General features: G+C 48.6%; 1 protein-coding gene and 2 pseudogenes across 1 annotated transcript; 1 reads left to right on the top strand and 2 right to left on the bottom strand.

The window, feature by feature from the left end:
- Positions 1–1,803: 1,803 nt before the first annotated feature.
- Positions 1,804–2,293, bottom strand: LOC144112580 (uncharacterized; annotated as a pseudogene).
- A 36,762-nt stretch (positions 2,294–39,055) lies between these two features.
- On the top strand, positions 39,056–41,528 carry LOC144112574 (uncharacterized; annotated as a pseudogene).
- Positions 41,529–45,837: 4,309 nt separating this feature from the next.
- On the bottom strand, positions 45,838–88,835 carry LOC144112579 (alpha-scruin-like). The gene is made up of 4 exons (XM_077645380.1): positions 88,780–88,835; positions 81,152–81,294; positions 80,973–81,089; positions 45,838–45,896 (listed from the first exon to the last, which is right to left on the bottom strand). The coding sequence occupies exons 1-4, from the start codon at positions 88,833–88,835 to the stop codon at positions 45,838–45,840; spliced, it is 375 nt and encodes a 124-aa protein (XP_077501506.1).
- Between the last annotated feature and the right edge of the window lie 55,344 nt (positions 88,836–144,179).

Raw genomic sequence — 144,179 nt, 5'->3', positions numbered from 1 at the left:
TACCATGTTATCGCGTAGGTCAATAATCGCCCAATATTCACGCAGAAAATCGACGCCTAAGATCAGGTCGTGCGAACCGTTATTCAGAACAAGACAGCAGACGACAAATGTGGACCCCCGGATTTGAACTCGGGCGGTGCACATGCCGAGAGGTGCAATCAGATGACCACCCGCAGTGCGAACATGTGTGCCAGCCCATGGCGTGAGAAACTTTTTGAGAATGGTGACGAGCTGGCTGCTTAGAATAACATAATCACCAGAATCTAATAACGCTCGAACGTGGCGACCATCCAGTACCATAGGTACGTCTGAGGAAAGCCGCTCGCGAGTTGGAGGCTCCGGAGGGGATTATCGGGCACAGGCGTCGTCTGCAGGCTTTGGCACCGGGAATTCGTCGGCGTGGTGCGTGCTTTCTAATGGCGTCAGTGCGTCGGAGGTATCGGAAAGCGCAGGCGTCGTAATCGTCGAGGCGCCGTCATGTGTCAGCGTCGATGTGTTGAAGCGAGCGGGTACTGCGGACGTCGAAACCGTCGATGCGTCGTTGGGTCGAGGAAGCGTTGCTGTGTCGAAGTCCACGGTGACCGCGGATATTGGAACCGTCGAGGCATCGGCATGTCGTGTCCGCGTGGATAGGGGTCCCCCGCACAACGATGTCCAGCGAGCCCACCCCCTAAGGTCACTGGCGGCAGTTTTCCTGTCGTGGGCTGGGCGACCAGCCTTCGCCGTCCGGGAAAAACTCGCGGTAGATGGTGAAGGACGACACCTGGGGGATCGGGATTGAGCCTGCTGGCGATGAGACTGAAGCCCGCCCGATGCAGCATCCAGCCCCCTAGTGGAGATCAGTGGAATTGGCAAAGTGGGAGCGTGACCTCTGCGATCAGCTCCGGCCAAGGTCTAGTAACGTTGGCTCCGGCCGTCCCATTCGCACGGAGAGAGCGTAATCGGAGAAAGCGGTGTGACTGCTCCTCTCGCCGCACCGTGGCGCGCGCAACCCAAGGCTCGCTTTCCCTGATGCGGACGGGCGCAGAGGACAAAAACGCAGTTTTCGCAGTCTGTGTGTGACGCGCACTAGAAAATTATCGCACAGGACAAGTAGCTGACTGGTGCAATTAGGCAATTGTTTTTTTTTTTCAAATTATGACGCAGACTTAGTACCGGGGTGAGGCAGATCGTCATGAGAGCGTTCGTTTAACGACACGCAGGCAATTTTCTTTATTTCTGTAGCCGTGCATGGTTTCAAAACACGGAACATTTTACAGCTGAGCGGAGAGGATTATTCTAATTCTGCAGTTCTTTTACACATCAGTTTAGAACCTGAAATTACTTTTTATATATAGAGATGAAGGAGTTCTGTCAGTTTTCCTCTAGAAATGGTACGAATGTGATTTGTACTTACATGCGTGTAATATATATTTAGCTTTCAACGCTTGCAGATGCCACTGAATGCATTGTCCCACTCAAATGTTGGGTTTCCTTTTTATGGATGGCTCTTGTGACGTGTTCAAATGTATCATATTTTACCCCAATCCTGCTACAGCCTCGAAAGAGGCTAGCAGTTTCCCAAAATAAATAAAAGCCTGCAATGCATAAGGCTTTTTTAAGTTGTGTATGGTTGGAACTGAGGCGAATTTAGTCTCGTTTTTTTTTCTTTCCTGCGCGGCAAGCAAAAAAGAGGGTTCAAAGCGCCAAAGCTACAGCTTGGCAGGAGGACAGATAAAACCATTTGAGGATAAATGAGATTTTATTTACAAAGACAAAATCGGGGCCATATTGTTCGGCATCCGTTTTTACATTGTGTTTATTTTAAACACGCAGCACTTTCCTGTGCAGTGGCTTGCAGGCCAGCTTTTTGCGGTAAGCAGCCCTGTCTGTCACAGTAGCGCCGACATTGGCTAAGAGTGGCCTCATGAACTTATCAAACACTACAGATAGTGTGCTTGAGGCGTGGTCATCCCTTGCTGGGCAAACGAAAAGGGGGCACAGCTCTAGTCGAGGCAATAACAGTTCAGCCAGCTGCTGACACACGTTGCTCTTTTTTATGTGCGGCAGGGCAATGTCAACAGCCTTCTTAACGGTCACAAGGACCGTAACAAATTCTGACCCTTGATTGCAGGTAAATAAGCCCCATCAGCAGGGGACTGGGTCCATCCAACTGGTGGAGGAGAGGGCAGAAGCTGCATGTCCTCCGCTCCTCAACTGCTCTCGCCACGAACCCTGCTATATAAGCGATGCTGGCATTTGCTATGGTTGATGGGGGCCGCTGCACTGAGATAGAACATACCCATATTAGTATATGGAGTTAGACATTCTGCAATGTATTCCCATTTGTGAGAGCACAAAAAAAAACAGCTTTTGGCACTAAGCTATAAAAATTTCCGCAGAGCAAATTTTAGACAGCGTGTAGAGACAAAGCTTGTGCATAAACCAAATATGACATTTATCATGTCGCCGCTCAACATGCATTCCCTCAAAATTTTCACATTTTGGGCATGGATACCACTCAGTTGTTATAGCCTTGACATAACGTGAAATGATCGCTTTTTGGTGGCACTTCACATGGGTGGAGTAGGTGAATGAGTGTGCACTGAAGAGGCATCGCTTTCAGGGATGTGAAGAGCTCGTCAATGTGCATCACAAAATCTTCAGTTCCCGTGAACCTGAAACAAAAATATGCACACTATTCATATCAGCCAAATATATGTATTAGACAAATCGCTGTTGGCTGCAAAAGAACAGCACTAGTAGTCCAGCGAGGCAGCCAAGCGTAAGCTCTTGAGAAACATTTGATTATACCCCGCTGGGGCAACTTGCGCTGTCTCGGTCGAATCATGCGTGTTTTCCCGTGCTGTTGCTTCAGCCGGAACATCAAGTTCGGAGGACGTCACATTAGGGAGGCACCATGCATACTGCAATACATCTAAAACAGTTACCACCACTACTAAGCAGCAGCCACATAAAAGCAAGAACTGCTTGTAACACATTGCCCATCGGCACAGCAGGATTTGCGTGCTCGTGTGTTCTGAACTGTAAAAAATTCCAGTCAGCAGGCAGGCTACAGCACTAGTAGCTGCTCGCATCGTGAAATCTTAGTTGTGCATGGGCCTGAAATGTGATAAGCTTTCTATTTTGAAACAAGAGACAACCAGTTTACAACTATGAGCACTTGTCCCGGAGCTCAAATAACATGCACCTACCTCAAAACAGTCTGTCCGTTTTCAATGTTTGAAGCTTGGAAAACTTCGTAGGTTTCAGCACTAAGAAACTTTTTCCCGCTCCTTTTACAGGCATTGTAGAAAGTTTCGAGGTAGTCTGGGAACTCCTTCTCCAGCCATTGTAGGCGTTCGTCGGTGGCGCAAAAAAAGTGCATTTGGTCAGGCTTTCTCATATGCACATGTGCTGTTCGGTTGGCCACATTGTGGATGGCAAACGACTTCTGCGTCATCTTCATAAACAATATTGTTGCGTCTGCGTTCCTGAACTGTTCTGCCTGAGGGTGGTAACTGGGGTATTCTTTCAAAAAAGAAAGCGCCGAGATAACAGCTGCACTGCTCTTCCCACATGCATCTTCTCAAAATTAGTTGGCTCTATGTGCTTCTGTGTCAGGAATCGAACTGGTTTCACAATCTCGTTTTTTTGAAGGACATAGAGCTGCTTCACAAACTCTCCAGTTATTGGCTGTCTGCCATCTGTCATTTCCCCGTCCAGAAGAAGGTCTCGCACGTTTCTTCATAATATGACACTGGTCAAAGGACAAGAGTAGGCTTCTTTCTGGATCACATGGATGACTGACCACTGGCTTGAAGGAGCCATTGCCCAGGTGGCGCATCACTGTAACATTTATCTTGTGCTTATCCGTGACGGTCCGGACGACGTAGAGGCCACACTCTTCAACTTCAGGGATCACTTCTTTTGTCAGATGATACAGGAGCTTGCCACTTAATCGGTTAGTGAAGAAAAGCCGCAAGGAATTTTGTACGACGTGGACAGGCCTGTTGCAACGAAACACAGCAGCTTGTTGGCAAGCGCGATGTTGTTTTCATTCTTTCCTGTCCCAGCGTCTTCTCTCACAGTTCGCTGACCAAAAAAGCAGTCCATTTTACGATCGTAGATGTATTTGGAGCTTATAGCCATTTTATCCACAATAATTGAGGAAAACCGCGCTTGCTCTTTCAGTTGCCCCACCTCTTGCTTCAGGCGTTCTTTCATTAATGGTGTGATCCCACTTTCACGGTTGGATTTGCCAACATAGCGAAGTAGCTTGTTTTTTGAAGGCAATTTCAACAGTCCTCTGTTGCGTTTGTAACGGTATGCCTTAGGGGACAAGTAGTACAAAACTACACATTCCCGGACAAAGTCTGGAGACCACACGGGCCGTTGCCTTGACGCATTGGCGATGTGTTCCGCTAGGCAGTCTTCTAAGCAGAACTGGGCTGTGCCTACCTTGTCCAAGCACTTTCTCAACGCCGAGTAGAGAGTGTGGTTTTCAAAACCACTGAGCTTCTTTTTTAGGCGGCTGTTTTCTCGCTGCAGTCTCCCGATAGCATCTGCTTTCCTGAACAATTGCACTCTCATTCGGTTTATATTCCTTGAATCCGACTGCTTGCGCGGAAGAAGGTCATCGGTAGTTTGCGTTGCGCAATCAAGTGCCTCACTAGACCACTGTAATTCACCGACTGCATCTTGTGCACTTGGTTTCTCATATCCTGCACCTTTAGGACTTGCTTCTTCATCTCCTAACAAGGGTGCATTAATCAGGCTATCTTCATACACTACATAAAACGAGCAGGCAGAAGTTGCCGAATGGCTGTGCTTTTTTCGCGACCACAGGCTGAACCGGCAGCTTCATCAGGGCCGCTCGATAAATTTGATGCCCTTTCTTGGTTTGGAGTAGAATTCTGCGTCAATCCCTCCAACTTACATCTTTTTTGTGGCTGCTGTGGCTGCATGTAGCTTGGGTAACCCGCGGACACGCTCGGAACAGCATCCCGTTTCAGGCGCCGCAGCTTTGTGGACCCCTAAGTATAATCCGAATCTAAAAAGTGAAGGCTGCAGACGACACTGCTAGCAGACTTGTCATTTGGGACAAAATCTTTTCTTGATATGGCCTTCAGCCATGCTTGGCGGCGATCACCATTCGCGGGAAATTCGTGAAAACTTATTTCAAGTTTTTTTTTTCTGTCAGAGTGGAAGAAATGTACGCAGCAGTACATTTATCTGAAAAATACAGAAGCAGATAGGATTGTGGTGCGGAGCTCATGACAGAGAACCGATGCAGTTTTCATCATAAAGCAAATAATTTAATTGTGGGATCACATTAGCTACACGAAACCACTCGCACCTACCAGGAAGGCATGCAACATAGCAAAACAAAGCCCAGCGAAAAGTTCTCGCTTCAAGAGCAAAAAAGCAGAGCTCAGAACTTCTGACTCTCGTGGTGACGTATAAACAATGCACGAGCGCTCATCGTAATTAATTATGTTGTTCGAGCCAAAGAGACCTTCTCTGTAAAGTTGCTGCCCAGTACTTTAAAAATCGAGTGAAAGGCACAAAAAGCATACCCGAGTTTCGTCATACAGCGCGGCAACTTTTGCAACACACACACAAACAAACCATTTAGCACGATGGCATGCAATCTGGACGAAATGTTCCGCGGTAAAAGCCTCGGTTGCCCCAGTCGGCTTTTAGACGACCAATAAAGCTGCATGCAAAAGCTATCCGTAACTGTTTAACAACGTACCTCGACTTCTTTGTAGCTGCAAGAAGGAGTCTAAAGAAATTGACTTCGTATTCACTGTTCTTCTACGTGAAAACGTGCCAACAGGCTTGATGTCACCACTGAAATTGCAGGCAGTGCCGGCCAGGCGAGCGCCGCTTGATGGATGGATGGATACTGTATCGGACACGTGTACTGATTATATCAGCGCGGATGTACAGTGTGTGTACAGCGCGGTGTGTACAGCGCGCTGCGTTTCGGAAGTGACCATGTATCCCAAGGACTGTACCGCATGGATCTCCACGTCGTCGGTGGTATCGCAAGTAGTGCCAAATTGAGCTTTGCCCTGGTCAGCCGTTGAGCGTGACAACATGTCAGCGAGAACCAGCTGTTTCCCGGGAATGTACTGCAAGACAAAGTTGTATTTGAGTAGCCGAAAAAAGAATCTTTGCACTCGCGGTGGCATGTCGGCGATTTCATTTTGCGCGATCGCTATAAGCGGCTTATGGTCTGTTCCGATAAGCACTTTTCTTCCGTACACCAACTCGTGAAACCTCTCCCAGCCAAAACAAATTCCGAGTGCCTCCTTTTCAATTTGTGCATAGCTTTGCTCGACTCGGGTTAATACACGAGATGCATACGCTACCGGTCGCCAATCACCATTGTAGCCTTGCAATAATGCTGCACCCACACCTTCCTTTGATGCGTCGCACGTTATCTTAGTTTCCTATTTCGGATCGAAGATTGCAAGTAGGGGGGCGGTAGTCAAAACTTGCGTCAAGATTTGCTACTCTTTCGCGTGGTTTTCTGTCCATTGGAACTCTGCGCGGGACTTGATAAGCTCTCGTAAAAACGTCGTTCGCTCGGACAACCGTGGCACGAATTTGCTGAAATAGTTCAGCACTCCCAGCATCCGCTGGACGTCATTCTTGGACGTTGGTGTCGGCATGTTCGCCAGGCTTTCGATAAGCTTTGGGTCAGGCGATATGCCCGTTCGGCTTATGATGTTACCAAGGACTTTGACTGATTTCACACCGAACTTGCGTTTCTGCGCGTTGAAAGTCAACCCTGCTTTCTTGGCAGCCTTAAGCACTTCCGTCAACCGTTCATCGTGTTCTTTTTTACTGGCACCCCAAACTAAAATGTCAGTGTATACCAGCACCCCAGGTAGGCCCTCGAATACTTGACTCATAGTTTGTTGAAATTCCTCCGGTGCGGACGAAATGCCGAAGGGCAGACGCAAAAAACGGTATCTCCCACACGGTGAAGAGAAAGTGCAGATCTTAGATGTGCGCTCGTCAAGCGGTATCTGATGATAGCCGGAGTTCGCGTCAAGACAGCTGAAGTACGCGGCATTGGTTAAACGGGCTTCCAAATCTTCGCGCGTAGGAAGCGGGAAATGCTGCCGCTTTAAATCGGGTGGTGGCTCAAGCCACCTAGCCATGACTTATTAAATTTTACTCTTCTCTTGATTTTAGCCACCAATCAGATAACCTTCGCTTGGTTACTCCTACCCGCATAAAATCTACTTTCCCTCCACTGTCCTTAAACCCCAATGCCTTGGATAAATCAGCCCCGCTGCTTTCCGCTGTAGGGTTACAGTGGCTGGAATAGGGGAAGTGTGCCGAAGGCGCGGCCGCTCGCGTGTGCTTCCGCGATGCAACCGCGAGGCGGCGCTGGCGGTTGCTTACACGTCGCTTCCTACGGGCGTGCTATGCGTTTCGCGCTAGAAACGCGAATTTGCAGTGATTATTTCGGTTCATAAATTAGTATATCCGGACTGCAATGCGTTCACTTGCATGCTATAATGGCAGTGACGATACTTTACTATATCTCCGCCTTTCATCAGTTTTCGTTCGATAAAACTTCCTCACTCCTGCCACGGTAGTTTCGCTCTAGTTACGCACTAGTTACAGTAGTTTGATGACCGCCCATAATGCGCAGGTCCACACGGGACGGAGAGGCAAAGAGACACCGTATGGCTCAGTTTAAACAAACAGATATATTCAATAATTACACATGATTAAGATTATACATCAGAGGCTGGGGCGTCCGAGCTTACGTGCCGACGACTTCATGGGGACGATGGAGGGGCTCCGGAGTTGAGCTCGAACGGTTGCTGGCAGAAGCTGCACGCCGTCGGGCTTCGGCGCTGAAGGCCCCCTTGGCGAACGATGTCGTCCTGAGCGTCTGTTCTTCGGTACTCCTTGTCGATTTTTATATCCTCTTATCCCCACACTACCTAGGGTGAGGACGCCCACGCCGGAGTGGGGGGGGGGGGGCTAGGACTTTCACTTGGGCGCACAAACACACCACCGCACTTATGGTCTCGCCCCCCTCACGTGTTGAGTCCGAGGGAAAGAAGGTTTTCGTCGCGGTAGCGCATAGCGTCGGCTGTGGTAAGGCGCGCTCTGGCTCGCTGTCGGTTCCCGCGGGTCACCGGCCTCCGTTCTCCATCTAATGACACTCGCCCCTCAGGGCCGGAACGCGAGGTCACTAAAAGGCCGGGAAAGTGGTCCCTTGTCCTGGGATGTGCTCGGGAGGGTTGATTGATGATGCCCGCCGTCTTGCCACGGGGCCAGGCCCACCGAAACGAGGCCCCCCTGGAACGGCCACGGCAATTGGGGAAAATAACGCCCGTCTCCCCGCGGCGGCGGCGGCGGCGGCGTTCGACTCGTGCCGACACTATGGAAAGGGGATCCGGTTGTGCTTTCGCCGCCACTGGGGGCTTCGTCTACGCCGCGCCGTCGAACGCGGACGCTCGTAGCACACACAAGGAACGTCACACTCGCTCCCCCTCCAGAAGAATGTTCTCCGAACATTTGAGTCCATGCAGCTCCCCTTGTCTTTCTGAATCGCGTCGCACAGTGCGTCCGACAAAACACTTTTCGCTGCACTCAACACCACTGCACAACACCATATGCCTCCGCTGTTATAACTAGCGTCTCCAGGGGCAGCACTGATCTTCTTTTACAAATAAACATGAAACTCAGCACCCAAGCCTCTCCTTTCTAGTCCAAACTGGACGAAATAAATTTACCACAGTTACAAAGGAGCTCCCACTTCTAGCACGATCACGGCACAGACAAAAATATAGATAACGAAAGGAAGTAGGGCAGGTTCTGCCTGCGCTCCGCATGCTCTCCTGTGAAGGTGTTACTTAATGACAGAAAGGTTTAACTACCAACTCCGATATCTTAACACATAAGCACATAGCAATGTTATTAGCTGCGGCATTACACAATTCTAACCAGTTCACAACTCCGTTTACGCCATTAGTCCGACTTAGCTTTCCGATTTCGCAGCGGATAGCGGCCTTCATGAGTCATACCAAGTAAGTCTGTGGCCCTTTGTCTGCTTTGAGATTCGCGAGGGCTCGTGGCAGGAGCCTTTCCTGGCGTTATCTGCGCGGCAACCTCGCGCGCTTCTTCTTCTTCTAGCAATGCATGAAGTAAATCCGGTGGCATTCCGGCCGTCACCTCTGGCGCCTGCCGAACAAATGCAGGAGAGGGCGTTTCTTGCGAACTATCTGCGCGCTCCGCTTCACTTCTGTCCCCATCAAAATCCGCGCTTTCCCTTTCCTCATTTCGTGAATACTGAACCGGTGCCGACTTGAGGCGATTTGCGTGTATCCTTATCAAGCGCCGGTTCACGTCTCGGACTCTGAAGTTTACCGGAGACAGCTTCTCGACAACCTCGCACGGTCCTCTCCACTTCGTCTGGAACTTACGAGCTAGCCCAATCTGCCTTTGGCAGTTTTCAATGTACACGCTGTCCCCCACATCAAACGGCGCGTCTCTAGCACTGCGATCGTGCACCTCCTTCCTGCGCTTCGCCGCTTTCTTTAAGGCCTCCTTTGCGATGTCCCTCGCCACTTGCAAGCGCGATTCTAGCTCAACCTAATAGTCGTCCAGTGAAGCGTATGGGACACGACGGGGGCCCTCTGGCACTTCACTAGGCTGGTCCGGGTCTCGGTCGTAGAGAAGAAAGAATGGCGATTCGCCCGTGCTCTCGAGTGCTGCGGAATTGTAGGCAAACATTGCATACGGGAGCCACAAGTCCCAGTCTCGCTGGTCGCGCGAAACAAAATGCGACAGGAACCCGGCCACGGTTTGGTTCAGTCGCTCCACCGCGCCGTTGAAAGCCGGATGGTACGGTGTTGTCTGCTTCTTAGCGATCTTAAGCAGCTCGCAAACTCTCCTCATTAGCTGCGACACGAAGTTCGTTCCCGATCTGTCAAGAGGTGCCTCGGGGGTCCATGTCGGAGCACGATCTGTTCGACAAATGCTCTTGCAACCGTGTCTGCCTTCTGATCTGGGAGTGCTACCACTTCCGCGTATTTTGAAAGGTGATCGACAAATACTAAAATGTACTTGTTTCAGGAAGTGGTCGTGGGCAATGGGCCCATTATGTCCATACCTGTCCGCTCGAAGGGAGCCGAAACCTCAGGGAACGGCTGAATTGGAGCTGGTCTTCGTCCCTTGGGTGTTTTTGTTTCGAGACAGGAATGACACTTCGCACAGTAGTCTCTAACATCCTGTCGCATGCCACTCCAAAAGTACAAACGCTCCACACGCCTGCGTGTCTTCGCTACGCCAAAATTACCGGCGCATGGCGCATCGTGAAACGCGCGAAGAACTCTTTCTGTCCACGACCGAGGTATGACGACTCTCTCACAGGGTGCCGTCTTTGCCAATGAAATAACCTAGCTGTTCGGGGTGAGACGGTGCGCCCTCTAAGCTTTCGATTATTCGCTTCAGGTCAGGATCTTTGCACTGCTCTGTGCGTAATTCGGCGGGGTCGACTACGGGGACAAACTCATCTATAGCTGCCACGGCAGCTGTGCGGCTGAGTGCATCAGCATTCAGATGTGTCTTTCCTGACTTGTGCTCCACTTCAAAGCAGTATTCCTGCAGGTGTAGATTCCATCTAGCGAGTCGCGATCTAGGGTCCCTGAAACTCATCACCCATTTCAGAGGATGGCAGTCTGTGACTAGCTTGAATTTGCGGCCGTAAAGGTAGCATCTGAAGTGCTTTACTGCCCAGACAACGGCGAGGCACTCCCTTTCCGTAGCTCCGTACTTTTGCTCTGTGGGGCTCAGCTGTCGGCTAGCAAAAGCAACGGGATGTTCTTTGCCCTCGATAACCTGAGATAGCACGGCACCAACTGCGAACTTTGACGCATCTGTGGCCATAACGAAGGGCAGATTAAAATCCGGGTGGCGCAACAGCGGTGCACTCATTAGCTTCCTTTTCAGGGCCCCAAAAGCATCCTCCGCGTTTTCGTCCCAGCGAAAGGCGACATTTTTGGCTGTTAAGGCGGTGAGCGGCTTAGCGAGCTTGGCGAACTCCTCTATGTGCCTTCGGTAGTAACCGATCAGGCCGAGAAACTGCCGGACCTGGCGGACGCTAGTCGGGGATGGAAAATCCGAGACACACCTTAGTTTCTCAGGGTCCGGTCGCACGCCGTCAGCTGAAACAATGTGCCCGAGGTATTTCACCTCGTTTTTGAGGGATTGGCACTTAGAGGGCTTCAGCTTGAGACCCGCTCCTCTTAGTCGCACCAAAACCTGCTCAATATCGCGCAAATGGTTCTCAAAACTGTCGCTGTATATGATTATGTCATCCATATACACGAAGCACAGCCTCCCCAGAAGACCTGCCAGGATAACATCAGCGGTTCTCTGCCAGACAGCAGGGCTGTTGGCCAGACCCATCGGCATTCTTTTCCATTCATAGTGCCCTGAGGGCGTGTTGAATGCCGTTTTCTCGGCATCTGCAGTATCCATTGCTATCTGCCAGAATCCCGCCGCCATGTCCGCTACCGTGAAGTACCTGGCAGAGCCCAGCTGAGAAAGCGTCTCCTGTATATTGAGGATGGGGTATGGATCGATGCGAGTTACGGCATTTAGTTTGCGGTAGTCCACTACCAATCGATACGAGCCATCTGGCTTTTCCACCAATAGTGCTGGTGCTCCCCAGAGTGACTTTGAGTGTCCGACAATGCCGCGATCAATCAGGTCCTGCACCTGCCGCTCCATCTCCTCACGTTGGGAGTAAGGAATCCTGTACGCACGCTGGTAAACGGGCGATGGAGTGCCGGTTTCTATCCTGTGCTTTATAACGCCACAGCAGCCCAAATCCAGGTTGGACGCGGCGAATACCTCCGAGTAGTCGTTCAGCAAACCAGCCAGAGCCTCCCTCTCCCTGGATTTTACGTGAGAAAGATCGAACGACACCTTTGGAGCAGCCGAAGGACTAGCATGCTCTACAGTTGCGTGTACCGTATCGGTGGGCTCATGTTTCTCTATCGCAGAGGTGAAGAAAGCCAATGTTTTGTTCTTGGGAAGGCTCAGTGGCTCCTGGCTACAGTTAACCACCCGTAGGGGCACCCTGTGGGCGTCATTAACTGTCACGAGGCACGCGGCTGCCTTCAGGCCATTGCTGAGAGAGTCGACCGGCACAAGCACTCCCACGGCGCCGCTCTCTACATCTGAAGGCACAAACGCGTACAAAATGTGCTCCGACCAAGGAAGGACGACCGCCTCATCGACCAGCCTGACGGCAACCCGCGAATATACCTTCTCCAATGATCCCACTGTTTGACGAGTGTCAATATCGGTAATGCGAATCTCAGCCCCTCTCCTGTTCAAAAACGGAACTTTTGAGCCGCCCGCATTAACCTCTTCCTCAGAGAATGAGACTACTACCTTCCCTTTTCTAAAAAAAATCCTGCCCTAATATACCTGACACTCCGTTTGGCAGAGACACCGTGTCCGGGCATACGTAGCAGGAGTGCTCCAATGCAATTCCGCCGAGAGAGAAGTGTAACCGGTAGAGTCCACTTATGCCAAGAGGATCCCCCGTTATGCCTACAAATTTGGTTGCCATACCACCAGACGCTTCCAACACCTCGCGGTCCCCCTTCCTTTGAAGCGTGTTAAAACTGCTCTCCTTAAGCAATGACACCTTTGACCCCGTATCTATCAACAATTCCATGCAACAACCATTTAACTTGCAACGCACAACAGGGCATGCCTCGTCGGCCACACAAACTACCACCACCTCATCATCCACTGCTCCCTCCCCATGCTCCTCAGGATGGGGAGGACTATCTAGTTTTTTTGTCTCGGTATCTGGAGCCCCGCTGTAGGCTTGCTTAGGGCGTGTCTCGCCTGCTTCTCTTTGTGGCTCCCCACGGCGCACGTTTTGGCAGAACCTGGCGATGTGTCGCGACCCTGGCAAGCGAGGCATACGATTTCTTCAAAATCTCGCATACCGCGCCTGTAGCTTTGTGGCGGTCTCCGGTTTCCAGCGAATGGGCGCTGTTGAGCGCGCGCTTCAACCTGGCGTTCCACCTGCTGAGATAGCAGCTGTTCTAAGCGATCTAACCGCTCTGTCAAGAGAGCAACCTCAGGGTTGAGCACCGCTCTCTCTATGACGCGTACTCTCGCTGCGGCTGTCGTTAACGCCTCATTTCGTTCCTCATCCAATGCGGCCGCCACGGCTTGGTCGAAATTGCTCGGCTTGCGCGAGAGCACGAACCGGCGCACGGGGTCTTGCAGACCAGCCACGAACAAAGCGGTCATTTCCTCTTTAAGTAGATCCTCCGCGTATTTCTTCCTTAGCTGGTCCTCTTCCTCCTCCCTGCTTAACGTATCGCGTGCTAGGCGCTGAAGCCGCGACGCAAACGTTCGCACGTCCTCCCCTACCATCTGTCCGGCGTCACGGAACCTCTGTACCCGCACGTGACGTGGTTCAGTGTCGAAATGCTCGAACGCGAGCTTCTTAAATTCCGCAAATGATTTTGTGGATTTTACCTTTTCGTCTCGCCATGCAAAATCATGAGCAGCTCCTGCCATCTTACACCTCGCCATTCCCAGCATTTGAGCATCGGACCATCCCCCATTTTCCCAATCTCTTCTAGCATGGAAAAGAAATCGCAGATTGGAACCCCTGTCTTATCTCCCGTAAACGTCGGAATGACGCTTCCTAATGCCAACATGCTTGCTCCGAGCGACGGCTGTGGAGTGGGAGCTCCCTCAGATACAGACATTTTTTTTTCGCTCAAGCCCTCCGGTGCCTCAAGCCTCTCAAATGTGTGTAAAAGTCCCACAATCAGTCCCGTGATTCCCTTTTGATTACAATTTTGAAGTCATGAATGTCGCAGCATTCAGAGGACATTTGCTTTTGAGACCCCACTTCTGACACCAGTGTGATGACCCCCCATAATGCGCAGGTCCACACGGACGGAGAGGCAAAGAGACACCGTATGGCTCAGTTTAAACAAACAGGTATATTCAATAATTACACATGATTAAGATTATACATCAGAGGCTGGGGCGTCCGAGCTTACGTGCCGACGACTTCATGGGGACGATGAAGGGGCTCCAGAGTTGAGCTCGAACGGTTGCTGGCAGAAGCTGCACGCCGTCGGGCTTCGGCGCTGAAGGCCCCCTTGGCGAACGATGTCGTCCTGAGCGTCTGTTCTTCGGTACTCCTTGTCGATTTTTATATCCTCTTATCCCCACACTCCCTAGGGTGAGGACGCCCACGCCGGAGGGGGGGGGGGCTAGGGCTTTCACTTGGGCGCACAAACACACCACCCACTTATGGTCTCGCCCCCCTCACGTGTTGAGTCCGAGGGAAAGAAGGTTGTCGTCGAGGTAGCGCATAGCGTCGGCTGTGGTAAGGCGCGCTCTGGCCCGCTGTCGGTTCCCGCGGGTCACCGGCCTCCGTTCTCCATCAAATGACACTCGCCCCTCAAGGCCGGAACGCGAGGTCACTAAAAGGCCGGGAAAGTGGTCCCTTGTCCTGGGATGTGCTCGGGAGGGTTGATTGATGATGCCCGCCGTCTTGCCACGGGGCCAGGCCCGCCGAAACGAGGCACCCTGGAACGGCCACGGCAATTGGGGAAGATAACGCCCGCCTCCCCGCGGCGGCGGCGGCGGCGGCGTTCGACTCGTGCCGACACTATGGAAAGGGGATCCGGTTGTGCTTAAACCCCTTCGTTCTGGTCGTTCACTCTCAACGAGTATGGCTCGGTAATTGATGATGCCGCTGTCATCTGGGTCGTCTCCGTGCGGTCCACGGCGGCAGGCCCAAAAGCAATCTCACTCAAGTTGCTTGCAGCCATATACAGTAGAAACATGAAAGGGGTTCCGGTTGTGCTTTCGCCGCCACTGGGGGCTCCGTCTACGCCGCGCCGTCGAACGCGGACCCTCGTAGCACACACAAGGAACGTCACAAAAATATATCTGTGAAAAAGAATGTTTACAACAGAAAAAGGAGAAACAAATGAGCTTAGAAACCTCGTTGACGAGTGTAGAACAATTAGGTAAGTAGTAACAGCAAAAAGTGAAATGGTGTGATGCCACATCTGCGGAAGTCATCACAGCAAAGTGCCAGCACTCGAGAGCTATAGAGAGGAAAAATCAATGGTTGCATCAGAAAGAGGAGAGAAAAAATGAACTCCGAAGCCAAGTTTTATGACTGTACATTAGGCGGCAACAAGAGTAAGCGTCAAGTGCGTCAGTCTAAAAATTAAAAAGAATCATACCAATGCTTCGTCTTTAATGATAGCTCGCAGAGACAGCAATAGTAACAGCCAAAGTAAAGCGCAAAAGCGTTCACCTCACGCAGTTCGGAGAGTTGAAAGTGCCCCTCGAATGTTTTTTGAGTTGGTCGGTTCATACACTTCCTAATTTGAACAATCTGTTGGGAGAACTCTTAACATCCTGCCTTTGCAGACTGATGATGATGAAGATGATGGCCACGACTTCCGCAGATGTGGCGTCACGAACTGCCAAGCTCTCGTGCTGTGCTTGCAATTTCATCGTCTTCGTCACGTAGCCGCGTTCACGAGAGTTGTTGAATGTGCCAGTCTCTCACGCTGAATCTTGAAAGCGTGGTCTTCATCATTTTCCATCCGTGCGCGTGGAAGCGTCATCGGACGAGCATGTAGCAAACCGCACGAAATGGCGGAAGATTAGAAGCAGTGAAATTGAAAAGACCCTGTGCAATCGCAATGTTATCGGTTAATGGTAATTTAGCAACCTACAATATTTCCTCATTTTGAGTCTATTCTATGCTTAGAACTTATAGTACTTATCGTGGTAAACTCTACTGAATTCTTTTCTAACTTCTCTTCGCGTACATTAGTTTTTGTACACATACACAACAAGGCGCTGACTGATTTTAGCAGTTCATTTTAGCACAGTGGGCATGGCAGCAGTAAACGAGGCAGCATACTTAGCAGTCCGTTTTGCTTTGCTATCGAGGTTAGTGATTCCAAATCTGCACATTGCTGCAGCAGTGACGATCGCTTTCTAGTGCTGCTTCCGTGCCCACTGTGTGCTGAGCACTTCCTTTCTTGCGTGATGGTATTATCAAAAGATCTATTTGCTTGTGGCCGTGTTGAAGCAACTCCTGGCTCGATTGAAAACAAATACTATCGGAACTGCTAGGAGGCCACAGCAAGATTAATTCAACAGTGGAGGGCCTGGAGGAGTATGAAAACATAACTGATGTAAGGCTAAAGAAGAAGATGCGTCGGATGATTTGAAAAGACGAAGACGAGGTGACAGTGTTCTCGAGAGTTTTTGCCAGCGCTACGCTTGTGTGTCTTTTGCCGATCTGATCCCAGACTGCTGCCGTTGCCGTTCCCGTCGCCCCAGTACCTCGTAACAAACCCCCCGTTACATTTGGTGGAGGTGCTGGGTAAAAACATCGGCCCTGGAGCTCCGTAGTCGTGTTCTCCCGGCGCGCACGATGCCTGAGGACGTCCAACACCAGGCCGTACAAGTGGGCCAGGCTGTCATCTGTGCCGGCTCTCTTCGTCAACGGGACCCGACCATTTTCAGCGGGACTGACGAGAACGATGTGGAAGATTGGCTCACATCGTACGAGCGGGTGAGCGTATACAACAAATGGGACGATGTGACGAAGCTAAACAACGTCATCTTTTATCTCGCCGGTGTGGCTAACCTCTGGTATCGCAACCATGAGGCAGATATTCAAACCTGGTCCATTTTTAAGACTAAATTTGCAGACGTATTTGGTCGACCGGCTGTCAGGCAACTCCGAGCCGAACAGCGATGGCGTGAACGATCTCAGCAGGCTAGTGAAAGCTTCACTAGCTACATTGAAGATGTCGTCGACTTGTGCAAGCGGGTCAACGCTCTTATGTCGGAAGCCGACAAGATCCAACACATCTTGAAAGGCATCGATGACGACGCTTTTCAGATGCTTCTAGCGCGCAACTTGCGTACCGTGGCTGAAGTCGTCACGCTGTGTCAAAGCTTTGAGCAGTTGCGCAAGCAGCGGATTCTGACACGCCAGCGGCCACAGCAGGTTGAGTCGCTCGCTGGGCTCACGCCTGCTCCTGACCCCTCGCTGCTACAGCAGAATAAAGACTTCGTGCGGGAAGAAGTGGCACGTCAACTTTCCTTTCTGCCGAGCGCTCACGACCGACCATCATATCTGACTCCAGCGCTCCGACATACAATTCAAGAGCAAGTTGCTGAGGCTCTTCCACCGGCTCATCCGTCACCACCTGTCACGGTTCCGCTGACATACGCTGACGTTGTCGCCAGACCACAACCTGTGGCGGCTCCGCTCACATATGCCGAAGCCGTCGCGAGACCGCCTCCTGTCGCGGCTCCAGTGACATATGCCGATGTCGTAGCAAGACCGCAGCCGCCAATCTATAGTGCGCCTCCGGCGCATTTGCGAGGGCCAGTGGCTTACCGACGACCTACTCCAAGGGTCAGCGATTCCTGGCGCACAACGGACAATCGGCCGATTTGCTTCTTTTGTGGTCTCCCAGGTCATGTAGCTCGGCATTGCCGCCGTCGTCTCCCGGACGCGGAAATTCTTCCCCAAGCTCCTGGGTACTGGCCCCCACCGAGTCAGTACTCTGTACCAGCTGCGCCGCCGCAAAGTCGTATTTCCTCGCCGGACCGTTCTACCCTCTCCAGCCGCCGGCCCTCTTCTCCACGACGCCGGTCTATTTCGCCTATGCGACGTCGCCCCACCGCTAACCAGGAGGAAAACTAGGCGCCGCAGTTCCTGAGGCGAGAACTGCGTCCACAACGAACTTCGAAAGGCCTCATCCGTCAGCCGCTAACCTCATTGAAATTTCCGTCGACGGCGTTTCTGTCATGGCGCTTGTCGACACTGGTGCTGCCGTTTCCGTCATGGACGCAAAGCTGTGTAGTTCTTTAAGAAAAGTAAGGATGCCAATTGCTGGACTCTCACTGCGCACCGCCAGCGCTCAGAACATCCAGCCGTCAGCAGCGTGTACCGCTCGCGTTGTAATCCAGGGGACCATTTATGCCGTCGAATTCGTCGTACTGCCCTGCTGTTCTCATGCTGTTATCCTGGGCTGGGATTTCCTATCGCGCCATGCTGCTATCATCGATTGTGCTCGAGCTGAAGTCGAGTTCTCTCACCTGCCCGAAGCTGTCTTGGACACTGCCCCTCCTGGTGCCTGTGTTAAGGCCCTAGTTGCCGAAGACATTGACCTGCCTCCCTGCTCTTCAGTCCTCGTACCCCTCTCTTGCGGCCCTCTTCGCGACGACACTGTCCTCTTCACTCCGTCCCCTATCTTTCTGCACCGCAAGTGTCTGCCTCTGCCATACGCTGTACTGACTATATCCGCTGGCCTCTCCGTACTGTTCGTGTCTAACCCATTCTCGTTCCCCAACGCCTTGCGCCTAGGTGAATGTCTCGGCACGGTACAACCATTCGCGTCTCTGCTCATCCGCGAAGAGACGGACGACGCGCCGCACCTCTCCATAGCCGCACTCAGCCCACCTACTGCTGCGCCCGATCCCTCCTCAACCGAAGCATTCCTTCGCTCCATCGACGACAACCTTCCAGCGCCGCAAAGGGCACAGCTTCTCACTTTACTTAATCAGTTTCGCTCATCATTTGACTCACATCAAAGTTCCTTGGGCCAAACTTCCACTGTCACCCATGCCATCGACACAGGTGACCACGCACCGCTGCGACAACGTCCCTATCGTGTGTCTGTCGCCGAGCGCCAAGTTATTGAAGACCAAGTCGACAAGATGCTCCAGAGCGGCGTCATTCAGCCCTCAAGCAGCCCATGGGCGTCGCCTGTGGTGCTCGTCAAAAAGAAGGATGGCTCCATACGCTTCTGTGTAGATTACCGCCGCCTTAATAAGATTACGCGCAAAGATGTCTATCCCCTCCCGCGCATAGACGACGCTCTGGACTCTTTGCAAGGGGCCGAACTCTTTTCATCTCTTGATTTGCGTTCCGGGTACTGGCAAGTTCCTATGAAAGAAGCCGATCGCCCCAAAACCGCCTTTGTGACACCGGATGGCTTGTATGAATTTACGGTGATGCCCTTCGGGCTTTGTAACGCCCCCGCGACTTTTGAGAGGATGATGGACACCATTTTGCGCGGACTTAAGTGGAAGACATGCCTTTGCTACCTCGACGACATTGTGGTCTTTTCCCCGGACTTTGACACCCACCTCTCCCGTTTGAAGCACGTCTTGACCTGCCTCTCTGACGCCGGCCTGCAGTTGAACTTAAAAAAATGCCGTTTTGCCGCTCGTCAATTAACCATCTTAGGTCATGTTGTCTCTAAGCAGGGCGTCAGTCCCGACCCAGCGAAACTTCGTGCTGTGGTTGACTTTCCCAAACCTACCTCCATCAATGACCTGCGCAGCTTCCTGGGTTTGTGCTCATATTTCCGCCGGTTTATTCGCAACTTTGCGTCCATTGCTGCGCCTTTGACTCAACTGCTGTCTGGAAGTGCGGATTTATCACTGTGGTCTCCAGCGTGCGACGTCGCATACACCACCTTGCGCCGTTTCCTCACGGCGCCGCCCATTCTGCGCCATTTCGACTCGGCCGCTCCTACCGAAGTGCACACGGACGCCAGCGGTGTTGGCCTCGGCGCTGTCCTCGCCCAACGAAAACCTGGCTTTGACGAATACGTCGTTGCTTATGCTAGCCGCACACTCACACCAGCAGAACGCAACTACTCCGTAACTGAAAAAGAGTGTTTGGCGATTGTATGGGCCCTCGCGAAGTTTCGACCGTACATTTATGGGCGCCCTTTTGACGTTATGACCGACCACCATGCGCTCTGTTGGCTTTGCAACCTGAAAGACCCCTCCGGCCGCCTCGCTAGGTGGGCCCTTCGCTTGCAAGAATATGATATCCGTGTCGTGTATCGCACCGGCCGCAAGCATCAAGACGCCGATGCACTGTCACGCTGCCCCCTTCCAGCCGAGATCACCAGCCTTTCCACCTCCGACGCTTCTCTGCCCTTGCTTCGGCTCAGCGACATGCCTTCAGCGCAACGCATGGATCCCTGGATCGCTTCCCTTCTCGACTTTCTCGCCAACCCGACGGCTGCTTCACCGTCACGTGCGCTCCGCCGCCAAGCTGCCCATTTTGCGATCCGTGACACCCTACTTTATCGCCGTAACTACAACTCCGAAGGTCGCAAGTGGCTGCTCGTTATTCCACGTCACTTACGCTCGGAGATATGCGCATACTTCCATGCTGCCCCCCACAGCGGTCACGCGGGCGTTTTCAAGACCTACATCCGCATACGGCTGCGCTACTACTGGCGCGGAATGTACACCTTTATCATGAAGTACGTGCGCGCATGCATTCCCTGCCAACGTCGCAAGACACCTCCCCATCGTTCTGCTGCTGAGCTGCAGCCGTTACCATGCCCTCCACGCCCGTTCGACCGCGTTGGCATTGATTTATACGGTCCGCTTCCATACACTGCAGGCGGCAACCGTTGGGCTATAGTAGCGGTGGATCACCTTACACGATATGCCGAACGAAACTGCTGCCCTTCCGGCTGCCACAGCGACGGACGTCGCCTCCTTCATTTTGCACCGATTCATCCTTCGCCACGGTGCACCTCGTGAACTGCTCAGTGACCGAGGCCGCGTGTTCTTATCTGAGGTGGTGAAGGCGCTTCTCAAAGAGTGCAACACGACTCACCGAACTACCACCGCCTATCATCCGCAGACCAATGGCCTCACTGAGCGATTTAACCGCACACTCGGAGACATGCTCTCCAAGTACGTCGCTTCTGACCACACGAATTGGGATCTCGTCCTTCCGTACGTTACTTATGCGTACAATACCGCTACGCAGTCTACCACCGGATTCTCTCCTTTCTTCCTACTTTACGGCCGCCAACCCTCTGCTACTATCGACACTATCCTCCCTTACCGCCCTGATGAATCCGAATATCGGCCTGTTTCCGACGCCGCGCAACACGCCGAAGCCTGCCGCCAAATTGCCCGGTCACTCACCACGGACACCCAGCATCGCCAGCGCTCCCGCCTCGACCAAGACCAAACCCCACCGAACTACACTTCTGGTGCACTTGTGTGGCTCTGGATCCCTTCAGGAACTCCCAGTCTCTCCTCAAAATTTCTTGCGAAGTACCATGGTCCCTACCGTGTGCTGGAGCGCACCTCTCCGGTTAATTATATCGTGGAACCCCTCACGCCGTCTCCTGATCTCCGCCGCCGAGGACGGGAGACCGTTCATGTCCAGCGCCTCAAGCCCTACTACGACCCCGCCGTCTTGCCATCATCCTAAGTCGCCAGGATGGCTCCTCTTGTCCCCGGGGTGATTGTAAGGCTAAAGAAGAAGATGCGTCGGATGATTTGAAAAGACGAAGACGAGGTGACAGTGTTCTCGAGAGTTTTTGCCAGCGCTACGCTTGTGTGTCTTTTGCCGATCTGATCCCAGACTGCTGCCGTTGCCGTTCCCGTCGCCCCAGTACCTCGTAACAAACCCCCCGTTACACTGAGAATAAACTTTCCGGTTTAACTCAGCGAATTGATGGCACTGAGAAACAGTTGTCGGGCCTAAATGTTTTAGCCACGAAGGTAAAAGACAAGGAATTGGCAATATCTGAACTTCAGGAGCAGCTTAGTAAATTTAGGAACCAGATAGACAACTTAAAAAACAGAGGCAGGAGAAATAACCTGATCACGTAGGGAATAAAACAGCATTGCGAGAAGACAGCGAGGCACTGGAAAAGGAAGTAATTGATGGTGTTTTTTCTGGAACAAGGTTTAATAGTCAGTGGTGTCGAAAGATGCCCCAGGTGGGATAAAACAAAAATAAATAAAACGCGACCAGTCGTTTTGAAACTCCTGGAATTCTGTGAAAAAATTGTCAATATTACTATCATGCTACTAACTATAAAACACCAAAATTAGCTCAATATTCAAACACCTCAAAAGCTCAAAATCATTAGCTAATGACTTTTCTAAACGAGTTAAGGATATGCGGAAACAGCAGTAGTAAAGCTTTGAAGATTGTTGCAAATGGGTTGCAAGCCCCAAGGGTAGCGTTGGCCTGGCGGCCTGGGGCAAAGCTGGAAACATCCGAAGGTCCCGGCAAAGGATGAGTCGACTGGCAACAGAACAACTTGTTTATTCTGGCATCGCAAAAGAGCAGCCGGTCAGGGCGACCACGTTACACGAAGGAAGGAATCGAAGTCTCTCTCGGCGTCCGGGGCAGCGGCGTTTTATACCCTCGGAGTCGAGGGCAAGAGGGAACGGCTTGGGAAGAGGCGCCCGATACGGCGACGCTTCGACATGTCCAGACGTGACGTGCGCGTCCGCCGGGCCGGCGCCGGTCAGACCTCCTCGCCTCCCAGTTGGGGAGCTCCTCTCCCCGGCTGCCGCGCTTTGACAAGCGTGGGCACCAACATGCACACACACACACGCACACACGACGACACGTGGCATTGAAACCTGCCTGGATGCGCTTGGCGGGAGGCGTTACGGCAGCACTGAACGGGTCCAAATGACCGCCGCTTTGAACGAAGCCCCGGCGTCCGTTGCATCCGCGCCGGCTATACCGCGCGTCGTAGCCGAAACGTAACAGACCGCCCCGCCGGGAGAAGGAGATCCCGATGGTCAGGGGACTGCATCCGCTGTCCAGAGGGATGTCGCTCGATGATGCTCGTAATCGGAACCGGTCGTCCCTCGACGTTGCTTGAGCGCAGCGCACAGAGAAGGCCTCGTTCTCAGGTTCAGGTTCACACAGGGCACTGCAAAGTAACTTCGGGAGAGTTGCCATTTTTGTGCTCGTTCCCAGCAAGCGTTAGAACTACGCCGAAACGCAACCGCTCAGTCAGCAAGCACGAGACAACCCTCACTAAGCTCTGCCAGGCTCTTTCCCCTTTTATACTACTGCCTAGTTCCTTACAGTAGTTAAGCAGCACTCAGAACGCGTCCACAAATTGGAAAATTGCACAAGAAAGCACATAATCACCTTGAAACACTAAACAAAAGCAATATGTTAAAAATCCTGCCTCAGGAAGAAAACATCAGTAACAAACAATTTTGAGGCGGATTCCCACGTTAGGGGCCTCGACTTAAGCCATCGGCGTTGCCGTTGAGACTCCCCTTTTTGTAACGCACCTCAAAGGAATATTGTTGCAAAGCGAGGCTCCAGCGCAGGAGGCGGCCATTTTTGGGAGATATGGTCTGCAGCCATTGGAGAGGGCAGTGATCCGTCTCAATGATAAACCTCGAGCCGGCTAGGTAGCATGACAATTTCTGAACGGCCCACACGAGACACGCACACTCTTTCTCAGTGGCGCTGTACGCCTGCTCACGACAGGTCAGCTTACGACTAGCATACAGGACGGGGTGTTCCACTTCTCCATTGTCCCTTTGGCACAGTACAACGCCCATGCCTCGCTCACTAGCATCGCACTGAACAACGAACCCTTTTGTGTAGTCTGGCGATCGTAGCACAGGCTGGCTTGTTAGGGCGCTCTTTAGGGCGCTAAAAGCTCTTTCCTTTGTCTCGCCCCAAACGACTGTTTGGGGCTCTGTTTTTCTTAGAGCATCCGTCAGGGGAGCCGCGATATCGGAGTACCTGGGGATGTACCTCTGATAGTAGCCGGCGACACCTAAGAACGACCGAATATCGGTCTTCGTGCGCGGTTGCGGGAAGTCTCGCACAGCGGCCACCTTTATTTAAGAGGGGCGGCGACGACCCTGTCCAATCACGTGACCGAGGTAGACAACCTCGGCCTGTGCTAATTGGCACTTGGGAGCCTTGACTGTCAAGCCCGCTTCGCGCAGCCGGGTTAGCACTGCCCGCAAGTGTGCCATATGCTCAGACCAGGATGCGGAGAATATCGCTACGTCGTCTAAATACGGTAAAGCGAATTCTTCCTGTCCCCGCAACACTTTGTCCATGAGGCTTGAAAAGCAGTATGGCGCGTTCTTCAAACCAAAACTCAAAACTTTAGGACGGAATGTTCCCATTGGTGAAATGAACGCCGCATACCTACTAGCCTCTTCTGTAAGTGGAACCTGCCAATAACCCCTGACAAGATCTAGGGTGGAAATAAACTGAGCGCTACTAACTTTCTCAAGGCGCTCCTCGATGTTAGGGATCGGATAAATTTGATCCTTAGTGATGGAATTAAGCCTGCGGTAGTCGACGCAAGGACGAGGTTCCTTGCCCGGTACCTCAACTAAAATCAAAGGGGAGGTATAATCACTCTCACCCGCCTCAATAACACCGAGCTGTAGCATTTTCTTTACCTCAGCCTCCATAATATCGCGCTGGCGGGGTGACACCCGGTACGCCTTGGATCGTACTGGCTCTGGGGAGGTAAGTTCTATATCATGAGTAAGGACAGAAGTCCTACCAGGCCTCTCAGAGAACTGACCTTGAAACTCTTGTAAGAGTTGGTGTAGTTCGGTTTTCTGCTCAGGCGACAGCGGTGCTTTAATGATTAAGTCACTAATGACCTGATCAGTGTCTTTCCTGTTCGTCACTGAGCTCAGTCCCGGAAGCTCGACCGGAAGCTCTTCTAACTTTCCCGTGTCGGGCATTTCCTCTCCAGTACCTGGAGCCTTCAACGCTACAGGCTCAATTTTATCCATTTCTGACGTGCTCGGAATATCAGCTTGCTGCGCCTCCGACCCTTTCTCATTGTTCGACAACGTCGGCCCCGCAACTACCGCCTTTGCAGCGAGCTCCCGAACTCTCGATCTGGTTAAGGCCTGAACGCTAGCCTCACCAAACAAAAGCCCCTTCTCGCGCAGGAGGTGATCGGACCTGTTCGAAAATAGGTACGGGTACTGGGGGGGGGGGGCAGCATAGATGACACTGCGGCCTCCGTCTCAATTGCTCCGAAAGGTCCTTCAATAAGCACTTTTGCTACGGGCAGACACACGCTGTGAGCTTCCACGGCTTGCTTGATCCATGCGCACTCGCCCGTGAACATATCGGGTTCTACGTAAGAGGGGTGAACTACATCCATTGTAGCTGCGGAATCACGAAGCACTCGGCACTCTTTCCCGTTCACGAGGAAGTCTCGCATGTAAGGCTCGAGAAGCTTCATGTTCTCGTCAGTGCTACATAATGACAAACACACGACTTCTCTTTTTGTTTCTGGACACTGCGCCGAAAAGTGACCCGGCTTCTGGCACGTATAACACACGCGCGCTTGCCTCCTCTCGAACCGCTTTCTGCGTTCGGCTTCGGCTGCCGCCGTCTCCTTACGTTCGGTCGGACTGCTTTCACTCGCATCCGCACTACGTGTGTCCCCCCTTGCTCTCATGGGTGTGAACTTCGGCCTCTCAGACTTGGAGCCAAATTCACCCTTTTGACCGTCCTCAGCTCCGCGAGCCCGACGCGTCACAAACTCCTCGGCTAGCTCGGCGGCTTTAGCCACTGTACTAACGTCTGGCCTATCCAAGACCCAATACCGCACGTTTTCAGGTAACCGACTATAAAACTGTTCTAGCCCGAAACACTGCAGAATTTTCTCCTGGTCACCAAACGCTTTCTCTTCTTTGAGCCACTCCTGCATGTTTGACATAAGCCTGTAGGCAAACTCTGTATATGACTCACTTCTGCCTTTTTCATTTTCCCGAAACTTCCGACGGAACGCCTCCGCTGACAGCCTGTACTTTTTTAGCAGACTCGATTTCACTTGGTCGAAATCCTCTGCCTCCTCTCTCTTCAAGCGAGCGACTACGTCGGCCGCCTCGCCGGGTAACAAAGTGAGCAAGCGCTGTGGCCACGTTTCCCGAGAGAACCCCTGCTTCTCGCACGTTCGCTCAAAGTTAACCAGGAACAAACCAATGTCCTCTCCAAGCTTAAACGGCCGCATCAGGTCAGTCATTTTGAACGATACTCGTTCTCCTGCACCATGTGCCTGACTTCCATTACGAGCGCGTTCCATCTCTACCTCGAGACGCTTCATTTCCAAAGCGTGTTGACGGTCGCGCTCTTCTTTATCTTTTTGTTCTTTACGTTCGCGCTCGTCTTTCTCTTTTTGCTCCCTCTCCTCAATGGTCTCAAGGCATTCCGACAGCTCGACATCCTCAGCCTCCAACTCAAGAATAGCCCTTAGCAGTTCTGGTTTTCTGAGTTTGTCTGAGACATTCAGACCCAACTCTCTTGCAAGCTCCAGCAATTTCGGTTTGCGCAACGACTTCAAATCCATGGCTGCTCCGAATGCTGCTTTCTCTACTGCCTACTATCGTCTTGCCGCAAACTAACCCGGCAGCAACTCAACCACAATTACCAGCTCTGTTTCTGACACTAACAAAAGCCTGGCAAAACTCAGAAGAAGAAAGTCCCGCACTCACCAAACCTCGCAGCCAAGAATTCAGCGCAGTCAGCGCAGAATTTGTCATTGAAACTGATGACGGTGCAGTTCAAGTAAAATGTTAGCAGCTCTAAGAAGGCTTCAACAGAAAGGCCACTGGTGTTTTGAAAGGCCATGCTTCCAGCAACATCAATGCTCTCGCGAACAGCTACCAAAAGTTCATCGTGCGGAATTGAATAAAATAATTCTTCAATATCCACCGAGATGCCGCAGTTAGCCCTGTGTCGTTCTTCACGGACATTCAGACCCAACTCTCTTGCAAGCTCCAGCAATTTCGGTTTGCGCAACGACTTCAAATCCATGGCTGCTCCGAATGCTGCTTTCTCTACTGCCTACTATCGTCTTGCCGCAAACTAACCCGGCAGCAACTCAACCACAATTACCAGCTCTGTTTCTGACACTAACAAAAGCCTGGCAAAACTCAGAAGAAGAAAGTCCCGCACTCACCAAACCTCGCAGCCAAGAATTCAGCGCAGTCGTTCCGCTGCAGGCAACCAGTCATCACACAGGGCTCGTTGCACTCCTCCCGGATGGTCGTTGTGCTGCTCAGCATACAGTTGACCGCATATCTTCGCTGCTGGCCTCCGTTGTCGGGATCTCACCGCTGGCAACCAGTTGTTGCAAATGGGTTGCAAGCCCCAAGGGTAGCGTTGGCCTGGCGGCCTGGGGCAAAGCTGGAAACATCCGAAGGTCCCGGCAAAGGATGAGTCGACTGGCAACAGAACAACTTGTTTATTCTGGCATCGCAAAAGAGCAGCCGGTCAGGGCGACCACGTTACACGAAGGAAGGAATCGAAGTATCTCTCGGCGTCCGGGGCAGCGGCGTTTTATACCCTCGGAGTCGAGGGCAAGAGGGAACGGCTTGGGAAGAGGCGCCCGATACGGCGACGCTTCGACATGTCCAGACGTGACGTGCGCGTCCGCCGGGCCGGCGCCGGTCAGACCTCCTCGCCTCCCAGTTGGGGAGCTCCTCTCCCCGGCTGCCGCGCTTTGACAAGCGTGGGTACCAACATGCACACACACACACGCACACACGACGACACGTGGCATTGAAACCTGCCTGGACGCGCTTGGCGGGAGGCGTTACGGCAGCACTGAACGGGTCCAAATGACCGCCGCTTTGAACGAAGCCCCGGCGTCCGTTGCAACCGCGCCGGCTATACCGCGCGTCGTAGCCGAAACGTAACAAGATAAAGGGAAAGAGGGCACCAAGCTTTAAAGCTAATCTATGATAAGCTAAGGGTTAATAGCCTATTGTAGGGTTTGGATGCAAAAGAGCTCCTAGCTTTTGGCTTGCAAAGAAACAAAACTGACTCCGGACTAAAAGAGCTCAGACACTGAAAATACTAAATGCTAATTGCAGAAGTGTCATAAAGAAGAAAACTGAGTTGGAGGCTCTTCTGGTTTTGCATGACCCTGAAATGGCGGTTTTGACTGAAACATGACCTAACAATACAGTGTTTGACAGTGAGTTCGTTACCACTGGCTATAGTTCACACAATGAAAATCGTGATGGTAGAGGAGGAGATGTCAGCATTCGGTTTAAATTATCCTTGCAAATTTTCTTTCTGGGAACCGGACCGCGTTTCTTCTCGACGTAAATTCTTCATCAAGGTTTCTGCCACTGCCGTGAGAACTGACTTAGGAAAACCAGCTTGCTTGAGTCGCTCAACTTGGAGGTCAAAACTTGAACCCACTCTGTGCAAACAAGACTTTAAAAGTGCGGCTCTAAAAGACAAGGAAGCTATTCCTCTTTTCACGAGTTTAGATTGCGAATACTCAAACGGCAACACAGCCTTAGTCGAACGTGGCACATAGGCCCAACAAATGTGACTTGTGTGTTTAAATCAATACCAAATCTAAAAACTTCAGTGAATGATGTTGTGGGAGCTTAAAAGTGAATTTTAGGCCCATAGAAACAGATGAAAAAGCGTGAAGAACTTTGTCAGCGATAAAAGCGATATTATCTTCCGTTGGTTGTAAAAGGACCAGGAAGTCGTCAACGTACCTAAAAACTTTAGCAACGGGTTCAGTGTTGAATTTTTGGTTTAGAGCGCGGTCAAACTTTGCTAAAAAGATTTCACACAATACAGGCGCCACGCAAGAACCGATACGTTTTCCACTTGTATGAATGTAGAATTTGTCATTGAAACTGATGACGGTGCAGTTCAAGTAAAATGTTAGCAGCTCTAAGAAGGCTTCAACAGAAAGGCCACTGGTGTTTTGAAAGGCCACGCTTCCAGCAACAACAATGCTCTCGCGAACAGCTACCAAAAGTTCATCGTGCGGAATTGAATAAAATAATTCTTCAATATCCACCGAGATGCCGCAGTTAGCCCTGTGTCGTTCTTCACGGAGCACTAGAACAATTTGTTCCGAGTTGCGCACCTTAAAAGGGTCTTCAATTTGTAGCTTGCTGAGTTGAAGCTGTAAAAACCTACTGATCTCAGCTTGCCACGTTTCACGCTCGGTGACAATGGCTCTGAACGGTACCTGCTCCTTGTGTGCCTTAGCCCTGAAGAAGACCTTCAAAACATGACCATCTCTGCTCTTCACACTTTTGGCCAGCTTTTCCAAATATAGGTAACTATGAAGAGCAGAGATCGGCCAACAACTAAGTATTCATTTTAAACCAGCCAGAAGACGCGACACAAAGGAAGAAGCAAACAAGACGAGGCTGAACTAACAACTGAAGTTTTATTGAAAGGAAGAAAACAACGAAGACTCGCACTGAGATGCGCGCGCACATAAGCCGTATGAGTGAAAGGGCACACAAAAAATTTTTTTCAATGTCAGGGTCTTACTAACAAGTTATCTAAAAAGGCAAATTCCTTAGCGTGAAGGTTTACCGACGGCTTAGCCACACACGTGTCCTTAGCCTTAGCAATGTAGAAGGCTTCAACTATCTCGCGACAGATTTGTTTTTCATTTCTATAAACTACAGTAGTGTCTTACAGGAAGAAGGCTATTGCATGGCTTGATGATCACAATCTGAGGTCATTGAGTTCAAGGGTGAAGGCGGCCTCAGAAGCCCATTTGGACGTTTTCTTCACGGCGAAGACGCACAAGGTGGACATTCCGTTCAGGAATATTGTTTCAGAACGTCGCACCTGGCAGTACGAGATTTTCGGGTTCCTGCAGAGGCACCTGAAGACGCTGAAAGTTCAGGATCTGTTTTTGATTCCAAGTTCTTCTACTGTGATCCAGTTTCTTATGGACAAGAACCCGGGCACGTGCTCAGCAATGAGCATCGATGTGGAGGACCTTTACTATTCATTGCCACAGGACAGACTTCTAAGGTGTGTGCAAGATTGCATCACGGTGGATAATAATGAACAGGATTTCATTGATGCGTGCGGAGTATCGGTGGCTAGCTTCACGGAGCTGTTGTCTTTTTACCTCAACTCCACGTTTGTCTGTTGGCAAGACAGCATGTACGTCCAGAGGTCAGGCGTTTGCATAGGGTCACAGGTCGCACCTTTGCTCAGCGACATTTTTCTTTCCAAAGTTGACACTGCTTTACAGCCTGGTTTGGAAGCCATCGGCGTAGTAGCGTTGCGCTACGTTGATGACTACTTGATTTTCTTAGGCAAGGATGACTCTGATAGGTTGGCACAAGATGTTCTAGGAATGTTCAAGGAGGGCGGTCAGGGCCTGTCTTTTACGTCTGAATTTCCTAAAGATAACCATTTGCAGTTTCTTGATTTAGACCTGTGCTTTGGGGACGATCACGTATGTTGGGGCTACAGCCCCAGGTCAGGGAAGCCTCTGCTTAGCTATCAGTCTGACCACTCGAGGTTGGTAAAGGATGGCTTGGCAGTCGCATGCATCAAGTCCGCTTTACGTAAGTCTTGCCATCACCGCGTTGAGGACTCATTCTCGCAGCAGGTTTCAAAGTTAATGGCAGCTGGGTTTCCAACTGCCCACCTTGCCCGCTTGTCTGAACGTGTTTTTACTCGCTTGAGAAAGAGCAACACGGGGCCGGAAGATGCTGACGTGGAGGTGCGGCGAAAAAAGGTGGCCGCCTTTCCCTACCTCCATGGTGTTTCACACCGACTCAAGAAACTTGCGGCGAAGTATGACGTTGGCGTTGTCTTCACAGCTAAAAACAAGATAGGAGGCTTGTGCGCCAGCGTAAAAAGGAGGCTTGATAAAACATCAAGTGATCGTTCCCGATGCACAGTGTCACATAAGACACGGCTCACCCCTTGCAGAAAGAATGTGGTGTATCGCGTTCCGCTGCCTTGTGGTCGATGCTACTACGGGCAGACGGGCAGATGTCTAAATGTGCGCCTGACGGAGCATTCTAACTCTCTGGGTGGGAAGGCGAACTCTAATCTGGCGTTGCACGTGCAATCTCGAGAATGCAAATTGGACGATGATCTGTCTCTTTGCACGCCTGACTTCAGCGACAACACTGTAGTTTATAGAAATGAAAAACAAATCTGTCGCGAGAGAGTTGAAGCCTTCTACATTGCTAAGGCTAAGGACACGTGTGTGGCTAAGCCGTCGGTAAACCTTCACGCTAAGGAATTTGCCTTTTTAGATAACTTGTTAGTAAGACCCTGACATTGAAAAAAATTTTTTGTGTGCCCTTTCACTGATACCCCTTATGTGCGCGCGCATCTCAGTGCGAGTCTTCGTTGTTTTCTTCCTTTCAATAAAACTTCAGTTGTTAGTCCAGCCTCGTCTTGTTTGCTTCTTCCTTTGTGTCGCGTCTTCTGGCTGGTTTAAAATGAATACTTACCAACTCGCCCAGTCCTCAACCTTGTTGAACAACTAAGGTTGTTGGCCGCGCCAAAGACCAGCTTGCCAGAGAAATTCTTGAGGCATCGAACATCCAATGGACTGGAAAGGACAGGTGTGTTAGCGAAACTTCCCTTGCTCTCTTGCATAAAGAATTCTGTTTCCTCAATTCAAAATTATAAAAAAAACTTCTTCGTGCTGAAAGTTAAAAATCAAAGGGGGTGTTTGCTGTTACCTTTTGTCTGGGGTTCTGAATTTTTGCACATGTGATGTTTTCATGATAACTATCGGCGTCCAAATCTTTCCGGTTCTTGCTGCGTGGCTGGACATGCGCACTGCTTTCCTCGAGTGTGGATTTCAAATAATCCTGCAGTTGTCAGTTAGCGCTCGTCCTGTGTTGTCTCTGCACTGTCCTTTCTTCATGCGCTATGTCTTTTACAAAAGTCCTATGAAAACGTTACATATATTATTGGAGCAATGTGCAGGCCCCCAACTCTACCGTTCCTGTTTTATAAGAACTGAAACAATATTTGCGCACGAATGTTAAACCCAATAATCACATTATACTGTCAGGATATTCTAATTTGCATGAAATAGTCAGGTCAATTTTTTCAGCTAAAAAGCAAGACCCCCAAGGTGAATTTATGTTGGGCACTGCTTTTGCCTTCGACTTATTTCAGATTGTAGATAAAAATACCATATCTCAGGGCAATTGTTAATCAATGCTTCGCGCCTTTTTTATTAGCGGATCAATTACTGCCAAAACATATAGCCAGATATCAGATTGAATATCAGACCACAAAACTGTACTGGTCACTACTGCACTCACCGCTTTAGATAATAAAACTAAATATTTATCCGATCGAAACTTTTCTCGAGATACACTGTAAGTATATCAGACTCTTGCTCAATAATGACCTCACTTGGACTAAGCACAGTGTTTACATAATGGCTAATGTTAATCGCAAGTGGTTCTTTCTGTGGATAGCTTTGAGACTCAGCTTCTTCTGTCCGACTGCTCGCATACAAAAACATAATTTTGCTCATACTAGACCATCCATGGGTTATTCGGGTCACATTCACTAAAACTTACACTTATAGACAGAAATGGTGCAAAAACAGCAGCTCGCTTCATTTATAACATATTTGGACGTGAGTCAGTGACAGAACTGTAAACTAAATCAGACATGACCACATTAACGCAAACAAACCGTGTGTCGCGGCTAAAATTCCTCTTTGAATTTATCAATGGCCACTATAAGACAGTTCTCACGAGAATATTTTTTTTTCACCTGGTTACGGCACTAGGCTGACATAGGCGCACAGTAACGCCATTCAAGACGCGTAATAACTTTTTTAAGTATTCTTTCTTTCTTACAGAAAAGAGTTTTAGCGCTGAAAAGGACAACACATAGCAAGCGAGAAGGCGCTTGCACCAACATGCGCCAACTAGCCTCGCAACAAGTATTATTCTTTATTTCCGCGAACAGTAATTGAACCGCGCTTGAAAATCGTCTATGTGAACATTTCTTTCCATTATTGTTTCAAAATCAGTTGTGTATGCTTATTCTACCAAATGTTGAAGCTACGATGTTCTGCTTTTTTCTTGTGTTCATTGCCTGTGTCATTACTTTGTGTTTACTTATCTGTACCCCACCCTGCGAATATCCGCAGTGGGGATTGCAGTATAAGCAAAATATGCATGCATAACAATGAAATGTTACAAGTGCAGTGCACATGCATGCATGCAGTGCGTGCCAGAAGTAGAAGGAGAGTTGATATTTTAGGGCGAAACTCGTAACTGTCTTGGTTTTGTCTCACATATTAGCTGAAAAAGCTCACACACACGTACGCGCACACAATAGTATAAGCATCTAGCCTCTCGTTCAATGGAGCCTTGATGGCTTGTATTGTATGTTTATTACTCAGTTATATCCCTAGAAGTTGCAGACTAGAAAATATAACTACAATTTTAAAATGACTGTTAGTTAGGGTGAGGGCGCAGGAAGGCCAGAAAATTTTTCTAAGTGAAGGTGAGGTCGAGGAAGGGCCGCATAATTTTTCAAAATGAGGACCAGGTTGAGGGAGGGCTATGGATTCAAAAGTGAGGGTGAGGGAAGAAACGTAAAAATGAGGGCATTTGCCCACCTCTGATCTGGTGTAGCGAGCGGCGACAGCAACGGCGTCGATGGCGGCACCATCTGTTGGAGCGCGGCTGCCGCGTTGCTAGGCAGCGGCTGCTCAAGGTCGTTAGTCGGCCTGCGCATACGGCATACGGCTGCCTAGATACGGCATACGACATACGGCGCGACGATCCGAAATGCCTGGCTGGCTGGCGTAGTAAAGCTTTCGCTTTAAAATTAGTTAACCACCTTAGTACTTAAGACGAATCATCGTTTTTTATGACCGCTATTACTGCCAAAACTATGCCGCAATTGCCATATTTTTACACCACGAAGCTGTTTTTTAAACAACTTATTGTTCGCTGAAGCACCCGTTATACTGGTCTTCGCCGCCGTGCAACGACATGGGCGAATCGCATAACGCGCTTGTTTCCCTTGCGATGCCAGTAAAGTCGAGGAGCCCAATTTGTTAAAATGCACTACGCCAGCCACTATGCAGCTATTATCTAGCGGCACAGGTAAAGCTCACGGACTAAGGAAAGCGGATCCTCTGCGGGTGATACAAGCCTATACTCTGAGTAGAGTACTTGATTTGATTTGATTTAGGGTGGTTTAACGTCCCAAAGCGACTCAGGCTATGAGAGACGCCGTAGTGAAGGACTCCGAAAATTTCGACCACCTGGGGTTCTTTAACGTGCACTGACATCGCACAGCACACGGGCCTCTAGAATTTCGCCTCCATCGAAATTCGACCGCCGCGGCCGGGATCGAACCCGCGTCTTTCGGGCCGGCAGCCGAGCGCCATAACAACTCAGCCACCGCGGCGGCTGAGTAGAGTACTGTATTCTACCCTGTACCTCAATCTCGAAGTAATCGAAACTCAAACAATAAACTCTTTAAGCAGATAAGCTGCTAAGGAAGCGCTGTGTGTGCCCAAAACCATTAACAATGGACACCTGGCAGAGTTAGGTGCGCATAACACCATACAAGAATTAATCGAGGCGCATTTACAAGCCCAATATCTGCGGCTAGCCAGCGCCCCTGCCAGCAGGCATGAACTCTCTGAACTCCGAATTCGCATCCTCGCTAATGAAAACTGCCTAAGAACTCTCCTCAAACAAATTCATCGATTTCTACGCATTCGGCCACTCCCTCATAACATGCCCCCCACTGGAAACGTCGAGCGACGGGAAACAAGAGCAGCGGCCTTTAATGAACGATACGGCGACGAGCAGAATGCCATAAGGGTAGATACTGCATGCGACCAGCACGGTGCCACTGCAGTTGCGTACACCCCCACACCCCTCCAATTATTATTATTATTACCTTCGCCCCTTCGAGCGAAACAGGTGGGGCGTGTACATGCTCTCCGCAAGCCCTCGGTGGTCTTTTTCTGTTAATAGGAAAATGTTAGCCACCGCGGTGACTAAATGGTTACAGCACTCGGCCGGGTTTCCCGAAAGACGCGGGTTCGAGGCGTTCGAATTTCGATGGAGGCAAAAATCTTGAGCCCTGCGTACTGTGCGATATCAGTGCATGTTAAAGAACACCAGGTGGTCTAAATTTCCGGAGTCCTTCACTGCGGCGTCCATCATAGCCTTAGTCGCTTTGGGACGTTAAACCCCCATAAACCTTGGGAAATGTTCTGTGGCGTGTGGTGACGTGCTTCTATTGGCGCCACGCCAGTTGTCCAGGAGAAAAACAGCTACTTTCACCTCTGAACGCAAACTTGAAATAGCTTTAGGATTTAAAAAGCAGTTGTACAGTCTTGGGCGTACTGCTACTGGCTTCTAATATCAGACAAGATGCATAATTTGTGTCGTATTTCTGTACCAGTTTACTGTGACAGCGCATGTAAACGAAACCATATGTGCTGCTTTTGCCTTGCTAGTGTAGCTTTCTTTCTTAAACATGCAACCGCTTACGAAAAACCTGATCTTGAATCCTACAGTTCCCTCTAAATCCTAGGCCGGAACGTAACGTATCCACTGCTTTGCGTATGCCGTTGATAGGAGATCTCGTTGCATCTGGATGAAATGCACGACGGTCAGTGGCGACTGTCTTGATATTCCGTCATGAGTGTCTTAAGGACACTTGTGTCGGAGTCAGGTTGGAGGGATGTACGGGAGGTCCTTGAACGCCTTGAATAAGTGACAGCTATTGAGCGACCTCCGCAAGCACAGTCTTTGATCTGGTCAAGCAGTGAGGTGTTATAGGTCGGCATAGCGGGGCTGGAAAGCGAGCCAGGCTGCACGGAAGGTGACGGAACTAAAATGCGCTGCTTGCGGAGCTCATCTTAGCTCTGGCAGAGAGTGAATATGTCGGCAACGGTGGTAGGATTCCGGGCGAAAAGCACGTGAAACGTTTCAGCTTCGACGCCTTTCAGGACGTGCTTGATGCGGTCCGACTCGGATATAGACAAGTCCATCCATATACAGAGGTTGATCGCATTGTCGATGTAACTGCTTAACGACTCCGCCTGCAGGTGGGCTCTCACTCGCAGACGCTGTTTGGCGCGCAGCTTGCGCACGGCAGAGCGCCCACAGATATCAAAAAAGGGCCTCTAAAGGCCGATTCTGCTTCGTGGTTTCTGTACCATAGGTTGCCCACATACGGCAGGTAAAACAGCACGTAGTTGAGCTTCATGGCGTGGTCCCACCGGATGTGGCTGCTAATCCCCTTTTAGCAGGGAAGCTTTCTCGTCATGCTCATTTTTAACGTCAGGGTCATCGAACGCGCTAAATATGGCTGGGACCTGATGAAGGGTGGTAATTTGGGCCTCTTGCCAAAATGCCGGTCTAACATCTAGCCAAAATGCCGGTCCGAGCTTAGGTCATCAATATAACGATATCGCACCGTGCGCTGGCGATGCGGCTGCCGCCGCTGACGATCTTCTTTTTTACAAATCTATAAAATATAGAAATTTCCTTAACTCCATCTTAATCGCCTATCACACGCCAATCAATCATCAATCACCAGAACTACAAATTATTATGATACGATTTATTTTACGCAGCACCCGATTGTTTTCGACGCGCGGTGCCGGCTAGTACTACGCCGATGGCCTTTCGAGCTTTGTACGCTATCGCGTGAAATATGGAGCATGGTCATAAAAACTGGCTGCAGCTGAACTCGGCTGAGCCAGCTTCATCATCATCATCATCAGCCTTACTACACCCACTGCAGGGCAAAGGCCTCTCCCATGTCTCTCCAATTAACCCTATCCTTTGCCAGCTGCATCCACCCTTTGCCTGCAAACTTCTTAATCTCATCCGCCCATCTAACCTTCTGCCGCCCCCTGCTACGCTTACTTTCTCTTGGAACCCACTCCGTTACCCTTAAAGACCAGCGGTTATCTTGCCTTCGCATCACATGCCCTGCCCAAGCCCATTTCTTTCTCTTGATTTCGACTAGGATGTCATTAACCCGTGTTTGTTCCCTCACCCACTCTGCCCGCTTCCGATCTCTTAACGTTACACTTATCATTTTTCTTTCCATGGCTCGCTGCGTTGTCCTTAACTTAAGCTGAACTCTTTTCGTTAGCCTCCACGTTTCTGCCCCGTAGGTGAGTACCGGTAAGATTATGCTGTTGTACACTTTCCTCTTGAGGGAAATTGGTAAACTGCCACTCATGATCTGCGAGAATTTGCCATATGCGCTCCACCCCATTCTTATCCTTCTAGTTATCTCCCTCTCATGATCCGGATCAGCTGTCACTACCTGCCCTAAGTAGACGTATTCCGGCACAATTTCTAGGCTCTCGCTGCCAATTGTGAACTGTTGTTCCCTTGCTAGACTGTTGAACATTACCTTGGTTTTCTGCATGTTAATTTTTAGACCCATCGATCTGCTCTGCCTGTCTAACTCGTTGATCATGATTTGCAGTTCACCTCCTGAGTGACTCCGCAAGGCAATGTCATCAGCAAATCTCAGATTATTTAGGTATTCTCCATTTATCCTTATTCCCAACTGTTCCCAATTCAGGCCTCGAAATACCTCCTGCAAACATGCGGTGAACAGCATTGGCGATATCGTGTCTCCTTGCCTGACGCCCTTCCTTATTGGAATTTTATTGCTGACTTTATGGAGGACTATAGTAGCTGTGCAGTTGCTATATATATCTTCCAGTATTTTGACATAAGGCTCTTCTACCCCCTGATTACGCAATGCCTGTATGACTGCTGAGGTTTCCACTGAGTCGAATGCTTTCTCGTAATCAATGAAAGCTATATATAGAGGTTGGTTATATTCTCCGCATTTCTCTATCACCTGATTGATAGTGTGAATATGATCTATTGTGGAATATCCTTTACGAAAGCCTGCCTGATCATTTGGTTGATTAAAGTCTAACGTTGCCCTGACTCTATTAGCGATTACCTTAGTAAATACTTTGTAGGCAACGGATAGTAAGCTGATCGGCCTGTAATTTTCAAGTCCTTGGCGTCTCCTTTCTTATGAATTAAGATAATGTTTGCATTCTTCCAAGCTTCTGGTACAGTCGAGGTCATAAGGCATTGCGTATACAGGGTGGCTAGTTTTTCTAGCACGATGTCCCCTGCATCCTTCAACAGATCTGCTGTTACCTGATCCTCCCCAGCTGCTTTTCCCCTTTTCATTGCTTCTAAGGCTTTCTTTACTTCATCTTTCGTTACTGGCGGGATGACGCATTGCTGTGCACTGCTGTCTTTCTCATTGGCGCTCTGGTTGCATTGGCTACTGTACAGCTCTGTGTAGAACTCTTCGGCTACGTTAACTATCTTATCCATATTGCTAATGACATTGCCCTGCTTGTCTCTTAATGCATACATCTGGTTTTTACCTATGCCTAGTTTCCTCTTCACTGTTTTTAGGCTACCTCCGTTCTTTATAGCATGCTCGATTCTCTCCATATTAAACTTCCTTATGTCGGCTACCTTGCGCTTATTTATTAACTTTGATAGCTCCGTTAGTTCTATTCCATCGGTAGTGTTAGATGCCTTCATATTTTGGCGCTTCTTAATCAGATCTTTCGTCACCTGAGATAGCTTCCCGGTATCTTTTCGAACTGTCCTACCGCCTACTTCTACTGCGCACTCCGTAATTATTGATGTCAGGCTATCGTGCATTGAATGAACATCAAGATCATCTTCCTCAGTTAAAGGCGAGTATCTGTTTTGCAGCGCTATCCTAAACTCCTGTGCTTTCCCTCTTACGGCTAACTCGTTAATGGTCTTCTTCTTCGCTAGCTTCTTCCGTTCCCTCTTCAGGTCTAAGCTAATTCTGAAGAGGGAACGGAAGAAGCTAGCGAAGAAGAAGACCATTAACGAGTGAGCCAGCTTATACGGAGTTAAAGGCAACCGAACCAGTGGCCGATATCGACGCAGAGACATTAGCAGCATTCCCTGCCCTTTTCCGCTTGATATACTCTTGATGCCTGCGCCGCTGCTTCTCCAGACGTACCTCCTGTTCTTCATCAATTTCAGCAACTAGATGAGCCCGCTTTCGCAAATTATCTCTAGCCAACTCGGGTTCGTGACGCTCTCGGTTGTTGGGATCGCCAGAAGCAGCCCGGTGCCTCCACTGCTTAGTCAAAGAACTCGCCGCGGTTATCTGTTTTGGTTCCATGTGTCTAGGCGGAGAGCGCTGGTACTTGTTCAGCAAGAACTAATCACGTGGTTAGTCACGTGGCCCAACTGCCGAGAGCGAGCGGTCAGATGGACAGATTGAGCAGTAACAGCAGAGACAAGTCCCGTGTTGTGACATTACAGTGTTGTGACATTACAGTGGGCTTTGCGGCTGTGCCACTGTACGGACCGCTAATCCGCTTACCTTCGTCATGCAGGTCTTTGCTCAAATCATCGCCTTCGCTTTCCTGCCGGTCTTGACGGCCAGACCACCTGGCATCGTGCCAGGCATCTGGACGCCACACCAAGAAGGCGAAATTTGTGCTCGTCACCCGGTCGCCACCGACACTTGGGAGCCCCTGGCAACGCCACCTCTCGAAAACTGGACCAAACAAGCGGCGTCGGCGGCCCCATCGTCACCGACAGCACCGTTTGCGTCAGCTATAAAACAGCGACACCCACTTTCGGCACACTGTGGGCTTTGCGGCTGTGCCACTGTACGGACCGCTAATCCGCTTACCTTCGTCATGCAGGTCTTTGCTCAAATCATCGCCTTCGCTTTCCTGCCGGTCTTGACGGCCAGACCACCTGGCATCGTGCCAGGCATCTGGACGCCACACCAAGAAGGCGAAATTTGTGCTCGTCACCCGGTCGCCACCGACACTTGGGAGCCCCTGGCAACGCCACCTCTCGAAAACTGGACCAAACAAGCGGCGTCGGCGGCCCCATCGTCACCGACAGCACCGTTTGCGTCAGCTATAAAACAGCGACACCCACTTTCGGCACACTGTGGGCTTTGCGGCTGTGCCACTGTACGGACCGCTAATCCGCTTACCTTCGTCATGCAGGTCGGTGTTCCATATACTCTTTTTGCTAAGAAATCTAGTAATTATTGTCTGGTGCAGCTGCCGAGCCCACAGTGCTGCTTCTGCCTTGCTGTTGAATGTGTCAATGTGATTCGTGCTTTACTATTACTATCGGGCGATGTTGAAACAAATCCGGGACCACCTAATACTGATGCTGTTTTGGCCGAACTGCAAAAGTTGAGCGCTGGTCAGAGAAAACTTATTTCTGAAGTCCAAGGCCTGAAAAATCAACTAGTAACAACAGATAAAACAATATCTGCCCTAAGTGAACGAATTGCGAATCTTGAAACCCAATTTGAGGTAATTAGTACCCTGCGAACAGAAATCGAAACACTTCAAACCAGCACTGCTAGAACGACCCACCAGCTTTCCGAGATAGACACACGTCTGGATGATCTTGAGAACCGCTCAAGAAGAAACAATCTAGTATTCTATGGACTTCCCGACCCAAATGAGAAAGAATCATATGACCAATCAGAAAAAATATAATCCAGCACTGCCTTGATAGCTTGAACCTCGTAATCGACCCTAAAGATATAGAGCGCGCACACCGCCTTGGCCGTCACAGCATTGACCGCCAAAGACCTATAATAGTGAAGCTGTCTGCTTTCAAAACCAAAGGGGTCATTCTTTCGAATGGCCCTAAGCTTAAAAATACAGATTTCAGTATCGGCGAAGATTTTTCTCGGTCCGTCCGAAATGCCCGAAAACACCTTGTGGCTTTCGCCAGAACCAAGTCAGGACCCTTTTCCCTTCGATACAAAACGCTGCACATGGGACCAAAACGTTATATGTTTGACCAAGACACACAGACCGTGAAAGAAATCGCATAGGAATCATGTCGCCGTCGGATCGCGCGCAAGCAACCACAGGCTACCCGTCGAGTTAATCTTTCTTTTTCCATAATCTACACCAATATACGCAGTTTCCTTCCAAAGCGCGAAGCCCTGTCTAATCTCCTGTCATCTTCAGGCAGCAACATATTAATCTTAACTGAAACGTGGCTGACAAGCGACGTGACAGATAATGAAATTCTGGGTGAATTGCCAAATTTCAATGTTTACCGCAATGATCGTCAAGGCACACGCGGAGGAGGTGTTCTTATTGCCATTAACAACCAAATATCTTGTTCTCATGTTAACATTAGTTCAGATCTAGAAATATTGTGGTTAAAATGTTGCGCTCCACCGGAAACAGTTCTACTTGGCGTCTGCTACAGGGCCCCCAACAGCAACCCAGGATTCGCGCTTAACCTGAACGATGCACTAGTCCAAATTACTAAAAAACACCCTGGTGCGCAAATTGTTCTCTTAGGCGATTTTAACTACCCTGGCATCGATTGGCAAAACGTAGGACCACTAACCGCCGGTAACCCGGAAGCAAGAGAATTCGTAGATGTATGCTTAAACTTTAACCTGACGCAAATGGTGCTCGAACCGACACGCGTCGCTCACGGATCTTCAAATATTCTGGACTTAATACTGACCAACAACCCTGAAAGCTTATCATCGGTTACTTACCTGCGTGAAATCAGTGATCATAAGGTTATTCATGCCATATTCAAGTTCTTCCCCACATCCCGCCAAACGTTCAAGAAAACCATCCGTATGTACGACAAAGGCAATTACGAAGAAATCAACAGCGAGCTAGAAGCATTCCTGCCTTATTTTCAATCCACATTTCATCACCGGTCTGTCAATGATAACTGGTCGATTTTCAAAAAGAAGATCGAAGATCTGACAAACAAATTTATTCCCTCTATCAGCTTTCGAGCAAACCGCCAAAAACCGTGGTTTTCACACAACCTTAAGAGATTAGAAAGAAGAAAAAAACAACTTTATAGTGCAGCGAAACGGAGCCCAGACGCAGATGCATGGGATAGGTACTATCAGGCCGAGGACACGTATTACAATGCAATTCGCTGCGCCAAACAAGCATTTTTCCAAACTGATCTACCAAAAATCCTAACGAATAACCCCAGGAGGTTTTGGGAAATAATAAATCCGCAAGCAACTCGCATCATCGCTCTAACGAATGCCGCAGGCGAGGATGCCAGTGATACTGAATGTGCCGAAATATTTAATCGCGCGTTTGTATCTGTTTTCACAAACGAAACTGCCTCACCACTGCCCACTCCGCCTACTCTAACACTGCCAGCAATGTCTCCCATCGAAATCACAGCGCAGGGTATCGAAAACCTTATCGACAGAATTAAACTTTCGTCAGCCGCTGGAGTGGACGAAATGAACTCAAAAGTACTGAAAAACACAAAACACATTTCTGCCATTTATCTCTCATTACTGTTTCTGCAATCGCTGTCGACAGGAACTTTACCGGACGACTGGAAGGTGGGGAGGGTCATCCCGGCCCACAAATCAGGTCAAAAGGATTCTCCGCTAAATTATCGTCCCATCTCCTTAACCAGCGTGCCTTGCAAAATCATGGAACATGTCATCTATTCCCATATCATAAACTTTCTAGATGCAAACAACTTCCTTGATCCGGCTCAACACGGGTTTCGTAGGGGGCTCTCCTGCGAAACCCAACTGGCAATCTTCACTCACGACGTGCATGCTAACCTTGACCGCAACCTGCAGACCGATGCGTTATTTTTAGATTTTGCGAAGGCATTTGACAAGGTACCTCACCAGCGCCTAATACTAAAACTCGCTCTTTTAAATTTACACCCTAATATCCTGCAATGGATTAAAGAATTTCTAGCTAACCGATCTCAGTTCGTTTCTATTAACAACCACCGCTCAAGCGCTCTCCCTGTTAAATCTGGCGTCCCTCAGGGATCTGTGCTCGGCCCACTCTTGTTTCTAATATATATTAATGATCTAGCTTCACATGTGTCATGTAAAATTCGTATCTTCGCTGATGACTGCGTAATCTATCGCACTGTCACTAACATTTCTGATCAAATGGCCCTTCAAAACGACCTTAACAGCGTCCATAAATGGTGTGACCTCTGGCTAATGACGCTAAATGCTAACAAATGCAAACTCATTTCCTTTCATCGACAACACAACCCTCTTATTTTTTCCTATGCAGTTGCTAACTCGTTTACAGAAAGCGTCCAATCGTTTAGGTATCTTGGTGTCACCCTCTGCAGCGATCTTTCTTGGCGAACACACATTACCACAATCATATCATCTGCTAACAGATCTCTAGGATTCATGAAACGTCATCTCCGTCATGCGCCGCAACACGTGAAGCTGCTCGCTTATAAAACCCTCATCAGACCCAAACTTGAGTACGCCAGCCCCATCTGGAGCCCACACCATGCATACCTAACAAATGCACTCGAATCAGTTCAGAACCGCGCCATTCGTTTCATTCACTCTGCATATTCATATACCACCAGCGTTTCAGCTCTGAAGAAGAATTCCGCTCTTGAAAGCCTCGCAGACCGCCGCCGCATTGCCAGCCTCTATTTGCTCCACAAGTTTTTCCATAGTTCTCTAAATCAACCACCCTACATTACTCATCCGAACCGCATATCTCACCGCACTTGCCATCCGTTTCAGATCGCCCGCCCTGTGTCGCGTACTGCAACTTTTTCAGGTTCATTTTTTCTCCGAACTGTTGTGGACTGGAATGGCCTCCCCACCGATATCGCTGCCATCACACACCTGTCTGCATTTTCAGATACGCTAAGCAATTATTTCAAAGCAATGACTTGTACTTGTTGATCAACATATTAACCCACCCCTTATGTAATACCCCCTGAAGGGGGTCTTTAAGGTGAATAAAGTGAAGTGAAGTGAAGTGAAACCTGTTGAGAGCCTCCATTTGGAGGTCAAATCCAAGCGTCATATGACCTTCAGCTTTGCATGAGAGAAGTGCAGCTCCAAAATACAAAACCGAAGATGAGAGTTCAAATGAGCATTCTATGCCGACCATTCTATTATTGTTAGTCGTGGGTTTTCTTTTTATTTATTTTGACATGCTGCACATTCATTTGGAGCTGTAGCAGAATTGTGAGGTGTTGATAGAAAACGCAGGATAAATATGCAGTACAATAAAACAAGCAAGAACGCAAAGGAGTTCCAACAAAGCAGAAATTTACTTATATTCCAGTGAGGTTGCTCAAAACAGCGAATGCTGTTGGTAATTGCATCAATTTCGATCGAAGAGAGCGGAGTGAGCCTTAGAGCTTATCCCGAGCGTCGATGAACACGAGGGAAAAAGCTGTATTTAAATGCATTGTTTCGAGCGTAAGGAACAATAAGCGACAGCAAGAGCATAATAAGGGCTCATGCAAACATCTTGTGATCATTGGTTGAGCTCGAATAATAAAATATGTGCATGAAAGTCGATAATGAGCACGTGTATTAAAATAGAAATTTCAAAGATTCTAGATGGCGGTGCCTTGAAAACGTGCTTAATTAAGAGGAAGGAATGGCGGAAGTAGGCAAAAAAATTGCTGCGGTACTGATAAGAAATGAAGCAAACGGCTTTTTGAATTGTTTAGATCTTGCCAAGATCTTTTAGTTTGTGAGGGTTTCATATAACGCAGGTGCAATCAAGAAGGGGGTGAACTATTGCTTTATGCAAGATTAACTTCTTTTTTCTTGGAGTTTCAGCTAAAGTACGTCTTAAATATCCTAGCTACTTGAGAAATTTGTTGCAGAGGAAATAATATGCTTGGAAGAATTAAGTTTGTAGAAAAAATAATACCCACATAACTATATTAAAACACTATTTCTGTTGACAGGCTATTAGATAAAGAGAAGACAACGCAGGGCGAGAAGCTGTTAAAAATGTCTTGACTACATAATTGCGAAAATAGTGCTCATTTTAGCCTTATTGCACCATTCCGATCGTGTAGTAAGTGATTCGTTAAGACGATAATAAACCTCGGAGGAACTGAAGGTGTCGAATAGAACAGGATGGTCGGTGTATATGCCAATTTTAGATGTGGTAATATTCCGGAGATCTTTAACGTAAAGGAAAAAGAGTAAGGGTTCGAAGACATTACATTGAGACACACTGGAAGAGGCCGGGGCCGCATAGGATTCGGCAGAATTTAATGTCACACACTGAGAGTGAACAGATAGAAACTGAGATATCCATTTTACCGGACTTGAATTTTTTAATGTGAACGTTAACATAAACAAGAGTGCACACTGAATTAAACTATCAAAAACCTTAGATAAAGCAACAAACACTTTATCAACATTATTTCCACAAGCTAAGAATAAATGTAATGGAGAGTTCAGATCGTGCTATTTTGCTAAACCCTCGTCTTAAGCCATGTTGAACGATAGATAAAACGTTCTTTGTAAAAACACGGTGACATGTTTATGAATCACATCTTCAAACGTTTTACGCGATGAGGATGTTAGCGAAATGGGCCTATAGTTGCATGAAAGTTGTTTGTCGCTAGATTTCAATAAAGGGAGAACTTTCGCCAACTTCCATAAGGAAGGAAAATTACAGAAATAAGGTATTTATACAATATAGCTCTAGATAGAAGGAACTCTCGATAGCCATCCAGTCATTCACTTTGATCTTAAACTCGTCGGTTCGAGCACATTTTATTATCACGACATTGCGGCGATCGCTGTGCATCGTCACACATTTGCTCATCCATGCGCGCTCCTTCACTCAATGTCACGCATTCCGCTCGGTGGGTTATTCCAACCTCCTTAAGCATTTGTTCACTAAGTGTGCAGACTGCTGTATGGCTATAGTTCCCGCTTATTCGCCGTTTCCTGCGTTTGTTCTTTCCTATAGAAGCTTAGCTGTGGCTGTCCGCGCGCGCTTCCTCTGCTTGTTTTGTTTACAACCCGGGCGCGTCGACGACGAAGAGGCGTGTGGCTCCCTGCCTTTCGTGTTGCCCTCGTGTACGTGCAGACTGCGGAAACTACGTCTCGTCCAGGAACCTTCACCCTCTGAGGTGGAGCTCTAAAACGGGAATTCATAACGGGCTGCCCAGAGAAAAGACGTTAGGCCGGAATTACGTTCGGTCCACCCCCCTCGCCCTCACACCGTGCATCTGGTCCTCCCTCGCCGTAACCTCATCATGTCTTTCCCCCTCGTCCTCATCCTCATTAAATTTTCATGCGCCCATCTTTCTTCACCCTAGCCTTGACGAGTGAATTCGTCATGAGATGAGGGTGAGGATGCTCTCACGAGGGCTCGCCCCCGTGAGGATGCCCCCCTCTGCATGAGACAGAAAGCAAATTTAGTTTTACAATGAACAAACTTCAAGAAAATGAGTTGTTGGCATGTTTAATATAAGTGTGTGAGAGAAAAAGTTTATTTAAGAAGGTAATTCACTCACTCATCAATTCATTCAGCGATGCGGCAGCAGTGGCGGTGGCGCAGTTCCATGTTCTCTGCCTAAACCTGTCATCGAATTCCTGCAGAAACTTTCGCACGGTGCCGTCTACAACCTGGTTCATTATTTCAGTACACTGCTGATATCAACTCTGGCCGTCACGTGGGGACCCAAGCGCCGGGACCTTCCTATAAAAGCGGCGACAAGCGACCCCCGTCTTCATTCAGCGATGCGGCAGCAGTGGGAGTGGCGCAGTTCCATGTTCTCTGCCTAAACCTGTCATCGAATTCTTGCAGAAACTTTCACACGGTGCCGTATACAACCTGGTTCATCATATCAGCACACTGCTGATATCAACTCTGGCCGTCACGTGGGGACCCAAGCGCCGGGACCTTCCTATAAAAGCGGCGACAAGCGACCCCCGTCCTCATTCAGCGATGCGGCAGCAGTGGCAGTGGCGCAGTTCCATGTTCTCTGCCTAAACCTGTCATCGAATTCTTGCAGAAACTTTCACACGGTGCCGTCTACAACCTGGTTCATTATATCAGTACACTGCTGATATCAACTCTGGCCGTCACGTGGGGACCCAAGCGCCGGGACCTTCCTATAAAAGCGGCGACAAGCGACCCCCGTCTTCATTCAGCGATGCGGCAGCAGTGGCAGTGGCGCAGTTCCATGTTCTCTGCCTAAACCTGTCATCGAATTCTTGCAGAAACTTTCACACGGTGCCGTCTACAACCTGGTTCATCATATCAGCACACTGCTGATATCAACTCTGGCCGTCACGTGGGGACCGAAGCGCCGGGACCTTCCTATAAAAGCGGCGACAAGCGACCCCCGTCTTCATTCAGCGATGCGGCAGCAGTGGCGGTGGCGCAGTTCCATCTTCTCTGCCTAAACCTGTCATCGAATTCTTGCAGGTTGGTAGTAGACAATTTATTAAGCACTTTTCTTTTTTTTCGCGACCGCCCCTGCTGCTGCTCTTGCTGTTTGGCAGTTTTCTGTTATTGCCTATTGGATGTTGGTTTCTGCTCTTGTTTACCATGAAGGACGCATGCTCCTCTTGCAACGCAAATTTTGCCGATGGTGACACGTTTATGACGTGCATCGACTGCACTTGTAAATTCCACATCGGAAAATGCAGCGGCGTGACCGAACGATCGTTTAGGATGATGAAAGAAACCACTAGGAAAGCGCTGAAATGCCCAGCTTGCAAGCAAGCAAATATCTTGGAAAGCTTCCAGGCAGAACTAGCGGAAATAAACAGAAAATTGTCTGGCATGCTCGTACTGGAGACCAAATTAGACAAGCTAATGAGCATGCAGGAAACTGTGTTGAGCATCGAGAAGTCAGTACAGCTTCTGTCTGACACTTATGATGACATAAAAGTTAACCTACAACGACAGGACAAAGAAATAGGCGACTTGCGGCGTCGAGTGGAGGCTGTTGAGAGTGGAAGCGGTGAAAGTACTGTCCAAACACTAAAACAAGAATTAAATGAACTCGAACAGTATAGCCGCCACCAGAACACTGAAATCCATGGGCTTGAGCTGAGAGAAAATGAAGACCTCATGGCTGAAATTAACAAGATTGCCCGAAAATTGGAGCTCCCTGATTTATCCGATAGCAACGTTGAACATGGGCATCGTTTGCCCCCCAGAAAGGACAGAAGGCCTGTGGTGATTGTAAGGTTTTCCAACCGAGCCCTCAGGCGCAAATGGTTTGAAGCACGCAATTGCGCCCAAGAAAAGTTGACCAACATCAGCTTCTATGAAAACTTGACAGCAATGAACAGGCGATTGCTATGGCTGGCAAAGATAAGGGCAAAGGAAAATGACTACAAATTCGTGTGGACTTCTGAGGGTAAAGTGTTTGTAAGAAAACAAGCAAAAGCAAGTGCTATCAGGATTGCAACCGAAAATGACCTGAGCAAAATTGTTTAGATCAGTGACGACAGGTATTTTGATTTCAAAAAATCAAGATGGCGTACCACACGACAACTTCCTTCAATGATCTGCTGAAAAGTAACAAGTGTTTTCTTGAAAAGGGGCTTTCTTTTTTTCATTTAAATACATTTAAATACAGGGTCTGAGGAACAAACAAGATCACGTCGGTACATACCTCTCACAACTACAGTGTTCCTTTGATTTCTTGGCTTTTTCAGAAACATGGTTCTCAAGTGTCACTGATGTTACGAATTTTTCCGGGTACAGTCACGTTTCAGTTTATCGTGAGCAAAAACGTGGTGGAGGGGTGTCCCTATTTATCCGCGACTGTTTTCACTATGATACCATAGACGACTTTACTTGCATGTGTGACGACTTTGAAACTGTTGCCATCATGTGCAAAAACATTACCATCGTATGCATTTACCGACCGCCCCAGGGCACGCTGTCAATTTTTTTAAACTACATTGAATCACTCATGGATTTTGTCAATTCCCGGAAGAGGCATGTAGTGATCATAGGGGACTTTAATATCGATCTTAACTCTAATAACCCTGCTAAAGTTCAACTTCTTGAAATTATGCTTCAAAATGGTTGTGAGAACGTCATTGAACAGCCTACGAGAGTCACATCGAATACAAGTACGCTGATCGACTTATGTTTCGCGGATTTTTCTAAGTCTGCTAGTTGCTCCGGTGTACTTTGTTCAGGATTGAGCGATCATCTACCAATTTTTGTAGCATTACCGATCGCCACGCGTACACAGTGCACAAATAATACTATCCATATCATCAATGACGGCGGTAAAAAGACCTTTCATTCACTTGTTGAAAACTTGAACTGGGCGAACGTATATAAGGAACCCGATCCATCTGTATCCTACGATATTTTTATGTCCGAATTACAAATTTGTTACGATGCTGCTTTCCCACTCACAACAATTGTTCGGCACAAGAAAGCAAGAAAAGGATGGATTACGAATGACCTTTTCAAGCGCATAAAACACAAGGATAAGCTGTTCGAACAGTTTCTGCGGACGCGTGATATTGCAAAGCTGCAAGAATTCAAGCGGTTCAGAAACAAACTCAGCTCTGACTTAAAAAAAAGCCAAGTGTAGATTCTATCAACATAAGTTCGAAAAGTGCGCAGATAACCCCCGAAAAACATGGAAACAATTCAATGAACTAAACGCTACGCACGTTTCTGGTATACCATTTGAATTAGTTATAAATGGAGCCACTTATTCGGAGCAAAACTTAGTTAACCTTATCAATGATCATCTAGCTAACGCAGGTGCTGGAAACTTTTCATCTCTTTCATTGCCTCACAGCAGTCTGGAGAGATATATAGGGCAGATGCTGCTTAAAAGTGCATTTTTAACGCCCACTTCTGAGGTTGAGATAAACCTTATCATAAACTCGTTCGATAACCGATCGGCAGCTGGCCACGACGACATTAAAGCCGCACCTATAAAAGAAATTGCCCACTTAATCTCAAAACCGCTCGCTTACATCTGCAACCGCATACTTGCTTCGGGAATCTTTCCTGCGAAAATGAAGATAGCTCGTGTCGTCGTCATTCACAAGGGAGGAACATACAGTGACCTGAACAACTATAGGGCGATTTCAGTTTTGCCTCTTTTTCTCGAAAGTGATTGAACGTGTCATACACAAACGCCTCGACAACTTTTTTGTTGCAAAAAACATCATATCAACAAAGCAGTACGGGTTCCAGAAAGGAAGAACTGAAATGGCCCTCGTACAAATAAAAAAATAAAATAATTAAAAATATTGAGGATAAGCTCTACACCGTTGGAATATTTCTAGATTTTCGCAAGGCCTTCGATTCCATCAAACATCATATTTTGCTAAGAAAACTGGAAATATGTGGAATTAGGGGCATAGCACTTCAATTCATGCGCAGTTACCTTGAGTCGCGTTTTCAGTTCGTATGCCTACATGGCTATAAATCAAACCCAAAGACTGTAAAATATGGTGTACCGCAAGGATCTATATTAGGCCCTTTGCTCTTCTTGATCTATATAAACGATATAGTTAACATTCCTCAAACTGATGATATAGTATTATATGCAGACGATACGAATGTATTCTTCTCTGGAACAAATCTTAAAGAACTTGAAAACACTGCTAACACGTGGCTATTAAATCTTAGTGTATGGCTAAACTTAAATAGTCTTGAACTCAACGAGAAAAAACTAAATTTATGCTTTTTTTGTGCAAAAAACAAGCCAATTGTTTACGATTTTAAGCTTCGTTACGGCTCTTGCTACCTTGAGCGTGTCAGCTCCCATTCCTTTCTAGGAGTTAAATTCCATCACAGCCTAGGCTGGAGCGACCACATAGACCACACCCGTGTCAAGATAGCGAGAGCTATTGGTATGCTTTCCCGGCTTCGAGATCTTATACCTTGCTCGCTGAAAAGACAGTTGTATTTCTCTCTTATCCATTCTCGCATCAGTTATTGTCTTCTTATCTGGGGTACTTGTAACAAAACTGACTTAGAAAATATATCAGCCCTGCAGTCGCGTGCAGCTCGGTTTCTTTTACCTGCAGGAAACAACACAAATAGTTGCTCGGCAAATACACAGTCTCGAATGATCCCTGTGAAAACCATGTATGAACTCAAAATATGTGTCTTTATTTATAACGAAATAAAAACAAATTACATTAATTTTTTTAACACGTACCTAAATAGATCTACTGGTTACAGCTTGCGTCAGACTTCTGTTGTGGTAAATAGGCCTCGTACTAACTACGGAACACAATCAATTGAGCACCAAATCATGTTGATGTGTAATTCTCATCCGTTTGTAATATATGCAGCTAAAAATAGTTCCACGCCCAGGGGTTTTAAACGCATCTGTTCGTCTTTCTTTTTGTTTAACGTTGTGTCCTAGACGACCAAATGCTTACTTCTGGTTCTGTTTGATGTAATAGTATGTCGGTATATATTTACAAGAACTGTTTATGATGCGTCTGTTGTGTAAGTGATGGCAAGGACAGCCTTTTTTTGTTTTGTTATGCAATACCGCTCCTGCTGCTGTACCCAAGCGAGGACAAGACCCAGTCAGGAGGTTTAGCACCTCCTTTTGTCTTGCCTCGTGGGCAATACCTGTGTGTTGCCCAAAGGAGAAATAAACAAAAAAAATGTTAAAGGTTTTCATGCCCACAGTTTGCTATGCAGTAAATAATTTAGTTTGTTTTTCCACGAGAAATATACGGCATCGAAACTTATAAAGTGCAGTTAATGAGCTTAGAAAGGTATGTGAATTTTCGTTCTTAACCCTACAGCGATGTCATTATCTGTAACAGTACAGCATGAACGCATAAAGAATTTCAGTGAGCCGAGGGGAACGTGTTGTGTTGTGTGTATATATCAGAGATTCTATACCTGTAGAACTATTCTCTATGTAAGAGCAGCTAATTTTCAAAATATGAATGCGTTGCTGCGGCCCATCAAAAAGGAAAAGTAGTTAAAAGCTCAGCACCCCATAGTACACGAAAAACACTATAGCGCAGCCGGTACTTTCCACGGTCTCAACCATGACATCTACTCTCTTGCAAATGTGCCATATAATAACAATGCGCAACACACAGTGAGACGGAGTGTAGCCGGCACAGTTACAACAGCACCCAAGCGCACATAGAAGTCATAGTGATATCGAATGAGAAAGAGCCCATCGACACGGGCCCGCAATTCGTTATGAAACGCGGGCGAGCGCAGATTTCCACATAGGCACGCCTTCTCTCAGTACTGCTCGTAGGTGGCATATCGCGGTGACCAATACAATATTGACGTGCCAGTCGATTTCCTTGTCACTCTATTTTGAAACCACTAGTGGCTTTGGCAGATGAATTTTGGTGCCGTGTAAACGCCGTCAAGAACCATAAAGTGTACTCTGTAGTTTTGCCAGCGCAAAAAAAGCCGCTTAGGGCAATTTTATTTGTTCATTGCGATATGTGGATTTTAAAAGGTAACAAAGGACGTAGTTTTGGACAAGAAAACATTGCTGTCTAGTTATGACATGCTCTGTTGTACACAGTGAAACATCAAAGCTGAGTGGCACGTGCAGCTATTTATTGGCCGCATATGGTCACTCCCTTGCGAGAAGTCACTGCTAGCAGAATTAGTGAGAGATATTGTTCGTTCAGTCGGGAGCAGTTTAGTTATCTGTAAATAGAAATCGCAGCCCAGCTACAATCATACTGTCCAATATCCTGCATTTTCCAGCCGACCTCTGAATTGCGTTTTTCAACCAATAGGGAACCCGTATTTTTCGGCTGCATGCATTCATGACGGCACTCACTACATCCCTACAGTATAAACACACAGCCAATAATTCTTTCTAGACGGCCGTGCAAAGAACCCTTTGGCATAGCATGTTAACTTAAGTCATGTATTTCTTTTGTGTATTTTTATCGCCCGACTATGTAGTTTCCGTTAGCCTTGCTTATTATTTTCTATCTCTGACTCTGGCCAATGCTTTGGATGCCTTTATCTGGCTTCGCTATTAATGATAAATTCAGCAGTGTTATTTGATAAAAATTCCAGTGACCGAAAATACAACAGCGCCCAATGACTCAGCAGTTTATGTTCGTGTAAGAAGATATTTATGAAAGAAATTTGAATTGTTTTGCTAATGATAACGAGTATAAAGTATATTATTAAAGGAAAATATATATTTTCTAAAGATTTTGTTGCTTTACCAAGCAATTTATTGTACCTTCAAGCTGCTCCTATTACCATTTATTGTCCTAGAAATTGAAAATTTAATAAAGTGTGATTTTCCACAATTAATTTGAAACTCTGAGGGTAGAGGAAAGGGCCAGTTTCTGCATCATAATTGCTGCTGCGTAGGGCAAGCCAGAAACAGTCATGAAGCATCACACTGACGGGTGTTTTTTGCACTGTTTCTTAGTCCGTGTCGATGTATTATGCCGTACACCAGCCTAGCGAATTACCTAGATTTTTTACCGAAATGCTACATATTATAACAGCATGAAAAAAATAAATTGCTTTCTTTTTTTTAGTCGAGCATCTCGCGTGAGAGAGAAATCTATTATTCTTATTTCCACTCAAAAACTTTGAGAGAGCTCTGCGCGTTAAATGTGTTAAAATTCAGCGGTTGCAATTTCACAATTTACGACAAGAAACCGATGTAAAGAACTTCTGATGAAGTGTACAGATAATTGACCATGAACGAAGAAAGATATACGTTCGGGATCGCTACGGCTGTCTTGATAACAGTGAGGCAACCGGCTGCCGTGCCCAGTTTTTTTAGCTCTTATAACAATTCTTAGTGATTTGGCAAAAATAGGATACAAGGCACTCTCTCTCTTGTTAAGTGTGTTAGGCGTTGTCTGGATTATGAGTGGCTCAATGATGAGATACACACGGAAGAGAATGTATCACCCCGCCAAAATCTCTAGTCAGCCAGCAACCAGACAGATATAATACATAACCACGGCACCGAGCACCCTATCAATTCCAAATCACTAAAAACGGTTATCAGAGCTAAAGAAGCGCACATATGTCGGCTTGTGCCTTATTGCTACATATGGTCACAAGGGAGCGCACCCTTGAGGACCACCAGCGAGGCACTAGTAGAGGTCTCGAAACGGAATTCTTTTTCGACCATAGCTACCAAAGAACTTCATCAATCGTGATTCCCGACAAGACGGTATGCTTCGACTAGAGGAAGGAACTTTTGTAACAAGAGCGTACGTACGAATGAGAATAATACCGTATATTTCCTTACGCTTTCGTTCTCTTCGTACATAATAAGTGGGATGCCATATCGATGCAATTCGTTAATGCTAGTATGGCGGTAGGAAATTTTAGTGCCTCCAGAGGCTGCGGTGTGAGCGTTCAAAGTTTATTTCTGACTGAGATAGCGCTGGCTGTAACCGAGGAAGTGGATGGTCTACTACAACGCCTCGAGCGGGTAAACCTCCCCTGAGGAGATGTCAGGCTAAGGGTCTGAAAGTTAAAAATAAACACCAACCCTTTTTGCAGCGATGGCTGTTTGTGCTGCATTCACCAAAAATGCGCAGTTATTGCACCTGAAATCTATCAGGAGTGCGTCAGCACAGCTGTTGTGAGTTTCGCTAAGCCTCCGTTATGAGCTCGATGGAGACCCTCTGCCGATAGACGCTCGAGCCGCGAGGGGCGCTGGTGTCATTCATTGCGTTTGGTGACGTCATGGGAGTTCTAACGCGAAAGCACTAGTCACCTCCGAGCGTGGAATACGGCCGTGTGTGGTGAAGGTTCTGAATTAGGTCACGTGATGCGGGAAACTGCGAAAACTACATGGGTTTTTGAATGAGGGTGACCTTAGCAAACCTGGAGAAGTAAATTCTTCTGTGACTAGGTTTTGAGCCTACCGTGGCGCGAACAGACCATCTTCGCTGGACACTGCACGAGAGCACTACGGTGTGGGCGTTATTTTTAACATTATGGTATTCATTACATGCGATGTCTTTTGTACATGAGCTATCTGCAAACATTAAGAAAATACTTGCAAATGAACACACAAAGGCAATGAAGCGCGGGAAAAGAGTCAACACTCATCATATAGCTAATACATCATGGCGCGACACATCTACGCATCAAAGAGGTAGAAAAAAAAGGCGATCACACAGCAGACGCACTGAGAGTAAATGCCGCTCCGGATCACACTCGTTCCGGGCATACAATTCCTTTAGGTGCACATTCATTCTACAGAGATGGTCTTTAGCAGAAACAACAGATTCCCAATGTGGGTTTACCATGCGTGTTTTCCACAGGTTCTGTATAAAGGTAACACATCCAAGGGTTCCTCAACAAATGGTAGTGCAAAGAATAATTGTACAGAGTGCGCCGTCAGAATAATACTTTTTTTTCAGTATACATTGCATGATGTCCCAAAAGCGTATTGCCTCTTCACAATTGCTGAAACAACACTCAATCGTTTCAGGAGTATCAAGAAGGCGGCACTTAAACGTAGACAAGAAAATCCGCTTTTCTCTAGCTATGTTTTGACCGGTTAGGTGCAGTTGAGTTTCCCCTTCCGGTGGCGATGAGAGGAAACTACTTGATGATGAAATCCGGGTTTCTTGATGACCCGGTGGTTCTACTGGCAAACATTCACATTACTCAAGGAAAGGAGAAGGTTAACTATTTATTTACAACATAGGTAAAAAAACGTGAAGAAACAAAGCAAGGAGAAAACTATTTACATGACTAAATCGTGGATCAGACGAATTCAGCCCCCGCTCAACCCAGAGCGCTTGGTTTTAAACCCTCTGTCTCCGCCCTTAGCGGGGACAGCAACCAATAAGATAACAAACGACACCCCTCACCAATCAGTGGTCAGGGAAAGGAAAATAAGGTCCGCCCACTGATCAGAGATTGGGGAAAAAGTACTGATTAAACATTTGGGAAAGGAGAGGTTGCAATCAACTAGACAAACAACACAAATGCGACTTCCGTTCCCCACGCCACCCACGGCACCACAGACGCTAGAAACATGTGCCGACGAGGCGATGACTCAGGTTGTTGACAGCAACAAAGAGAACACAGTCGTTAAGGGAAGTAGACAGTCGTTACAGGAATCGTGGGTTTCCGGTCACTCGGCTAATACTCAGCCGTATCTCGTGCGCCCCCGAAACCTCGTCAGCCCCTTAACAACCACATGTCGACAGCTGTACATTAGCGTTTTTCCCGGCGGGTCATCCCTGTGACGGCGCGGCGTAAACGAGGACGTCCACCGCACGAAGGGGAGGCAGGGACGGGACGGGCCCCTTTGTTGGGGACTTCCGACCCCACTGGAGCGGCTTTCCTTGAGAACACAAGACGAACGAGTTCGCGGAATGGTCAGCGAACTCCACACCTCCCAACGAAGAATGTCACGCGGACACTTGCTGTCAGTGTGGCATTAAAGTCCGGCCACAAGGTTCCAAGCAGCACTGCGCACACACATACACAGCCTCAATTCGTTCCGTGCACACAAGGTTAGGACACCAATCTGCACATTCCATAATCCACCATGTCAGATCGGTGCACCAAATTGGCAGGAATTATTTCTAGCCGCCTACATCTCGAAAAAGAAGTTCATGTTTCTTTTTAGCTTTGTCAACAAGAGTGGACCAATATTTCAAATTGTCCGGCACAGCGCCGGTTGCAAAGGCTGCCGCCACTATCAGATCAGTACAGCTCACCGGCTCCCCGCGGGCTAAGAAGATTGCTGCGGCCATCGCGTCTGCATACACCCTTACTTTTAGTTTTACCGTCGGGTTAGGCCTGTCATCGTCAACTTGGCCTGCAGTTTGACATCGTGTTTCAGACAGTGCTAGCTGTTTACAGCGTTGGCGGCCGGTGTTCTCCTCAAAGAAAAGCATGCGCTCATTCGTTATCGTTTTACGATCATCTTCGCCGCCTTGCTTCCACACTTCTGCTAATGGGGCAGGTTGCTCCATGTGGAAACCTACAGGAATGGATGCATTGCCCGCATCCACCAGTTTCCTATGTGCTGCGAAACTCTTTGCAGCTGTCCCTGTCAGCTCCCAATCTGATGCAGAAACATTTGCAGCTTCCGGATTTGCCTGAAGCTCCACTGAAGCCTCGAGTCTGTCTCGAACAGATTCGTGCGAGATTCTGAAACGCTCATCGAAATCTGAGCTCTGATGTTCTTCATCTGGCTGGTCCCTTTCTGGCTGCTCTAGTAGCGAGTGTGTTTCCGATGTTACTAGCTGCCCTAAACCTTCAGCTAGATCTGTCAGCGCGCACAGTGTCAGAACCGGCTGGCAAAACAACTCATCTTTGGCGGGTAGATTACTATCGACTGCAAAGAGCGTTCTCACAATCAGATCCGCCTTCTCCCCGTCCTCGACCCTTGATGCTGCGTCAGAGTTAACGCACACTGGCTGGTGCGCGATGCTGAACTCTTGTTCGCGAGCAATACACTGAAGTGTCTCCTGGGTCTGGTCTATATTGGGTTGATCTGACAGCATGTTCGTCACAGGAGTGACTAACACTCCTATTCCTATCTCTTCTGGCACGACACACAAGGTTAGGCCCTGCTCTCTAACCGCTGCAGCTGTCAAAGCTGTAGTCATCGGCACACACGTCAGATTAGCGTCCGCTACCTGGAGAACCGCACCTTCCTGTTTTGTTTCTTCAGAGCACTCACCCCTAGAAAGTGACTGAATTTGTTCTCCTGGTAACGTTATTTCAGTCCATGAATCCACACAGGTTTCAGAACTCTGACCTTCGGTGTGCAAGTCGCCGCATGCCGGTGCCAGTATCTCTACCTGAGTTACTAGCTCGCACACATCTCCCATCACCGCGGGAACATCTTGTTCTTGCTCTTTTGGACACTCAATCATCGAATGCCCAAATTTCATACAGACAAAACATTGAACTGATGCGAATAAGACCTCACTATCGACTTTCGCCTCCTGTCTTAATTTTAACTGCATCTGTGCAAGTTTTCTCTTTTCCAGTTCAATTTGCAGTTTCAAATTTTCAATTTCACTTAGCTGTTCAGCCTCCTCCTGCTCAATGCATCGCATCCTGCCCTCCTGATCATACCGTACGGCAGCCATCTCCGTTTTCCGCGCTATCGTTTCTAGCACATAAACCCTACACCGACATGGTGAATTCGGAGAAAGCAGAAAGGTCTCCTACCTTACTGGTTGCTCTCTGCCCCGGTGATCTCGTCGTCCTCATTGATGACGATAGGCTCCTCGATGCGGACGACTTGAGCTCTGGATCTCTCAGCAGCTCGCTGACTTCTGCCTCGTTTGACTGGCTTGACTTGGTCGCCTGGTTACTTTTCAGCAGCTCGCTGACTCGAACCCGTTCGATGTGGACGCCTGGTTCTTTTCAGCAGCTCGCTGTCTCGAACCCTCGATGGCTTGTTGTTGTCCGGCTCCTTCAGCTCCTAGCTGACTTGAGCCTCCGACGTCCTCTCGAACTTGACCCGTGATCCTGAAGCTTTCGACGTCAGTCTTGCGACGCAGCTTCACGTTTTCTCCTTTAGGACAAACAGCTTGTCCACCGACTTGTTCTTCTCACCTTCCGTCCAATGCCTTGAGTAGAAAGAAGTTGCGATCCTGTCGAAAACTGCGCCAGTTGCGATCCTGTGTCGACTGCGCCAGTTGAGTTTCCTCTTCCGGTGGCGATGAGAGGAAACTACTTGATGATGAAATCGGGGTTTCTTGATGACCCGGTGGTTCTACTCGCAAGCAGTCACATTACTCAAGGAAAGGAGAAGGTTAACTATTTATTTACAACATAGGTAAAAAAACGTGAAGAAACAAAGCAAGGAGAAAACTATTTACATGACTAAATCGTGGATCAGACGAATTCAGCCCGCGCTCAACCCAGAGCGCTTGGTTTTAAACCCTCTGTCTCCGCCCTTAGCGGGGACAGCAACCAATAAGATAACAAACGACACCCTTCACCAATCAGTGGTCAGGGAAAGGATAATAAGGTCCGCCCACTGATCAGAGATTGGGGAAAAAGTACTGATTAAACATTTGGGAAAGGAGAGGTTGCAATCAAATAGACAAACAACACAAAATGCGACTTCCGTTCCCCACGCCACCCACGGCACCACAGACGCTAGAAACATGTGCCGACGAGGCGATGACTCAGGTTGTTGACAGCAACAAAGAGAACACAGTCGTTAAGGGAAGTAGACAGTCGTTACAGGAATCGTGGGTTTCCGGTCACTCGGCTAATACTCAGCCGTATCTCGTGCGCCCCCGAAACCTCGTCAGCCCCTTAACAACCACATGTCGACAGATGTACATTAGCGTTTTTCCCGGCGGGTCATCCCCGTGACGGCGCGGCGTAAACGAGGACGTCCACCGCACGAAGGGGAGGCAGGGACGGGACGGGCCCCTTTGTTGGGGACTTCCGACCCCACTTAAGCGGCTTTCCTTGAGAACACAAGACCAACGAGTTCGCGGAATGGTCAGCGAACTCCACAGGTGCGTAGCTTAAAGAAAAATGTTTTTGTACCAGGCGAGAGGGCATGTTATATATTCTCTTGAGTACGTTATGTCCCGGTAAACCAAAATACACAAAGCGATACATTGGCGCAGGAAAGAGCATACAGATTTAGTCCTTGTACAACTGTTTGCTCGAGAGCGTGAACCGGAGCTCAGAGGCGAACAAACAAGAAACCAACAGGCAAATACACCTCATGCATGAACCTCCACAAACACTAAAGATATGGACATTAGAAGACATAATGATGCTCGGTAAAGCATGAACTAAATTTACTTGCAAGAATGCAGGCACTATTGGGTGTGTATTGTCCCAGAAAAACATGAAACCTGAAACTATCTGTGAGACATACAGGTGTAATAAGCCGACGCCGCCACCTGTTACAGGCCGGAAAAGGTTATCAGGCCTCATCGATCGACCCGCCGTGGTGGCTCAGTGGTTACAGAACGTGGCTACTGACCCGGAGTACCCGGGTGCGAACCCGACCGCGGCGGCCGTGAGCTATACGATGTCGTTGCACGTTCAAGATCCCCAGGCGGTCTAACTTATTCCGGAGCCCTCCACAATGGCATCTCTTACTTCCTTTCTTCTGTAAGTCCTTCCTTTATACCTTCCCTTATGGCGAGGCTCAGGTGTGCGCCGAGATTTGAGACATACTGCGCAATTTCCTTTCCCCAGCCAGCCAGCCAAAAAATCGACCCACTGACCGAACTTATTGATTGAAAAGACGAATTGCACACAGAAGTTGAGAAAAACTGTTCAAAAGCTGAACATAAATTTTAGCGGCGAGAAGCAGATTGTTTACGGTCGTCCTGCAAAGAATCGAGAGGCTGCGAGGAACAAAAGTCTGAGCATAGCCTGTAAGAGTGGGCAAGCGGCCTTATAGTTGCCACAGTCGCTCACGTCTTGTGTTACACTGCAACTCACTCTCACGGTGCAGATTGCACGTTGTTTCTTCATCCACTTCTATCGGTGTCCAAGTCACGAAAGGAAAGAAAACGCATTCAGTCGCGTTTTCAGGTACGTGGCGTCGGTAAGTGACGCCATGTGGAGGTCGGCCAGTTATGCATTCTGAGCAAATGGCACCCCGAAGGCCATGGGAGATACGGAGGGAGGGGATGACGTGGCTGGTCTCTTAGTGCTTAGAGTACACGAGCTTCGGCGATCGTGGCGGGGCCTCCCGCCTCGGCGCCTCTGAAAGCCTGTGTCACTTTGAGACGTTAAGGCCCCTATAAACTGTTTTCGAGGCCCATTAACCATTTCGCACCATACCCTTCATGGCGGAGTTTAAGTGCCCCCGAAATGTCTTTGATGCCTTTGTTATCTTTCATCTTTTCACTCATTTTTCATCTCTTCCCTCACAGCCAGGCCGAGGTGTCCTTCGTGAAAGGAGACGGTTGCTGGTGCTCTTCTGTTACTGAAAGCCATTTCCAAATTTAGTTGTTTTGATGAAAAGAAATTGCGTATTAACCGAGTGACCTAACTCGGTGCAGACTCTAACCGCGAAGTAAGGATAGGAATAAAGGAGGGAGTGAAAGAATAAAGGAAGAAAGAAGTGCCATAGTGGAGGACTGCAAAGAAGATTCGACCACCTGGGGATCTTTAACGTGCACTTTCATCGCACAGCACACGGGCGCCTTTCATGTTTCACCCTCATTGAAACGCAGCATAGCGGCGCATTTTGCGTTTCCCTTCCATTGAAGCGAGGTCGCTGCGGCCGGTCTTGAGCGCCCCCGCGGCAGCCACGTTTCAGTGGAGGCGAAACCCAACATGCGGGAACATAAAGCTGTATTGGTCTTACTGCCGACTGTTTCTGTAGACTCAATCCTGGCTATTTCAGGGCCATACCGCTAGAAGCACTACCAGTCATTGGGAGAAGTGCAAAAAAGAGTAGCCGGAATTTCACTCAGCTTAAACCGATGTGGGACGCGCAAAATAGTGATGACGTAAATGGCGACGCCACTAGCGATACGATAGTAAAGATTTGGCGCAAATCTGGAAGCTGTAAACTAGTTCAGGAGCGTAAATTGCTGGGCTAGTTGGTTCATAATGTTGTCAGGGTGGAACCAGCGGAACACAGACGCAGGACAAGAAAAGGAGGTACACACACCACACCGCTGTACTTGCAACTGATTTATTTCGAAGAAAACCACCACATTTAAAGGATTCCCTGCGCAAGCGCACACTCTGGATGAAGGGAACAACTGTATTAAGATAAAAGAAAGTTATATTCTTTATCCGTGATAAAAACCGAGGGATCGCTGACACACTTTTCCTTGTTTTTCCTGATTAGAAACGCTTCAAGAATTTCACGCTCTCGTCTTGTTCTCCCCCGACCGATAATGCTCGTGCGGTGAAGCAAAGGAGAACATCCCTCGCATACCTTAACATGCAAGGCTAAATTGCTGCCAGTGCCTGAATTGAACGTTGTTCGGTGCTGCCTCAGACGTTCATTGATGCACCCTCCGGTTTGCCCGATGTAGGTTTTCCCACAGGACAATGGGATGCAATATACCACCCCTACTTCACACGAAGTGAACCTCGTCTGGTGCTTGGTTTTACAGGTCCCCTTTTTCTGCGGACCACCAGACATACGGGCGCACAAACCAGATAGTTTCCGGGGGGCAGAAAATCCGCAGTGACACCGAATTTTTGTGCCACTTTTTTTAGACCATGCGATGTCTTGTGGCAGTAAGGAAGCACTTCAATCTTCTTCCTGTTCTCTTGCGATGGACTAGCAGACTTAGCCGACAGTTTCTGTACGCGAATTAATTGAAAAAACGGGGACAATTTACTTCCAGAACAAGTGTGGCATATCTCTGGAATCTTTCCTTGAGCTGTTGAAGGTGTATTTAAATTCGACAATTGTTCAATATGACAGCAAGTACGTGGTGCAAAACCGAGGTATCTGCATTGGCTCGTGTGTAGCGCCATTTCTGTGCGAAATTTTTTTAGCAAAAATTGACTCGATTCTACAGGATTTCATTCAAGACACACGTGTTATTAGGGTTTTCAGATATGTGGACGGTTTTCTAGTCATTTTAAAATTAAACGAAACTGACAAGCTCACTCTTGTGGCAGACCAGCTTTTAAATGTTTTTAGCGCATGCTCTAACAACTTGGCTTTTACCAAAGAGATTCCATCTGACAAGACCATTAGGTTCCTTGATTTAGAATTGACTTTTTTACCCGATGGGCACGTGTGTTGGAAATATTCGCCCAGGACTAAAAAGTCGCTTTTGCCATATGAATCGGCGCATTCGAAGCTGGTGAAGCGCAGCATCGCAAATTTGTGTTTTTCGAACGCTCTCAAGAAAAGTTGCCCACATGTCATGCAGCAAAGTCTGGCCGAGCAGGTCGCGCGGTTGTCAGATTCTGGGTTTCCCTCGTCGGTTTTGCTTGCAGTGGCTGAATCACTGGGGAATAAGATGAAGAAACTGTCGGCTAAGTCTGCTAGTCCATCGCAAGAGAACAGGAAGAAGATTGAAGTGCTTCCTTACTGCCACAAGACATCGCATGGTCTAAAAAAAGTGGCACAAAAATTCGGTGTCACTGCGGTTTTTTCTGCCCACCGGAAACTATCTGGTTTGTGCGCCCGTATGTCTGGTGGTCCGCAGAGAAAGGGGACCTGTAAAACCAAGCACCAGACGAGGTTCACTTCGTGTGAAGTAGGGGTGGTATATTGCATCCCATTGTCCTGTGGGAAAACCTACATCGGGCAAACCGGAGGGTGCATCAATGAACGTCTGAGGCAGCACCGAACAACGTTCAATTCAGGCACTGGCAGCAATTTAGCCTTGCATGTTAAGGTGTGCGAGGGATGTTCTCCTTTGCTTCACCGCACGAGCATTATCGGTCGGGGGAGAACAAGACGAGAGCGTGAAATTCTTGAAGCGTTTCTAATCAGGAAAAACAAGGAAAAGTGTGTCAGCGATCCCTCGGTTTTTATCACGGATAAAGAATATAACTTTCTTTTATCTTAATACAGTTGTCCCCTTCATCCAGAGTGTGCGCTTGCGCAGGGAATCCTTTAAATGTGGTGGTTTTCTTCGAAATAAATCAGTTGCAAGCCCAGCGGTGTGGTGTGTGTACCTCCTTTTCTTGTCCTGCGTCTGCGTTCCGCTGGTTCCACCCTGACAACTGTAAACTAGTGTTTCTGGCGTGGCCGGAACCAAAATTTTGGACAAGATCCAGATCAAATTTGCAGGCCGGCATCGTGTCGGATATAGTTAGTTATGGCTGAACATCAATTTTCTACATCGACCATGGTCAAATTTTGGAAGTGACCCATGCCAAATTTGGACATCTTCATCGCGTCGAGCGTGGCCGGTTATGACTGCACCTGGGACTCGGTCCATATTGCCAAGGCCAAATTTCGGGGGTCGCCCGGGCGAAATTTTTGAGGTTAGCGTTACAGTTGCTGTGGTAACGAGCGATGCACAAGAAGATTTTTGCTCGTTTCTGTCGTTCATATAGGGCTTTCGCACAGATTGGATCAGATTGGAGGTAGACGAAATCATTCCACAGCCCCCCCCCTCCCCCTACGGCACCTCTTCCTCTGTTTCAAGGCGAAAACCCTTGCTGGCACCCACAGGCGAACCTCTGTCGGTGACCCTGTCGTTGAGGCCGAGAGATGGCCCCAGAAAGATGGCGTCGCAACAGCCGTCACCTAGCCACCGAAGTAGGGAGTGCGTCGATGGCATGCTCATATGATACCCATATGGCAGCAGGCCTCGCCACGACCGCCCAAGATCCTGTATTCTCAGCACCAAAAGACCATCCACCTCACCACCCGTCCCTTTCCCCCATGTCCAATAAGGTGGCGGTTTGGGCTTGTTAGTAGTGCATGACGTATAAAATAGCGCAACAGCAGACACGGAATAGAAAGAACACACACGAGCGCTAACTTGCAACAGTTTATTGCGGAAGAGGGCATGTAGGTATATATGACATGGCGATACATTGCGCAAGCGCGGCAGACAGTCAATTGTTAGTGGCTTCTGAGGTAATCTAATTCCTTACGAGATAACCTAACAGAGGGCTTCGCTATGCACTAATGACCTAAGCTCTCTATCATTTCTGCTTCGATTACTTCTCGCGTGAGTTTGCAAGTGTTTGCAAGAGGATTACACTCGAATTCACATTTTCTGCAGTGCGCATCTAAAAAACCGCCCTTCTTTTCTTTAACATAGTAACGATGTTCCCGAAGGCGCTGGAGACAAGTGCGTCAGCACGCCTTCAATTTTACTTACAGACAAGAAGTCCAGTTTTCTAGGCCCACTATAAACACGTCTTTTTTTTTCTTAATCACGTCTGCTTTTAATTCTTGTTCTAGAGAACTTTCAACTTTTTTTTACTGAGTTTGACTGTGAACGGTTGACTCAGCTTTTGCGTTGCGTTTTGTTTTGTTTTGTTATGCGTTTTGGCCCCGACCCTGCTTTTAGCTTCAACTTTTACTTAGTGTTCGGTGACTATATTGTTATTTTCGTTTTCGTTTTGCCTCGTGCTGCATTGGCGGCAAAGGTCGCTGACTGATCATTTTCCATGCGTGCACCTTACGGTTCGTCGTGGTCCTCTCGGTTTTATCGGTTCTTGGCTGACTTTGCGTTACCTAGATATGTATCACTTTGATATTGTGTACTTCGTTTTGTATTAGATAGTTGAACGCGTTTGCTATTTTCTTGGTCACGTGGGTGTTGGACTGCGTTATATAAGCTGCTCATCTTTCTGAATAAATGTGTTGGTAGTCAGCGCCCTGTCCTGTCCACTTCTGTTCGTCCTTGTTTTTTTCGCGCTGCATTCTTTTACCATGCTCGTTTAAGCACCTTCTACTTTGACCTACGTACTTCTTTCCACATGTCAATAGTAGGCTGTACACAATGGATTCCGTAAAAATCGGCTTTCGTCTTTATTATGGTACAGAGGACGGGTTCGCTGTCTTGGCATCTGCAGTTTTGTCATCTACCCGCAGCCGCAATGTGCGTACTGCTTTAGCAATGGACGTTGAAAAGGCATATGACATCAGTCATGCAGCCATTCTGAACTCCATTGACATGCTTCATCTCCCTCTGAGAGCGCTTAGTTTTGTCGCATCATTTTTGGAAGGCAGAAAATTTGCAATAAGCCTCAGCGGCGAAGTGTTCGGATCATTTGCTCCTCTCTGCGGCGTACCCCAGGGATCAGTATTGTCGCCGACGTTATTTAATATTGTTTTCATCCCGCTGGCTTGGCGCTTGCATGATATCCGTTACATAAAATTTCTTCAGTACGCTGACGACATCACGGTGTGGAGTACTCACCAAGATCTCCGTACTCAGGAGGCAGCCCTTCAATCTGCCTTGGATGTTACCCGTATTTACGCATCATCCATCAGACTTTAGCTATCCGTGCATCAAAACAACATACACGTCAGTCGTCAACCGCTGGGGACGCCGTAAACTTGCTGCAAGTCCAATCCGTCTTTGTCTATGAGGCACCCCACTACAGGAAAGTCCGAGTGTATAAATCCTTGGCTTCACCAATCAGGGTCAGCGACTGCATGGCTTTCTCAGGCAAAACGGCAAGCTATTCAGACTTTGGGTTTGTTTAGAAGAATTGCTCCTAAACAGGTGGCGCAGGCTTGTTCGTTGCAAGGCAATTGGTGAGGGCAGTTCTCCAACCACGTATTGTTTATTAAGCCCAGTTTCAACATCTTGCAAGAGCCCAATGGGATCGCCTTGAAGCCGTGAACCGAGAGGCTATGAGGACCATTACATGCCTTCCAAGCATCACACCGGTCATAGCTTTACAAGAGAATGCGCAGCTCAATACTATTGATGAGCTGGTGCAGCAGCTCCGTGATGCGCGCAGTCTTAAGACCAGTCTATCGCACTTCAAGCATGCACAGAGGACATATGCAACGTCACACTCCATTCTTCAGCCGCCAACGCCAGTTCTTCCCCCACGGAAGTTTGTACAGCTCAGCGACAACAAGCCAACAGATAATCGCCGGCCAACATCTGCTAATTCGGCATCGTTGCTTCGCCAGAAATTTGAGGAACAAGATGCTTGCGTGCCTGATGGATCCATTGCCTACGTAGACGCAAGCATACAAGACTGCAACGCAACAACAGCTTTCTGCTGTCTGTGCAGACCTACAATGAATCAAGCCTCTTGGTTTCAGCTTGCGGAACCGCCTTCGTCCATTTGTGCTTAGCTCGTTGCAGTTAAAGAAGCACTCTGCTCCGTGGCCGACATAACTATGCTCTCTGCGGTCCGCGTTGTCATCCGCAATGACGCCCTTCAAGTTGTCCGGTTGCTACGGCGTGTTAGCCGCCATCCAACGATATGTCAGGACATCCACCGGCTCGCGGAACGCATCCCGCAGCCAGTACGTATTGAGTGGGTGCCCCGGGATCTGCTGACCAATCAAAGCCAGGCAGATTTAGCCACCCGCCTTGCTAATACAAACTCGTCACCGCCTCGGCTCCTTTATTTGGACAACTTCACCCTCCTTTCATCAAGAAAGGAACTCCTCCGGCGCCGCACACGTGCACTCATTCCTCCGTGTGCGGTAACCCTCCCCTGCGGTCTTACCCGTGCAGAGAAGGTTGCGCTTAGGAGGATGCAGGTCGGAGTTGCTCTCACACCAGCCGTCACTCGGAAGTTACCGAGATTTGTTGCCTCGGTCAGGGTGTCCGATTTGTAAACACGAGGACATTGAAGCCGACATACATCACTTACTATGGGACTGCCCATCTCTCAAGCCTACAAGGATCCGGCACCTTATGGTAGCAGGTCTTCCACAAAACATCCCTGCTTCATGCAACGCCTGGACGCAAGGACCGTACCATCGTTCTTTACTGGACTTCATCAAATCCGCTAACCCTTTTCTATTCATTTAATCTCTACTACATCATTCATCACACCTTCATCAATCATTGATGCCCAGGGGCAATAAATTTCGTTTAAAAAAGAATGACCAGAGGGCACTAAAAAAGGAGGTCGGCTGGCAACGGAAAATGCTTTGTGAACGGTGGAAATCAGATTCGTAGATTCTTAGGTAAGTCTGAATAGTTAAAAATTGAAGGCGAGATAAGAGAGGGGGAATGCGGGCTTCAAAGTGCAGCACATTGGTAGCCACAAATTTTGGAAGGCCGAGGCACATCCGAAGTGCATCCCTCTCCAAAAGAACGAGAGGACGATGTTTGTATGTAGCCGAGCCTGAAAACAACACAGATCGAAATTCCAAATTTGGCCTGACATACATTTTGTAAATCATTAATAGCGTATATCTTCGCATGCCGTATCGGTGACTTCACAGTCTACGCAACATGCTCACGGCACGAGCCCCCTTTACCGCTACATGGTCAACGTGGTGTCGCCAGGTGAGTTTCTCGTCATAAATGACCCTTAGATATTTTAGAGATTGAACGTGCGGTATTGGTTGTAAGTGGCAAGTGAGAGAGACGACTACAGGATTCTGTAGACGGAAAGCAAGGATGGCGCACTTGCTAACAATTAACTTCAGCTGTAAGCTGCTCAGCCAGTGCACAAGTGTACTCAGATGTGACTACAAGAGACCACGGAGGGAATGTATATCCGGCGCAGCCGCAAAAAACAATGTCGTCCGCATAGACGTAAGTGCGTACATGTCGATGGAGAGGGATTGAGCTCAACAGAATATTAAAGAGCACAGGAGAAAGAACAGCTCCTTGCGGTACACCTCTCGTTGGTTTGTACCTCTCTGAATGAACACCATTATGAACGCATAAGAATTCTCTATTATAAGGAAATGCAGATACCCAAGCGACTATATATAAAGGCAATTGAAGAGACTGTAGCCTATGTATTAGGATGGAGTGTTCTACACTCTCGTAAGCTTTGGCGACGTCTAGCGTAACCAAAGCCGCGACCTGACTTTAACGACGAGCAAGGAGAATTCTGCTCTCAAGATCAACATGTGCATTCCATATCGCACACCGTAGCCGGAATCCGAGTTGACACGGGCTGAGTATATTTTTGCTGTCCACGAAGGATGAAACACGAATTAGTAACATCCGTTCTATTAATTTTACCACGCTTGATGTTAAAGAAATTGGCCTAATATTATACAATTCATAGCCTCCACCCTGATTTTACAGTAACGGAATCACGTTGACCAGCTTCCACTCAGGAGGTATCCAAGCGTGTTTGATGGAGTAGTTTATGAGGTGCAATAAGGAGTCGGGAGACTCCTCATAGAGAATCTTGAGCATCTTTGTAGTGACACCACTAGGGCCAGGAGCAGCCGCTAGTAATCCCTGTACAACTTGGGAAAGCTGCGATAGATTAACTTCTGAGGCATTATTATTTGGCACCACTGTCGCAAACAACATTGGTCACAAAGGCAGTAGAGACGAAAACCGCTTTTGCATGCCCGTGGCAATTATTTCAACCGCCTGGATAGCTTCTTTAGGAGATATAACAAACGACAGTAAATTACTAGAGGACGTGAGCAGTTTTCTAGACCGTAGAAAGCCGAATAGTGCACGTCAGTTGCCCGACTTCGAAAGATAATCAAAGTGGCTGCTGGCCTAGCGCGAGCGCTCCTGCCCGCACCACTAACCAGTTCGTCGTCTTCCTCGTCACAATATTACCCATGGCAGCAACCTGGTCCTTGACCTGAAAAGTGTACTTGTAACGAGCCTGCATCCAGAACTTTAGACGCAATAAATTGAGGCCTGTCTCAGAGTGCACAACAGAGGAGACACAAAAATGAGCTTCATGACTACATTCACGCCATTTAACAGTAGCTAGAAGCACTGTGTTCACTGAGCTGCCTTGCTGAAGAAGGGCACCGATGACTGATACATGGCCGTTTACAGCAGCAGCACCTAAAGGTGTAAGCAGTGTCTGCTCCTGCTTCCAGAAGGAGGCAAACAGTCGAGTGGTGGCCTCCTCCAGCAGCCAAAGACAGCGCACCTATACCTGTTCAGAAAGCGACACAGCACTTGCAGAGACAGCAACACAACTAATTTTTTTTATGCCAGTTTTCATGTTCAAAAGTGATTACAATATATAAAAATGCTGCTGCAATATGTGCTGCACTGGTTTTGAGCCCTTCGCTGTGTGCCAAAATATCTGCAAATGGACGCCAATAAAGATTTACCGTTTAGCGCCCAATCCCACAAAATCGCAACTTAGCATTTCCATGCTGTATACTCATTGGTTATTACATAGAACTTGAATACAACATTTGCTGTCGACATGTTTTCACTTGCGAGCCATTTTTCACCGAAATTCTTGAAGCCACTATAAGAAAGCTATGTGAAAAAAAGGGGAGCAAATATGAGATTTCCAAGGCGTTCAAAAACTGCATGTCTCTCATTTTCTGACAACTTTTGCGGAAAAAAGAGAAAAACATCGCTTGGGTAAAAATGGTCCGCTGTCCCTGGCCATTCGAGTTGGTCTTTCATACAGTTCGGACTAGCTGCACAAGATGGACAAATGCCCATTGTTTCATGTTCCTCAAGTTCAGCGACGATAACAAATAGTTGGTGGCAATAATTTTTTTCTTTGATTCCTCAGTAATTTGGTAATTAAAGAGGTTAAATTAAGTAATGGGCTCTTGTGGGGCATAATTAGGGCCCTTTGTTTTTGAGTAAAACACAATTTCTCCCCAGTTCTTCCACCAAGGCAGAGTTCCTAAAAATTAAGTTAAAATTATTCCTACCTAAAAATGCGTCTTAAATCGTCAGTGTACAAAGCGTAAGATACTGCACAGAAGCTAGAAAATGTCTTATACTTGTGCAGTGGCAGTTTCAGTCAGCTGATGGTTTTAAATGTCTTCTGATGCTTGTTATCCACAGCATGGTTTCATCTATGAATAAGTTTGAAAAGTAGGTCTTTGAAGCGAGAACACAGGCACTAACAGAAGTTTTTGTAGGTAAAGACAACCTCCTCGGAGGCTGTTGGGCGTTTAAAATGGCTGGTCTAATTTTGAATGATTTTGCAATGCATGTAAAAATGCAGACAGGTCTAGCAGAGACTTGCAAGTGCTACATACAAAGGAATGGTAATACACGCAACTAAATAGCTGTATTCACACACGCAGAAAAGAAATAGGACGTGAAGAGCGCTTTCTTAGGCAAGCTGCCATTTCTAGACTGTTTATGAGCTAAAACTTTTTTGGGCTAGCTGGTACATCTCAATATTCTACCACTTCACACGCACACAGGCACACCACAAAAAAAAGGAAACAGACACACAGTGCGTGTGTTGTCTTCTTTCTTATGGTGTGTCTGTGTTCACGAGGAGTATAACATAAGATTGTTTACGAGGCAATGAGGGGAAACAGAGAGCTATATGTGAAACAGCTATGTGTGCTAAGTGTAACATATTTTTGCTGAAAAAAAAACACGAAAAAGTGTGATCTATTTAAACACCTGTTGAATAACCACATTTCTGGTTTTGGTTTTACAGGGTTTAACGTCCTAAAGCGACTTAAGCTACAGGGACACCGTAGTGGAGGGCTCAGGATAATTTCGACCACTTGGGGTTCTTTAACGCGCACTGACATCGCACAGTGCATGGGCATTTAGAAATTCACCTCCATTGAAATGCGACCGCCGCGGCCAGGAGCCAACCCACGTCGTTCAGGGTGGCCTGGGCACCATAACCACTGGCTCACCATTGCGGCATTTCTACCTGAATTTTAAATCAGAAAATATCGCCCATTTATACCTTCCCGAATTCCGGATTAAAAACCCTAAAAGAAGGGCCCTGAACAAAATAGAGTGTCTTGAGAAGGAAGCTTTTTTATCATTTGTTTAAAATAAATAAGAGCGTCGTCAGTGTGAGCAAGGTCAAACGGCTATGGTATAGGGAAGAAGTTTTGGGCATGAAGCAAAAACGCTAGGAGAGAGAGAGAGCAAGAAAAGTTCATAGCGGACAGAAAAAGGCATTCGAAGAGTAAAGCGCTACCAATGCACAAACCTAAGCGGCTGGTTACATTTACAGTTGCATCATGGTGTAACAGAAGAGCCACCACAGATACCTGACCATGCTGCGCGGCGTGCATGGGCGGTGTCCAACCGCAGCTGTTCGCCAGATTAAGGAGAGAAAGAGAGAATGAAGGAAACGCAGGGAGGTTAACCAGATGTGAGTCTCCGGTTTGCTACCCTACACTGGGGATGGGGGATAGGGGTTACAAAGATGACAGAGAGGAAAACGCAAAAAAAAAGGAACGTGCACACACGGAGACACACACACACACACACAAGGCGTTCCAATTAAAGTCTTTCACACAGGCCGGTAGATTGTAAGAAGCGCAAAAGCGCTTGCACGGCCTTCTTCTGCGACGGTAGGTCCTTTCGATGTTGGAGAATTCTTTTTTCGGATAGCGGTTGGTCGTCCAGTTGGTCAAGTTCGTGGCTAAGGCATGCCCTCTGTGGACTGTAATGCGGGCAGGAGCACAATATATGGCCAATTGATTCTTCATGGCCGCAGTGGTCACAGGTTGGGGTGTCGATCATCCCTATGCGGAAGGCATAGGCTTTAGTAAAGGCAACACCCAACCAAAGTCGATATAAAAGCGTGGCGTCTCTACGGCGAAGCTGTGATGGAGCTCGAATACTTAATGTTGGATCAAGTGAGTACAGTCGCGTATTTCTTAAATGTGGCTCAGTCCATTGCGACTCGGTGCACTGCCGAGCAAGTAGACGGAGCTTCCGTGCCGCGTCAGTTCTAGAAAGAGGAATTGGGACGTGGTGATGAAGGGCAGTTAAGAGATGTGATGAAGGGCAGTTAAGAGCGCTGCGAGCTCTGCTGCCGTCGATGTTGTCGCGTGGGTCGTCTTAAATTTGATTGTTGTAGCTTTCGCTGGAATGACGATTGCCGCCGCGGAGCTGCATGGAAGGACAGATCCATCAGTGTAAATATGCGTTGAGTCACGGTAGTTCTCGTACAAATGTAGTAGCGTGAGCTGTCTAAGGGCTGGTGATGACAGATCAGTCTTTTTCGAGATACCAGGTATTGCGAGGTTGATTTTTGGCTGAGCGAGGCACCATGGAGGGATCGAAGGTCTCGCAGCCGGAGTGAAACAAGCTGGCAATGATTCTGCATATGCAGTTATCATTTGGCTGAAAGATGTGTGTGGCCTGTCCGCTGGTAGAGAGGCTAAATGGTGACGAGGATTCCTGGCTAGATGCCTTATATGGGTCCTGAGTACTTCAATTTCAATGTGGGTCTTGACAAGGTGGTCTCTAGCGATTGCTATCGTAGCCACTGTTGAAGCACTCTGAGGCAGGCCTAGACAGATCCGGAGCACTTGACCCTGAAGACTTTGTATTGTGCGTAGATTCGTTTTGCCTGTGTTGATTATTGCTGGCAAGCTGTATCGCAGAAATCCTAGAAAAAGCACCCTGTACAGTTGTAACATGGCACTAGGCGACATTCCCCAGGTCTCGCCAGCGAAAAACTTGAACAGGTGGCAGGTGCCTGTCAACCGTTTTTTCACGTATGATATGTGTGGGCTCCATGACAAGTCCCTGTCGATTATGACACCTAGAAACTTGTACGGTCGGACCCATCGTATTATTTGGCCATTTATCATTACACTGTAGTTTGCCATGGGTTTGCGCGTAAATTAACATCGGCGCTTCGCCAATAAGGTGCTCTGCCAGAATTTTGTACCCGTTCGTGGCTGCAATTTGCAAGCCTGTTGTCGCTTCTGCATCTTGGGCGTTAACGTCAGCTCCTGGAACGGCGAATCAGTTGTACACTAAACGAGGAAAACGACACAACTTCGGTAATGGAGAAAAAGTACTAACGATTTGTAAACGAACTACGCACTGCCGGCAAATCGTATTCTAAACACAAAGACAAAAATGACGCAACTTTTTCTATTGATTCACTGTTCTTTGTTTGCATTAAAGTAATAAACTGGCGTTTTTATTTAACTCAGCGTACGCGTGGGAAGTTAGTTTCGTAGTAAAGCGAATGTGCCGCGACCGCTTGGCTGCGCTTGGATTGGACCGAATTGGCTTTTACGTCATGGCAGGCTTCTTGTCTTTTTCCACTATTTTACCGCTTCCTTCCTGAGGCTTTCGATACATTAGTCTGTTCGGACGCACTTTAGACATGTCTGGCTGCTGCATAGCGTTTTGATTATCATTGCTTAACCATTTTAGTTTTTCAGCAGCAGGAGTGGAGATTAGTGGATATGTGTGACTGAGAGAGCGAGGAAGCTGCAGCTGCTGCATCCGTGCGGGCGCTTGGCGTGTATGAGGTGAACAACTATGATGCTGGTCATAATGAGCGGCGGTAGCGTGGCCCACTTTGAGGAACCAAGAAAAATAGTGTGTCTGGAGAAGCGCTAAAGTGGGAACCCAAACTGATTCGGGAAAAGTGTAATGGCTGTTGCCTTCGCTGTGATCAGCAAAGAGGTAAACGCCCATTTTAATCATCCTCATTTTATCTGGTATCTCTCACTTTTCATTCGGAAGTAAGCACAAATGTTTGCTCTGTTAATCTTCTAATTAACAGCGTGGTGTTTTCATTCATTTAGGCAATCTGGCGCTTTTGAGTGCTCGAAGTTCAGCGGTAACATTCGGTATAAGCACTGAGCTATGACCTAATATATTTAGCATTTGAATTTGCCTGCAGCTACATTGAGGCTTTTTACACTAATAATTAATTAATATGCACACTGAAAGGGCAGTGAGTATTATATGAAGCAACAGTGCATGCGTCTCTTCTGCTTCTAATTTCTGTTCATCGTTCTGGAAACAGCGGTGTGCCATTGTCAACAGTGTACTACTCGCGTGACGACTCTTAATTGTAGTGGTTCGACATTCGTACCGTGTTACCTCGTCTGTGAAATCGTCCTTTTTTCACTTTACAGGATAAATGGCTTGACCTGTGTTTTTTTTTCTCGTTGTGCTGCTTGGATCAGCTAACTCTCCAGCTGTCCAGGTAGCACCGAACATGTAGACAGCATTATTTTAACGTTCTAAATAAGCATTGTTTTAATATAGCCTTTTAATCGTTACTATAATGTTAGTAACACCTATAGAACAGCATTAAAAATATATTTCAAGCACTGGTTCTCTGAATTTGTCCCATTGTTATAACAAAGATGTTTAATAGTATTACTTTGCAACAACGCCTTAGATAGTATTCATCGCAAACCGCACGCACAACCTCATTATTTTGTTAGTAAATCTTTATTACCCATACACCACTATCACTCATGGGGCACCGCTCACTAAGGGGTATATGAGCTTGACGCCATGGTAATCTGCCCGGAGATGAGTGAATCAGTGTTGCATGTTGGGCTGTATAGTGGAGCTCAAGTGTTGCCATCATTGTTGGTTCTTGCGAAGTGATGTAAGTTTTGTGACTTCACAACTGGTAGGCCTGCAAGCTTGTGCAGGGCTGCTTCACCATTTTCTAGATTGTAACATTTATTTTTAGATGTTTCATTAATGTTAGGGGCAGGTCACCCTAACATTAATCTGTAACATTAAAAAAACAGAAAAAAGATCACAAAGAACGTTAAAAAAACATCTGCCGAAAACAATAATCTTAGAGTTATAATGTTTTGGTGCTTGTAATCTGCTTACAGTCAGTTTTTATTTACATGAATAATTTCACACTGCTATTCCATGCTATTTGTGTAGTGAAGTAAACTGCTCAGTTGCATTTCAGGTCAATAAATGTTTAGTAGACCTGTGGCTGAATGCAATGGTATGTATTGAAGACGTAATGTTAATTATCGCTTGTGTGCCTGTTTGCATCCATTACTCATGCTGTTGTTTCCTCCAAGTTCCAAGAAGATTTTGTAATTCAATCAAGCCCACTTATAGCGAACCTGAGAGTCACGCGAATTGCTTTCGTTGTATCCAAAGTTCGTAGGAAGTGTAATTTCCCTAACAAGTACTTTGATTTGGGCTAGTTGGTTCATATCTTGAAAGAAGTTAGGACGGCCTCTTTGTCTTTGTCGTTTTAGCGCCGTCCTAACTTCTTTCAAGTAATTTCCCTGGTACGGCCAGAAAACACACTTGGACAAAAGTGTCGATTATTTCTTAAAAGTACCATTGAGATACGTTTGTTTCTTTGAGACAAGACTGTATCAAGCCGCTTTCTATAAGCTTTCAACCACGGTCATGTCCTGCTGGCCGAGGCATTAGCTGCGTACGAAAACGGTATAAGTATTCTTGGCAATTGATTACACTAGGTCGCCAACGTCATCTTCGTTCCTCTAAGTTGTAAGGATGTAGAGGCGAAGCTACCGTTATGCATATTCATCTGCCATCTGTGTGCTGCCTGGATGCGTCGGCAGCATGGAAGATGCAACTTCATTGCACACATGACGTATGCCACGTGACCGGGTGGGCCATAAGTACCTTCCTCTATTGGTAGTCAAACGTCCCAAATTGCTGCCTTTGGTTTATCACTGGTTGTGTGTAGTAGTTTCGCTTCAAATGCTGCCCCTGTGTCACGTTTGCCAGGCTTCTGCCTCCAGTTTAGATACGTTACCCAACCAGCACATGCGCACACACCAATTGACCTTTTAGCCTGTTGGGGCGCACTTGGCCAGTGCTTGACTGCAATTTCAATGCCTCATTTTTTATTCTTTTTTGGAGGTTGACACTTTATTTGGGGGGGGGGGGGGGGCGGGGATCATGGGAGCTAGGAGACACTCTTCGGTCGCTGCGCTGATGAGAAACGGACGTTTTTTGACAGCGGGGCGAGTTTACGGTGCCTTCTGGTTTGTTATAACCGAGTGGTGCTGCCATGGTTGTTCGTTTATCTGAGGCGCTGTTCCATAGCCCTAATACATATTTTGACGGTAGCTTCACGCTTGTTCGTAATAACTGTGGTCTTTATAAGTGGTCTTGACTGAATTTCTTCAAAGGAGGATAAGGTTCTGCAGACATGCAAGAGCACGGTAATTCCTTCTCAGAGTGCAGACCATAGCTGTGCCAGTTCCCGCTTATGTCTATAAATATTCATTAGGGAAAATATTTTCGAAACCTTGGGATCATTTTATGGTGTACTTGAGGGGAGACGTGGCTCTTGAAATGGTAAAAAAGTCATATTCGGGTTCAATATGCTATGAAATACCTGCCTGCCAAGTTATAAGATCTAATTTGACCTCCGGCTACTAAACAAAGTGGTATGATACTTCCAAATCACTGAAATGGCCATTTTGGAGTAAAATGCGGCCGAACTTCGCACCCGTAAATTCTCGCGGCCGTGTACTCGATGGAAACCATTTTGCTCTTTAACATTCTAAAAGGTGCTCGTCCCTACATCCTGGTAATACTATCATGAAATGCTCTCAGAATGTCTGCATTCCGCTGTTTTCTGAGGCCTCTACAACGACCTTCGAATGGCTGGCACGCGCACTTCAAATGTGATTTTCTCCACTTGTTTTTTGCGAACCTGACTATCCTTACGGAAGTTTTCGTCATGTTTCTTGGTGCAATTTTAATTCAACTTGTACACTTGAATTCAGAAATAGCTGAACTATGGAGCTATGGTATTATATGTCGCTCAATTGAACATATCAAATTTTGTGAACAACAATTTCATCTACTTATATTTCATAATTATAGTGCTTTGACAAAACTAAACATTTTTATATGATATAATTATGCGTACCTCAATAACGGTATTAACAGCATAGGTCCGCATGGCAGATATTGGCTACAGCTGCATTCCAATAGGAACCAAAAACTATTGAGGGAAAGATTCCAAACGACCCGTAAGGAATTATCTAATTAGGCTTCAGTTATTTTTCCATAATATGAGAATTGACTGATAAATACTAAAACTAAGCATATTTTTTTTTAAAACGGGAGGAAGAAATACATATAGACATCTAATTTCATTACGTTATCTCTAGTAATGAACATTTTTAGCTTTAAGACCCGCGTCTCCCGTAAAAAAAAAAAAAACTGAAGAGGGGTAAGCGACATTCACATGCTATAGCAATGCAAATTTTGGCAGCCCTTATTTTCCGATAGCCTTATGTCAGGAGAAAAACAAAGTACAGAACCAAAACAGACTTTGATTCCATGCACCCCCTCTTTAGTTAGAGGGTCTTGCATTTGGAAAAAAAGGGGTACATAGATTGTTAATATAGTAAGTGCTTGAATGTGTCGCTTTTAAAGCTTGTTTTCATTAACATTGTCCTCTAACTTTGCAGGCTGCAGCCTTGCTGTGTATGTTCGAGTTCACTTATGCCACTGGAGTGAAAAAAAAATTAAAGGATAACCATGATTTTGCTTTTCTGCAATAGCCTGGTGCTATTCTGTGTAAACTTCTGCTGATGCTTGATGCTGGAACTTGAGTACTGCACGCGGACTCTTACATAACACCGCCGATATTTTTGTATTGTAGTAATAGGTAAGCAAGTAGTTCAGTCTCCGAGTGTGCATTCGTGGATATTGTATATTTTCTTGTTCCAGCCCTGTGGAGAGCAGAACTAATAACGTGATTTCAAGAGGTAGCTAACTGCTTTTGAAGCTTGGATGAGAAGTAATTTTTTTAATTGGTTTAATCGCCCTTGCACTAGCATCTAGGAAGACTTAGGCCTACTGGTCCTCTGAGGTGGTGTGGAATTAAAGCACATGTACATAATCACGACACTTTTGATGGCAGGCTAGAAGTCTGGCCACAGTGGTTTTTCTATTAAGAGAAATGGTTAAGATTAGGTTGACTTTTTTTATTACAGAACTCTCCACTGTTTGTAAAGACTGTGGCACCATGCAATGAGCTGGAATTTTTGTGTACCGTACACACGTCTCTGGATGTTATTGAGGACATTCATACGGTACCTGGGAATAAGAGTTCTGGAGACGTTCGGGAGCTGTATTTGGGTCTGCTGTACCCAACAAAAGACTACAAAGTGTATGGTTATGTGACAAACACTAAAACAAAGTTTATTGCATTTGAGTAAACATCACGTACAACTAACGATCCGCGACAATGAGATTCGGCAGGTAGGTACGATGCCAGTTCATATCACCATCTTTTTAAAAAGCTCTCTGTATTGGAATTCGTTATTTGTAATTAAAGAGAATCTGTTGCAGATGTTTCACAAACTTCGTGCTTTGTACTGCGATGATGTTTGCCATCCCTTTCAAGTTCCTGGTGACCAGGTTGTGTCCAAGTGAGTTGTTCACTTACATTCTAAGAGAAATTGTGTGCAAGCTGATTTGTTTGTAACGTGCATTTCAGGTCGTTTCAATTTGCTGTCAATAAGATAATGACGGGATAATGAATGGCCAATGGGTTGACTACCACGGCAAATGAAAGAAAACAAGAACGGCATGCGGAATTTACAGTTTGTTTTGTTCTGCAAGCTGTACTCTGTCTTGTTGAAGCCACAGACTGGCTGTGGGGTGTCAAAAAAAAGAAAAAGAAACCACATCAGTACTTCAACAGAGTGAGACAAGGAAGCCTTACTGAAGACAAGTGTCATGTCAGCCTTTCAAAAATGGCATCACTCCACTTCATGCTGGAACTTGAGTACCGGCTAGTCGAGGGCAACACAGTGACAGCACTGTGTCCAGAAATCGGTTCAGGCATCTTGCTTGGTGACAGTATGACTTTCTGATAAGTGACGAGCAGTGTGTTTTTAGATAGCACGCCCCATTCTTCACTGTTGACGCCGCCTAGTATGTAAATGCACGAGCCTGTGAAAAAAAGGCAAGTGCTCTTTAGTCTGCACTTTTATATTCAGCCACATTCTTACCTATGTTTGCTGCAGTAGCGCTATGCCTGGCCACTGCAAGCTTGCAGGCTTTTTTCCATTCTGAATACTCTGAACAGACATCAACAGAGTTCATGCTGACTGGGTGCTTGACTCCAGTGTGTGCAGTCTTGCAGCCTCCGCAGAGCCAGATACAATTGATAAGTGCTGCAGAAGCAAAAGCTCGAGGTACTCTGAGAGGCTGACCTAGTGTCCATCTGTGAGAGAAGGAAACGTTAACAATTACTGTGCTGGGATATAAACAGAGTAGTCTGCAGGAAATGAAGTTGTGAAAAAATTTCCTGTCATGCTTCAGAGAATACAGGAGCACATCAGAAACAACAGGGCTTCCAGATCTTTCAGACATTCCTCCCATCAGCCACACATATCCCTCCTTAAGGACTACGGCCATGCCCATTCTGGGTTCTGGCATTGGGCTCAACTGCCGCCACCTGTTATTGTCCATGTCGAACTCCTCTGCGGAATCAAGCAACCTGTAGAAAGAAACACTGGTCACTTAAATGGTCAGGGTGCATAAATGTTTCTGTCGAGTTAAATGCAAGTCAAATGATACTACGGCCAAAAGAATTCAATATCCACTGCCGTAGCATTTATGACAGCACCAATGTTGCTATGAAATGCTAAGTAATGTAAGATACTGCAGCTTATACAGGAATATGAATAGGAACATCTCAAGACAGCCTAGGAGGAAAAAAATTTTTCCTGACCTTCCAAGGTGTCCTCTTCCGCCAAAAACCAGTACTTTGCCATCTGCAGCAACTGATGCATGGCAGGCCCTTTGAGCCAACATGTCTGGTTGTCTTTCCCACGTGTCTCTTTCCACATTCAGGGTGAATGTTGTTTTTGTTGCCACCATTTCACCATGCTTCCTGATAAGCGGTGAGTAGGCACCTGCCGGAGTGAATTTCTAACATTAGCTTAGCACAAATTGGCAATATGCTCTTTGCAAGCGAAGCTGAACAAAGCCACCAGAGAGGATGTATTGTTATGTAGTTATTTCTGCTGGTATATATACTGGTTCATACGACATGCATGCAGTCTCAGTAGTTATGCTTTGGCTCGCTATGTACACAAATGTGTGCAAATCGAACTTGCAGCTTTTTCAGAGAGTAAGTTGCACCTAGGAGCGATTTCTTTGTTGCAGATGAATTTCGTGACCTTCATCCCGCAAATAATGTGGTTTTTTGTGCCATATATAGAACAGTATAAATATTTCGCAAAAGAGTGAGTGAAGTAGCATGTTGTCGGTTTTTTTCTGCAGACATATAACAAATGGTTTTTGCAATTTTGAGAGCAGTCCACACTTTAGAAATTGAAATTACTTCCCTGATCTTTCGCGTGTTTACTTGGTAAGTAGGGGCATTTCAATGTTGCTATTTTTGTCAATTATGACACTTTGTAGAAAATATTGAATACCCCTGCAAAAAAAAAAAAAACAACCGCTAGGCAGAAAAATGCTTAGTTTTAATGAAACAAAATATGGCAATCGGGGAGTTGATAGCCACCCGCCGCGGTGGCTCAGTGGTTAGGGCGCTCGACTACTGATCCGGAGTTCCCGGGTTCGAACCCGACCGCGGCGGCTGCGTTTTTATGGAGGAAAAACGCTAAGGCGCTCGTGTGCTGTGCGATGTCAGTGCACGTTAAAGATCCCCAGGTGGTCGAAATTATTCCGGAGCCCTCCACTACGGCACCTCCTTCTTCCTTTCTTCTTTCACTCCCTCCCTTATCTCTTCCCTTACGGCGCGGTTCAGGTGTCCAACGATATATGAGACAGATACTGCGCCATTTTCCTTTCCACAAAACCAATTATTATTATTATATTATTATTATTATTATTGATAGCCTGATTCACAAACTGTGATAGGCAGCGCATCTTTCGCAGGAAAGACTCGTGGAATTTCTCTGACTCCATATGTCTCTAACGCTATTTCTGCCCTCAAAACAGGCCGGGCCGGCATGATGGAGCGATTTGTAGCTGACTAAGATTTTCCCAACCCGTTCATTACAGTGATCTGTGGTCGTCTCTTTTGAGCGCTCCGGTGGCCGTAGTCTGTGAAAGCAACGCTCTCTTCGCACACCAGCTTGATCCATCTTGTCCCATGCCAACCGCTCCCATGCGCGCCACAGAAGGGACGGAACGAAACACCCACAATTCCTGTGACACCATGACCCCGCATGACCGAGTCGAGCGGGTCGCCGATCTGTTCACAGTACACAGCCATGTAGCGATGTTTCTCAAAGGCCGAGCGTACCTGTGACAAAGAGCTTGTCGTTAATGTATACAGCTGCGTGGTAGTTTCGAGGCTCTATCATGGCACCAACCAGCATCCAGCGGTCCTTGAACGGGTGGTATTTCAGGACGGCCGAACCTGAAGTGGCAGCAAGGCCACTTGTCATCGTTGTTGACGCCCTCTACCTGAACTGGTTTTACCTGAACCCAGCAGGTTTCTGGGGTCCAATCCGCCCACAAGCAAGATCACCGGGAAGTTCAGCTCGCACGGCTGCCTCGTCCACTGGAGCTCGCGCAGGCCCACCGACTGCCACTCGGGCGCCGCCCGCAGGCCCAGGGCGCTTCTGCGTTAGCGTCGCCAAGACACGGGACGATCAGGAGAGGCTTGTTCAGAGTGCCGAGCGTTCGCGGCACTTTTAACGAACTCGACCGGCTGCTTTCCAATTTTTCGCTGAACAGTACTTCTTTATGCTATCTGGCTGCCATGAAACGTACCAGTGAAACTGCGCGGGCCACTTCAAGTCTTTAGTTGTATCAGACGACCGTGCAAAGAAAAGACAATTGAAGAAGCTGCTATAGCAACATGTTTTCTCTGTACTCTGGGCTCTGAAAGGTTCTGAGATAAAGTTGTTGTATGCTTGGGATATAAAGCACGCCGCTTCACGAATACTGCACAGCAAGAATTTTTTTATTGCCCTTTGTAGAAGCTGAGTTATCTATGGTCAAATTTTGAACTTCAGAGTCTTCGCGCCTTTCCCTCCTCTCGTCACATTTTGCACGCCGCCCCCACTTCCGGGAGCGGAGCTTCCTTACCCACCGGAGCTACGCAGCTTATTGGCCGCGGCCATGGAAGCTGCCTGACGTATGAAAGAATTTAACCAATAGCCACCTCTCAACTTGTAAACGCAGGTGCGAGCTATGAAGAAGGGTGGGAGCGTGAAAAAGTCACCGCGAAGGGCTCGCCTACTTTCGCGCGTGATTGTGGGTCATCTGCTTCGTGTAGAGTGCCTTATGTGGCGCTAGGTTTCATGACAACACAATGCAGTGATTGAGCGGGTTATGTGCTCTCTGCGGAAGGTGTTTCAGGGCCTCTTTAATGCGACAACATGGGGCCATATGACCGGCACGCGCTAACTGCTATAGCGCCGGCCGCCTATCTACACACGGCATTCATTATGACCGATCGATTATGGGTTTATTAATGGATGGTTGGCCTTTGCGGCCGCCTTCGGACTCAGCTGTTTCTGTGTACTGGCGGCTTTGCCGGTGTTGAGTCAAGGGCTGTAGGGGCTCATGTGAGGATGACAGGCTCCTCCCCGCGGTCCCACAAGGCCTAGCGAGAGAGATACGGGACATATGTGAACAGCAGTGTCCCCTGTATGCAGCCTGAAATCATTCCCGGCTTTGGAACTTTGCTAGATACGTTTACACTCTTACGCGTCATATTGCAATGCATACGTAACCAACTTGGAGCTCCCGGTCTGTTCCCTTGTGTGTGAACATTGTCGCCCATACTTCGAACTCAAGCTGCATACCTTTTCCCGTTAGCTCAGCTAAGTCTAGATAAGAATATTTAGCCCCGTCCGCGGCCGTCCAGTATTCAACGGGCTCAGCTGGTGTCTCACCGGTAGTAGGAAATGACATATTACAATATGGGACTAACCTAATTATGCAGCGTTCTGCCATTTGTAATGCGACCTGTTGGATCATGTTATCGGCTGTACATCTGGAGAGCAGGTGGAGCCCTAATGTTTTCTGGATGCAGTCGTGCACCGTTAATACGAGCCCCGTTGTTATGGACGACTTGAACTGTGGAGTTTTTTTTTTTTTGAAGACCAAAATTTTTTCATGTACTTACACCTCGTTAATATGGAAACTCGCTGTCCGGACAACGGGAAAAGAAACTTCTATAGCGCATAGGGGACAGAGTGTCTTTTTGTCGTTGACTGAACGAAAATTAGAACCATCTCGACTGCCCCAACCTCATCTTTCCTGTATTTTGAGCGGAGTACACTAGCAGAAGGTGATGTGAAAGTGAAATTATGCCTGTACGATTGCCTTACTTTGCAGCTTCATCTCGCAGTGCCAAGGTGCTGGGTAGATGCGCCTTACCAATTGTAGTAAATTTTCAGGAAAGGAAATGGCGCGGTAACTGCCTCACTTCTCGTAAGGAGTCCACAACCGCACCGCGAGGGATGGGAAGAAAGTGGAAGTGAAAAAGGAGAGAAGTGCCGTTGTGGAGGGCTCTGGAGTAATTTCGACCGCTTGAGGATCTTTGAGAGAGAGAGAGAGAAAAACTTTATTGTTGGAGAGGAAGTCGGGGCACGCCCCTTGGTCTCCACACGACCCCACTGCACTCAAGTGTTTATGTCCCTAAGGTCCATAACACTGGCAGCCCGGCCGGTGGCGATTGTCTGCACGGCTGGGTCCTCCGAGCGCAGCAGGGTCTCCCAGTCCTCCCAGGTGTTGAGGTCCTCTAGGCCGCGCGGGGGAGGGTCCGCCGGGCAGAGGGAGAGGATGTGGAGGGAAGAGGAGAATGGTTCTGGGCACAAGGTGCAGGCAGGAGTGGGGAAGGAGGGGTGATAGTGGGCTAGGGTCAGGGGTGAGGTGAGTGTGTGTGTCTGTGTTTGCGCCAGAGTGTTGCGTGTTTGTTATCTAGGGAGGGGTGGGGCGGGGGGTAGAGCTGTCGATGGGCCTGTCGATGGGTCTCCACGAGTTCCCCGATCGTGTTGTGGAGTCCCAGGCCTAGTAATATGTCTGTGGGGGTGTTTAGGGGAAGATGAAGGGCGACTTTGAATGCCTTGTGGATCAAGGCATTCAAAGTATTTATGTCGCGTTTGGATAGTTCTAGGTATGGGGTTGAGTAGAGCACACGGCTGAGGACAAAGGCATGAATGAGGCGACAGAGGTCGCGCTCCTTCATGCCTCTATGATGGCCCGAAATTCTGCGGATGAGATACGATATCGCGCCTGCAACCTGCTTGAGTTTCTTGAGTGTGGTGGTGTTTTTGCCATCGTTCTGGATATGCAGGCCCAATACGCGGAGGGTGTCAACCTCCGGTACCGGGTCCCCATTCAGTTCGATGGCAATGGGGGAGCGGGGGGAGCGTTGGTTCTTTGACCGGATGAGGAGCAGTTCGGACTTCTCTGGGGAACAAGACAGTCCGATGTTATGTGCATAAGTTTGGGTGAGGGTGGCTGCTTCCTGTAAGGTGTTCTCTATGTCGCCTTCACTGCCGTGGGTGGTCCACAGTGCGTTGTCGTCGGCATAAAGAGTGTGCTTAAGGTGGGGGATAATTGCAAATTTTCGGGCGAGGGGGATGAGGGTGATGTTAAAGAGGAAGGGGGAGAGGACGGACCCTTGAGGGGTTCCGATACTCTGAAGCGTGTAGGAGGGGGAAGAGAGAGGTCCAAAATGTGTCTCAGCCGTGCGGTCAGTGAGGAATGCTTGAATGTAGGCGTACGTGCGCGCACCCACATTCAATGGAGATAGGGCAGTCATGATCGCCTGATGTTCGATGCGATCAAAAGCTTTGGAGAGATGCAAAGCTAAGACTGCCTTTGTGTGACCAGGCAGAAGCGGGTCAAAAATGTCATGTGTGAGTTGCAGCATGGCGTCCTGTGCGGATAGATGGGGGCGGAATCCCACCATGCTATGCGGGTATAGATTGCTGTCCGCCATGTGCGTTGTGAGTCTTGCTAACACAACATGCTCGAATAGCTTTCCGAGGCATGAGGTTAGCGAAATCGGGCGAAGGTTTTGAAGTGTAAGTGTATTGTTGGGTTTGGGTATGAATATTACCTTCGCATGGCGCCAGGACTGCGGGAGGATACCCTCCCTCCAGCACTGGTTGAAGTATTGCGTAATTTGGCATGCATTGACATCGCCCAGCACACGGGCGCCTTTTGCGTTTCGCCTCCATCGAAACGCGGCAGCCAAGGTCAGGTTCAAATCCAGGTATTCCGGCTCAGTAGCCGAGTACTCAAACCACTGAGCCACCGCAGCGGGTACCAATTGCCGCATTGCATGAATGGTTTTTACAAAAAAAAAAACTCTGCCGCTTGTGCTATGCTGAAAGGTGCATTCAGCAGCTTTCAGCCAACTGTGTGCAGATATGTACTAGCGGTTCCCAGTTAGCACCGAACGTTAGAATGATATTACAATAATGTTATGTAACAAGCGTAACATTAATGTTAAAATTTAATAAATAACTTTATATGTTATATCAAGAACCTTGCGCAGACAGAACGACGACTACCGCTGATGCAATTGCTGCAGCAGTAAATGCCCCCAATGCCCCGATTTCCCCTTTCTGCTATCTGGCACACAGGTGTTGGAAGCTAATGAAATGGCACTTAACTGCTCACGCAATAGGTTGGAAGAAGCGTGACGCTAACAACAACAGGGTTTCTAAAAATTTACAGCAATTTCGTATGCAACGAAGCACAAAGAGGAATGCACGAGAGAGGAAAATTTTTCCACTTATGAATGCAAAATATCCTCATGAGATGACCAAAGCGAGACTCCTAGAAAACGTTGCAGCTTTTCATCTTTTTCGAACCTGCAGATTATCTTTTTGATACGGTCTCTGTTGTATTTGAGCACGCGTTCATAGCTTCCCACGCACGTGCTCTTTTCTACGCTCGCACATGGTGGTGGCCGCGTTTGCTTCCTTCATATGTGATAGATTTTGTGTGTGGTTTACTCATAGCGTGCAACAAATTCCTCAACACTAGTGTCCTCGTTCCTCGCATCCACCTGACTGACCTCATCCGGAACGCGTGACATCATTGGAAAGTAAATGAAATTAAAACAAATGGTTTTACCGAGAACAGCGAGGATTCTAAGTAGACATGTACACCCTACGCCACTGGTGCTGCCATGTGGGTGCTTAAAAGGACGTAACGAAAAGAACCTTTATAGGTTCTTTTAGTAACAACCCCCATTGTGCTGTAGGTTGTGCATGCATGAGACCAAAACATTCAACAGCACGCAGCATTCCAACAGAAATGTAGCACAGATTACACCACCAGTGATTAATTATTACGGATGGCTCGCTTTATGAACTTTTTTGCTTGGTAAGAAGTGTGGGGCACAAGGACTGCAAGCTGCTCAGAAAAAGGAAAGGTCGCAAACACTGCGTGCACTTTTTCGATACTGGCCACCGCAGCCGAGATCGAAAAGTTACTGTCATCTGCTAATGTGTCCGGTTGGCCATCTCCTTGAGATCAATACGTGAGGCAGTGCGCACTGATTGAAGTCGCAAGTTGAGCTTCCTTTTGCAGCCTTTTCGACCCGCTGTTGCAGCTTAACCTTCGCTTTTGACTTCTTGGTAGCGCTGCCATGCGTGTAGCAACGAGGTATATTTGGTGCAATTACTCTAAAACTAAGACTACATTGTTTCTGAGATTACTACAGTTTCATGTGACACAATCGCAGTCAACAGAAATGTCTTCTTGCGGTGTCATCTCAGTTTGTCAGGTCGTCTATTCAAAAGAAAGAATTTTACTCCTGATAAAACAAAGTGTACCTTCTCCGTTCGTGTTTTGTATACCGACAGTGGCATTGCTTGCATTGCGAATAAGAGCTGAATGGAGTCACCCTTGTTAGCATTGTTCCCAATTAACCCTCTACGGAGCGTGACATTTTATCAAGTCTGACATTATTACAAATGGTAAAATTGAACTCGGAATAATTTGATGAACTATTTCCCACAACTGGCTGCAGCAGTTAAAACTTCTGTGGCCAAAGTAAGCGCTTGTGTCGTCTCGGTACATTCTTCGCCTTCGCATTTATGGCTCTTTTTAACCATGAATACGAGCAACTACCCGAACTGTCTTCTTAAGCTGGGTATACGTATAGCAGTAGCGCATGAGCCTTTCCGCTCGAGAACGTACTTTATATCCTTTAACTGGTCCAACACAACTCCACACCTCTGCCATCCGGCAGCAGTTTCCAGACTTCGTCCTTGAAAAACTGACCTTCGTCCTTAAACAATGCCGTCGTGCTATTCTTCTCGGCGTTCGTGAATGCCGAATACTGACAAAATTCTTCGATTGGGTTTTTAAGGTCCCCCTATAAGGTAGCGCCATTCTCTATGCTGCCGCCGTCCTCGCTTTCGCACTTACTATTTTCCCCGTCTTCTGTATCTACGATTGGCTCGGTGCGCTGCCTGAAAACATCGCACGGGCTATAAAGGCGGTTTTTATTCGGCATCGAAAACGAGTGAAAATTTCAGCGCATGTGCAACACACGGCCGCGTCATAACGAGTTGTACGACTGATTGCATGAGTCTTTGTGACTGCGCGGAATAGAGATTTTCATCATAAACTGACAAAAAACGCGGGCAAAGCTTCGCGTTTTTAATATCCGTCGACAAGCTTTGACCCTTACGAAAGCAATAATGGACAAGGTGGCTCGAGGAGGAAAGGGGGAATATGCCACTACCTTCTCAGTACAGAGGGTGTTTCCTAGAACGCTTCTGTGCCAACTCGTCCGTTTATGGTGGTGCCTACCGCCGTTCTGCTGTGAGACGCTATTTTGTCTCTCGAGAATTGCATAGATGTCTGGCATGAACACGAAGCTAGGAAATGTTTGCCTGAAAACACGACTTATGTGCTTCCCAGCTGTAAAGAACATTCTCGTGGCCCTGACAGCCGAAAGTGTCGCTGCTCAGAATAACACTGCGGGGTCACAAAGTTGTGCCCGTGGAAGGAAATGACACAGTTGACGTCACCCAAAACAGTGAAGCTGAGCATCGAAGCTTCCTAGCGTTTCCTTGAGCCAAGCGGCGCCATGTGGCGGTAATAGAGCAAGCGACCACCTCTAAGCAACTAGCCTTTTTCAGATACCACTGTCATGAAGCACTGAGCAGCAAGAGCGATTTTCCTCTTGTCCCTCTGTATGTTTGCGACCAGCACGAAACGGCGACTGCAGCGACACGATAACAAAATTGAAAGTTGGTTTTGAGGAAAGGAAATGACGCGACAACTGTCTCACATATCTCGTTGGACACCCGAACCGCGCCGTAAGGGAAGGGATGCAGGAGGGAGTGATAGAAGAAAGGAAGAAAGAGGTACCATAGTGGAGGTCTCCGAGTTCCAGGGTTCGACCCCGACTGCGGCGGCTGCGTTTTTATGGAGGAAAAACGCTAAAGAGTCCGTGTGCTGTGCAATGTCAGTGCACGTTAAAGATCCCCAAGTGGTCGAAATTGCTCCGGAGCCCTCCACTACGGCACCTGTTTCTTCCTTTCTTCTTTCACTCCCTCTTTTATCCGTTCTGTTAAGGCGCAGTTCAGGTGTCCAGCGATATAAGAGACAGAAACTGCGCGATTTCCTTTCCCCAAAAGCCAATTATTATTATTAATGTCTCTAATGTGCACTGACATCGCACAGCACAAGGGCGCCTTTTGCGTTTCGCCTTCATTGAAATGCGGCCGCCGCGGTAGGATTCAAACACGTACTGTAATATGTGCCAATTATCACTAATGTTGCTGCTTTGAAACTGTTCGTGAAAAGCGTGACAAAAATGATAGACACTAAACCTCGTTCAACAAGCGCACCTGGAGGCGCTGGCTATCACTTCGTGCATGCTATGAGGCAGGTGTCCGTGTGCAATCGCTCTTGTTCAGTAAACATACAAGTTCTCAGAGAGCTTAACATGCAAAGCTGAGAGAAAAGCCTGAGCGTCATTTCTTCACCTCAGCAGCAAGAAAATGTGGAAAAGAGGGATGGACCGCATCACTCCGGCTGACGCAAAGTGGTGACGCCACCTTGCGGCGCGCAGCATTAGTTTTCAGTGGTGTTGTTGAGCTTGGAATGTCACTCACTTGGTCCTGAGGAAGGAGCCGTCCATGCGACCCACCATACTCAGGTTGGGGTCCATGTTGTCAGGGAGTGGTTGCTGCCGCTGGTACTGCGCTGCTCCGGAGGCCTCAGCGCCGCCGGCATCGCAGTAGCTTTCAAGCGTTTCAGTGGAGCGCGCAGGGGGAGGCCAGTTCTGCGTGTCAGTGGGAGAGCGGAAGTCTGTGATTGCGTCAAGGCTTTCCCGTTAAGAGCTGTCGGGCGCGACATAAGCAGAGCCACAATGCGGTGGGCAGAAGGGGGCGAACCCTGTGCATGCGTATCTGGATGTATGGATGGACGGATGGAAGGTAGGAGGGCCCCATTTGAAACAGGGAGAGGGCAGTTACCACTATGCTCAGTTTTTCCTTTGTTTCTTTTACTGCGCTGTACGTTAATAAATTTGCCATTTTTCTAAATACGTTTTCCTGCACTTTTAAACTTATGTCACCTCTCTGCTTTTGAGCCAAACATCTTCCAAACACGTTTTGCTAATTTACACCGCAGATTTATTTACATGACTATTGTTATCTCTGCACCCAAGGACCTCAGGAAGAGTGACTATGGCTGCATCGACATTGAGATGGATACAATCACATTTTATTAAGAGGCGCTCTATATTTTCTATAGATTTACCACACACAGCACATGTGTCATCTTCTTTGTTAAATTTCTTTTTGTGGATGCGAGTTCTAAGACACCCTGACCTAGCTTCAAAGAGTAGGGCACTGCCTCTTCAGTTTTATAAAACGCTTCCTTCCTGATTTTCTTTTTCCAGCATCGATATAGTTCTACACTATGCTTTTTTTTTTCATTGAATCAATCGAACTTTTTCCTTCCGTGTTTTTAACCGGTCGGTTAATGCTCTTTTTTTTCTCCGTCCTCGTCTCTGGCATACTGACTGGTTAGCTTTCTAGTTATTTTCCGCCACTGTGAGTCAGCGCTCTTTCTGTATAGGTAGGTAAATATCTTAGCTGCCCACCTGCTATCGTCCAATTTCCTCAGGCGTTCTTCGTATAGTGTTTTACTCTGAGGCTCCCGTGCTTCGAACGATGCCCAGCCCATATCCCCCTGTACTGCCTCGTTGGTAGTTTTCCCGTGGGCACCTTTTGCTAATCTTCCAACAGCTCTCTGATTTACTTCTCATCTCGACTGAACTTCTGCCCTTAATCACAAAACCGCATTCCCGAAAGTAAGCCCCGGCACCATTATTCGTTTCCAAATACCACTCTGTACATCATACCTATTGCACCCCCCCCCCCCCATTGCTCTGTTTCATTTCCCCGGAATTTCTTCGCCCTTTAGCTATGAGAGTCTGCTCGTGCTTTTCCGTGTACCTCTGCCCTTCGTTGACCCATACCCCGAGATATTTGTATTCGGCCACTTGGTGTATTTCATGGCCTTGTATTATAAGTACCTCATCAGCTGTATCGTTAAAAATCACCACGCCTGATTTAGTCGCGCTAAAACTGACACATAGACTGTCTCCTTCGTCTCCACAGCAAGTAACGAAAGTTTGCACATTTTCCTGGCTCTCTGCTAACAGTACAATATCGTCCGCATACATTAAGAAGAGCTTGAAATGGGCCTAGTTGGTTTGTAATCTTCTACACTCTTATTGTGCTACTCAAGGTTTACACAGACAAGAACGGCACAAACAGACAGGGCGCAAACTACAACTGATTTTATTGCGTGGGAAATTCGTTTTATATGAACTGTTAAGATGAAAAGACACAAATACAAGTAGGTTCATGGAGATGAGTTGTTTAATCTTCTTCTGCTGACAGGCATGCGTGGGGGACGGAGTCTTTTCCCTTCCTTTAAAAGTTTATCTCTCGCTTCGTCAGCGCTACCAACGGGTCACTTACGCAAGTGCCTTCCTTCTCAGACGTCATGCAGAATGCTTCACATAGCTCCCTTTGCATTTTATCTTGGGATCGCAGGATGACAGTGTTGCTACCAAGCAATGGCTTGCAGTTTTTGCACTTGGAGCAATGCGCCGCCAGATTACCCGACGCGGGAGTCAAGCGGCAAAACCTGCGATGCTCCCGGAGCCGTTCATTCAGGCATCGTCCCGTCTGGCCGACATATGCCCTGCCACATGATAACGGTATCTTGTGCACGACTCCGGAGTTACATGCCACAAACTTGGTCGCGTGCTTGACCCCACACGTGCTCTCACTATTCCTTGGCTGTGGGTTGTTAACTTCAGCACACAAACTTCTCAGTTTGTTTGGCGCAGAGAACACAACTGCCACATAATGCCTTTCTTCAACTTTCTTAAGCCTATGCGAGACGGCATGTACATAAGCCAATACAACCGGCCTCTTATTTTTGTCCCGCTCTTTTTTGTCCTTTTGTTTCTCCTTTACGACTGTCTTTAGAACACTATCAGCCACTGATACAAGCATCTGTGTGGGATATCCCGTTGCTTTCAGGCGTTCAGCTTGCAAGTTGATGCTGTCAATAACTTTGTGATGACAGGACATTTTCACTGCCTGGGTGAAGAAAGACATCACAATTCCGCGCTTTGTGAGCTTCGAATGCGCAGAATCAAACGGCAAAAGTCCCTTTTCACTTCTACATTTGAATTTCGAGCATAAATGTTGCCCCTCTTAGATGGAGATGTCGAGGTGCATCAGGGTTCCGCCCTTCGGCACCTCATGCGTAAACTAAAGTCCAGGGTGCGCTGTTTCAAATTTCTCCAAGATGTCGTGTATGAAGCTTTCTGTCACGCCTCCCTGACGAGAGCAGACTGAGAAATCAACATACCTGAAACATTTAAAGACACCGAGTGGCTTCAAGGTTTCAGCAAGCAGTCGGTCTCCTCTGGCCAGGAACAAGTCACAGAGCACAGGCGCTATGCAGCTTCCAATACATATCCCTTCTTTCTGGGTGTACACTTCCCCGCCGAACTCGATGAACAGAGAAGAGAAGTACTTCGCCATGAGAGCCACAAAATCCAAGGTGCAAACACCGCTTTCATCCATAAATTTCACTTCACCATATTCAGCCATTGCTTCTTGCACCACATCAAGTACATAATTCTGTGGAACATTGAAGAATAAGTCTTAAATAAAATCCTAATAAAATCAGTTGATAGTTTACGCCCTGTCTGTATGTGTCGTTCTTGTCGGTGTAAACCTTGAGTAGCGCAATAACAATGTCGAAGCATACATTAAGCTCTGGTAGTCGTTGCTCAACTACCTTTCCGCCTAATCTGTATGACACATCCTAACAAGACTGCTTCCTAGTAGCCTTATTTGCATACTTATCATATAAAGCATGAACAGCAGCGGTGATAAAGGGCATGCTTGCCTTAATCCTTGTATACCTCGACAGTTGTTGTACTCTTCCCATGTATATGCTTCCCATGTTATTTCAAGTTCATTTTCTCGATATATTTCCTGTATAAAATGAATTACCTCATGACCGACACCTTCATCTTTTAATATGTTCCACAGGAGTTCCCTGTTCACGTTGTCGTATGCCCCGCTTAGGTCCAGGAAGCTAAATACAGAGGTCTGTTTTCCGCCTTAGCTTTTTCTATGCACTGGGTAAGCACCAACAGGCTACCATCTAAGCACCTACCGCTTCTGAATTCCTTCTAGCCGCCTTCTTTAGCAGCGTCTTATATAGAGAAGAGCGTATTGCACAGAACCGAACCACTGCGCGTCTCTGCTGCCAAGCTGTCAGAAAAGGAGAGTTTTTTTACTTTTCAGTTGCCGTGGTAGAGCCGAACGGATCTGTGGTTCGAGCTATGCTGCAATCTGAACACGTGACGCAGATTACCGCCTTTCAACTCAGCTGTATCTATCCTGTTACTTGTTTCATAGTGGGAGCAACTAGTGGGACATTATTTCCTTTTCCACATTGATGCAGCTGTCGCGACACTTCGCTGCAGCTGCGGCGAAACCAATTTTCCTCATTTCCATTTGTCCACCTGTCATGGTGGGCAGGTGCCCACCGGGTTGTGGGAAGCCTGCCATCCCCAGGCTTCAAACACAGACAGGACGGCTTTTTCGCTAGCCAGGCATCCAGCGAGGCAACCTGTCCACCGGGTTGCGTGTGGCAGCCTGTCATCCTTAGGGTTCGATTACAGACAGGATGGCTTACAAGTCAAAGAATGCAGCTGCGAATGCCCCTCAGAGGAGGCCTGTCCAGCCAATAAAGTCGTCCAGATATGGCTCTCTGGCAGACGCTGTAGGCAGGAAAGGAATAGGGGACTTTGTCTTCAGCCGTAGCGACGCCACACCATCTTGAATCTGCGGGGACTTCGCCCCGCGTCTTCCCCTTTGGTTTGCTTTCCCGCGATGCACCCTCCTACGGCGGGTGCAGAGGGGGCGGGGAGAGGGGCGCTCCATGACGCTCCCTAGTTACTTAACGAACAAGAGAGGGCACCTACGTCGCAGCGACATGAGCGCCACGGATGGCTGACTGCTGAGCGCGCGCGGGGGAGCTCCTCGGCTCGGGATCTCGTCGCATGTTGTTTTAGCGAGGCTCACAGCGCACATGGCGGACAACCATCTATACCTGCATAGCATGGTGGGATTCCGCCCCCATCTGTCCGCACAGGACGCCATGCTTCAACTCACACATGACATTTTCGACCCGCTTCTGCCTGGTCACACCAAGGCAGTCTTAGCTTTGGATCTCTCCAAAGCTTTTGATCGCATCGAACGTCAGGCGATCATGACTGCCATATCTCCATTGAATGTGAGTGCGCGCACGTACACCTACATTCAAGCATTCCTCACTGACCGCACGGCTGAGATACATTTTGGCCCTCTCTCTTCCCCCTCCTACACGCTTCAGAGTATCGGAACCCCTCAAGGGTCCGTCCTCTCCCCCTTCCTTTTCAACATCACCCTCATCCCCCTCGCCCGAAAATTGGCAACTATTCCCCACCTTAAGCACACTCTTTATGCCGACGACATCACACTGTGGACCACCCACGGCAGTGACGGCGACATAGAGAACACCTTACAGGAAGCAGCCACCCTCACCCAAAATTATGTACAGAACATCGGACTGTCTTGTTCCCCAGAGAAGTCCGAACTGCTCCTCACCCGGCCTAAGAACCACCGCTCCCCCCACTCCCCCATTTCCATCCAACTGAATGGGGACCCTGTACCAGAGGTTGACACCCTCCGCGTATTGGGCCTGCATATCCAGAACGATGGCAAAAACACCACCACCCTCAAGAAACTCAAGCAGGTTGCAGGCGCGATATCGCATCTCATCCGCAGAGTTTCGGGCCATCATAGAGGCATGAAGGAGCGCGACCTTTGTCGCCTCATTCATGCCTTTGTCCTCAGCCGTGTGCTCTACACTACCCCATACCTAGAACTATCCAAACACGACATAAATGCTTTGGATGCCTTGATCCGCAAGGCATTCAAAGTCGCACTTCATCTTCCCCTCAACACCCACACAGACAGATTACTAGGCCTGGGCCTCCACAACACGATCGGGGAACTCGTGGAGACCCATCGACTGGCCCAATACATAAGGCTTACACAAACCTCCACAGGTCGGTATATCCTGGACTCTCTCGGAATCAGAATACCGGCCAACGACCCAACCCTCCTCCCCATTCCTCAATCCCTTCACCGAGAGCTCGTCATCAAGCCACTGCCAAAAAATATGCACCCTTCCCACCATGAGCAACGCCGCAGAGCCCGTTCGAAGGCACTCCACCGAGTATACGGCTCCGAGGCGGACGCCGTATGGGTGGACGCCGCCTGCACGGGTGACCGAAGCAACCGCAGCCGTGGTGGACTCCTCTTCATCCGCCCTCCTCACACTACCTCTCCCCCGAGACACCGCCCCAGAGGCTGCAGAGGAAGCCGCCATTGCAATTGCCATCACCCGCACGGAAGCCCGGTACATTTTAACAGACTCAAAAACTGCAATTCTAAATTTTGCGCGAGGCCGAGTCCACGTCCCTGCTTTTCGCATACTGGACTCGCCCGATGCACCCCCACCCCGCCATGTAGAGCTTATATGGGTGCCTGCGCACTCCGGGAATCCCGGAAACGAGGCCGCCAACCTTTTAGCCCGCGGTTCTTTAAACCGGGCTCAGGTGGCCTCGGATCGGGGATTCGCTAGGGAGCGAATGCACTCGTTCAGCGAGATGACGCAGGCCTACAGAGCCTCGCGCCAGCTCCACCCCCCGCCCCACCCCTCTCTAGATAACAAACACGCAACACTCTGGCGCAAACTACAGACACACACACTCTCCTCACCCCTGACCCTAGCCCACTATCATCCCTCCTTCCCCACTCCTGCCTGCACCTTGTGCCCAGAACCCTTCGCCTCCTCCCTCCACATCCTCTCCCTCTGCCCGGCGGACCCTCCCCCGCGCGGCCTAGAGGACCTCAAGACCTGGGAGGACTGGGAGACCCTGCTGCACTCAGAGGACCCGGCCGTGCAGACCATCGCCACAGGACGGGCTGCCAGTGTTATGGACCTTAGGGACATAAACACTTGAGTGAAGTGGGGTCGTGCGGGGACCCAGGGGCATGCCCCGATTTCCTCTGGACAATAAAGTTTTTCTCTCTCTCTCTCTCGCGTACAAACTTGACGGCGCGGCTCTCCGCTCTTTGCCAGCGGGGCGAAGCCTCGTGGGGGAGAACGTTCTCCTGGCTCTCATTCCGTCCGGCCGTGGAGTGTCTCCCCAGCCCTAGCGTGTGCGAACGTTCGCTCGTAACCGTGCTGGTGAGTCGGCCGACATCGATTCCTTAGTGTATTTTGTTGCTAGCTGGCGTTATTGTTGTCGCAACCAATGCCTTCTTAGTGCGTTTTCCCCAGAGGAAAGCCCGCCGTGGTCGGCGTGCGCTTGGTAGCGTACGCGATCACGGGGTGGGGTGCGGGTGGTTTTGAACGGTGTCAGCCGCAATTAAACGGGGAGAACGTACTTACGCTCCTATTTAAACTCCACACTCTAGCCCGAACAACCCGCTCCCCACGGCCTTTCTTCTTCCCTTACTTGTGCAGTCTCTGCATGATAAAAACCGGTCGACGCCAATGGCTGCAGGGCTTTCTTCGAGGGGAATTCGCCGCTGCATTCTTGAGTTGTAATGGACTGTAGTGCTAGTAGCGTGCTAGAAAATGCTGACCAGAGTCAACAAAGCGCCGTCTATATATTTGAATAGCCTAAAACCTGTTCCTGGCGTTAAAATGTTTAAGAGGAGGAGTATGAAAAAAGGGATGGCCGACAGCATACTGATTCTGCCTTGTGCATGTGCTCACCTCAATATGGACAGGCGCAAGCGACATCAGCAGCACGCGCTGGTTCTCGCGCAGATGAGGCGGCTTCAAGTACACTGACCTTCCAGGAAGTCCCTGCGGTCAAGAGTTGTGGGTGTTATGCTCTCGCCGGCGCTGGTGAAATCAAATTATATTTTATTTACAAGCCACAAAGATGGCGCGGCCGCAAAAGGCTGCTGCTACCAGTAGCATGGCGAGGCGACTGTCCTGCTCACAGTTTTGAATGTCACTTGCATTTTTCAGGCGCGGCTGAAGTCCCTCCCCTCTGCGGTAATTCCTGTACGCCTTTTGGATGACGGTCGCTGCCCTCTCACGAATCTGTGGCGTCGCCTTTTGTCCTGGCTGTGAAACACATGAAATTGAGAAAGAGAAAAAATAAGGCCGATTTGTAGCAGACAATCATGGCGACAGACTGCAGAGTCTGATGCTGCGGACGCTGTACATGTAAAAAAAAATAAAAAAACAATCTTTGAAGGCTAGGAAATTGTGCTTGCTGCTCATGCGGCAGGACCGCACAGCTCTAAGATGAGGAATAAGCGGCAGCTTCCCATAAGACTGAACATAGAGAGCGCCAGGGACCATTATTTCAAGCGATCCGATCGTTTCCCCCGCTCTGTGCAGAGCGTGGCAAGAATTTGCACAAGAGCAATACTTTCTCGCAGTTCACAATATCAAGTGTGTCGTCTAAATTGTATGTGAACTTCCTGATCTAAATTTAATAGCCTCCAAAACGTGTCGTTCATGATAACGAGAAACTTCATGGAATTGTCACGGCCCATTCCGAGCAACTCATCCCGAACGATTTCTTTAGCGCCATTCAGCCTAGCTTTTGTTCTTTACTGCAACACTCATCGCTCCTCCCTTTTGCTTCGACTTGCCCATCTGAGACCATCAGCTGACATCCCAGCACCCCCGTAGACGAAGTGGCCTAAAGCGGCTGCGGTGCGGAGGCATGGCTGCATTGGAGGCGGCTGCGCGCGCGCTTATGAGAAAGAGCGCGTAGCTCCCATAAAGTCTGGTCGTGTTGAGAGAGCACATGCGTGGGCATGCTCGAGCAGCAATGGTCCAGGCAGTTTTCTGCCGTGTATTGTTCGTTGCTGAAAGCATTAGGACGTCACCTTGCGGGTGCTCGCCTGAGTACAACAATGGGTGGAATGACCGCACCTTGCAGACAGAAAACCACTACCAAGGCTGTATCTTTGTTGGAAACTAACTAAATGAGCCGGATTTACGCGTTCCATACGTGGGCGCTGTGGCAGGTGTAACGTGGCTGAGTTGTCCTAACGTGACCAGGTGTTTTATCTGTATCTGTTTGATGTGCTTATTCCTTACACTCACAAGGTAGCTCAGGTTCGTTTAATTCACTACGTGATCGATATTATTTATTAGGTCAAGTACAAGCAAAAGCACTGCTGAAGCGGAACAGCCTACTGCAACTCTACTCCAATTTTATCTTCGGACAACATGGCTGTCTTCTTTTTGTCTCCGTGTTTTTTTTTTGCCATTTGCGTTAAGCTTTTCTGGGACGACCTGTAGTATATGTGTACGTCATATCTGCTGGCTTTTTTTAAAAATCTACTGTTATATGAGCCGTGGCTACCGCACTTCTCTGTCGGCGGTTTCTCCGATGAACCGCTAAAGGGAACTGCACGAAGCACTCTCGTCTGGGACATGCCACATGGGACAGAAACGTACCATTAGGCTAGTAAGAAGATGAAGGCACGAGTGGGTACTGATCATCAAGGATGCTTGTTTCGATGGATCGTTGCAGTAGTAGCCGCGTGGAGCGAGACGTGACGCCGATGAGGCGCCCCGTGGCCGGACTCACCCATATACTACGAAGGCGTAGCCAATCCAAACGATCCGCGGGCGTCACGACGGTTGCCGAGCCCGCCAAGGCCCTCGGCAACGGTTCACACTGCATGAAACTGCGACGGGCGCGATCGAAAACGATTACGTCGTCGAGTGGGTGGTTGTTCTCGTCTTGGCCCCCAACCAGGTACACTTCGTATCCTGCGAGTGGTGTCCAGCGTTTCCGTTCACACTCTCAGCCGTGGATATAAGTAGCTCACGACAGTTAATAAGAAGAACCATAAGAACACACAGGGAGTAAAACTATGTTGAGTATACCTACGGGGCTATCCTGACCCCGAGTATCTGTGTAAGCGATGCCTTCTACAGCTCTTACGAGTGGAACAGTGTTGCTCTCGATCACCTTAACAATGTCGCGCTCAGTTGTGCTGCACAACAAAAAAACGCGCCACAGAAGGCGATGTTCATGAGCTCCTTGGAAACGGTTCCACCCGATAATCGAAATCCGTGGAAAGACTCCCAAATGAGAGTCAGTAACAGCAAGTATTGCTCTAAAATTAGCAGTACAATGTTGCTCCTTTCACGGAGTTGGTGCGAGAAGATTCACCCTTGGAGGTCTTCAGTTTTTCGCGGTGCAAACGCCATTTCAGCTATCAGATATTAAGCTTAATTGAATTCTTTTTAAGTATGACGCTGCGTCCATAAAGCCTAGCCATTTCGGCACGCTCTCCGCTTGCGATGTATGTTATAAAGCGAGGACCACCTAACAAAGAAGATTAATGCGGCTAAGTGTAACCTGCAAGCGGCCTGCAGTCTGTTCTTTTTGTCTTGCGTAATTTTTATTTAGCATTTAGGTATTGTAATTAGCATTTACCATTTTTAATTTAGGTATCTGATAATATAAATTATTTAGATTGGAGCTTTTTACCTATTTATAAAAGCGTGGCGAAAAAGCAGTTTTTAATACTGTCGAATTAAGAATGGAACCTACAGCGCGCACCAAACCGGGCGGACAGCGGCAAATCTGATTGTTTCCACTCCGGATGCGTTTCGTTAACTGCAGAGTATCGTCGAGATGGGTGTGATGGGGATACACTACCCACAGCTGAGCTATAAGCGCAGGTTGTGAGAAATACCGGACCGAGCAGGTCACTAAATCGTGAGCGTTTCCTTCGAATCAAGCGCTCTAACGTTTCAGCTCGGGTCATGCGACACTTTCGACCGTACTAAGGCAGACAGTGTTATCAGCAGCGCTCTGGTGGCGGAATGTGCTTGTCAGCGGCTGCCACTAGCCCACTCACCTGTCTTTGCCACGCGAACAGAGTGCCTGGGCGATGGCATGTCAGATCGTGGCTACATGGTGGACGAGGCCAGGCGGAGCACGTCGATGCGCGTGGTGCACTCCACCTTGGGCTTTAGCTCCACGACTCCCCCTACTAGCCACAGGTCGCGCTGTACGGGCACGGCTGAGGAAAAGGCCCTCTTCTCTGGTATCGCTGGTAGCTCGGCCCAGCTGCGAACACGGGGGGCGGGGGGTCTGCCTTTACTGAGCGCAGAGGAGCGCCCGTCTGCCGCCGATTCTCTAATGCTCTGAGGCTGATTCTCTGAGGCTGAAAGGCCCCAGTGGGGCGCCCTTTTCTGCGAGCGTGAGGCGTTCGTGCGCTGAATTTTGCGCATTTTAATTTTACTTGACGAGTTACCCCCCGCCCTCTCCCCCTCTCCCCCACACACAGACACGCGCATTGAAAACTAAATATAACGGGAAAAATTCGTCGTGAGACCGTTCTGTGGCGTACAGTGCGCACTTACAAGTCTCTGCTCGGGTCGAACATGTAGATTGAGGCCTGGAGGGCGTCACCGTCAGGACCGCAGGATATGCCGCCGATGATGTAGACTCGTGTGTCGATTGCGGCAGCAGCGATCCCCATGAGAGCCATCGGCATTGGGTGGATGAGCGACCACTGGTTCGCATTGAAGAAGTAAACTTCAGCGCTGCTGAGCATCCTGCAGAAAGACCGTCGCGTCGATCTGACCACGCCGTAAGGTAAGCAGCCGGCCGCTACTCAGGCACGAGAACTCTCTCTCTTGCAAGGAGCACCACTGGACAGCGAAGAAACTCCGCTGTTCTTCCTAGAACGATCCCGTTAACGTATACTTTACTATTCTGGATTGACTTATTTGTTACCAACACTTCAAAGCTCGTAATGTTTTGCAATGAACACATAACTTTAATGACTAGCAACCACGTCACCTTTTTATCTCAAAATACTGATACATGAGCCGTATATATGAGACTTCTTTATCGCGCAGATCGCTGTACTACTTTCATGGTCTTACTTTGGCATGTATCTAATTGTGCAGAGTGCCAGTGGCGGCTTTCGAATGCTATGTATAATGAAAAAGACAAATACTCGTAATGATTTATTGCTTTCGCACAAAGACGCTTATACGCTGGCATTTACATTAGAATTAAGGTCAGCGTGTCTTTTTCCACCCTCCCTCCGTGATATGCCAATCATAGATTACTAACGCATTCACCATTAACTCTCATCTCCAGCAGTTCCAAATCCTGGTCTCTGAATGCGTACAGGCAGGCGGTGACCAGCACTGGAGATGTCGTGTCTTCCTGCCAGACTTCCTTCCTTATTAGAATTTGATTGCTGTTTTCATGGAGGACGTCAGTGGGTGTGCAGCCGTTATAGATTTTTTAACAAAGCTTATAGTGGGGCAAGAATGTGCACAGCTTTTGGAACAAATATTGACGCAAAAAGACGAACACGAAAAGGCAGAGAAAGAGCACCCGTCCTTCTTCTCTCCGCCTTTTCGTGTATTTCGTTTCTGCGCTATTATTTCTTCCAGCCGTTATATCTTCAAGCATTTTTACATCAGGCTGTCATACACTTTGATTCCGTAATACCACCATAACTGCTGAGGTCTAGACTGAGCCGAATGATTTCTCGTTACCAAAATTTCTAGAATTTACTGCAATGCAAAAATCTATGTTTTCACAATATAAGCAAAACGCAAAAGAATGTTGTGTTCTGGTCTTCAAATATCCAAAAAATATTGAATTCGTGTTGACCTTGTTACTCCTCAATAAGTAGCATAATCGAAGATAATTTACTGTGAATGCCACACGTCTCTGGAGCCGTGAAAAGCGCACTAGTTATGCGCAAGCCGCTGAACTTCAGAGGAGCGTACGGTATTGGCGCAGAGAGAAGCATTAGCACCTAAAAGAATTATACAGAGCGCTTCAATGAATATGCCAGTTGAGTTTCCCCTTCCGGTGGCGATGAGAGGAAACTACTTGATGATGAAATCGGGGTTTCTTGATGACCCGGTGGTTCTACTCGCAAACATTCACATTACTCAAGGAAAGGAGAAGGTTAACTATTTATTTGCAACAAAGGTAAAAAACGAGAAGAAACAAAGCAAGGAGAAAACTATTTACATGACTAAATCGTGGATCAGACGAATTCAGCCCCCGCTCAACCCAGAGCGCTTGGTTTTAAACCCTCTGTCTCCGCCCTTAGCGGGGACAGCAACCAATAAGATAACAAACGACCCATCTCGCCAATCAGTGGTCAGGGAAAGGAAAATAAGGATTTCCGCCAACTAATCACAGATTGGGGAAAGAGTGCCGATTAAACATTTGCGAAAGGAGAGGTTGCAATCAAATAGACAAACAGCACAAACGCGACCACCCTCTCCCACGGCACCCACGGCCCAGCCGTTACCACTTTCTTTCGCACACGCGACAAAACGATCCCTAAAGTGTTTACTGAATACACCGCACGAGACGAACACAGTCGTTACGGGAATAGTGGGTTTCCGTTCACTCAGCTAATACTCAGCCGTATCTCGTGTACCCCCGAAACCTCGTCAACCCCTTAACAACCACATGTCGACTGCTGTACATGGTTAGCGTTTTTCCCGGAGGGTCATCCCCGTGACGGCGCGGCGTAAACGAGGCCGTCCGCCGCACGAAGGGGAGGCAGGGACGGGACGGGCCCCTTTGTTGGGGACTTCCGACCCCAATGGAGCGGCCTTCCTTGAGAACACAAGACCAACGAGTTCGCCGAAAGGCCAGCGAACTCCACACCTCCCAACCAAGAATGTCACGCGGACACTTGCTGTCAGTGTGAGATTAAAGTCCGGCCACAAGGTTCCAAGCAGCACTGCGCACACACATACACAGCCTCAATTCGTTCCGTGCACACAAGGTTAGGACACCAATCTGCACATTCCAGAATTCACCATGTCAGATCGGTGCACTTAATTGGCAGAAATGATTTCTAGCCGCCTACATCTCGAAACAGAAGCTTATGTTTGTTTTTAGCTTCGTCAACCAGATTTGCTCTACATTTCGAATTATCCGGCACATCGCCGGTTGCAAAGGCTGCCACCGCTTTCGGATTTGCATTGTCAGCTTGCTCAAAATCGACAGAGCTCACCAGCTCCCTGAACTCTACAAAGATTGCTGCTGTCATCGCGTCTGCATTCTCCCGTTCTCTGAATCTCCACTTAAGTTAGTTCTCAGATCTGCTACTTCGCATGCAGCTTCACATCGGGTTTCAGGTAAGGCTAGCTCCTTGCAGAGCTTGCAGCCGATGTTCTCATGAAGAAAAACCATCTCCTCAAGCATTATTGCCCCACAGTTACCTTGACCAGCTTGGTTCCGCACTTCTGGTAATGAGGTATCATGCTTCATGTTTAGACTTACAGGGATGAATGCAGTTTCCGGATCTCCGAGTTCCCTACCTGCTGTGAAACTCTTTGCAGCTGTCGCTGTTAACTCCCAATCTGCTGCAGAGACATTTGCAGCTTCCGAATCTGCTTGAAGCTCTACTGAAGCCTCAGGTTTGTCACTAACGGATTCGCGCGGAATTTTGAAATGCTCTTTGACATCAGCTTTCTCATTTTCTTCCTGCAGCTGCACCTTTTCTGGCTGCTCTAGCAGCGCAGGCGTCTCAAGTGTTATCAACTTCCCTACACCTGCAGCTACATCTGCTGTCACTGCGCAGTGTCAGCTCCAGCTTGCTAACCAACTCATTTTTGGCAGCTAGCTTACCATTACCTGCAAGGAGTGTGCCCGCTCTCAGATCCTGATTTACATCTTCCTCGCGCGTTCCCGCTGCCTCAGAGCTAGCGCCGACCTGCTCTTGGGCAACGCTGAACGCTTGTTCACGAGAAGTACACTCCTGCCCCTCTTTGGTCTGCTTTATACGTGCTCGCTCTGACAGCGAATGCTTCACAGGTGTGACTAACGCCTCTATGCCTTCAGCGATCTGTTCTGGCACGGCACACAACGTTAGATCAGCTTGTGCTCTTTGGAGAGCCGCACACTGCCATTTTGGAATTTCGGTCCCTGAATCCACACAGGCTTCAGAATTTTGACCTTCGGACTCCAAGTTGCGGCATGCCAGATCGTCAGCCCTATCTGGTTGACTGACCTTATCAACAGCCATCTCCGACTGGGAGCTTGGTTTATCAGGCGCCGGTATCTCCACATGAGATACTAGCTCGCACACCTCTCTTCTCACCGCTGGAATATCTTGTTCCTGTTTTTCCGGACACTCAATCATCGAATGCCCAAATTTCATGCGGTTAAAACATTGAACTGCTGCGAATAACACCTCGCTATCGACTTTCGCCCCCTGCCTTAACTTCAATTGCATCTGTGCAAGTTTTTTCTTTTCTAGTTCAATTTGGAGTTTCAAATTTTCTATTTCACTCAGCTGTTCAGCCTCCTCCTGCTCAACACGTGGCATCCTGCCCTCCTGATCATACCGTACGGCAGCCATCTCCGTTTTCCGTGCTATCGTTTCTAACACTAAACACTACACCGACATGGTGAATTCGGTAAAAGCAGAAAGGTCTCCTACCTTACTGGTTGCTCTCTGCCCCGGTGATCTCGTCGTCCTCAGTGATGACGACAGGCTCCTCGATGCCGCCGACTTGAGCTCTGGATCTCACAGCAGCTCGCTGACTTCTGCCTCGTTTGACTGGCCTGACTTGGTCTCCTGGTTACTTTTCAGCAGCTCGCTGACTCGAACCCTTCGATGTGGACGCCTGGTTCTTTTGAGCAGCTCGCTGACTCGAACCCTCGATGGCTTGTTGTTGCCCGGCTCCTTCAGCTCCTAGCTGACTTGAGCCTCCGACGTCCTCTCGAACTCGACCCGTGATCCCGAAGCTTTCGACGTCAGTCTTGCTTGCGACGCAGCTTCACGTTTTCTCCTTTAGGACAAACAGCTTGTCCACCGACTTGTTCTTCTCACCTTCCGTTCAATGCCTTGAGTAGAAAGAATTTGCGATCCTGTCGACTGCGCCAGTTGAGTTTCCCCTTCCGGTGGCGATGAGAGGAAACTACTTGATGATGAAATCGGGGTTTCTTGATGACCCGGTGGTTCTACTCGCAAGCATTCACGTTACTCAAGGAAAGGAGAAGGTTAACTATTTATTTGCAACATAGGTAAAAAACGAGAAGAAACAAAGCAAGGAGAAAACTATTTACATGACTAAATCGTGGATCAGACGAATTCAGCCCCCGCTCAACCCAGAGCGCTTGGTTTTAAACCCTCTGTCTCCGCCCTTAGCGGGGACAGCAACCAATAAGATAACAAACGACCCATCTCGCCAATCAGTGGTCAGGGAAAGGAAAATAAGGATTTCCGCCAACTAATCACAGATTGGGGAAAGAGTGCCGATTAAACATTTGGGAAAGGAGAGGTTGCATTCAAATAGACAAACAGCACAAACGCGACCACCTTCTCCCACGGCCCCCACGGCCCAGCCGTTACCACTTTCTTTCGCACACGCGACAAAACGATCCCTAAAGTGTTTACTGAATACACCGCACGAGACGAACACAGTCGTTACGGGAATAGTGGGTTTCCGGTCACTAGGCTAATACTCAGCCGTATCTCGAGTGCCCCCGAAACCTCGTCAACCCCTTAACAACCACATGTCGACAGCTGTACATGGTTAGCGTTTTTCCCGGAGGGTCATCCCCGTGACGGCGCGGCGTAAACGAGGCCGTCCGCCGCACGAAGGGGAGGCAGGGACGGGACGGGCCCCTTTGTTGGGGACTTCCGACCCCACTGGAGCGGCCTTCCTTGAGAACACAAGACCAACGAGTTCGCAGGAAGGCCAGCGAACTCCACAATGCCCTTTCTTTATTAGTAGCACAGTCTCGAAGAATTTTATTTTCTTTGCTCCAGGTTGTCGCATGCTTTAATGTTTTCCGTCAAGCGATTGGCAGCGGTGCAAATATTAGCAGATCGTCAATAATAATCCCATACGGACCTGTACAGAGATAGCTTACATGTCTCGAAAATTTTATTACCGTTTCATTATTTGCTAAACTGCGCATAATACGAAAGGCTGCCGAGAGGCGGGATATCTGAGCGATGCATATCTGTACATGCAAAAACATTTTGTCGTGCACCAGATTTGCCACTCAGCGTTTATTTTCTAGTCTGTAATGCAACGTGGGTTCCACATGACAGGAATAGTTGCGCTTTCTTGCAGAGCGTCATTGTCTTGTTTCTTTTTTGAGCGTTTGATGAAGCGGAGGAACGCCCAAAGCCTGGCCTACATGGAGCATTTTTCGCACGCGGAAACGCGCTGCGAGCGAACCCTCATGCGGCCCTGCCGCCACACCTGCACCGTCACGGATGCAAGAAGCGGCCGCGATAAATGACCGTGACGGTGCAAACTCTGCGGGACGGCCGCGTGGGTTTGGCCCGCGGCGCGTTTCCCCGTGCAAAAAAATTAATGTGGTTTAGCTCAGCTAATCCAGGATATACAAAGCGAGAGATACTGGTGTTGACAATATTCTAGACGGCGATGGCATTAAAGAAATGAAAGGCGCATAACTGGCTCCCTAGATATGCGACGCCTCATGCGTGCTTTGATACATGTGTTGGTGTTGAGAGAGAGATGTGGCATGAATGCATTAGCGCTCACAGCTTTGTGGCTGACATGCGGCACTGCAGCTGTAGCTAGGCCGCAGCGTTCATGTTATGATCAATCTCTCGCGATCAAAACATTAACTGCATGCCACCTCCCAGGGCGGAAGGGAGGGCGCGCTGCCTATTCAGCGTGCAGAACGCAATCAAAGCAGGCTTTTGCAGTTGGACACCAACGCCACGCCACGTACATAAAAGCGAGATTGAGGTCTCCACTCACCCGCGGAGCTGGTTGTGCGCCTTTCCTTTCTTGAAAATGAACCGTCTTTGCAAAGTTGTCAACGCCGATGAACTCTATGAACGCCGTCGGCTCAATTGTTTTGTTTGGTTTTTGAGGAAAGGGAATGGCACAGTAACAGTCTCACAAATCTCGACGGACACCCGAACCGCGGCGTAAAGGAAGGGATAAAGGAGGGAGTGAGGGAAAGAAGAATGAAAACTGAAACTTTAAAGTTGTATTTTGAAGAAAGGTACTTCGCTGCGCAGCGACAGAACACCTGTGGCTCGGAGCTACTAGTGGCGCATGAGCAGTAGTGACTAGGGCGCGAGAGAGAGAGAGAAAGACGGAGTCGGCGGCGGCCACCTCTGCCGTGCGTGACGTCACTCGGGCTCCGACATACGCCGGCTCGCGCGAAGTGCGGTGTTCACTAGCATAGTGAAGCTTTTCGCTTCAAAACGCTTCATGCCGACCAGGTCCATGCTGGCTGAAAAGGTGCAAACCAGCTGAAAAAGTGCGTGCCTCATGGATTTTCTTTTGTGCAGTTGTCACAGGCTAGTCTTGTGGCCGAATACAGGCTTTCGCACGCTCTGAATTTGCAGTGCACGCTGTAGACGTTTTACAGCGCCGTGCCATGGGGCTGCCATCTTTGATCACATGAGACCGCCGTCATTACACGCCTCTTGACTGCTCGGCGTGCGCCTCGACGGGACGGCTGCCGCGTCCGATGGTTCGGTTGCGACAGGCAATGTTTCAGCTCATACGGTTGTAAAATACACTAGAGTTTGTCCAAAAATTCTAATGACGTGTGAGCAGCCTAATTTGTTCACTTGAGGCGTGGAAACGGTGTCGGGCTTCATGTCGCATGCGGTGCACGGCTGATTCGATTTCGGACGTTGTCACGGCAATGGAGCACGCCAGGGCGGCAGGACATTCGCGCTGCTGCTGCTGGACGTCTCGAGCGATTTTGACAACGTCCACTGCGCACCAATTTTCGCAGTGCTCGAGGCAGCCGGTGTGAGCGGGCGCCTTTTGCGATACGTTCCCGGCTTCCTGAGCGGGCGCACCATGCGCGTACGAGTCGGAGGCAAGTTCTCCGAGCCTCGCCCGGTGGAACTGGGTGTGCCGCAGGGCTCTGTTTTATCCCCGTTTTTGTTTAACGTGGCCATGTCGGTGGTGCCGGCCTGCCTCCCCACGAGCGGCCGACACCTTGTGTACATGTCTATATACGCGAACGACATTGCTCTGTGGTGCCGGTGGCCACCGGGAGAGGCGCTCCGCGTGCGGGAGTGCCTTCAGGGAGCGCTGACAGCAATTGACACCTTCTTGCATGGCCTAGGTCTGTCGCTGAGCGCGGACAAATCGGTAGCCATGGCTTGCGTTTCGGGTTTGCGCGCGCGCGCTTTGCGCCACTGTCACTGGACGGGACTCCGATTCTTTTGCGCGAATCGGTGCGGTACCTTGGCCTGGACATCGGCTGGCGCCTTTCTTTCCGCCCCGCGGCGATCAAGGCCTATTTGCAGATGAAGGGGATCACCGCCGCCGTCCACAAGCACTGCTCGAGGCCAGGGCATCTCCCAGCAAGCCGCACTGCGACTGTACAACACCGCAGCATTGGGACCGGCACTGTACGCGTTTCCGCTCGTCTCGGTGCGCAAGCCGTGCTGGAGGAAACTGGAGCTCCAGCACCGCAAGTCTCTGCGCGTGTGCCTCGGCCGGCCGACGAACTCCCAGTGCGCCGCAACACTGGCCGAGGCAGGAGCGGGGCCGCTCCAGCTCCAAGCAGCGCGCAGGGCGCTACATCACATCGACCGGCTACATCGCGCACCGGACGGCGGTTCGCTACTGCAGCGGATGCGCACGCACCCACGCTCACGAATGGCTACGGCGCTGCTGGAATACAAGCGCCTAACAGAAGCCGCCCCTCCCCCCCCCCCACCCTCCCACCCCCTACGGCTCCTGTCCGCCCTGGCCTGCTGCCTCGGAGATACAGCGAGAAATCGTCGGCATCGTGGGAAAGCGGAGCAAACCCTTCTGCGAAGTGCAGCATGTGACCAGAGCCGTCATACACGAGGAGCTCCAGGACCATCTTCTCGTGTACACCGACGGCTCAGTTGCCCGCGATAGCCACTCCCTCGCAGCGGCGGCTACCATCCCTGCCCTGCGACTGCACAGCCAGCAACACGTAACATTCCTGGGCTCCTCCCCCACGGCGGAGCTGATGGGGATCCAGCTGGGATTTGTGCTGCTGCTCTCCATCGTCCCTCCGCCACCCAGGAGTGCTCCGCACTGCGACTCCCGCACCGCCCTCACCCGCCGCAGTGAAACGGCCGTGGTACCCCACTAGTGCGCGATATTTCCGCAAGCATCGAGTGCTTAGTGCAGAAAGGATGCGATGCGTGCACAGTGGGTGCCCAGCCACTGCGGCATCGCCGGCAACGAGGAGGCCGACGAACTCGCGACCGCCGCACATCAACTACATGCCAGCGATGTACCCCTTGCGGTGGAGGACGTGCGTGCGGTCATCCAGGACCACCTCCGAAAGCAGCACCCCGACCCACGCATCGCCGGAGGTGAGCGCATCGCCAGCATCAACGGCTGCCGCGCTCTTTCGCGGTCGCAACGCGGAATGATCCTCCGCGCGCGCATCGGCTGCGTGTGGCCTGGGGAACAACGGGCGCGTCACGGACTCGCGACGAGTGATGTGTGTGATGGATGCGGTGAAGTGGAGACACTGGAGCACCTGCTTCTTCGTTGTGCCGCGTTCTCTGACGCTCAGCGCGATATGCTCGCGGCCTACAGAGCGCTGGGCGTACTTCCAGACTCGCTCAAGACACCATTGTGGCCGCAGGGCAGTGCGCGCACCCGTGAGCGAACTATGGTGAGCCTCTGTGCATTTCTCGAACAGACGGGCTTGACGTCCCGTCTGTTTTGCGCCAGGTAGTGACGCGCAGTGACCGAACGTTCCGCGTGCACTACCTTGGACGTATAACCGCTGGGCGCCCCACCCCAGCTGTTGTGTGCAAAGTGTTGTGTACGTGTGTTTTTATTTTTATTTTTTCACCTTGACTGTACACGCGCACAACCTGGACAACTTTATTGTTACTCTTTGTAAATAGTGTATTTATGACCACTCCCTATATCCTTTCTTGCGGTCCCCTCCCCTTTCATTTTACTTCTTCCTACTGCCTTCTATCCTTTATTTCCGCTGCCCCAGCACAGGTGCCACCGCCACAGTGATGGCAGATGCCGGGGTTAGCAAAAATCTTGTAACTTCTTTTTTTATTATTTTTTTATCAATAAACACTTACTACTACAACTACTCATGTCGCACAGCCAGCCAACGGATGGATCGACTGATGCGTGTCTTTGCATCCGCAGAAGGCTTTGCTGAATGTTGTTTGTTATTATTATCTAAAACGTCAAGGTTTAATGCTCCCGCGGCTGCGCAGATCATTGTAGCCTTGCGTACATACATGCAGACACCGCTCTATGAAACGCTCACATGCACATTAAAAGCATTTGTTTGGAACCTGTTAACGTTGCTTAGAAAACCAAAAACATTTTCTACTGGTTTGTTCAACACAGATAGGTGAAAAAATTAAATACACACACAAATGTTAAATATCACGGTAGCAGTGCCATGCATCAAGCAGCCTTCATGAGCTGGCGTGCAATCACTTCGATGGATTCCGCGATATAATTTTTATATAACACGCGCACGGCAACGCGTTCACACAACACGAAGTTCATAATTACGTCAGCGTGATTCACATGAAATTTTGGTACGCCCCGCGCTCGATATGCGGGCATAAAAAGGCTCGAGGTCTCGTCAGTGGTAAGCAATCAGCGTCACTCTCAGCGCTGGCCTGCGGAGTCAACTTTCGTGACTGTCTCGCAGGAAGAAGTGACAGCCTACCTGCAGCACTGCAGCCGTAACGCAAAAAGCTTCATTCCGAATATGGTCCACGAAAAGCGCTCTGCTTGGAGCGAAATAAAGAAAAGCGCCAAGACGCCACACAATACACGGACGGTAAGTGCTGTTCGTTCGCGCGGCTGTGCACTCAACGATATACGGTAGGGGCATGTAGGAGCGTAAGTCGTCCTTCTTTTCCATACCTAATTCGGCCTCGGGCGTTGCTGTTACTATAAATTCCGCAAACCTTAACTTGCGATCAATGGGGTCTCGCTACACACGCAGGCGCAACTGCACAGCAACTGAAAGCACGAAGTGACGGCTTCGGTGGCGGCACAGATTGTTCACGCGGCAATGTTGTGCACTTGCCCTAGAAGATTTTCCAAGGTCGCAATCTTTCTTTCTTTGTTGGCTGCCTAGCGTTGGCGAACGTGTTTGTCGCTTTCGCCTTTTCGGAAGGGATGCGTGGTGAACGGCCGCCAAAAGGGGCAGTGCTTCCTTGTGCAGTTCGGTTTCGTGAATCTCGAAAACAATCCAATCCAGCACCTTTAACTCTCCGTCGCAATTCTTGCAGTCCACAACAGAGCACGTATTTCCTCTGTCCTTCCCAATCATCGCATAAAGAACACTGCGGCAGCCACCCGCGATATTTCCATTACTGTGTCGAGGCGTACACGCAGGCGACTTACGAGGCCCGTAATGGCGCCGTGTTCCGAGCGCGTCTGTGGCGCCATCTGGTCTCAAGCGGAAGAACTGCGCACTGTAAACGTCCTGTAAGTGAGCTCACCGGCCGGTGCGATGATACCGCCGAAGACCATCATGCGGTCATGCCAGCCGACGGCAGCGTGGAAAGCGCGTTCACGGTTCATTGCGGTTAGCTCGATTTACCTCTTCCTTCTGCTGCTGAATAAAAATGCCTTGTTCGATGGCTGCATATGGCCACTGGTCGTCACGCACAGAGGGTCCAGGCCGCCTGCGCAGATGGCACGGTTGCATTCAAGCATGCGCATATACAGCCTATGACGAGTCAGAGGATCGGAAGTATAGGCCGCGCAACTTCAAGCACAAGCCGCAGTGCATGCGATGCGCGCTTAACTTGTAGCGAGTGTTGGCTAAGCTGTTAAGTAGGGTGCCTCGATGCCGGCTCGTATCGAGGCACCCTATGCTGTTGCTTATATGAAGACCGAGGCAAGGAAACAGAAAGCAGAAAGACCCTGCGGAAACCTGCCTAGTCTCTAGCACCACGGTTCATCGTGTGCGACCACCCTGCTGCTCCGACTGTATGTGACGATATATGTGTCTCGTAAACCAAAAAAATGGTAATAGTAACGATAAAATCAAACGGACTGTGGTTAGAGAACAGAACCGACTGTGCATACGACTATCCATGGGATGAACATCAAAGATCCTGGCCTTCGGGTCGCTGTTCTAACTTGTGTTGTTTTTATATTTATGGCGCATCAGCAGCTAGGGCTAACAAGCGCTAAGTACAGGCTTAGGGATGTCAGTTTATAAACGTTCTCAAAGAATTTGACACCTCCCCTTCTTCTACGAACCCCAAAACCCATGAAGCATCTACAACTGCATTTTCTATTAAAATCAAGATAGTGTTAAATAGAATGTGATGGACTTAAAACTAAAGCAAATATCTTGCAGGGTTCTTGTTGTTTCAGTGAAAATATGGTGTAGTTTGCTCTGGGCTCGTCGCCTCAAGCTTAACATAGATGTTTATCTTGTTTGTTGAGTACAAAGCTTTTGTGTGAGGCGTGCGTAACGTACACGTTGGAAGCTCTTCGAGCCTAACATGGCCGCTCGAAAAGAAAAGTAACTCTGTTCGCACTCAAGGACACAATCAACTTTGACTACTCCACACAGCTTGAAAAGTGCTATGTGGATCATTTCTGCAGAGGAGAGACCTTAAAGTGCATCCATCACTCACTAATGCCTGGATACCAATTTATGACGGAACACATTTCCTTTTATAAAGTTTGTAGCCGTGTGGAACACTGCGTCACGCCGGGCAGAGCCGACGTTAACGCTGTTTTTGTAGCGGGCAGTTTACACTACACTCACCGGCCACCATGACGTCGTCGTTGCGCACGATGACGGCCGTGTGGTAGCACCTCGGCTCAGGCATGAAGCCGTAGGACCTCCAGCGATCGTTGCCCGGGTCATAGGACAGCACGGCGGTTCCTGCACGCACCGCGTGCGCGCTGGAATAAGCTTCCTTTTTCCTCCATCATTTCTATGCGCACTTAACACCGAAATCTTCGACCTGAAGGTATTCTTGCAGCGTGCGAGCCAAGGCTAAAACACGCTCTGTGATTGTGGGAGGCAGGTGCGAGGACCCCGCGAAACAAATACTAGACCACGGGATTTTCCGAAGGCCCAGAATAATACGTCGAAACTATATGAAACAGAGTTAGAGGGTGCGAAATGAAGCCCAATTTTGGCGTGAACTCTAAAATGTCCGTTCTCGAAATTATTACCCTTTTTACGTCTCCTAGAAATCCTGTCTCTGTCCCTTCATTTCCGCCGGCCGCAGCTCTGGGGCTTAATGATAGCAGTTCCCGGGGCCGGCAAAATCTTTTCTTCCTCTTTTTTCTTTTTTTAATAACCGGTTCTACAACAACTATTACTACTACTTGTAAAATGCAGGGAATATATAGAACGGAGAGAGAAACGGAAACGAGTAATATCTCCACGGAGTTAATGTTAGTACATGTAGCGCACACCGATTGACTGCGTATACCGATAAAGAAAGGTGCTCTCTGTAACACTGCGTTTTCCCTGTGTCAGCAATAAACTGCGAACCAACATAATTATGGCAGAATCATGACTCTCAAGCGAACGAAGCTGCGTTGACAGTTCACGCGTGTATATCGACGCAAGCTGTGGCCAACTCTACGCCCGCTTGTTCCGATTCAAAGGCGGCTTACCATCAGCATAATCGTCTGGTTGGGTAGGTGATATGCCACCGATGAGCATCAGGTTGTGACAAGGCCCTTTGGTGGTCAGTTGAAGTGGGGTCGCTAGGTCGCCGTAAAGCGAGTCATCGAAAAAAACCCAGGATTTCGTTCCTGGGCACAAGAGAAATAGAAGAAAAAGTTAAAATAAAATGTAACGTACATTCATTGTCACCATCTGCTGTTTCCTTCAGTGGGTTCGTTTTTGATGCCCACACACTCACACACGTTTTTTTTTTATGTCAGACTGAAAACGCTGCTAGGCTATAGAAACGCCGCTATGCTTTACCGCTAAGCTATGTTGTGAGAGCTTGAAGTTTGACAAGCACCCCATCCTTGCTTTGCGTCGCGTTTGGAAGCCGCGTGTTTTTACTGCAGTTTATTGCTCCCATCCAACAATGAGGGACCGTGGCAGCTGAATTTGAGCTGCCAATTATCTTGGTCTCTCTGTCTGTCTGTCTGTTGCTGCCAGGAAGAAAGAAAAGAAAAGTGCACAGGCCTGCCCACTGGCTCAAACCGAGCCACAATTGCTACCACGTGCAGATAGTAGGGGAGTTGATATATATAATATATATAATTGGTTTTGGAGGGAAAGGAAATGGCGCAGTATCTGTCTCATATATCGTTGGAGAGTTGAAAGATTGAGTTCTCGACACATCTCGGTGCGCCAGCCGTTAGAAAGCCGCAGAGGCACACATCGCAGCCGGATGGCCGAAAGAGCCGGGAAAAAAGGGCTGAGCAACTGCGTAACACGCATATACAGAGCGCAACGTTTAAATCGATATCGATATCGTGATTTTCTGCGCATGCACGTGTTATCCGATGTGAGGCATCTCAAACAGCGCCCAGTCGAACTTCGCTCAACGGACAGAAGGCGCACAAGACAAACGACCACGGGGGGGGGGGGGGGGGGGGTCAAAGTGCTGACCAGCACGGTTATGAGTGTGACATTTCAGCGTCTGCATAGAAGCCGAAACGCCTTTGGTCCTTGCAGCGTAGCTCGCCTTTCTGCATCTTTGTGACATATATTTCTCACCAAACTAAGGGCCAAACTTTGGTGGCCTATTGACAGAAAACAGAGAACAAATAGACTGTCTTGCGACTGTCTTGCGCTTGTCTTTGTGTATCTTCCTGTGGTCCTTGTCTTTTCGCGCTGTTCTTCTTGAACATGGCATACCAACTCGCCCAAGCATCAGTCCTAACGAAATTTTACTCACCGCTCGTCGACTGTTCTCGGGGTCATCGGCGGCAAAATCTTGCACAGAGGACTCCAGTAGTCCGGGTCACTTTGCTGACTCGCCGCCAGGCAGTTTAGCGAACTGTGGCATGCGCGCGACTCAGTTTTTGTTTGCCCGCGAGCGGTGTTTGGCAACTGCATAGCGTTCAATCGCGAAGTGCTTCGCAGCCGAGATGCGGCAGACAGCAGATGCGCGGGGTCAGCCGAGCTTATAAATTGGTCAGCGCTGCCGTCGTGAGCGCTGGAAATCCATTTTTTTCGTTGTGGACGAATATTTCCTATATCACGTTCTCCCAAGAGAGGCCACGAGCCTCTTGTGAATACCCTCTCCGGCTGCTCTGCCTCATTCCGCGGGAAAGATTGATGTCTAGTAGAAGTATCGTCCCACGCGATTTTCTTCTGGCCTGGGTAAAACGCGGTCATCATTTTTGAGGGTTCTCGTCTCTCCAGGCCAACTTCTGTACGTCGCCCCGTGTTCGCGCTGATACGGCGGTCCATTGTTTCCGCAAAGTGTTTTGCTTGAGCTCTGCACTGGTCGCGGCCTACTTCTGTACGCCGCTCCGTGTTCTCTCTGGCACGACGGTTCATCGTCCTCACAAAGTAGGGTCCACGAGTTCTGCATTTTTCAAGGCCCGCTTCTGAACGCCGCGCTCTTTCCTCACTCATGCGATTGCCGATTGTTTCGACAGTGTCAGCTACGGGAGCTTTGCACTAGTCCCGGCCCACTTCTACACGCTTTCCTTTGTTCTGGCTGATGCGACGATCCATAACTTCCGGAAAGTCAGATGTAAAGGCTCTGTACTGGTCGCTGCCTGCTTCTATAAGCTGCTGCCTGTTCTCGCTGACACGACGCTCTGTTGTTTCTATGAACTGCTGTCTAGGAGCTTTGCACTCGTCGCGGAACTCTTTCGCATGGCGCCCCCTTTTCTCGCTCATTCGATGTCCCACTGTTTCTATTATGTCACCTACGGGAGTTCTGTGCTCTTGGTGGTCCATTTCTGTTCGTCGCCCTCTGTTTTCGGTAAATTGACGGTCCATCGCTGAGGCATAGTGGATCGCAGGGGCTTTACACTGGCTGTGGCCAACCTCTATTTGCCGCTGCCTGTTCCCACTGACAGGACGGTCCCTGGCTTCCGTAGAGTCAGGACCAGGAGCTGTGCACTCGTCACAAAACAGTTCTGTACTCCGCCCCCTGTTCTCGTTTATGTGGTTGCACTCGTGACTGAAGGCTTCTGTACGTCGCCCCTTTTTGTCGTTCGCGCGATGCCCCATGTCTTCCACAATGTCATCTACTGGAGCTGTACGCTCGTCGCGGACCACTTCTGTAAACCGTCCCCTGTTTCCTCTTATGCGACGGCCCATCGTTTCTGTAAAGTCGAACTCAGGGGCTTTGCACTGGTCACGGCCTAGCTCTGTACGCCACTGTCTACTCTCGCGTATACGACGGTCCACTGTCTCCACGAAGTCGACACCAGGATCTCTGCACTCTTGACGGCCCACATCTGCACACCATTCCTTATTTTCGCGGATGCGGCTCTCCATCCTTTCAGTAGGGTTGAACGCAGGGGTTCTGCACTGGGCGCGGCCAGCTTCTGTAATCAGCCCCCTGCTTTTCTGGCTGATGCGGCGGTCAGTAGTTTCCTTGCTACACTCATCGTGACCTATTTGCGCAAGCAGGCCCCTGTTCACACTGGTACGATGGTTTATCCTTTCCGCAATGTAAGCTCCCGCAGCTTCATACTCGCCACGAACCACTTCTGTACGCCAAGCATTAATCTCGCTGTTTGGATTGTACATCCTTTCCTCGGAGCCGGCTGCGGGAGGTCCGCATTCGTTGTCTTCGTCGTCGGAGGAATGGACGTAGAAAACGCGGGGCGTAGGATTGTACTTCTCTGGGCCTCTGCGAAATACATATCTAAAGGCGGCCGCACATCTTTTCATTTCCTCTTCCCTGATTATGTCTTTGTAACTTCGTCTGGCTCTCTGCTCGGCTGAATGGGTGTGTGACAAACCGTAGGTGCTTCCTCTCCAGCGGTGGTGAAGTGTCTTCGGAGGAGGCGTCAACGGAAGCTTCTTGCACGTTTTCCACACTTTGCATCGGTGTTTTTTTCTTCTGAGTGGCTAGGGTGGGAGCCATAGGTGGCGAAGGAGCGCGTCCAAATAAGAGCACGGGATCAGCCGCGCTTTCAGCGTGAAGAGGCTGCTTTTCAGGTACCCGGAAGTTCTGGCATAGGACCCACCTTTCTGTCTGCGAAGGGTCTCCTGGAAGGTACACAGCTTCTGCAAGGGATCCTTGCTTGTCCCTTTCGGAGCGAGATTCACGTGTATATTCGTCAGGTGTCTCTTTTCCATGCGCGTGCCTTTCTATTCGTTTTTCCTGGTGAGGACGATCTGTGTCGTTGACCGAACGAGTGTTGGACTTCCTGCCACTCGAAAGGAAAGACTTTTTTGAACTTTGCTGTTCTGTGTATCCAGACTCATGACTTTGGCTTGCTTCGTATACAGTGTGCACACGCTCGGCAGCGTGCGTTCGGCAGCGTGCTTCTTCGTCCCTCGTAAACTCCGAGCTGCACATGCGGATGCCTCCACGATGTTGTATTGGAGAACTAAAATCGTTGGTTTTCGACTGCCTACATTCACAACTTTCTGTTCGTATATAGGTAAAGAGCTCGCGATTCGTCGGTTAATGGACGCTCGACGTCGTAGGAGCGTGGCAGCTTGAAAGCGCCGCGACTTTTATAGAAAAATCCTTCACTGCTGAAAGATTCTGGAGTGCTGCTCCGATCTGGAAGCCAGGCTTTGCGGCCCTTAGGTCTAATGCTGTCGCCAATGCCGTTCCCTGCTAAGCGAACATCCTCCTCAGCCTTTACATCTCGTGCGTTCGAAGCGTGTGGAGTAAGCAGTCGCGGATCGTAAGTTTGCCCCCTCGCACGACCGCGGCGGAAAGTCTCTTCTGCCCACTGATCCCGACCGCAGCTGCTGCTGCTGCTGCTGCTAGAGTTCGGTGGGTACGTCCCTTCGTGACGGTTGACAGAACGGCCGAGACGCCAGTGGACTCGCTGGCTTGAGAGCGCCGCATGGCGACGCCTGCTGTCGCAGTCATGCGGCGGGAAGTCACCAGCGGCGGCAGCAGCGCTCGTGCAGGGCGCCTCCACGCGGCTGGTGCGCGTGCCGCGGTGATGTTGCAGCCTCTGTAAGAGAATGGACGCTATCGACGTGCGCTTAGCGGCTGACACTCTGGTTACACCTTACCCTAAACATTGCTGCCTTCTTTCGCGCGAGATGGGCGCGGTAGGCGGCCTGTATCAGCGTCGCCGCTTCATCCTACGAGTTAGAGAATTCAGCATTTTCACTTGCTTCATTCAGGTTGCTTTGAAGGCTAAAACTATACTGGGGATACAGATCAAAGATGCTGACCGCCAAGGAAAGCGCTCACTGTTTTATCATTTGAAACCTACTGAAATCAGCCTTTCAGAGAAGCACGCTTTGAGAGAATGTTTGCATGATCCATGCATGTGCCCTCTTACGCAGAGCATGTTCTCATTTTTCGCGGAATCGACGGGTTCGACGTTCGCCTTTTGCTGTTTAGAGAAAGCTGCTAGCGTTTTGATCCTTCAAAAGTCGGCCGGGTCGCGTAGTTTCCTGCACGAAAATCAGAGCCGACACTGGACTTTAATGGTGAAATACGCTTCATTATGTGAGGTAGGTTAATCTTCAATATCTTCAATGAGGCATCGGGAAACACGCATTAGGTTTAATTATGTGACGATGAACATGGATTATATTTAAACGCATAAAAAATGGTACCGTGGCTGCTTTCATGCCAAAGCCGAGGGAGCGGATATAAGCCATGCGTTGCTAAGCGGCCCCGGATTTCGACTGCCTACGCTTCTTATCTTAGTCACACCGTCTGCATCGGTGCTGCAGCGAAATCTCCCTACACACAAAATTTCTTCATCGAAACGCGGTGTGATGAACCAGTTTCTTAAAATGGCCCTGGGTCCACACTGGGCATGAGGAGATTGATGCACAGACTCCAGAATGATTTTGAAGTGATTTAATTAAAGCATCTGGCTCGATGCCGCTTACGGGACAGAAGCTGGGCTCGTCGTCGCCGGGGCTGAGTCAGCATGGTGTGGCACGGGCTCGATGAATGGCTGGTTGTCTGCAGCGGCCGGGCTGGGAGTTCCTCGTGGCTGTGCTGCCCTCGTTCTCGGCTGGTCGTTGGATGAGCTGCCAGGCGTGGAGGCGCGTTGGCGAAGGTCGAACGTTAGCGACGGCTAGACGCCGGGCTCAGGTCAATGCGCAGCCCCAGTCTTCTGCCTCGCTCCGTCTCCGGCCCTCTCGTCCACTCGCCCCGATCGCTCTCCCCCTTCCTCCCGTCGGCCTCCGCTTTTAAATCCTTTGCTTCTTTCTTCAGCCGTGGCCGCGCCTTTGTCCACTCCCCCGTGGCTCTCGAGGGGTGCATAATGACGGGGACACTCAAGCGTCGTTCGACAGGGCCGTCGACGGTTACCATATATGGTCATGTTTCTCCGCCACAACCAAATATGGTCATGTCTCTCCGCTGCGACCCCACGCCAGGACGGCGCGGCCAACCGTCTCCAGGAAAAGTCACTGACCGGCTCGCCGTGGCACCGGTGCATGTGCACGAATCGTCACATCCGCTCCTTCTTAAAAGGAATGTTCTTTGAACATTAGGAATTCGTCATACACACACACGCGCACACACACACGCCGCGCTGTTCGGGCCAGTATCCCGCACAAGTCGCTCCTTTCTTCCCCACGAGCACCGAGCCAGAGCGGAGTTTCAGAACAATTCTTCACCGTAGATACCACTCGAGTGCACAATATAAGACCATAATTAACAGTATGTACAAAATCTCAAACAAGAGAACGAACAAAAAATGAAACTAAACGAAGCGCACTTGTAATGTACAAAACAAGGAAATGTAGTCTTAGCGAGGTACCTCCCTGTCCACTACTCGGTTACGGAGGTAGTACCTAGCGGCTGGAATACGTCTGCCAGATTGGGATGCCTCCTCCTCGAGAAGGGCGCCTCCGAGCTGCGACTGCATGAAGTGTTCCAGTTCATCACATGGACTGAAATTTTTGTGCCGGCCGCTCTGACCGCTTTTCTGCAATGCAGGGTTATTTACAATGGCGGGCTCCGTGCGAAGGTTATCCTCCCCCTCCTGTTCCCTTGAGGCAGCCGTTTCAGAAAGAGGCGAGCATGTTGGTGCTTGCTTTAACCGGTTAGCATGGACCACAACGGTTGAGGCCCCTGCGATCTCCCGAATCCGAAAATTAACCGGCGATAGCTGCTCTACTATGCGGTAAGGTCCTTTCCATTTGGGCGTTAACTTACGGGCAAGCCCTGCCTTGACCTGCACACACTCAAGGTATACGCGGTCTCCCACCCTGAAAGGAACCGCCCTAGCCCTAGTGTCGAACCGCCTTTTTCTTTTGTCGGCTGCTTCCCGTAATGCTTCGGCTGTTACGTCATGGGCCACTTGCAATCGAGACGTCAGTTCGGCTCGATAATCATCTAGTGACCCGTATGGCACCCGTCTCTGTCCATCAACCACCGCATTCGGTGTGTCTGGGTCGCGACCGTACAAGAGGTAGAAAGGGGAGTCACCGGAGCTCTCGTGCACCGCCGTGTTGTAAGAAAAAACAGCAAACGGTATCCAGAGGTCCCAATCCTGTTGGTCTCGCGAAACATAATGGGATAACAGTTTGCTTGCTGTTTGATTAAGCCTCTCCACAGCACCGTTACAAGCCGGGTGGTAAGGGGTGGTCTGTCTTTTGTCAATTCCCAGAAGGTTATACACATCTTTCATCAACCTCGACACAAAGTTTGACCCTTGATCCGTTAACAACTGCCGCGGAACGCCGTGCCGCAGAACCACTGTTTCTACAAAGGCACGTGCCACAGTTTCTGCTTTTTGGTCGGGCAGTGCTGTTATCTCAGCATACTTCGTTAGGTGGTCAACGCACACCAGTACATATTTGTTTCCTGTTGTCGTAGTCGGAAGTGGGCCTAGGATATCCATGCCAACCCTCTCAAAAGGCGTCGAGACTTCCTCGAATTCCTGAAGGGGGGCCGGCCTGCAGTTTTTCGGAGTTTTTCTTTCCAGGCAAGAACGGCAGTTAGCGCAGTACTCTTTAACATCTGAACGCATGCCCTGCCAATAGTAGTAGCGCTCCAACCTCCTTTGCGTCTTCATTACTCCAAAATGGCCCGCGTATGGGGAATCGTGAAAAACCCTCAAGACGTGCGGCACCATTGACTTTGGCACCACCACTCTTTCCCACACCTGGATAGCCTGCCTTCCTGACCGCGTAGGCCGGGTGCGCTTTCGTAGGGTTCCTTCGTTGTCAACAAAGTAACAATTGTCGGGATCCCGGGCGATCCCCCCAGAAATGGCATGAAATGTTTTCTCTAGCCCTTTGTCCTTTCGCTGCTCGGTGCGGAGATCGTTTGTATCTATGGCCGGACAAAACTCATTCACGGTGCGTACCAGGTTAGCTCGACTTAATGCGTCCGCGTTAGTGTGCACCTTGCCTGGCTTGTGTTCTATCTCGAAATCGTATTCCTGAAGTTGCAGATTCCAGCGCGCGAGGCGCGAGCTCGGATCCTTCACGTTTAGAAGCCACTTAAGCGGTTGGCAGTCGGTCACTAGCCTGAATCTGTGGCCATAGAGGTAGCACCGAAAGTGCCGCACGGCCCAAACCACTGCACTGGTCAGTGGCACTGTACCGCTGCTCGACTGGACTGAATTGCCGGCTCGCGAACGCGATAGGGTGCTCCTTGCCGTCAAATTTCTGAGACAGCACTGCACCCGCTGCAAACTTCGAGGCGTCAGTCGCTACAATGAAAGGCTGGCTGAAGTTTGGATATCGTAGCAAGGGAGCGGTTATTAATTTTTCTTTTAGTTCTTCGAACGCCACCTCTGCCACCTCCGACCATACGAACTCTATGTTTTTTGCTGTTAGTGCAGTCAGTGGCTTTGCGATTCGGGCGAAATCTCGCACATGCCTTCGGTAGTATCCGACTAAGCCAAGAAACTCGCGAACGCCTCGAACTCCAGTTGGTCTAGGGAAGTCGCGGACGCTACTTAACTTTCCCGCTTCAGGTTCTACGCCGTCTGCGGAAACGATATGTCCAAGGTATTTGACCTGCCGCTGTAGAAGTTGGCACTTTGAAGGTTTCAATTTTAAGCCAGCAGCTCGCAATCTGACCAGCACTTCCTCAATGTCCTCCAAGTGTTCGGCAAAGGTGCTGCTGTAAATTATTATATCGTCCATGTAGACGAAGCACCTCTTTCCCAGCAAACCGGCCAAGATTACGTCCGCAGTTCTCTGCCAGACTGCAGGGCTGTTAACAAGTCCCATCGGCATGCGTCTCCACTGAAAGTGGCCAGACGGGGTGTTAAATGCGGTTTTGTCGACATCGTTTGGATCCATTTCGATCTGCCAGAACCCCGATGCGAGGTCGACAACTGTAAAATACTTGGCTGACCCAAGCTGCGCGAGGGTTTCCTGCACCTGTGGCAGCGGGTAGGGATCTATCCTTGTAATGGAATTCAATCGCCGGTAGTCTATTACCAGTCGAAATGAACCATCGGGTTTCTCAACTAGAAGTGCCGGTGCCCCCCACGGCGACTTGGAATGCTCAACAATGCCTTTGTCGATTAGCTCTTGGACCTGCCTATCCATTTCCTCTCTTTGTGAGTAGGGAATTCTATAGGCCCGTTGGTACACTGGTGGCGAGTCGCCAGTCGTAATGCGGTGTTTAATCACTCCGCACTTTCCCAGGTCTAGCTTCGATGCAGCGAACACATCCGAGTAGCGCTGTAGGAGACCCTCAACTCTTCCTCGCTCTTTGCAGTCGATGTGAGAGAGGTCAAACTGCAGGTTCCCTTCTTTTCCTTTCCTTTCATTGACGAGGCCCGTAGTGCAAATCGGGGTACCCTGCTCATCCACCTCAGCCGTGGAGAATGTAGCTATGTTTTTGTTTTTCGGCAGGTGAAGCTCTTGTTGCGAGTAGTTACATAAGCGGACGGGAACCCTTTTCTTTGAGTCAACCGTGACCAAACAGCCCGCCACACTCAGTCCTATTGCGAGCCCCTCTATAGGTTCAACGACTCCTATGTGTCCCTCATCAATCTGAGCTGACATCGCTCCCACACAGATTATCTCTGACCGAGGCGGCACCACTGTTTCTCTCGTTGTCCTAACACTAACGCCCGCGTGTGTTAGCGAGCCCTGTTTCGCGCTCTGTTCCCCATAGTCCACTCGTGCAACGTACTCGGCCTCTCGATTTGCTAATGGGACCAAAGCCCCGCGACAGGAAAGGCAGTTCTGGCTTAATATGAGATCGATGCCATGCTGCCGTAACAGGTCCTGACCTACGAGGCCCGATATACCATCCGGCAACGACACAGCATCGGAACAAATGTAGCTGGGATGGTCAAAACTTTCGTTCCCGATTGTGAAGCGCAAAAGGTACAGTCCTCCTGTGCCGAGGTCAGCTCCTGTGATGCCCACGAATCTTACTTTCGGAGATTCTCGGGCCTCATGCACCTGCCTGTCTCCCTTCCTTGTCAGCAGATCAAAAAACTTTTGCTTAAGGAGCGTTATCCGGGAGCCAGTGTCAACCAACAGATTGCAAGTGACCCCGTTTACCACGAATTTGGCAATCGGGCAGGATTCTCCAAAAACGCTTACAATAGCACAGCTATTACTGCTCTCCCCCTCAACCGGCTCGGCTGCGGGGGACTCTACGCGTTTTTTTGGCACAATATATCTTTGTTCCATCCCCGTGTTGGTCGGCGCGCGCTGCTGCCCATTTGGCGTACCAGATTCGCGGTTTAGCTCGGGACAGTATCTGGAAACGTGTCCGTACCCTCTGCAAGCATAACAGCGAACCTGCCTCCTTTCACGGTTCCGGAAATTGCCCCTGTTATTTAACTGTAGGCCTTCCGCGAGGAGCGCCTCCAGCCGGTCTAGCCTATCGGTCAACTGAGTAACATTCGCGTCGGCGCTTGCACTTTTTGGCTCTGTTACAAGCCGCACCTTCTCCTCACTGGAGACAAGCAACTCATTACGCTCCTCGTCTACAGCTGCCTCTACCGCTCCTTCAAAAGTAGACGGCGCCTTAGACAGAACAAACCTGCGCACCGGACCCCTCAAGCCAGTGATGAACTGGGACGTCATCTGCTCCAGAAGCAGCTCTCTGGCGTGCTTTTGCTTCGAACTATCAGGCCCCGGTTCTCGCGCTAGGGTTTCGTTCCCAAGAAAGCGAAGGCGGGAGGCAAACGCGCGTGCGTCTTCCCCCGGCTTCTGCCGAGCGTCGAGGAACCGCCTGAGCTTTACGCTAGAAGGTTCCCTGTCAAAATATTTAAACGCTAGCTTTTTAAATTCAACCAACGTGCCCGCCTTCCTGACTCCCTCATCTCTCCAGGCAAACTCATGTGCTGCCCCTGACATGCGACATTTCGCCATTCCCAGCTGTTGTGCATCCGTTAACCCGCCTATTTTGCACACCTGCTCCAACATGTCAAAAAATTCAACAATAGACGGCCCCTGACCGTCGCCAGTGAATCTCTCCACCATGTTTGCTAATGCAAGTACGCTTGCCCCAAAGGGCTGTGCACTCGAGTGGGCTTCTTCCATATTAGACCAAATATAGTCAGTGCCTCAAGCTCCTCTCGCCGGGGGTGCAGTCCAGCTTTTGCCCAATGATTTAAGTGTGGACCACACTTCTGACACCAATGTGATGAACCAGTTTCTTAAAATGGCCCTGAGTCCACACTGGGCATGAGGAGATTGATGCACAGACTCCAAAATGATTTTGAAGAGATTTAATTAAAGCATCTGGCTCGATGCCGCTTACGGAACAGAAGCTGGGCTCGTCGTCGCCGGGGCTGAGTCAGCGTGGTGTGGCACGGGCTCGATGAATGGCTGGTTGTCTGCAGCGGCCGGGCTGGGAGTTCCTCGTGGCTGTGCTGCCCTCGTTCTCGGCTGGTCGTTGGATGAGCTGCCAGGCGTGGAGGCGCATTGGCGAAGGTCGAACGTTAGCGACGGCTAGACCCCGGGCTCAGGTCAATACGCAGCCCCAGTCTTCTGCCTCGCTCCGTCTCCGGCCCTCTCGTCCACTCGCCCCGATCGCTCTTCCCCTTCCTCCCGTCGGCTTCCGCTTTTAAAGCCTTTGCTTCTTTCTTCAGCCGTGGCCGCGCCTTTGTCCACTCCCCCGTGGCTCTCGAGGGGTGCATAATGACGGGGACACTCAAGCGTCGTTCGACAGGGCCGTCGACGGTTACCATATATGGTCATATTTCTCCGCCACAACCAAATATGGTCATGTCTCTCCGCTGCGACCCGACCCCAGGACGGCGCGGCCAACCGTCTCCAGGAAAAGTCACTGACCAGCTCGCCGTGGCACCGGTGCATGTGCACGAATCGTCACAAATCTAAATGACCATGGCGAGCAGCCCTAAGATCAGGCGCTCCCCAAGAACCAATTCGGCCACCCCCGTCCAAATTGTCCAGTGGAACTGTCGGGGCTTCCGTTCTCGCGCAAAGAGGGCGGATCTCCGACTTTACCTTTCAACTTTCGATTCTCTTCCCGCGGTGGTTGCCCTCCAGGAGCCAGGGAGTGGCGTCACCCTCACAAATTACATCCCTTTTCAGCAGGACCCCTCTTCCTGCGTCTGCGTGCATAAAAATTATACGGCTAATCTAGTTGACATGGAACTTTACACAGAATATTCCTATGGGATGGTGACACTTCTTCCGCTCAAGAAACAAGATGCACCACTCCACGTACTCAACATATACTGTTCCCCGAAACTCAAAAATGTAACGTTCGCAGCACTCTTTAGAGCGCGGCTAAAGAGTGCTGCGGGCAGGGACCCCATGGTGATTGAAATCGCCCACAGTACACTATGGGGATACGTGCGTGAAGAGAAGCGGGGACGCAAGCTAGCGGAACTCGCGTCCACGCTGGGCCTGACTCTTCACACTGACCCTGCATATCCAACGCGGCTGGGTAATTCCGTGACCCGGGATACATGTCCGGATCTCACCTTTACCAAAAACATTGTACACGCAGAATGGATCAACACCGAGGAAACCCTCGGTAGTGACCACTGCCTTATCAATACCACCGTAAGGACTAAACCATTGGCAAGACCCCACGCACAAGCTCGGCTTCCAGACTGGAATAAGTTCCGGCAAAACTACATCAATTCGGCGTCTATCCACGAACAAGGCTACCACGCGTGGGCACAAGGATTGATTACACACCTTCGTTCGGTGTAAACACAAATTCAGCTCTCAAAGGCCACTCCGGAGGTGGACAACCACCTTCTGCACCTCTGGGAGGCGCGGCACAGCCTCGTCCGCAAATGGCGCCGCCAAAAACGTAACACAAAGCTCAAAATTCGTATCGCCGAGCTCACCCAGCGAGCGGCAGAGTACGCGGCCCAACTCGCCGACTCGAACTGGGTAGACCGCTGCAACACGGCGGCCAGACGAATGTCGAGCCGGAGCACGTGGCGCCTTTTCCGCGCCCTAATTGACCCGACTCAAACCCGCGCCGAGACACAAAAACATCTCCAACGAGCTATTCATAGCTTCGATGGAAATACATCAAAATTAGCATGCAAACTGCGCGACCAGTATCTTTGCACTAAGCAGGACCCCGGAGGACCCGCGTTCTCGTATGCAGGCACAGAGAACGCGAATCTGGATCAACCGTTCCAGTTGCAAGACCTCAAGGCGGCCCTAGCTAAAATGAAACGAGGAACGGCACCGGGCAGGGACAAGATAACTGTGAAAATGCTTGCTAATCTTCCCGATCCCGCCTACGAAACCCTCCTCGCTTTCATCAACTCGATCTGGCTTGGTGAGGCACCTCTACCAATTGAATGGAAGACCGCCCTGGTAACTTTCATTCCGAAAGCCGGCAAAGCCATAAACACAGACAACCTCCGCCCCATCTCCCTCACGTCTTGCGCGGGAAAGCTGATGGAGACCATGGTGCGGGATAGGCTGTCTGGGTTTCTGGAAAATGAACATACATTCGCAGACACCATGTTCGGTTTCCGCCCGCAGAGGTCCGCTCAAGATGTTCTGCTTCAACTCGACCGAGAAATTCTCAACCCTGTCGAATATCCCTTCAACGATAAGGCAGTACTCGCCCTTGACTTGAAGGGGGCTTTCGACAATGTCACACACGAAATCATCCTGCAACATCTCTCCCAAACGAACTGTGGACATAACACGTTTCAGTACATCAAGCAATTTCTCTCGGATCGACGTAGTTTCATCCGAATACAAGACGAAGAACACGGCCCGTATAAACTGGGAACGAGAGGAACCCCACAGGGTGCGGTCCTCTCGCCATTACTTTTCAATCTGCCCATGATGAAGCTCCCGGCTCAGCTGGCGAAGGTCGAAGGCATCCAGCACGCGCTGTACGCCGACGACATAACCATCTGGGCCAAACACGGATCGGTTGGAGACATTGAGGCCAACCTGCAGCAAGCGGCGGAGATCGTGGACGCTTACGTCCGCCGCTGCAGCCTTCAGTGCTCACCGTCCAAATCCGAATTTGTGCACATTCGCCCGTCCCTTCAGTGCGCCACCAAAATGGAACTATCTCTGGCCAGCGGCCCGATACCCGAACACGATGAGATTAGAGTACTTGGTCTCCTTATCCACAAACATCGACGAGCTGATACCACACTAGCAAAACTGCGCAAGGCGGGGGACCAGGTGTGCCGGATGGTCCGCCGGGTTTCCAACAAACGCGGGGGGTTACGGTGCAGAGACGCTTTGCGGCTGGCGCATGCATTCGTGACCAGTCGAGTCCTCTACTCGACTCCTTACCTCCACCTGCGCAAGTTTGATGAGAACGCCCTCGAAGTGATTCTCAGAAAGATGTACAAGCGTGCCCTCGATCTCCCGATCACAACATCCAACCAGCGTCTCATGGGCCTGGGGATGGTTAACACATTCGCGGAGCTCCGGGAGGCGCACTTGACAAAACAATACACAAGGCTTTCAAAAACGCCGTCGGGTCGCCGCCTATTAGCCCGACTACACATCCACCCCCCAACACTTACGGAAGAGCGCGTACGCATTCCTGAAATCTGGAGATACGCCCTGCACGTACGCCCTCTTCCGGCCAACATGACACGTGACGACCACAGTGGCAGGCGCCTTGCGCGGGCGGAGGCACTGGCCCGTCACTATGGGAACAAACATGGCATCTTCTACGTGGACGCCTCAGGCCCTCTCCATGGGGACTGGTACACGGCCGCAGTCGTCCACCAAAAAATCGTGGTGAATGGCCTAACGTTCCGAGCTCAAGACATAACACATGCGGAAGAAGTTGCCATCGCGTTAGCCGCCGCAGACCAGGAGTCGCGAGTGATCGTCACCGACTCGAGAGGGGCCTGCAGAAATATTAAACAGGGGTACATTCCTCTCTTTGCGCATCGCATCCTTCAAAACAGTAACTACCTCGGGGCCCCCTCGTCTCGAACGATTGTATGGGCTCCAGCTCATATGGGCCTCGAAGGCAATGAAACGGCAGACGCCGCCGCCCGCGCGCTCACTCTCCGGGCAACGCCTTCAGACCCTTTGGATACGGATCCCGAACCCAATCCGGCCCTCACTTTTTGAGAAATTACTGAATTATTCCAATTCGGCCATGCAATTTATCACAAGCCTTGTAAGGGCCTCACAAAGATGGAGGAACGCACACTCCTCCGCCTTTACACCAAAACGCTGCTGTGCCCGGCAGTTTTAAAACACTTTGATCCTGCCTGTACAGGAGAATGCCCACACTGTGCGGAGAAGTCTTCGGACATCTTTCACATGGTGTGGGCATGCCAGTCAACCCCGAACCTCGCCCCCAAACCCAACCCCGCCCGGGAGGACTGGGAGGCAGCCCTGCTCGGCTGCTCGGACCTAGCAAGCCAGAAGGCCCTGGTCCACCGAGCCCGAGTCGCTGCGGTCGCCAATGGGCTCCTGTAATGAGGAGCCCACCTTGAGATTGCGAGAGGTTGCTCCGGCTACCTCAAGCTTCCTACTTGAAATAAAGTTTTTCACACACACACACACACCACACGAGATTCCATCCGGGATTCGGGGTGTATAGGCCTCGTCAGGAGGCTTGCCTCGTCTTCCTCCTTTGGCCTCACCTCGAGGGCATATTGTAATATATGGCCAAATAAATACTACTACTACTGCTACTACTACTACTACTACTATTACTACTACTACTACTACTACTACTACAGCAACAACACAACAACCACCCTGAATTTCAGTCTGAGCTTTGGCTGGCAAGGACAGTGTGGCAAACATGAGCGAAAACTGTTCTCTGCACTGTAAGTGAAGCTACGAATGAAGATTAGGGCATAATGAAAGTAATGAATGAATGAATGAATGAATGAATGAATGAATACATTCACGCACATTGTGTGTATCGTGAAATGTTACTTCGTCTCGGTTTCGGTTATATTGCGCGGCGCTAGGTTCACTTACAGTGCAGAGAACAGATTTCGCTGATGTTTGCCACACTGTCCGTGCCAGCCAAAGCTCAGAGTGAAATTCAGGGTTGTTGTTGCTGTAGTAGTAGTAGTAGTAGTAGTAGTAGTAGTAGTAGTAGTAGTAGTAGTAGTAGTAGTAGTATATATATGGGCATGTTCAGATAAGAACGGTAATCGAGGTCCCATGACCATTTTTTGTTTGCAGTTATATTTTTATATGTGATGGGTAAATGTGTCCACACAAAGGAATGGACTTTAGTTTTGCAAGGAACTTCGTAGTTTTCTCGGAAAAAAATCATGTCACAAGAGGAGGAGAATGTCGTTTTTGCCACTTCGCAAAGATGCAAGTTTAGAGCATCACTGCATGCACAATAAATTGTTTCCGTGCATTACTATTTTTTGAGTACCGCATTAGAACTTGTACTATACGAACAAATAAAAAACCGTTTTCTTGCTCTGTCAATCTTCTGAGTAAAAAATCGCAAATTTCGCTTCCGGAGCCATGCGGTGCCAAAAGGCACTTTTCAGGGCAGCCTTAGAGCAAGATGCGTAAAGATATCCCGACTTGTTCTTTTGTCTCTATTTTCAGCAACTTTTGATCACTTCAGGCAAGTTTTGTAGCTCCGCATTTGACCTATATTTTTCAATATGGCCTCAAAATTGGCCGCAGTTCAAACATGTCGAAAAACTGACAATTTTGACTTGGATTTAAAAAAAAAACACCATCATAGAATTTTATTAAAATTTCCCTTAATGATACTCAACACTTCATAATTTTAAAGCACGAAAAAGTGTTGCATTATTTTGTTTTAAAGTATGAAAATAAATACAATACTTAGTTCAAGTTTTTTATATCTAGAACTGCTTATTACTGCCTCTTGCAAATAGCAACTGTCAGAAATTTGATTCAGCACTCACTAAACGTAGTTACATTTCATTTAACACAATATGCGAACCATCCTGAATGTTTGTACAGCTTATACTCGCTTGTATAGCGGCGTTCTTAAAGGAACACTGAGGAGAAATTGAAGTTGGCTTGTATCGATAGAATACCAGCTCCTGATCACAAAAACGCCACTCTTACTGAAAACAAAGCTCTTGTAAGGTAGAAAATAGCAAGAACCAAAGTACAGGCATCGCCGCCAAAGGCCGGTCGCGCAAGTACAAGCGTGCTGACGTCATAGGACACGAGACGCCACCTTGGAGGAATTTTCCTTCCTACATGGAGGGGCGAATCTCTGAGGCTCACAAAGGCAGGTTGAACGGTTCAATATTGAAGTTTTGTTTAAAACCGAGAGTGCTTTTTTATCACACAAGGAAGACAGACAAAATACAACCTGAATGTTGGAAGAAAAGAAAATCGATGCTTGGCGGCTCCACAGGCGGCCAGGAGAGTTTTGATTTGTTATGGTGTTTTGCGTCTATGAGATTTGCGTGCCCCGTGGTTTTGTTTTTGACGCGCCTCGATTTACAAGCGCCGAACAGCAGAGGAAATCGAAGTGCCGCTTCAAGTGATAGTTAACCTTTGAAGGAGCTTGCTAAGTCTGGTCATATGATCGCCACGGCCGATGAAAAACTGATGGCACGATGGTCGGTGATCGTACAAGGCAGTCGTTTATTAGGGGCGGGAGACAAGGTACAAGGCAGCGAAGAAAAAATTGCTGATTGCTTAGCTCTGTTAGGCCAAGATATACGTAGCGAAAGCGCGGAGACTTCTGCATCGAAGAGTGCATTCACTAGAAGCGCCTTTATTGGTGGATAACACCGATCCGTCGTGGCCGAGTGGTAGCGTCTCCGCCTCAAACGCCAATGGCCCTGTTTCGATTCCGAGCTTCAGCGCAGGATTTTTTTTATTCAGTGAGTGGGCGGGGGGTTTCAGTGGCTCCCATAGACGAAATATGGGACCCATATCACAAAAAGTCTGTCTCTAAGCTTGAGCAGATACAGCGACGGGCGCTACGCTTCATTTTCTCCCGGTATCGACGATTGGATTCAGTGACCCCTCTTTATGCGCAAGCAGATGTGCCTCTTCTTTCCCACAGACGAAAAGAAAAACGACTAACTCTGTTTTATTGTGTAATAAACGGTTTAGTCTTGGTTAAGAAAGAACAATACATTAACGAAGCAAAGACACGCGTCACTCGTAATAAACACAATAAACACGTCCAGGTAGAAAAATTCTTTAAAGACTGTTTCAAATACACTTTTTTTCCTGCCACATCGTCCGATTGGAACAGCCTTCCTAACCACGTTGTGAATGCCCAATCCCGAGAGCAATTTGCTACCCTCCTGTGCAAATATTTAACGCAGGAGTGAGCAGATACAGCGACGGGCGCTACGCTTCATTTTCTCCCGGTATCGACGATTGGATTCAGTGACCCCTCTTTATGCCCAAGCAGATGTGCCTCTTCTTTCCCACAGACGAAAAGAAAAACGACTAACTCTGTTTTATTGTGTAATAAATGGTTTAGTCTTGGTTAAGAAAGAACAATACATTAACGAAGCAAAGACACGCGTCAGTCGTAATAAACACAATAAACACGTCCAGGTAGAAAAATTCTTTAAAGACTGTTTTAAATACTCTTTTTTTCCTGCCACATCGTCCGATTGGAACAGCCTTCCTAACCACGTTGTGAATGCGCAATCCCGAGAGCAATTTGCTACCCTCCTGTGCAAATATTTAACGCAGGAGTGCACATAATTTGTACATTACATTGACTGTATTTTATGAACTGTGTTTGACTGTACTGGCTGCTTTATCGTACTGGCCTGCGTTTATAAATTTTGATGTCGTACCCACTCCTATCTTAGTCCAGCTGGACTTACAGTATGTACAAATAAATAAATAAATAAATAAATAAATACATAAATAAATAAATAAATAAATAAATACGTTGGTTAGCGGTTAAGCGCAGGCTCCGTTGAGGCGCGTTTATATGCCGGCGTAACGCGCGCGCGCGCGCTGTACTGCGACGTCACGTCGGAACAGCGCTTGACCGCCGACGCGTTCAGCGGCTTCGGCGCACACTGACCGCACTGGCGGAGTGCTTCGAGCATGTCTCTATTTCGCACCGAGTGCGCCAGCCGCCGCCGGCCCGGCCAGACTGTTTCGGCTCCGCGGCGTGGTGCGCGTTGTGACGTAATTCAATAGCTTGGGCAGTTTGGCCGAGCTGTTCTCTTCGAGCTCTCGGCTAATTTAATCTATTCACAGTAAACACCTGAAGGTACATGCAAGTGGGCGAGAGAGCCCGATCCAGTCGACCCGTTGGATCCAGCGGAAGCCGTTGAAGCGTCGTGCGTCGGCTTTAGTTTCAAGCCGCCAACTTTAAACGCGAGCGCCCTTGAGCACCTATCCGTTTTTTGTGGCAAAAAAATAAATAAATAACCTTGCCCTTACAACCGTGGGAGACCTCGACGCCGCCTGCTGCACCGTGCAACCGCGTCGTTCAAGGAATCAAAATCCGTTGACCCTAAAGCTCCGGCCAGCCTCCGATGGGTGCAACGCTCCGACCTTGTCCTCGCCCCTCGCGACTCCCAGCACTGGGGCTATGATATTTAGTTTGCAACAGCTGCTGACTGAGGAAGGAGGAGACGACCTGCCGGTGCCTAACCTAACCGTGCTACCTCAAAAGCATCGCACGCTCTGTGGGGCTGAGGTAGCTGAAATGCAGGCCGGGGATTTTTGCGAGAACTTCGTCGTCGGGTTGGAGAACGAGATCCATCATAACGCTGGCAAGACGCCGGTGCAAGCGTAAACGAAGCGATGGTAGCGGCCCTCGATAGATGCCTTCAACGTGCGGCGGCGGTAGCTTTTATTTCGGCAGCTGCTAGACCGCACCGCTAGCCGCCAGAAATCACGGAGTCTGCGTCTACGTCACGTTTCACGTCACTCCGTCCTGAGACGTCACGAGACTTCTCGAGTTTGAATCGGAGCGGCGGGAAAACCTTTTTCAACTTGGAATCCAAATTTCTTTGAAATAAATGCATCTTTCGCTCCCGAACTAGCGGCAACAAAGCCATGAAATGCCGAACTATCAGATTTTGCTAACAAAAAAAAAATCTGATAGAGTTCTCAGTTTCCCTTTAATGCGTCAAAATGGGAATAAATTGGCTATTTCAACCGATGTCTCAAGAACTGGCTGCTGGCGGTCAAACGTTTTTTTTCTCTCTAATTCATCATCGTAAGGTACCTTGGTATGTAATCAATTCTTTAAAAATATTTGATCATTTCTTGGTTCTTAGAAAAAATTTTATATATAAAAATTAATATTAATGTGTTTCTGAAGCCGACGGTTCCGTACCTGCATCTGTTTACCTCTTTGTTCAGTGGTTCTACTGAGCAATGTCAGGAGACAGAACGTCGTCTCGTCTTCTGAGAGGAACAATTTATCTGCAGGGTTTTTAATCAGGAGGAGTTTTAATAGGGACGCAATATACAAATGGGATGCCGCTTTATGTGCAGATTGCAATTCAGAACATCTTAACAAGAAATAAACGGCAGCAGTTGATGGCGGTACGCGCACAGTATATTATCCATCACGAAGCACAAACCAGATCACAGTCTCTTCCGTTCCGAAGCAGTGGTGGAGGCCACGTAGGGTGCACTGCCTTCATTTGTTTGAACGTACTTCTACATTTGGAGCGTCTGAACTCCAGGCACTTTCTTTGCCGTTTTCCATTCTTCCTTCTTCGTTTCGCGAAAGTCTGCAAGCTCCCTCCGTGGGAGCTCCAGAATGGTGATGTTCTTTAGCGTTTCCTGAATGGCGTCAACGAAACAGCTGGCTGTTTGTATGGCCTCACTTGCAGGCTTCCGGAAGCTTTGGTGCGATGCTCGATGTTTTTCACAAGCCCACTGACGCCGTCGCAAGCATTTTTGCCGTGTTTAGTGGCCAAAAACATCCATTTCTTCTCTTGACATTCACTGCATTGTAGCTCATGAAACTGATATTTATTCTTGAAGTGAGCGGGAGCCCCGTCGCTCACATATGTTATCTTGGTGTAGATTGGCGCGATGTCGACACACAAAACTCGAGATCCGAACAACATCCGCTCACAAGGGCTATCTCGGTCGAAGGTCGAAGGCTGAGGCATAACTGCCAGGCGTTCGGTGCGTTGCGATGGAAAGATGACAGCGGCGGCTAAAGCCTCGGTGCGGCAGCGGCACACATGGGGCTATGAAATTCAGGGTCGTGCCGGGCTTTTTACAGCTAAAGGAGCGGCTGCCAAGCGCAGTTCATCCCTGGAGCGGCGGTAGCACTTAAAGTCATCTTGAGAGTGCGACGGGTGTATTTATTGTTTGCATAAACTACCCCTACACACACGTCACTTCAATATACCGTGCTAAAATAAACTTACAGTAATTTAGGTACCACTGTTAGAACAGTACGAAAGCGAATAGGAGCTTTAGACCTTTGATTGTAACAGAAAAAAACGCTTACAAATTACACTTATGAACTCAGCAACTGTAGCGTTTAAAATTTACCCACAAAAAACCAATACTAAATCCAGCTTTTGACGATTGCTCATCCTAAGAGGGAGTACTGAGCAGTCATAGGGATTGAAATCATGAAGTCTTGTGGTGTATTTATTTTCATAGTTTAAAACAATATAATGCAATACTTTTTGGTGCCAAAAATTACCATGTGTTGGGGATTATTCTGGAAAACATTAACAAATTTCCATGATGATGTTTTTTTTTTTAAAATAAAGTCAAATTGTCACTTTTTTGACGGTTTTGAACTTCTGCCAATTTCGAGGTCGTGTTGAAAAATATCTGCCAAATGTAGAGCTACAAACCATGTCCGAAGTGAGAAAAACTAGCTGAAAAATACCGAGAAAAACATTAAGAGGGAGATCGTAAAGCATCTTGCTCTAAGGCTGCCCTGAAAAGTGCCTTTTTTGCACCGCATACCTCCGGAAGCGAAATTTGCGATTTTTTTACTCAGCAGATTGACTCAGCAAGAAAAAGGTTTCTTGTTTGTTCAAATAGTACAAGTTGTAATGAGGTACTCAAAAAATACTGATGTACGAAAAAAATTTATTGTGCATGCAGTGATGCTCCAAACTTGCAACTTTGCGAAGTGGCAAAAACGACATTATCCTCCTTATGTGACATGATTTTTTTTTCCGAGGAAACTACGAAGTTCCTTGGAAAACTAAGGTTCATTCCTTTGTGTGGACACATTTACCCATCACATATAAAAATTGAATTGAAAACAAAAAATGGTCAAGGGACCTCGAGTACCGTCCTTATCTGAACATTCCAATATATATATATATATTGTTATGAAGACGAAGAAGAGTGCAGTGGCGCGGGACGGAGTGCTCGCGCTAGGCCCTTGAGCCATTAAATCAGATCTTCATTCTGTCATCATGTCGTGCTTTCCTTGGCTTGCCACCACGTAACATTTGGTGTGAGGTGCTGGGTACTCATCGTCATCCTAGTTCCCGGAGCATCGCCGCCTTCTGCTCGCCTTCGTCGTCGGCCGAGGGGACCTGGGCTCCGCCGCCCGGCTCAGCCCCAGCTCGAACTAACCAGAACCGACCAGCCGCTTTCCCCCGCCCCGTCCCCAGCCCCGAACACAAGACACGACGCCCAGGACCTGACGTACGATGACCCGACTACGACCCGAACCAAGACGGCACCCCCGCCCAGGCTGTGCGGCGATCCCTCAACCCTTGACCTTCGGCAGTGGGTGACCGACCGCTGGACCTGAAGCTCCGGGGGCAACCGTCCACCAGATCATCTCCTTCATCTTTGTGGCAAGCCTTTCATCTTCTTCTATCCTTCCTGATCATCCTCATCGTCACCTCACCATTCGTAATTCAAGCAATCGATCGGGACGATCGCTCTGAGGACCGGGGTCATGTTACGAAGACGAAGAAGAGTGCAGTGGCGCGGAACGGAGTTCTCGCGCTAGGCCCTTGAGGTATTAAAAATCATATCTTCATTCTGTCATCATGTCGTGCTTTCCTTGGCTCGCCACCTCGTAACAATATATATATATATATATATATATATATATATATATATATATATATATATATATATATATATATATATATATATATATATATATATATATATATATATATATATATATATATATATATATATGACCCACGAAAGCAGCAGATTGCACAGCCGTCGCCGTAGCTCAGTTGGTAAGAACACCGGACGCGATACTCGGAGGTCATGGGTTCGGATCCCACCGGCGGCATTGTTGTTTTTTCTGCTGCTTTATCGGTAATTTTCTTTAGAGGCAATTGATTGGCGCTAGAAATTAAAAAAAAAATAGAAAAATTCCCCTTGCACCTGGGTTTTCGGTGACTGTTGGTTTCCTCATTATGTTTATCAAACGAGCCCCTCATTTCATTTGTTTGTCTGCTAATAGTTTAACGGGGGTCTCGGTTCTGGCAATCTTGATGCCATTGGTATCATAAGAGGGCTCTCGCACAGTTTCTGCTCTCGCCATTAGATGACGTTCTACGTCACACTTGCGGTATTACAGGACGTGCTACGTCCACCGCTATGGACGAGGGTGGCGCTGGTGAACGCTCTCAAGGTTCGCTTACACGCAAAACATAAATACCCACGAAAGCAGCAGATTGGACAGCCGTCGCCGTAGCTCAGTTGGTAAGAGCACCGGACGCGATACTCGGAGGTCGTGGGTTCGGATCCCACCGGCGGCATTGTTGTTTTTTCTGCTGCTTTATCAGTAATTTTCTTTAAAGACAATTGATTGGCGCTAGAAATTAAAAAAAATAGAAAAATTCCCCTTACACCTGTGTTTTCGGTGACTGTTGGTTTCTGCTGTATATATATATATATATATATATATATATATATATATATATATATATATATATATATATATATATATATATTAAGGAAGCAAACAGTCACCGAAACCAAGGGGCATAGGGGAATGTTTTTAATCTTTTTTTTTGTAGGGCCAACCAATCGGTTTAAAGAAAATTACTTATAAAGCAGCAGAAAAAACAACCATGCCACCGGCGGCATGGTTGTTTGGTTGTTCGGCATGGTTGGCATATATATATATATATATATATATATATATATATATATATATATATATATATATATATATATATATATATATATATATATATATATATATATATATATATACCTGTGTTTCGCTATTAAAAACGTTTCGGAAGGGTCGGTATGCTCTTGCCTGCTCCTTTGGCCAATTGGCTCACTTATACACAACGGACTTGCAAACCAAGAGAAATGGAGCCATATAGATGCGGGATTGCACAAAGTTCTCATGAAGATTGCTAAAGTTACTGTCGTCTATTTCTAGTCGTTTCTGGATTCATAATTTATTATTGATGCTTTATTTCCCAGCAAGCGTGCTTATCAAAACAACCTGTCGTCATTTCAGGCAGAGGTTGAGCTCGCACCGAGGCGGCGCTCTTTGATTTAGCTATAGTCGAGCCCACTTACAACGCCCTTAGCTGTCACGCGGATTGCGTTCGTTGTACGAGTGGACTTGCCCTACTACGGCCAAAAACACACACTTCGAAGAAACTGACGTTTTTTTTCTCTATGCACGCCCTTTGAACCACGTTTGTTCCCCCAAGACAGAAGTGGCCTTGAAGCTCTTCAGCATGATATACGAGAGCGATTGAAGCGTTCGCGGCAACTTCTGACGTCGACCCTGCTACACCGGCTTCAAGACAACTCACAGTGAAGTCAGAGACTTCCGCGCCACTCTTTCTGCCGGCCGAGCTGTAAACGAGTCGCAAGAGCGGCAGCGACGGTGGTGACAGGACGCCCACCTTATCTGTTTCTTTTTCGCCTTCCAGGTTGGTTAAACAAATTTCTTCTGCTTAACGTTCTGTTGATTACCACCACCGCTGCTGCCGTGTTCCTTACTATGACCGTATTATTAGGGTAGAACGTTGGGCCAGTTGGCGTAGCGACATATTTAAAAGAACTTTGCACAGAATAACACAGTACGGGAGGGAGAAACACGCACACACACACACGAACGCTCGTGTGTGTATTCTTTGCTATGCTCCCCTTACTGGTGTTGCGCGGAAGTTTTTTCTTTTGAAACGTGTATGTGGAATAGTTGTACCAAAGGCCATCATGCCAGAGATATGCCCTTCCTGCAAAGAATGCCTACCAAGTGAAGGATGCGCCATAAAATGTGCCGAATGTGAGGACATGTATCACCTTAGTGATTGCTCTGGAATTTCTGAGTCAACATATAATGGTGACTTCGACTGGTCGCTCCCGCGATCCGGTTAAGATCTGGCAGAGTGAGAGCCGCTCTCGCTCCGAGCGCATAGCGAGACTAGTCAAGCCGAATGGTCAGCGAGTTTTTAGAGCGGAAGCGCAGGAGGCAGAAGGGGGACGTGACTTCCGGAGCCACTACGCGGCGCCGCTGCTGATGTCAACAGTAGCCGCACGTAAGGTCCCTTGATTACTTTTAGCCGCACGTCGCCGCATACAGTTTGCATCACGGTCGCCGCTTAGCCTGTATGGATCACTACCCCGGCTTTCCGTCCCACAGGACACTCATTTTTCGAACATCGCCTTGTGGATAGCACTGTCGTCCTCGTCTGAGCTTCTGCTGGAATCGCTGTTGTCATGCGACAGCAACACAGACTGCGTTCGTAGCGTAGTTATCCGGCGTCTCTTGGACATTTTGCCTCACACAGCGCGGCACCCAAAAACACAACACATCAAGGACGCTACTACTGCGTCAAAAGCCTACACTTGCTTCTGCCTACGCGCAGGGGACGCCGAGGCCTCGCACCGCTTTCGCGAAATAGCGGAAGTGGCTCTGTCACGTGGACCCATCTCGGAGCCGCTCCGACTTTTTTCTCGGAGCGCCTCAGAGCGCTCTGAGCTGGAGGCGAGCGCTCAGAAAGAACCAGCCGAATGTACTCAGAGCGGCCGGTTTCGACCAGCCGAATGTGCGGTCGCCTCTCAGAGCGCTCTAGAGCGATCTAAAGCGACCACTCGAAGACACCATAAGTCTAGAGGCGAGAATGGCCGTAAGACGTGGCGATGTCCAGATTGTCCCAAACAGAAGCAGAAGACTCTGATAAATCCAGTATACAACCAGAACTTGTTAGCTGTTTAGCAGGTATATGTGAAAAGCTTGATGCTCTTTTTGGCCAATCTATGCAAGTCTATGAAGTGAAGCTTTCAATTGAACTAATGTCAGAAAAGTATGATGACATACTCGAGCGACAGGTACAACATGATAAGGAAATCTGTAGTTTGGAGAAACGCATAAATGCGCTTGAGACGAGCTCCGATGCTAATGAGATTCACTCCTTGAAAATGACAGGGCATGACCTCGAATGACCTAGTAGAAAGCTGTCTCGAGGTGCACGGCATACCAGTGACTAAAGATGAGATCCTGATGGAAAAGATAAATGTTGTAGCAAACTCTGTGATCCTACAAGAACTCACATTGAATGATGTTGAAACTCTGTACAGACTTCCGTCAAAGCCAGGAAAGGTACCCGGGATCATTTTACGCTTTTCACGAAACTCAATGCGTGACATGTGATTTCAAAAGCGGACAGCTATAGAGATGCCAAGTCGGAGATTTCAGATGCCGAGAATATGACGGTTCAAAGTCGCGAGCTGCGGCGCTATGCAAACAGTTGGGCAGATGACATTGGCTACAGCTTCGCTTGGCTCTGAAATAGAGGAATAGAAAAGTGTTGGTTAGAATGAAAGAACATGATCCTGCGATTGTCATTCATTTTGAAGCAGATCTTGACGAACTGTGAAGCAAGTAATTTGGGTTGAAAAGCGGTATTGCTTTTTTTCAATGGCATCCTTTTTTACTGATCCCGAAGATTTTTGTGACTTCAGCAGTTATGCTAATATTAATAACTCGCAACGTTGCACCTGCATTCATTTTAATCTGAGATCTGGACGAAATATGCATCAAGAACTTCACTTTTTTCGCTGAAGTGCGAACACGCTTTAATGCTGTTATGTTTTCGGAAACTTCGTTTGCCTGAGTAGAGGATGTCTGTCATTCCAGCATACAAGTGTAACTATGTGAACCGTCCTGCTAGAAGAGGAGGAGGTGTTTCTATGTTAGTTTCGAATGATTTGGATTTGGAAATGCTTCTGGAATATTGTTGTTTAACACCTTGTTATGAAGTGCTTACAGTTAGGTCTGACACGTAGATATTTTCTGTATGCTATCGGCCACCCGTTAGTAGTTCTACTTAGTTCTTTGCATTTTTAGATTCGTTCTTAAAATTATCAACATGGACCAATATCAGTTAATGCTAGGTGGGGACCATAATATTGATATGTTAGCTAATAGTAACACCGCCATAGAAATGAAGAGCCTACTAAACAGTCATTCTTGTGAAAATGTTATCATGTCACCCACACGGATTACCTCAGAATGCGAAATGCTCTTAGACCTCTTCATCACAAACTTTAATCCAGAAAGCCTAGAATCCGGTACTCTCGCTCGCGCTGTTAGCGATCACATGCCAATATTTATATCTGTCAATATGAGTCTCAATGCTAAGCGACAACTAGAACGATCATCTTCTCGACTAATAAATGATCGCACATTATTTATGTGAATTTAAGCAGCGCTTATCTATCGTTAGCTGAGAAGAAGTTTTTGCAGAAAGCGACCCTGATGAAGCATATAAATGTTTTTAGAAAAATTCTGGTACTCGGATTCTTTTTAGATTTCTCAAAAGCGTTTGATTTAGTTAATCATTCTGTTTTGCTTGAAAAATTGGATCGTTATGAGATTAGAGGCAAAGTCCACTTGTTAATTTCTTCGTATTTGCGACATAGATCCCAGCTCTTTAGTATAGCTGGTGAATGTTTCCTGCTGAAACAGGTAGTTTCTGGCGTTCCAAAAGGAAGTACTTTGGGCGCCTTTCTTTTTGTTCTCTATGTTAATGACATTGTCCACGCCAATAGAACTGCCAAGTACATAATTTATGCCGACGACACTAGTCTGTTTTTTTTTCTGTTACTTCAACTGCTGACCTTGGCAACCGAGCAAGCAAACCTTGGGAGCAACAAATGCTTGGGAATTTAACAATCATTTACAAATGAATGTTAATAAAACTAAAGCTGTCATGTTTCATCCGCGTCGTAAAAACTTCGCGTTTCCTCTGATTGCATTAAACAATACCAGAGTAGACTTCGTGCAGTCTGTAAAAACATTCGAACCCGCGTCTTTCGGGCCTGCAGCGAAGCGCCTTAACCACTCAGCCACCGCGGTGGCCCGATCGCGGTAAAAACGAAATAGCCATCTGTGATCCCAAAATATTGTACATACTGGCATCGGAATACGAATGGTAAGTGTTCTTGTAAAAACTGTCCCCGATATACCTCTATAGTAAGCGTGTTGAACTAGTTCAAGAGTTTAAGAAAGCGGCAACTCGCGTGGTGGAAATCAGGCGGCCCAATAAAAAATACTCATGGATTACCTCAAAAATACTATCAGCTATAAAAGAAAAAGACTTGCTGTGGGCTCAGTCAAAAAGGGCTCGTAAATTTATTCTGTTACGCTCAAAGTTTAAAGTTGCAAGAAATAAAGTTTATGCAATGATTCGTCAGGCTAAACGAGTACATATTCGTAACATGTTTAAGAATGCAGGCTCAGATGCTTGAAAACGTGATCTTTGATTAAAAATCTAAGAGGTGTCAAAAAGGCGTGTCAGTGATGGAAAAGATTTTGTGTCGCATTTCGGCACTGATGAAGAAAGCATTGCTAATGAATTCAACAAGGTGTTCTTGCAAGTTTCGGGTAGTGCGCAACTGCATCCCTTATTTTGTACTCTTAAGAACAGTACAGTCGAATCTGCACGCTTATATTTACTAAGTGACGATGAGCTAAGCTAAATTATTTTTGGTCTTAAACGCAATAGATGTGTGCGATTAGATGACGTTTCATGCGATGATCTGCGAACCTTGTTCGACATAATTAAAGGCGTGTTGCTATTTCTGTTCAAGAGCATTATCTCAAATGGCCTGATCCTGGCAAACATGATAGCGCCTATTATTACCCCAATTCATAAAGGTGGGGCCCATAATAGGTATGGCAATTATCGTCCCATTTCAGTCTTGCCCTGTTTGACTGAAATATTAGAAAAAACATCTGCTGTTTACAATGACATGTTTTTTAGATAAGCAGAAAATGCTGTCACCGCGTCAGTATGGTTTTGTACAAGGTAAAAAGAAGGAAATGCTTTCGGAGGACTTTTCTGACATGTTAAATCGTTCTTTTGAATGTAGCCAAGTGGTGTGTGCACTGTTTCTGGATGTCAGCAAGGTTTTCGACAGCGTTTGTCACAGTGTGTTATTGTGTGAACTGTCCAGGTCAGGCTTCCGTGGAATGTTTTTGTTTCGCTTTTGGAAAATTTTTTACATGAGAGAACGCAATTGGTCTCGATTGGGCGGGAAAAGAGTGTTTCTTTGCTAATAAAAGCTGGGGTTCCTCAAGGTTCTATATTTTGTCCCCTGTTATTTAACGTGTACGTGAATGACCTTTCAAACGCTGTGCCTGTAGGCCTTTAACAGTACGTTGACGATATTGCCCTCGCATCCTAGTCACCAAACTACTCTGACTTACTTTCTAATCTTCAAGCTGCAGCAGCTATTGCTATGGACTGGTTCTCACAGAACCTAATCAAAGTTAACAGCTCTAAGACTCAACTTATATGCTTTCCCAACGTGATGAAGAAGGTAGATTTAAACCATCAACTGTTCTTGCACGGATCTGATTGCTATCAATGTCAATGTGTACACCTGAACTATACAACTACATGCCGCTTTCAATACGCAAAGTTATTGTCAACGCTCTTTGTTATAGCGTACAGCGTTATGGCATAACAATTTATGGTCACTGTGCAATTCGTTGGAAGAGCAGGATCAACTCTCTCCTACGATTTTGTTAAAATATATTGGCTATGATTTAGGCTTGCACTCCAATTCTGATGTTGTAAAGGTATTTTCGCTACCTGATTTTGATCGCGTTTCGACGGAAACGATTATCCTGAAACATTTTTGTTTAGTGACTATAAGATTGCGTATGTTCCTACACGACCTCTTCGACCGCAGGAACCTTTTTGTATTCCCCGACTGTCTACAAGATATGAAAAGCTACTAAGAGATTTTTACGCTTCCTTTTACTTTAACAGGTTACCGTCAAGTGTTCGCCGGGCGAAAACTAAATATAAAATAAAAACGATGTTGAGTGATGCTGATCCCGTGATGCTGAAATACACTGATTGGTGGGTATACGACGTTGTACACATATGCCCTACCCCCTGTCAAGTAAATCCCTTGATTTCATGGGTTACTGCTGTATTTTTTGCTCTCATTTTAGGTATTGTCATGCCATTTTGGTTTTCCTTCCTCGCGATTTATTCAGATGAGGGTTTGTTATGCAACAAGGGCTTTCTGTCTATTTTATTTTGCCACTGTACTAAATTGGTGTTTCATAATTTTTAATGTGTTTACGACTGTGTGTATGTCTGTGCGGTTCCGCTGCCTGTCGGGCTCTGCCACTCAAGCCCTATGAGGCTTTGGCAGCCGGATTTTTATACATTTAAAAAAATACTTTGCGCAATAAAGTATTATAACTATTATTATTATTTTAGACGCTGGCAGAGCCGGCACAATTGTGCGCACCCACTGTGCCTTTCAGCCTGTCTGGGCGCGCTTAGTTTCAATGGCGTCGTTTAAAGCGAAAGTTTTACTACCCCCCTTCGTAGCTTCTTCGCCGTGTGGGCCGTGTGTGCGCGTTTGACCTTGAACCAGCCTTGAACCACGTGAAAGCTATGACGTCGTTCAGCCGCCCGCACTTCCGAAACCGAGCGCTCGCCTGTGTTTCTATAGGCCGTCGGCGTTCATTGCGTTCTTTGGCGTTGGCGTTGACAACGTTCTAGGCTCCGATGATTTTGAGAAAACGAAGGGCGCATAACTGGCTCCCTGAATCAGTAGACGCCTCAATCACGCCATCAGGTACGTGGCGGTGGAGAGAGAGAGAGAGAGAGATGTGGGCTGCATGCATGCCTTAGCGCTGACAGCGTTGTGGCAGACTCGCGGGGCCGCAGGATGCAGCAATATGCCTTAGCGTTCACTAGGTGACCAACCTCTTGCAATCAACCATAAAAATAACCGCAACTGCCTGGCTTGCAGGGTGGGTGTGCTACCTATCCAGTGCGCGGAACGCACTCAACGTTACAGACGCCAAGCCACGTCTACTTGCACGGTACACCGCACCTTTCGCTCTCTAACCAGGTTCAGCAGTAGTTAAACCAGGGCTTATTTCCTATATTGTTTTTTTTTTGGAGGGGGGGAGGGGTAGACACTTTATTAGGTAAAGGGATCACAGGAGCTGGAAGACGATTTTCGATCTCCCGACTGACGGAAATT

This window comes from Amblyomma americanum, unplaced genomic scaffold (assembly GCF_052857255.1).
Source record: "Amblyomma americanum isolate KBUSLIRL-KWMA unplaced genomic scaffold, ASM5285725v1 scaffold_425, whole genome shotgun sequence".
NCBI classification, from domain to species: domain Eukaryota; kingdom Metazoa; phylum Arthropoda; class Arachnida; order Ixodida; family Ixodidae; genus Amblyomma; species Amblyomma americanum.
The sequence above is the reverse complement of the archived record's forward strand: the minus strand, read 5'-3'. Positions and strand labels throughout refer to the sequence as shown.

Bases quoted from the DNA above. Each gene is read 5' to 3' on its own strand.
- LOC144112579 (XM_077645380.1), bottom strand. From the start codon at position 88,835: ATGGACCCCAACCTGAGTATGGTGGGTCGCATGGACGGCTCCTTCCTC. The intron at 81,295-88,779 runs GTGAGTGACATT...ACGCTAACGCAG, and splicing joins GGCTCCTTCCTCAGGACCAA to AAGCGCCCTGGGCCTGCGGG. The intron at 81,090-81,151 runs GTAAAACCAGTT...CTGCCACTTCAG, and splicing joins CAGAAACCTGCTGGGTTCAG to GTTCGGCCGTCCTGAAATAC.